Source organism: Coffea arabica, chromosome 7c (genome assembly GCF_036785885.1).
Source record: "Coffea arabica cultivar ET-39 chromosome 7c, Coffea Arabica ET-39 HiFi, whole genome shotgun sequence".
Lineage (NCBI taxonomy): Eukaryota > Viridiplantae > Streptophyta > Magnoliopsida > Gentianales > Rubiaceae > Coffea > Coffea arabica.
In genome coordinates, this window is record NC_092322.1 from 37,553,719 (window position 1) to 37,683,082 (window position 129,364).

Below are 129,364 nucleotides of genomic sequence, written 5' to 3' on the forward strand. Positions count from 1 at the left end.
TTTAATCACAAAAAATTATAAAATAATTGAGTGTCATCCTTTTAGAAATACTACCAATAGCTCTTGATTCCATGTTTAGCACATCATGCATTTCAGTTGGCGGCCTCATATTAGCTATATAGTCTGCAGGTATGGAAACAAAATATCGAGACTCATAGAAAAGATTTATAGATATAGACAATTAATAGTAAAAAGAAAACTAACTATTTTATATACATATATTTATATTGTGTCATATAAGATATAGCACGTTACCTGATTGACTATTAGGTAAGCATTTGCTATTTGATAGAACATTTAAAACAGATGAAGAAGCTGATACAAGAAAGTGTTTAAATAGGAGTAAAATTGTGTTCATGATTAATATTTTATTTATATATATAAGTGAGAAAATGCACAAATGGCATGCAAAGCAACACCTTGGTCAACGTTTTGATAAGTTTCTAAAACAGAAGCAGCAGAACCCAGAATAAATGCGTTTGACTGCACTATAGACTGAGCAATAATCGCATTCAATTCTATGTCCTCAATGGGGTTCGAAGATGACGATAAAGTAGCTAATTTAGATTTAAGGCATGCTTGGTGTTTTTTAGCTGCAATTTCAGCTTTTTTGGTCTCAGGTAATGCTGCATATATTTCTCTTGCGCGATAATTTTTGTGTAACCGACGATCATCATCAGAGATGAATTTTCTTTTGCGACCCATGAATGCTAAAATGGGCAAAAATAGACAAGCAAAGCATGCAAACACAATCAACCGCAAAATATGTTTAATTTTTCAAAAATCTATTCAAATAAAGCGATTACATTCATAGCACATAAAAAGCAAAGACACAAAAAAATTAAGTGCATAATAATCAGAAAGGACAAAATAGTAATGAAAGGAAAATCAGAAGCATAAAAATGAGCAACATATGTATACTACATAAACGGTTAAGTTAAAGGAAAAGCGATACGGTAAAACCATGCAACATTCTAACTGATTGAAAAAAGAATAAAAGAAAGTGCATTACCTGTGCAAACCGGCAAGCTTAATAAGAGCAAAAGCAGCAACACAATAAAGAACCTAAAAAAAAGGATTGCAGTGTTAAAAGCCTGTAAAACATACATAAATATAAGGTCCAGGTAACTGTTTGACACTGAGGGATATCACATGGCACATTTTGTAAGTATTAACAACGACAAAAATCTCAATTAAATTGTGCAATCGAAAAAGACTTAATTACAGTACCTATTTTCCATTGAAGAAGCAATAAAAAACATAGAACATAAAGCATAAACATGGCATAGAGAATGTAAGACATGAAAGAGAACGGGCAGAGGAAAAGGAAAAAATGACAGTGCAAAAGCATGAATAAAAGAAAGGAAAATGCAAAGGAATAACCGTAATACATGTACAACGAAAATGCAACTGACCTGAAGAACAAGCTTCTGGAAAGAAAAGAAAGTTGCAGGAGAAAGAAACACGATAGAACAGAAAGCAATATGAATGCAAAGGTTGAAGGCAGAAAAGAACGTAAAAGGAATCCGGCATTTAGCAAAAAATATAAAAACAAAGGGACAAAAAAAACAATAACATGATTAAGGAGGAGGAAAACGTATGGATGGTCATATCTGTCATAGGTCTAGAAATGACAAAAACAAATGAAAAGTACAGAAGAGCAGGTACTTTAGAAACAAGTGGTGCTTGAAAGGGCATTCAACATTTAATGCTAGTGCTAGAGGAAAAGCAACAGCAGTAGGAAACAAAAAAGGGGCTGATTAAAAATGGAAATTTTCCAATAAACAACAGCGGAGATTGGCAGAAGCACCGGTAAGAAAAACCGGCCCATTCTTCTGGTCTACATAGGATAACAGTAAGTAAAAAAAAATGAGGGTCAAAAACCAATAAAATTACAAAGCAACCAAGCAACTAAAACGTACATGCTGAACTAAGGAAACAATGAATGGCATAACAGAAAAATAAGAGATACCCAAGCATAAAGTAATACTCATAAATATGTACGTGGGCCATGTCGTGGATCAGAGGATGCAAAAACGGCACAAATAAAAGAGGAACAAAGAACAAAAAAATTACAAAGAAACCACACAACTATACCATCGATCTTCCCATGTGCTAAGTAAAAGAGGAATAGGAAATGGCATGACCGAAAAATGAATGACCACTAAGGCTAATCCTAATCACACAAACAACCGGAAAGGCAAGAGACCGACGCAAATGGACCGCAATAACCTCAACATTTCAACCAATACTGACATGACTGACGGAGACACTCTTTTATTGTTCATTCACCCAACTCCCCCTTTTCAATTGTTAGATTTGGATAAAAAGTTAAGGAGAAAAAATGGAGAGTTGAAATTCATGTGACAAGGGTAACCTCTCTTTTATCATTTTATCTTTTGTATTTGATTTCATGTTTAACTATAATATAAGTATTGTGTTTTCTTTGGATTTTACTACATGTTTCTAAAATTTATGTCTAGAATTATGGATGAACTTTCGATGATTGTTTGTGAAATTTGCTTGGCTATTTGATGCTATTATTGTGAATAAGTTATTTAGCACTTTTACTTTTACAATCATAATTAACTGGCCATTAATTGTGATAATCTCAAGGTGTTAAGTTAGTACTAGAAATTGTGATTTAACACTAATTCAAAAAAATACTAAATTTAGGGAGTACATTCATGAGAGTAGAGATGCACCTCTGTGGTCTTGATGGTTTATTCCATGTAATTTTATAAAAGAAATGACTTGTAGTTAATTTCATATTTACGAGAGTAGGTATGATTTAGTCACAAGTGTAGTTGATTTACTACGAGAGTAAGTTTCACATATATTAGAAAATTACGTCATAATTTAGCCAAGAAAGTAACATTCAATTAATTGGTAATTCTACTTATAACAGTAGTTAGGAATTTCATAACTCTAGAAGCTTTTTATTATTATTTTACTACTTTTATTTCATATTTGTAGAGTAGATTTAATTTCTTGTGTTTTTTATAGTATAAATAATAGGGTTTGAAAACCATCGGTAGTTGATCATCTTTCTTTATGGGATCGACAGCTAATATCTTCTATACTTAATAAATGATTTATATATTTACAGAAAATGGAGTATTTAAGTTTTTTAAAATTTGATGCAAAGGAAAAAGCCTCGTCAAAAGGAAAAATAAAGATCAGAAAGTAACGGATATTAAAGAATAGAAAGTAACGGATAAGGAGGAATAAAGATCTCTTATTAACGTAATTGAAAGAAGCAGGAAGTGGAGGTCAAGGGATGAAAACTTGAAGACCTACTCAACTCTTAAGTATATACCCTTAATTCCACGACAACAGAAGACTACTTAAACTCAATTTAGGACAAAAAGTTAATTATACCCAACTTTCATGCATGTATAACTTGTACCCAATTCTAAAATGAATAAAGAATCTGACCCATGTTTTTAAAGCCTAAATCAATCCTAAATTTGACAAAAGAAAGTTAAAGAATGAGTTTGATGCAATCTCCTTTATATTATTAAAACTAACATTTTTTCTGCTTGCCTATGTTGCATGGCAGTGAACGGCATCAATTTTTCAGCATCTTAGACCAAAAATTGTGGCATTCTATAAAATTAACCTTCCTTGAACATAACTCGACATGTGTTTTCAAACTCAAATCGAATTGGTTGGTCCAACCAGTTGAATTGGGAACAAGCCAAGCATCCAGTTTGAGTTATCTCATAAAACTGTCAAATCCAATAAAAAAATTGGGTTCAACCAAAAATTGGTAAAATTGATGAAAATCTTCTTCATTTTCTTTTGCTCCTCCTCGTCCTCTTCCTCTTCTTCTTCTAATCCTCCTCCTCCTCCTCCTCCAACCCATCAAAAAATAACTTTTAAACGTATTTCTCAAATAATATCTAATTATAGTTCTCACATTAAACAAAATGGTAAAAAGACAAAAAGATGGGGAGATGGAGATTAGAGAGGTGTGAAAAATAATTAAGGATAAAAGTTTCAGATTCATGACTTTAAGAAGAACAAACCAACAAAGACAAAATTGAAAAAGGAAAAAATGAAAAGAAGGAAAGAAAAGAAGAAAATCTGACGTCATTGTAGAGAAGTTGGAATAGGAAGAAAGAATTAGCAAAAGATATAAGGTGGCACTAGTATGAGAGGAAACGAGGAAGAAAAACTAGGGAAAGTAGTCTTAGAGTTAAAAGTTTTATCAATTTTATGATTTCACTCCTAGAGTACTAGAAAATTGTTAATACACCTAGAAACATTTTAGAAGCTACAGCCCTAAATTCCAAATAAGCCCTCAAATTTGATTCTAAACTTGTTGAATATGCATTAAATTGTCAATTGCATAAATTGCTACTTAATTATACTACCTTATTTGTATTTTCTTGTAAAGTATTTTAGAAACATCAAACATGCATTGAATCTACATTTCTTAGTATTAACATGTTTTTAGAAATTTTACATAATATATTAATTTTTAAAATTAAATATATTTATGACATCATGATAATGTCACTCCCTTATTAGATGGGTGTCGAATCCATTGGCTCCTAACCTAACCTTGATCGAGTTGATGTCCAATCCAAGTTTCAAAACATTGATATGAAGTTTGTTCATTTGCAGAGGTGGCAAGGGTTTGCTCCAAATTTGCTTCTAATGTCTGAGGCCACGTCAGCATGGGCCCAATAGACATGTTAGCCCAATATGGTGATGGCACTTCATGGCACATTATTAGTGGTCCACTGTAAAAGGGTTATTATCATTTTACCTCCTTAAACTATGGCTATGTTTGGATAGCAAATTTTTTCAAAAGAATTTTTTACTTATATCATAAACACATTTCTCAATACATCTTTTCATATTCCTGATCACTTTTTTATCTCACATACATCATATCACAAAAAAGTGCTATAGTAATTATTCCAAATAATTAATTGGAATAATACTTTATCACTACTATCAATTTCCCCCATAACGTTATCTTTTAGTCGCTTCATCCCCATAAGTAATTCAACTCAATATGTTAAGAAATTTTGGACAAAAATATCCTTTTACTCTATAGTATTACTACATTGTTATTACCACTTTATCCCTTTAAATTATAGTAATACAATCAGTTTAATTCCTAACATTATTTTCTGACCATTTTACCTCATCGTTAATCTAAACAGTATGGTCAAAAAATTTTAAATGTATTTACCCTTTTTATATATAATTAAAAATAAAAACGTTGGAATGGTTATTCTTCCTTTTTTCACTTTAAAAAATCCAAAAAAACATAAAAATAAAAGGATTTTCTCAAATTTCCTTTTCACACTTATTAATACTAGGAAAAGAAAAAGAGATAGGAGAGAAGAAGATAAAAAATTAGATCTTGTAAAAAAAAGAAAATAAATAAGAATCTAACATTATCGTATTACTATAAGATTGTCGGAATTAGGATTAGAATTAGGTGATAAACAAAAAAGTGAAATAATTTTAAAATAATAAAAATATTTAATTCTTTCTTATTTGTATTTTTTTAAAAAAAAGAATTGAACTCTCTCTCTCTCCCCCCTCCTCCTCCCTATTTTTCTATTTTTTTCAATGTTAATAAGATTGCCAAGAAAAAAAGATTAATATTTTGATTTTTTTTCCTTGTACTAAAAAGAAAAAGAGACACTTTAAGTTTTTTATTATACAAAGAGGAGGGTATTTTTTGTATAGTTTTTTTAACTTGCTAAATTGGTTTAATAGTGGGATAAATTACCTAAAAAGTAACTTTAGGGGGTAAATTGATAATGAGATTATAATTTATAGGGGTAAAGTGATGATAATTTTAAGGGCTAAACATATTTTTTTACTTTAGTTAACAGACTCCATTAAAGTTTGATAGTTAGTTTTAGAGATAAAGTGACTAATTAAGGGGGAAATTGATAATGACACCAAATATTAAGGGGATAAAGTGATAATGACCCACCGCAAAATGATATTTGGGTTCGAAGTTGTTGACGTGGTAATGCCATACCACTTCGGTCTACACATCATCAAGAGGCAGAATTGTAACTTCCTAATTGTTTCCTTTTTAAATATTTTTTAATTGTACCCCTTACCCTACACCAAATTATGCAAAAATTGACCTCTGCATATTTGATTATTTCCATCACTTTTCTCTAAATTTCCTCAATATTCTATATATTTGTCCTTTGGTTTCTTCAGCGGAGAAAACTTACACCATGTTTGATAATCTTATTTAATATTTAAATTTAATGGATTCAAATGTTAATATGTTCAGTTACGTTTGATAATTAAAAATTGAACATTTGAATTATTTAAATGATACTGAATTTTTTAAACAAAATTTGTTTCAAAAAATAAGTGATAAGCTATTCACTTATCACTTAATGTCATATAAAATTAAATCTATCAAATTTAGTACTTAACAATTCAATAACTTAATGGATTCAGTTTTCAAATTTCTGTTTTCAAACTTTAGTTTTATCAAACACACTTTTAGTGGGGAAGGAAGTATATAGTTTGTCCTCTATTCTCTTTCTCTCTTTTCCGAAAAATTTCATAAGAAAAGAGCCCAACAAATCTACCTTTCCTCTATAAAACCACTAACATTTGGCCTCGAGGTAAAATCTTAACATATAAATATATTTTTTTTGAATTGATGAAATGGTAAATCTTTGGTCAAAAAAAAAATTCATGATTGTAGTAGATAAAGCATATATTAATATCTGCAAAACATATAGGCTTTTAATAAAACTACAAAACTTGCAACTTCGTCAAGTTGAAGAACAAGTGACAGTAGTAGGGGAAGAATGGCAACGATACCTAGGCCAAAAATACAGGCCTTTTGATGAAGTGACATGGTAGGAGAAAAATGGCACCATGTGTAAGCAATATTTTAATTTTAATTTCTAATAAATTAAATTAATTATTAGGCTAATGTGATTAACTGCTAATGATAAATCACAAAAGCAATCTAACGGTTGGGGGCATGAGGAGAGCGAAATTATCCTTGATCTCACGGTTTAAGTTTTGACAGCAAACAATCACTAAGGTTAACCATTATTAAATAATGAAATAATGGAAAAATGGAAAAATATGTTTGTCTCCAAACTCCAATTGCATATTTGTATATTCGTTAGCTGGCACCTAATTGCATATTGCATATCTGCCCCATAAATGTCATCTCAGTTTAAGCTGTTTACAAGGCATTTATTGGTGAAGGTAGTGTTAGGATTTTATATAATTGTTAGATTTACAATAGTGGAAGTGTTCTAGGTTGCAAGTTTGGTAGACTTTTTTTTTAAAATATTTTGATCATGAATACTCATTCCTTCCTCATTTTTAATATCTTAGAAACCATTTAAATGACAAACTTAAATTACCTTTCAAAAAATTTTTATACCATGACCTTGCAATTAATACGTATCTTCACATAACCATAGGGTTTCTTCTGAGCTTTTGCTCAAGACACTATACAATTACAATCTTTTGTAATTGTAATAAGTTTTTAAAAAAAAAAAAATTTCCTAACTGGGAATGGGTGGGATTTAAAAAACGCAGGAGGGAGCAGAGGGATTAGAATCCAGAATTTGTAATTTTTGAGATTTCAATCAATCTTTTGCAATGAATATAGTGATGTATGTGAGATAAAAATGTGATTAAAATAATGTATTAATGATACAAACAAATAAATTTTGGCAAATAGTACACTATCCAAACAAACCCATAATTATCTTTTCGGGCAAAAAAAAGGAAAAAAAATCATCACTGGGGATTATGAGTTAAGGGTGTTATTTTACAATTAACCCAAAATGTTACCCCTTTTCAACTTGGGGTGGTGGATTGGTAGGGCTATTTCTTTGAATATTGTTGAAAAAAAAATTTCGGAAAAGTATGGCTGGTCAAGGGCTTTTTCTAAATATATGGCCAAAACACTTGGGCTAAAAATTTTTTCTTTTTTAAATCTAAGGCCCCCTTGTTTCAGAAAATGAGGGGGCTCCTTTTTGCACCATGGTCCCTACCACCACATGCAGGGACTGATTGACAAAAGGTAATTGTAGGAATTGTTTCAAAAATATGGTAGGACACATTAATTTTTCGCTTGACACTGATTATCCAGTTTTTGCCTTTATCTTGAAGTGTTGTGGAGTAGCAAAGAAGGAAGTCTAAGAAATTTCATCTTGACATATTTAATTTAATAAATTATGTGCTCATTTTTTTTGCTACCCTTTTTTTAATATAATAATTATCTATAATGCTTACAAAAATTCTTTTTACACTTACATTACTATCTTATTTCTTATTTTTGTAATTTAAATTAGATAACTGTCGTATTTACTTAAATTTAAATACTTAAAATCGCATAATTAGAACAATTTAAATTTAAACACTAAACTCTAAGTAATACAATTAGTTGTATAACTTAAATTATGTATTTATTTATTTGATAACGTTCCACAATTTTAACTTTTTTAAATAATTAGAATAGGTACTCACAAAAGTATAAAAAAAAAGAGGTAATCGATCTACACATGTCGTGGTAGGGACTATTGTGTAAAAAAAGAGTTCCCTCGTTTTCGAAACTAGGTGGGGCTCACTGCGCTTTGCGTGGTGTGAGGTTACAAAGTTGATATGCCCAGAATTGATGTTGCAAGGTTAATATACCCAGAGCCCTCAATGGCCGCATTTTCAAATTAAAAATCAATTTTGTATATAATTTTCTTTGTGTGGTTGATAATTGAAGCATTTTGTTGACATTTCAGTTGTGATTAATTTAGGTGTAAACTAAGACAGATAAGAGTTAACAAAGGAAATAATACTAATAAAGTTGAAGAGTATAATAACATGTATAATTGAGGTAGGCTCTTCCAATGCACTATGCATGTCACTACTTGTGAAAAGGGAATAAGTCAGAATTTAAGATACATTCATCGAAAAGTGCTCTCTTGCAGCTATGTCTAGAGAAATGCCTCTATTCTTTGCCTGGTCAGCGTCTTGAGAAATCAGCCAATTCTGTTGGAGCTATGTATTAGTGTTTAAAGATTAAACAGAATTGTCACAAAATTTGACATCTATACTATAGTAAGCGATTCTTCAAGTAAATAATAACTATTTGCTAAAGATATTACAGAGAAGGGAAAGTATCCAGTATTCATGACAAAACTCCATTAGCTTCCAAGTTTCCACTATCTAAACATCAATCAAATCCTGCCAAGAAAGAATCAAAATAGAATTTAATAACCACTATCAGAATGACAATCTTGTTAAACCACGAATAACGCACCAGTAGTTTTCGCCACGCTTTGTTGCAAAAATTTAAGGAACTACTAAAGTACCAAATATAAAAATAAAGTCATCAAGAACACGTTTCATACTCCTAAGTTTGAGCCATCATTATATTTGAATAAATACCTGTTGCCACTCAAACTTTTTCTCAAACATTAATGTTGGATGAATAAATAAACAATAGAAAGCAAATAAACAACATATGCATTTTGAGCCATCATCATATATTTGAATAATACCTCTTGCCAGCCAAATTTTCCTCAAACGTGAATGGTAGACAAATAAATAAAGAATAGAAAGCCAAAAAAAAAAAGCTTATACATTTTAGCCTATAAATCATGGACATACTGTTACGCCCCGAGCCCACACGTGCTCGTCACATGGCATCCGCCGTATTCTCAAATCCCGCTCAAGAATACAAGGCATCATTTAACTAGTCTAACTTTCAAAAGTACGAAATAATATCACTAAATAAAGTGCGGTACAAGTCTCATAAAAAGATAGTCTACGAATATCCAATATGTTCGTACATTTATTTCCTAATGGAAACAGCGGAATCGAAAATAAATAAGACTAACAATTAGAAGTAGCTAGCCTGCCACTTCCATTCACTTAAAACTAATAAAAGTCATCCTCAGGGTCTTCTACGTAAACCAACTCATACTCTTCAGAATCTGCAAGGATGGTAAAAAGTGTGTTGAGTGACAAATTGCCCAGTAGGTAATAACTACCCCTCTGTCGGACCATGTACTCGTAGCTTTACAGATACATATATATATATATATATATATATATATATATATAGATACAAATCAAATCATTTGCACATCGATCACATCCATAATTTGAAAGTAACGTCATTTATAAAACAATCAGTAGTAACAACTGGCAAGCAATTTAAAAGCACCTTATTGATAAATGAACATGGAAAATCATACCGTTGTAAATCATTTCGTCTCAATTCACAAGTCTCTTCACATCCACTCATAAATCAATTCATAAATCAGTTCATAAGTCTCATTTCATATCAGTTTATAAATCATTCTATATCACCTCATAAATTATTTCATCTTAGCTCATAACAAGTACATGTGATGACCGGCTACTGAGTACTTAGTCTAGAGATTAAACCCCTTCGAGGTGGGCGACCAATAGGTTTCATGACTACCGATTGGCCTCTTTTCATACATGGGTCAATCGACCGGACTTTATACCAGACTACCATGACTGTGCCAATCGGCTGGACTTTATACTAGTCTACCATTGATTTGTCAATCGGCCGGATTTTATAACAGGCTACCATGACGATTAGACAGGACTATAGCCCCTACCGTCTATTCCATGACTATTTTGAGCTTTACTTGTCAAAAATTCATTCCACACGTCACATACATAAATCTTTGATTTCATAAAAGATTCAATTCATTTGATATATAATAACATATCAAAACATTTCAAATAAGTCACATGGTCCATTTTTGTATAGTAAAAATATTACTTTCATAAATATCCGAGTAAAGCATTTAATCAAATATATTTCGAGTCAACACAACAAAAAAAGATTGAAAACAAAAATTTCCTTTTTTTTTTGCACTTTTGAAATCTCAAAAGGGTAAGTACCACCTACCTTTGTTTGGCTGCTCGAGTGGAACTAGCTTAGATCCTTGTATTGTACCTATCAAATGCATAGGTTCCCTAATTAGTTGTTATTTTCTATAGATGCATAAATATACAACCTCTAAATAAGTAAAAGATTCATATCTAGACCATTATACGGACCCTAATAGCATTTCCCTTAAATTGGATGATTTCTATCTTTGGAAAGTTTCTATTTTTAAAACGTTTCTTAACTTGGAACGTGTTCATTTTGTAAAGTTTCCTAATTTAAAGGAAATAATTATTTGTAATCATGTTTATTATCCTAACTACTATCTCACTATGTTTATTTATAATTTATGATTATTCATTATTATTATTATCATCCTCGTTGTCGTTAATTTATTTTATTACCACTTATATATATTAGATAGTTGCTATTATCTTTCCCTTTATTTCCACTTTTATGCGTGTATAGGTGTTATTATTATTTATGTATATATGTACATATGTATGTATATCTATATGTATATTGACTTATTATAATTATTATTGTCTTAGTTTATTCCCCTCGTATTATATTTTTATCTTCGCTTATATCCCCCAATTTATTTTCTCCATGTCCATGTTGTTATTATCCTTACTATTATCATTTATTAATTATTATGTACTATTATTGTTATGATTATTATTATTATTGTTATTAGTGTTATCGTCAGTATTATCATTTACTCTTATTATTACTACTATTATTATTATTATTTAAACGTTTCTTTTAACAATTTAAAATTTATCTCACCTCGTCTACATTAACCTCATAAGACTAAAGCAAAGTATTTTAGATTTTTCTTTAAATATCTTAGGCATAATAGATTAAGTACAAGTTTTACATGACCAATACTTCAATTCTAATAATTACTTTAAATTGGGTCTTGAATTTTAATATTCACGATATACTATAAAAATGGACTAGTTGTATTTAAAAATTTATTCCCCAGACATTTATTAAATTTATATTACATTTTTGGTCCATATCTAAACTATTTTTTCCCCTTTTTTCTGTCTTTTCTTCCTCAGGGGGGGGCCCATGGTTGGCCAAATGGCAACCATGGTTGACCATCTCTCTGGCGACCCAATCCTCCAATTCGTTGGCCAAAAAGGCCAACCAAACATTTGTTTATTGTCGCCAGCAAGTGCTGGCGACATCACCTCCGCGGAAAATTTTTTTTTTTCCTTCTTCTGGTTTCGGCGAACCTTTGAAATTCTTTTCCTTTGCTATCAGTGGTGGCGGCCCCCACTCGTCTCTCTTCTTTTTTTTTTCTTTTCGTTGTGGTGCTTCCGCAATGCTTGACAGAAGAAAGCAGCGGTCCCTTCCCCATTTTTTTTAACAGATCAATCACCCTATAATCCCAAGATTAAATCTAACACCCTATTTCTATTAACCCAGATACGAATCTTATCAAAACATATACATCTACACCTATATAGCAACAACACATGTCTATAAAATTCTTAGAACAATTAATACAACTACTTAAACTTAAAAGAGGAGTTTTCTTGCGTGAATTTGAGACTTACGGGTTTAGGTGCCTAGTCACCGGATCGATTGACGGTGTCGCCTGCTTCTCCTTCTCTCCTCTCTGACGACTCTTGCTCTATGGAGGCAGACGAAAGAAAGGTAAGGTTAGGGTTATTTTTCTTTCTAGGGTTTCAATAAAATCCTAAACCTAGCACTAGCCACTAGTAGGTAGTTTGGATAAGAGTTTTAGTTTATTAGGAACCCTTATCCCATCCTATAGTTATTTTATTTTATTTTTCCTAGTAATTTTATCCTTTTTAATTAATTGGGAAAATAAATAATAAAAACATATGCTAAAAATTGTGGGTTTCACATTCTACCCCCCTTACAAAAAGTTTCGTCCTCAAAACTTATGTATCTTGATCAAAAAGATAGGGATATCTGTTCCGCATGTCTTTTTCTAACTCCCACGTTGCCTTTTGCGGTGTATGGTTCGTCCATTGCACCTTCATGTAAGGTATGGTTCTTCTGCTTAGAATTTGATGCTTTCGATCCACGATTCTCAATGGAACTCCCTCCACTGACAAGTTCTCCGTTACCTCAATGGGTTGTTCCTCTAAAATATGGCTTGGGTCAGGTACACACTTTCTCAATTGAAAAACATGAAAAATATTATGTATCCTTACCAAAGCCGGCGGGAGAACCAATTGATATGCTAGAGATCCAACTCTATCTAGTATTTCGTAAGGCCCTACATACCTCAAACTTTACCTGTCACTTCTTCCAATTCTCATCACTCCCTTGGTAGGGGATACTTTCAAATATACCCTTTTCTCCCGGTTGAAACTCTAATAGTCTCCTTTTTAAGTCCATCCAACTCTTGTTTCGGTTCTGAGCTACTTTTAATCTTCCTCGAATAATCTTAATTTTCTCCAAAGTTCTTTCCACCAAATCGGGGCCAGTGATCAGCTTCTCACATACTTCACCCCAATATAAGAGAGATCTACACTTTCGCCCATACAACGCTTCAAATAGTGTCATATCTATCCCGCTATGATAGTTATTATTGTACAAAAACTCCATTAATTTCACCAACTTATTCCAACTATCCAAGAAGTCTAGATCACAAGCTCTTAGCATGTCCTCCTGTGAGGACCCAAAAATTTTCTTATTTATCGGATATTACCAGTTTACTTAAACATTTATTTACTCATTTTCTCCGAATTATTCATTTCGACCATTTAAAAATCCATTTATATGGAACAACGCCTCTTTTATATTTTAAAAACATTTTGTTGGAAAATTCACTTTTCAAAAATTCGTTTAGTTTGAAATAACAAGTACACGTTTTCGAGGCTATATTTGAATCAGGAGTGTATTAATATTGGAGAATTAAAAATGATCAATAGTAGATTAAGAAAGGTTAATTGAGGAATTAATATTAGACTCCTGTGAGGACTCGCAAAATTTATTATTTTAAATTCCTATTTCGAGCTCATTTGTATATTTAATTGCCATTTATTCCGAATAATATTTTCTAGCCTTATTAGACCTAAGTACATGGTTTTATAGTTTCGTTATATTTTTAAAACATCTCATTTCAAGAATTATTTTCTTATAAGCTTATTTAGCGAAAAAGTGAAAACGTGTCTAAACACTTTAGCCAATTGGGAGTACAATAAGCTCAAAAATTTGAGACCTATACAATGGTCCTAAAATAGACAATTTTAAGTTTAATCACACAAGTGATAGCTAGTGGTACAATCGTTATAAGAATTTCTCAAAAGTTTCAATTTTTATTGCGCCTAAATTAGAAATACGTGTTTGCACATGCGCGCTTAATTGAGGAACTTTCGACAATTATTTTGGGACAATTAAGAATGAATAATATTTATATAAATGTAAGTGCCCTAGAGGTTTAGTGCACTAGTGCAACAAACGTAAGAGAAATCGAACACAAAACGCGCGCGTAGGGCACTAGTTGTAATTGATTTGACGTATTTAAAATATTAGACGTCAAGCGTCTTATGTACGCAAAGGAACCAGCAATCTCATTTCATTTCTGCAAAGTTTCATGGATGGCTAGACTGCAGCAAAAAGGGACAACCGAAACCTTCATCATTTCCTTCTACAAATTCACCAAATCACTACCAAAACTTCCATAGATTCTCACCAAACTTCACATTCATTTAGCTTTTCACTTGGACAACAATTTAGGCTGAAAAAGGGAGGAGCTTCACGGTTTTCTTCAAGCTTCAAAGGGGCCGAAACTTCTGTCCTAACCAGTCATCAAAGTAGGTAGTAATCAATCACCTTAAACTTGTCTTATGGAGTTTGATTTATGCATTTGAACTGGAATCTTCACTTTGGTAGCTTGTATTGTTGGAAAAAAATTGGAAAAGTGGGCTCTATGAATTCCCACTCTTGGGTTGCTACTGATTCTGTGCTTGCTGAAGTTTATGATGTCGGATTAGTGTTTAAGTTAATGATTTGCTGAAGAAAAACTGCTGGAAACTCACGTTGAGTACAATGGCCAAGTTTGACCATTTTGCCCCTGTTTGTTCGGCCACTTTACTGCAGATATTTGAGGATTTAATGGCTTGATTGTGTATTTTACATGTTGTAGAAGTTGTGTACAAAATTTCGTTGAAAAATATTGAGTTTTGGTTGATCAAACGAATTTATTTCCAAAGCTAGTAATCTGGGAAACGGTTGCCGTCGTAACCAGACCAGTGTTCGTGTTTCATCCATAACTCTATACTCCGATGTCGAAATCAAGTGCCGTTAGCGGCATTTGAAACTAGACGTTTCTATGTTTCCAACGGTGTATAATGGACATTCTGGTTTTATGTGTGTGAGCCACACCATTCATCTGAAGTCGGCTGTCCTGTTTCTCCGTTCTGCCAAAATGATTTGATGATGCTGCAACTTTAGGCTTAAATTCGAGTCAGTTACATGCTGAAACTTGAAAAGATTTCTTCTGTGAAATTTTATCCCTATGAATGTATTTTCTAACACTATCAACCATTCCCAATTCCGAGTTAAATTGAGGGAGTTATGATCAAAATACGGCGACTGCCTCATTTTTGAAAACCTTAGATTTGGACAGATTGCCTTAAGAATTTTTCCAAACTTTGGTTGGTTGGTTAACCACCTTCCCGAAGGTATTTTTCCACAAATTTTGATAGAGAAATACCCTTCATATTGGAGTACCATACTGCAAAATTTGGTGTCAATTCAAGTCCGTTTCGACACTTAACAAAAGGTCCAAAGTCGGAACCAAATCTGGAAATTTTGTAACAGTTTTGAATTTTTCCCAACTTTGAGCTACCATATCTTGGTGCTCGAAACTCCGATTCTCGATCCGTTTGTTTTTCCCTAAACCTTACTTTCACCTCTAATTGAGCTATAAATTTCAAGGTCTGGTTTGCAACGAGTGAATTCTACCGAATTTCCAAAGTTAGCGAAAAACCAACCCCGGCTCAATCCTGGGTGATCTGGGGCAGCAACTTTAAACTCATTTTTGAATACCTTCCATTTAGATTCGTGAAACAGTGTCTTCTAGGAACTTTTAGTACTTTCAAAGACGATTCCAACGGTACTAAGTTTATCAATTTTTGACTAGTAGAAAAGAAGTTATGATTTTTCAAAGATTTTACCAAAAATCAAAAATTCTGGAGTTTCAAAAGAAATCCGCGCGGGAAGCATTTTTCTAGAATCCGGCCTTGAATCCGGCCAGTTTCTGGCCGGATAGGCGGCCGGATTGTAGTGGGAATGTGAAAAAAAAATGAGGATGGCTACTGCCTCCAATCCGGCCAAGAATCCGGCCGGATTGTGACATGGCCAGCCCACTTCCGATTTCGATCGTTCGTTTAGCAATTGTTTCGCTCGTACTCGTTTCCAACCAATGATTTTAAGGATAATAATCCGATTTTACTCGAGTCCTGCACCCTTTTGGAAATCCAATTTCAAAGACAAGCCAAACGAAGTTTTCAAAATATTTCCGAACCTTACTCGTGTTCAAACTTTCTCACCACCTGGGGACCTATAGTAATTATCTACTATTCGATGTTCAGGCACGCACGAGGACCTCCAAGAGGACCCTACCGTGGAAGTTTGAACTCTCAATCCAACCTACTTGCTTGCAGAACTTGGTGAGTGTCAAGTGTATGACTACTTGAACTCTATGGACTTGATTCATGCTTGGCTTACCTGATTACATGCTTAGCCTACTTGGTTTTGAAAAATGGAGTCGAGTGTGTACTTAATCGCACTCGTTCTCAATTGAAACAAATGACTCATGCTTAACATGGTTTGCTTGATTTACATGACCTGAAATACATGCTTAGACCTGTCAAATGCTTGAATACATGATATGGTATGCTATGGCTGCATACGTCGTTGGAGTGAATCTCCTCGACACTTACATGACACATGGGGGACGTCCAAACTCATAGGCCGACCTTGGAACTCGAGCCGGCATGGGCTTGGTCGGGAACCTCGGTGAGCCATGAGATTCACATGATAAGCTTGATCTATTGGAGAGATCTTGCTTGGCATACTCGTGGAGTATCGCCTCATAAATGTCGTGCGGGCCCGAAGCGGTGTATGGTGGACGGATGAGAAGTAAGTGGTGAACTACGGATATGAAATATCAACCCGGTTGACGGAGAGTCAACGCGGGAAGATATACGAATGACATCGGCAAAATGTGGAACTTAGCTCCTGAGAGCTACCATATCCTTGAATTGTTTTGGTTACATTTTGTTGGCATTATTAATTACTTGCAATTTATTACTTGAATTGTTACTTGGCTTGTTACCTGAGCTATGTGCCTGCATGTGTGTTCTTGGCCTCACGAGCGTTTTGCTCACCCTGTAGATTTGTTTTCCTTAACAGGATTGAACTTGGCGAGGTATCGAAGAAACCTTCCTGCTACGCTTTTGTTTAGGGTTTCTATTACTTTTGACTTTGTCTTGGCTTTTGGGTTGTATTTTGGAATCCGAATGTAACTTTTGGAGTATGATGTATATTTGGGATATATGATGGTTGTTGAACACCGATGTGCGGGTTGGATATCGGATGACTTTTATTAAACTTGAACGATTCCGCATTTATTGTATCTAAGTTATTGACTCGTTTGGTGTGGTCCAGCAATAAGTTTAAATGGAATTGCTTAAGTCCTGGCGAGAGTTAGGCAGGCGTCCCGCGGATACTCTTTGGTTCGCCTTAGGGAGAAGTGGGGGCGTCACACCTCCAATGTCTGAACGATCCTTTTTGACGATCCATTCATTTGGGGGTGGAAGGCGGTATTTAATCTTAAGTATCAATCCTTATAATTTCTTGGTAAGTCGACCAAAATCTAGACGTGAATTTAGGGTCCTAATTCGACACTATTTTCACAATTCACTTTTAGACTAGATATCACATTCTCTCCCCCTTTTAAAGGTTTCGTCCTCGAGACCTAAAAGACATAAACATCGAGATAAGTTAACAAAATTTCCAATGTTTTTGCAATATATCTTGGGAATTATTCCTATAATGTCTAAATTAGATTTCCCTATTTAATTTTATCAAGATTCTGCTGCGCACTCTTATTTTCCGCAATACCTTCCATCTTCATATCTATATAACCCAGATGAACATAATTTCTCTCACAAATCTGGCATTCTAAATATCGGCTTAGAATACTCCATAGAGATCAACTTATAAGAAGGATGCCATAAACACTAACAGTACCATTTCTTCTTTTGGTCACACATTCTATCCCAACTTACTTATCTACTATCACAAAAAGTAATCATTATCTCAATATATGGGTTCCTGCCCACTGTGTTTGTAATTAGTAACAGAAATATCTTATTTCTATCAAATCTCAAATCTAAAATAGTATCACACCTATTTCCAGATCCTATAACTTGAGTTATTATACCGCTAAGTGCCATGGAAATCTTACTTCCTTTGGTCATTTTTTTTCCGAGCTCAATCCATTTTCCGAAAACATTAATATGTCAAATATCATTTCACAAACTTCTTGATCATACAAATATACAGAAAATTTTGTACAAAAATTATCACCAAATTTTTATATTGGAATATAACAAGTTTATCATAACTTTGGTAAAGTATTTATCTATGCGTAGAATTTCAAACTCACTAAAGTTTAGAAACCTACTAGTGTTCGAAATACACAAGCCAACTAACTATACTTCTTACAGCGTTAGAATTTAGAGTACAAAGAGAATTTATCAAGAATTATTGTTAGATTTTTCTATACGATAAGAAAAAAAAAATTTGTAGAATACTTTTATCTAAAGCTCTTTTTGAGGTTGAATGAGTATATTAAAAAAAAACATTTTGCACAAGATCGTAGGATATAATTGTTCAATGTATTTATTCTCTTTTTTTATATAGATATATACATATATATTTAGAAACTATATTTACCAAGCAACTGTAAGGTAAAGGTACATATTTAAAAATTCTGATTAAAAACTATTTGTGCAAATAAAATTTTGGTTTCACCGTTTATTCATTTATAGGTAAAAAGTGTGTAAAATTATCTATTGTCAGAAATTTATAAAATATTTATTACCTGATCATGATGTAATAATGCTCGAACTAATAATATCAGCTAGTTTAATAATGTCTTGAGCATTAGATCTAATTATTGTAAACCTCAAAATAAGTCAACAAAATTCCAAGATCCAACGTGTATTGCTTGTGTTCGATGACATCATATTGTTGATCATTCATACTTTCGTTGTGCACTCTAATTTTCTCAATATTTTCAGTTATCTCTATACTAGACTTCAACTAGACATAAGATTATTCATAAATCTGACATCCTAAATGATAAACTTGAAATGTACTATAGAGATCAAAACTTATAAAAAAACACCCTAAATACCCTTTTATTATTTTTTTTGTAAGTGTCAATCATATCTGGCAGATGGGCTTGGTTACCTTTTCAACTTAACATATGCATATAGTCACCACTTACTTACTACAAATAATCATCATCTCAATACCTGAAGTCATTCCAGTAAATTCGTAACATAAAATTCTAATACCATTAAAGGTTATGGAGCCACTAATTTTCTTTTAATCCCTTATCCATTTCATTCCAATTCTCAAAATCACAAATATCTTCAGTATCTTTACACCTATTTTCAACTATCACAACTTGAGCTTTGATACTACTAAAAAGTCACAACAATCTCTTATTTCTTTTGATCAATTTTTCCATCTTCTTTCCATCTTCAAAATCATTAATTTCCAAACATAATTTCTCATACTCCCAGACCATGTAACCTAGGCTCTGATACCACTAAAAATGTCACGCCCCGAGCTCGCACGTGCCCGTCATATGGCATCCACCGTATTCTCAAATCCCACTCAAGAATACAAGGCATCATTTAACTAGTCTAACCTTCAAAAGTACGAAATAATATCACTAAATAAAGTGCGGTACAAATCTCATAAAAAGATAGTTTACGAATATCCAATATGTTCGTACATTTATTTCCTAATGGAAATAGTAGAATCGAAAATAAATAAGACTAACAACTAGAAATAGCTGGCCTGCCACTTCCATTCACTTAAAGCTAATAAAAGTCGTCCTCAGGATCTTCTACATAAACCAACTCATACTCTTCAAAATCTGCAAGGATAGTAAAAAGTGGGTTGAGCGACAAATTGCCCAGTAGGTAATAACTACCCCTCTGTCGGACCATGTACTCGTAGCTTTACTGATACACACACACACACACACATATATATATATATATACAAATCAAATCATTTGCACATCGATCACATCCGTAATTTGAAAGTAATGTCATTTATAAAACAATCAGTAGTAACAACTGGCAAGCAATTTAAAAGCATCTTATTGATGGAAAATCATAACGTTGTAAATCATTTCGTCTCAATTCATAAGTCTCTTCACATCCACTCATAAATCAATTCATAAATCAGTTCATAAGTCTCATTTTAGATCAGTTCATAAATCATTCCATATCACCTCATAAATTATTTCATCTTAGCTCATAACAAGTACATGTGATGACCAACTACTGAATACTCAGCCTAGAGATTAAACCCCTTCTAAGTGGGCGACCAATAGGTTTCATGACTACCGATTGGCCTCTTTTCATACATGGGTCAATCGGCCGGATTTTATACCAGACTACCATAACCTTGCTAATCGGCCGGACTTTATACCAGACTACCATGACTTTGTCAATCGGCCGGATTCTATACCGGGCTACCATGACCTTGTCAATCGGTCGGATTTTATACCAGGCTACTATGACAATTAGACAGGACTATGGCCCCTACCGTCTATTCCATAACTGTTTTGAGCTTTACTTGTCAAAAATTCATTCCACACGTCACATATATAAATCTTTAATTTCATAAAAGATTCAATTCGTTTGGTATATAATAACATATCAAAACATTTCAAATAAGTCACATGGTCCACTTTTGTATAGTAAAAATATTACTTTCATAAATATCCAAGTAAAACATTTAATCAAATATATTTCGGGTCAACACAACAAAATAAGATTGAAAACAAAAATTTCCTTTTTTTTTGCACTTTTGAAATTTCAGAAGGGTAAGTACCACCTATCTCTGTTTGGCTGCTCAAATTGAACTACCTTAGGTCCTTGTATCGTACCTATCAAATGCATAGGTTCCCTAATTAGTTGTTACTTCCTATAGCTGCATAAATATACAACCTCTAAGTAAGTAAAAGATTCATATCTAGACCATTATACGGACCCTAATAGCATTTCCCTTAAATTGGACGATTTCTATCTTTGGAAAGTTTCTATTTTTAGAAAATTTCTTAATTTAGAACGTGTTCATTTTGTAAAGTTCCCTAATTTAAAGGAAATAATTATTCGTAATCATGTTTATTATCCTAACTACTATTTCACTATGTTTATTTATAATTTATGATTATTCATTATTATTATTATCATCCTCGTTGTCGCTAATTTATTTTATTACCACTTATATATATATTAGATAGTTACTATTACCTTTCCCTTTATTTTCACTGTTATGCATGTATAGGCGTTATTATTATTTATGTATACATGTACATATGTAATGTATATCTATATGTGTATTGACTTATTATAATTATTATTGTCTTAGTTTATTTCCCTCGTATTATATTTTTATCTTCGTTTATATCCCTCAATTTATTTTCTCCATGTCCATGTTGTTATTATCCTTACTATTATCGTTTATTAATTATTATGTACTATTATTGTTATGATTATTATTATTAATAATATTAGTGTTATCGTCAGTATTATCATTTACTCTTATTATTACTACTATTATTATTATTATTTTAAACGTTTCTTTTAGCAATTTAAAATTTATCTCACCTCGTCTACATTAACCTCACAAGACTAAAGCAAGGTATTTTAGATTTTTCCTTTAAATATCTTAGGCATAATAGATTAAGTACAAGTTTTACATGACCAATACTTCAATTCTAACAATTACTTTAAATTGGATCTTGAATTTTAATATTCACGATATACTATAAAAATGGACTAGTTGTATTTAAAAATTTATTCCCTAGACATTTATTAATTTTTATATTACATTTTTGGTCCACATCTAAACTATTTTTTTCCTCTTTTTTCTGTCTTTTCTTCCTGGGGGGGCCCATGGTTGGCCAAATGCCAACCATGGTTGACCTCTTTGGCGACCCAATCCTCCAATTCGGCCAACCAAACATTTGCTACTTGCTGGCGACATCACCTTCGCGGAAATTTTTTTTTATCTTCTTCTGGTTTCGGCCAACCTTTGAAATTCTTTTCCTTTGCCGTCAGTGGTGGCGGCCCCCACTCGTCTCTCCCCTTTTTTTTTTCTTTTCGTTGTGGTGCTTCCGCAATGCTTGACAGAAGAAAGCAGCGGCATCTCAATCATCCTATAATCCCAAGATTAAAATCTAACACCCTATTTCTATTAACCCAGATACGGATCTTATCAGAACATATACATCTACACCTATATAGCAACAACACATGTCCATAAAATTCCTAGAACAATTAATACAACTACTAAAACTTAAAAGAGAAGTTTTCTTGCATGAATTCGAGACTTACAGGTTTAGGTACCTAGTCATCAGATCAATTGACGGTGTCGCCTGCTTCTCCTTCTCTCTTCTCTGACGGCTCTTGCTCTAGGGAGACAGACGAAAGAAAGGTAAGGTTGGGGTTATTTTTCTTTCTAGGGTTTCAATAAAATTCTAAACCTAGCACTAGCCACTAGTAGGTGATTTGGATAAGAGTTTTAATTTATTAGAAACGTTATCACATCCTATAGTTATTTTATTTTATCTTTCCTAGTAATTTTATCCTTTTAATTAATTGGGAAAATAAGCAATAAAAACAGATACCAAAAATTGTGGGTTTCATACATACCTTCATTCATGCCACCCTTTTACCAACATAACATGTATGAATAATAGACCATCAAGCTAAACCAAAAGGAAAAGTGCAGAAAATTTCAAACTGTAGAAGCTAAAAGCTAAAAATATGTGCATATCATCATTTCATCATTCAAATCAGAGAAACAGAGAAAGGTCAACCGCATAACAAAGATTCTTTCACTTTTAGCTATTTAGCAAAAAATGGGAAACACAAAAAAAAAGTGTATTTTCACTGTGGATTTTGACAGTATTATCTAGCCCAAATGTAAATGGTCAAATCCATAAATTGTTAATTAGGCATATAACAAAACAAACTGTTGATAACTTTTAATTCGAACATGTTATCTCATGCAGTTCACTTTGAACTCATCTCGAGTAAAGTTCATTAACTTCAATGCTTTAAGAGGATTGCCATCACTGACTCTTTAAGTTTCATAGTCGTCCATCTGAATCAAGTTGCAAAAGAATTAAACTAAACAAATTAGTTGAGTAACATAGGATTAAAAGAATGAAACAAAAACCATTTCTTGTACGGATGCAAAGATATAAGAGATTTTGAACTACTAACTAAAAAGAAAAAGGGAAAACTATTACGTGTAGCAATGTGATTCATTTCCTAGTCAGGGGTACACAATTTAAAGCTATTCAGGAACTTTTGGTGGATGATCAGAGAGGGTTTGAAATTGATCTAGTCAATCTAAACCAGTTATGATAAAAAGAACTGAGAAAACTATTCATTCTAATATTTCATTCACATCCACTGTGTGACGACCCCATCTTCCCTTAGGGTATATCCAAGGGTTTAGCGGACCGCCTGTCTAATTCTCGCCAGAACTTACTCACTAACGTTCTTGACATATTCGTTTAAGTTTCGAAATTAACATAAAAGTTTCATTTCCAACCAACCATTTAAACTTAATTTACAATCCAAGAGTAAAACATATGATTACATTTCTAAATATTCCAAATATATCTCATCTACAAAAGTACAAGTACAAGAGATTATATGCACTAGTTCACGACTACTTCCTCCAGCCTCCATCCCTGTAAGGAAAACAAACTAATGGGATAAGCTAAAAGTAGGACTGTCAATGGGGCTGGGCCAGCCTGAGCTCGGCTCGTTCGGCCCGATAAAAAGCCCTATGAGCTCGACATTTTAGTGAGCCGGTCTGAGTTTGAACCTAAAAATTAAGCCCCAATTAAATATGAGTTGAGCTTGGGCCTTATTAGGCTCAAACCCGATATAAGCCCGGCCCTTTAATTATCTGTATATATATATATATATATAATATTTATATTTTGATATTATGTATAATTATATATCGAAATATATTATTATTAAATACTAAATATTTGTATTACAAAATATAAAAATACATCTAAAGACTTTTCCATGAGTTTTCTTGAGAACTAATATTAGTGATGCATAACTGAATCTCTAACTTTTCTTATTGGTTGAATAAATTTTTGTGTTGGCATAATATTGGTTGATTTCTTTTTGATCTACAAACACAAATCATCAAGCATGTTTGGATTCAAGTCACAAGATTATATAAAAAAGTTTCTACTTCTAAAGATATATTGGCTTATGATCGCATGTTTTATTACTATTTTTCATGCATTTTGAATGAATTAAATATAAATATTGTTGAAAAAATTTTGGTTTATATACTTTTTAAGAACTATTATTTGTTCATGTTTAGTTTTAATATTATAGTCTTGTAAATGTTAAATTAGTTTTACAACTTAATAATTATAGCAATTATATGAAGAAAATTAAGGAGTAATAAGTGAGTTTGGGCTAAACCCGATTAAGACTCACAACCCGAATATTATGTGAGTTGAGTATGACCTTCACATTTATGAATCCGAAACCCAAAAATGTTCCAAATTAAATGAGTTGAGCTTAAGCTTATGAAAACTCGGCTCATTAGGCCCGATTGACAGGCCTAGCTAAAAACTTAGTGAAGTTCCCAAACAAGTAGGTAAACACAAGAACATTTACACTTAGCACTTTGCAAACTTGGCATAGTAATAAGCAGTAATTCAAGAATCATTCATTCATTCATTGAAAGGATACATGCTCATTTGGAGCCATTCATTTAAGTCATTCATTCATTTATTCGCTAACCACTTTCCTTATCCCTCCGACATTAGAAAACATTTGCAAGTGAAAATTCCTTCAGTGTTCATGTCATTCATTCATTGATTTCATTGTATTGAATTCATTGGCTAGTTCTCCACCAGACTTCATGGTAATACTTGAGTATACCAAACATTGTCCTAGGGTCATCAGCCCCCCGACCGTGTCCGCTTCTGGCGCAAGTCGACTGACAACGAAGGGCAAGGGCTCAGTTTAGCCAAAAGGCTTATATTCATGCACAAGTAGCATTCAATCATTGAAAATTCACTTTTGCTTGGGTCGAATACGATAAAGTACACACTCACTCATCGAAAATCCATTTAGTAATCATTGGAAAGCATTTAACATTCCGGCAACATTTATAACATTTCACATATTTATTTAAAACAACACATGCAAAGAATACTCACTTTTTAAAGTAGACCAAAACTAAACGTTCGACTCCGAGTCGTACTCGTTCCCACCGTTAAACCCTAAAAGTAACCAAGACAAGATGTCATGGTCCGATCATTCAAAACGTAGGTTAATAAGGTGCTCACTTTAGCCTTAATCGTAAGCCATACGCCTACCTAAAATCGGCCCCTCAAAATACAAAATTCAAAGACAAACTTCAAAGCCAATCGAAGAATGGCCAAGTGCATTCTAGGGCTATGATGTACACTTGTTTAAGGCCACAAAACCATTCAAAATCACACCAATTAAAGTTTAAAATCTAGAAAATTTTTTTCAAAGTTTTTCAAGTTCCACTCAATTCATTTGACAAAATTTTTCAGCTTTGGCGATATTCTTTGAAAAAGTATCACTTGATGTAAGACCCGGTGCAACCCAATGAGTACAAACAATTTCACAATGATGCACAAAGATATATCAAATTTAAGCACAATAAAGAAAACTTAATTAAAGAGAAAAGATAAGAAATGCAAATCAAATATCAATCCAATAGCCTCTTCAATTGATGGTGATGCTAACCAAGATGTACAAGTGAAGGCTCACTCCTTCCTCACCCCAAACACTCTTTGGTTGAGCCAAGGAGTTTTACAACTATTCTAGTTAACCCTCAACAACCTACACTTGAAAGATCACTCACCCAATTAAGAACTATTTTATACAAATGAGGCAACCTTCACCAAGGTTTTACCACTTCAAGTGATAGGTTCACCTTCACCAAGGTTTTACTCCTCCTAGAGAGTAACCTTCACTTGAGCAACCTCACAACCCAACTTCCCCAACCCTTTATATAACCAACAAAGAATCTTTCTACTCAAAAATCTCACTTGTAAGCTTATATTTTGTGTTGGCAAAAGTCCCTTGTCTTCTTGTGCTTTGGGGTGTTTATAGAAGGTGAGAAATGGCTCCAAAAGGCTCTCCAACGGTCAAATATTAAATGCTGTCAAAACTAGCCGTTGGCCTGTCGGACGTCCCACCGCATAATCATCGTCCGAACCCATCGTCCGAAAGTCAGCCAGGTTATCGTTCGGACGTCCGATGGGATATTATCGTCCGACAGCTTTGCGTCCGAACATAGTCAGTGAGTCATCAATACTCTGTGGAGTTTTTAGGACGTCCGATGAGATAGATGTGCGTCCGAAGCATGCGTCCGATCCTTCCGAACGTCCGATGCTTCCATACGAGTGTCCGACAGAGTTTCTTTCTTGATGTTCTTCATCCTTTCGGACGTCCGTCATGAGCGCCCTGTTTTTGCTTCTTCTTTTGTGCCACAAGAATCTATTCTAACAAATTGCTCACATAAAAATATTATCCCAAATCTACATTTTGGTTTGTTAAACATCAAAACCAAGGATTGATCGACCAAGGTCAACAATCTCCCCCTTTTTGATGATGACAAACAAAATGAAGATTTCTTTTATAAGTTCAAATAAAGCTCCCCCTTAGAAAGAGCCAACATACAAAGAAATTTCAATAAATCCTACTCCCCCTTTTGGCATCAATCAAAAAAAACAAACTCCCCTTTTATTTTTCAAATCAAGACCATATTGAATATCAAAATTTTCAAATGTACTTACAACCATTTAGCACTTCTTGGATCAAATCTCCATGATGTACCTAAATATGAGAAATTTCATTTGGTACCCTTTCTTTATAGGGTCCTTGGGAGTTAATACGACATGATCTAGCAATCCACATGGATTTCATGCCTTTTCTCATATTTTTCTTTACATAGCAATCATTTTGCATATGTCCAAATTTGCAACAAAAGTGACACATGATAGAAGTATTTTGCACATAGGTGGATTTAATGCAACTAATTTTCTTATTTCTTATCATAGCAAACTTATTTGTGCCTTGAAAAGATTTGTTTTCTTTTGTTTGAGAAAACTTTTGTTTTTCATTTTGGAGAAACTCGTTCAAGTCATTAATTCTTTTCTTTAACAAATTTTGTTCCTCCAACATTTTTTCATAAAACTTTGTTTTCTCTTCCAACTTCCTTTTCAAATTATTTTTGCAATCAAAAACACTTTTTTGATTTTTTAAATCATCATTTTCCATTCTCAAACATTTGTTTTCTTGAAAAAGTTTGGAGTTTTCTTCCAACAAATCATTTATTTTTGTTTTCAAATCTTTATTTTTAGCATAAGATTTTCTCAAACTTTTATGCATTTTAATCATAAGAATTTTCACATCATCATCTTCATTATCTTCATCACAAGAAGAGTGATAAGAACTTACATCATCTTCTCCAACGGCCATTAGTGCCATTTGGGCCAACTCTTCTTTTTCTCTTTTTGAATTCCATTCATCCCATGTAATTTTACAATCTCCTCTTGAACATCTCTTGTTGAAAATCTTCTTGAAACTTTTGATGTGAGGAGTTATATCATTATTCACTTCCATGATTTCATTACCCATGAAGGATGGGTTATCCCCCACTTGAGATGCTTTAAAAGCTATGCCTCTTTTATACATTCTTGCATTTTCTTCCTCTTGCACTTTGAATTTCAGCTTTAATTCATAAGAGGTTAGGGAATTCACAAGAGATTCAATGGACATAGAATTTAAATCCTTTGCCTCTTCTATAGCATTTATTTTGTTTTCCCATTCTTTTGGCAAGACATTCAAAATCTTTCTATTTTTCTCACCCAAAGAATATTCTTTTCCAAGCAATTTAAGATCTTCAATAATGTCACAAAATCTACTACACATTTTATCAACATTTTCAAGAGAATGTATTTTGAAAAATTCATATTGAGAAACAAGCAAAGATTTCTTTTGTTCTTTAATATCTTGGTTACCTTCATGAAATACACACAATTTATCCCAAATATCTTTAGCTGATTTACAACCTTTAATCCTACTAGATTCATTTACATCTAATGCATTGTACAATATACACATGGCCTTGGCATTCAAAGAAAGGTATCTCTTGTCTTTTTCATTCAATTCTTGTCTAGTCTTTAATCTACTCAAATTGGTGGTAGAGTCAATTATTCTGGCTTCATAAGGACCATTTTCTACCACATACCATAATTCAATATAAACGGATTGTAAGAAAATCATCATTCTTTGTTTTCACATGGTAAAATGAGAACCATTAAACATAGGTGGTCTATCAATAGATTGCCCTTCTAAAAAAGAAACTTTTATGGTTGTCATGATCTTTACTCTAAGCGGTTAAGCTTGATCAAAAGAGACCAAGCTCTGATACCAATTGTAAGGTCCGGTGCAACCCAATGAGTACAAACAATTTCACAATGATGCACAAAGATATATCAAATTTAAGCACAATAAAGAAAACTTAATTAAAGAGAAAAGATAAGAAATGCAAACCAAATATCAATCCAATAGCCTCTTCAATTGATGGCGATGCTAACCAAGATGTACAAGTGAAGGCTCACTCCTTCCTCACCCCAAACACTCTTTGGTTGAGCCTAGGAGTTTTACAACTATTATAGTTAACCCTCAACAACCTACACTTGAAAGATCACTCACCCAATTAAGAACTATTTTATACAAATGAGACAACCTTCACCAAGGTTTTACCACTTCAAGTGATAGGTTCACCTTCACCAAGGTTTTACTCCTCCTAGAGAGTAACCTTCACTTGAGCAACCTCACAACCCAACTTCCCCAACCCTTTATATAACCAACAAAGAATCTTTCTACTCAAAAATCTCACTTGTAAGCTTGTATTTTGTGTTGGCAAAAGTCCCTTGTCTTCTTGTGCTTTGGGGTGTTTATAGAAGGTGAAAAATGGCTCCAAAAGGCTCTCCAACAGTCAAATATTAAATACTGTCAAAACTAGCCGTTGGCCTGTCGGACGTCCGACCGCATAATCATCGTCCGAACCCATCGTCCGAAAGTCAGCCAGGTTGTCGTTCGGACGTCCGATGGGATATTATCGTCCGACAGCTTTGCGTCCGAACATAGTCAGTGAGTCATCAATACTCTGTGGAATTTTTAGGACGTCCGATGAGATAGATGTGCGTCCGAAGCATGCGTCCGATCCTTCCGAACGTCCGATGCTTCCATACGAGTGTCCGACAGAGTTTCTTTCTTGATGTTCTTCATCCTTTTGGACGTCCGTCATGAGTGCCCTGTTTTTGCCCACATAAAAATATTAATTCAAATCTACATTTTGGTTTGTTAAACATCAAAACCAAGGATTGATTGACCAAGGTCAACACTTGAGTTCCGTAGGTCAAAAAATCACAAAACTTACACCATTAGAAAATAGACTTTAGAAAAATCTTCATGAAATTCAACTTATAGGTTAGTCAAATTTTTAGTTCAAAATCACTGCTGTCTCATGTGCAAAACAGAACAGTCATGATTTTTCAAGAAACTTTGTAAATTTTCTAGTATTTATAGGAGGTGAACCAACCCCTGATTTTTACATGGTTAAAAGAGCTATGAGTCTAGTTTCAAATGCAATAAATAGAACTCAATTTGGATTTTTTTACACCAAAATATAACAGATTTCCCAAGACTGCTCAAAGTCTCCTGCGAAAAAAATTTCAGCAGCACTTCCCGCTGGAATTTCACATCTAAAGCTGGAAAATCTTTTTTGAATCTAAAATTTCATACCAAAGCTAGAGTTCTTCATATCTAAACTTTCATATCGAAATCAAAACTAGAACACCCAATTCATGGCTGGAAAATATAAATAAAAGCTGAAAAATTCCAACAACATCACAAATCCATGAAACCAGTCACAAAACTTCCATATTCAAGTGATATGCCCAATAAATTACAAGAATAGAATGAGAAGCAAGTTCCTTAACTTCATACCTTCAAACTGCAAGGTAAGTTGCAAGACAAGTGCTTTCTTCCTCAAGTAACTCCACCAAAAGCTTCCTTCCAAGCTTAACTCAAGGTTTTATGGAGTGGATTAAGATTAATCTTTGGTTTCTTCACAAATCAAGCAAGGAAATCAAGATGAAAGTTGGAAGTTTTCTCTCTTCTCTCTCCCTCTTAGGTTCGGCCACAAGGAGAAAACAAATGAGAGGTTTTTGGTTCAATTTTGGAAGATAAAGACAAGAGTTTCTTGGTCCAAGTCTTAGTCAAAGTTTGGTTAGATCCTCGACAAGTGGCGGCAAATGATTCTATTCCTATCTCTTTGTCTTTCTTGTTTTTTTTTTATAACTAATCTATCTTGTATTCCTCTAATACACTCCTAACACTTCTAATCGTATAATTCCTCTAGTACCACGCCCATTCTCGTCCATCAAATATAATACGCACATCTCACAAATCGGTCGAACTACCATAATACTCTATGAAACTTAACATGTACCAAAATATAAAAGGGGAATGATAAAAATCTTAACGTAACCTTTAAAATCACTATCAAATTAAGGCTAGCAATTAAGCAAGTAAATTTAAAGGAAATATAAATTAATCTATCAAAAATAGGAGAAAATTTAAAATAATTTTTTTTCGGGTCCTCACACATTATTGTAGATATTCCCTCTATTTTATGTGCTTACAGGTCAATTTTACTTCTTCCACACTTGTAGATGTTCAAATCTCTTCAACAGCAGTGCCAGCTGTATGGTACAATCCATTGCTCGAGATTTAAAAGGCTCTATCCTCAAAATAGACCATCAAATGTAGCCATTTGAAAGTAACATAACTCCAGCAATACCTATCCCCATTTCTCCAAGAAATAAAGTTTACAAAAAAAAAAAAGAAGAAAAATGCTTCTTTTCTCTAATTCTTTAGAACCCAGGAGACCAAAAAACGAAGTACCAAATATAGATACGTAAAAAATGAGTTAATCTCTTGTCACGACTAAATAGCTACAAAACATGCAATTTAACATTACCAAAAGCCATCATTATGAACATGTTATCTTCTAATTACCATAAAGAGAGAGAAAATTAGGAGAAAGGATTTCTACCCAAATAACACTAGTGAGCAATGCAGGATGTTTTTCTTTTATGTTTTTGGGATGCGAAGTAGGAAAAAAGAAAGGCCCCGAATAGATTTTCCCAATTAACTAGTCTTTTTATACTAAAGTAAAAAGAATCACTATTTTTTTTAAAAAAAAAAAAACAACCATCAAATATCATATTTACTTCTCTATTAAGACGTATATGCTTACAAGACCTCCCAAATATTTAGATATTTCATTCTAAACATCATGTAGTTTCTACACTTGACCACAACATTTCTCAAAAGTTTAAGGCACATTGACAAAAGCTTATTTTAGGTCACTATAAAAATTGAACCAAAGCATCAAGCAATTTCTCTAGCATGATCAAAATAGTATAAAGCAAAATAAAAAGGCTAAAGCTTTGTCATAAGTAAAACATCATATGATGAGTGAGCTATAACTGTAAACCAAAGCAGCACACCTAAGAATTTCTGGTATAGCTCTCTAGAGATTGTTTCAAAGGTGAAAACGACCAATAAGAACGTCAAAATTTTACATGATCCGAAGATTATTATACAAATGAAAAAAAAGGAATTAGTGATCAAATTTTTGATTAAATCAAGCAGTAATTATAATAATGTAACGTAAGGCTTAGGTCTGTTAGCAAAAGTCAGACAAAGATAAGAGTACCGCCATGGCTACAGACCGAATTACATTTGAAGGGAATAATGAATGTCAAATGCCATTAGGGTTGCCTCACCAAGATACGGCAATCAACTTAAATCCTGAAATACATCTAAAGAAATCAAAATTGTATCATCATAACCCAATTGGGAATAAAAAAATTAGTATATTTATAACTTTCATCTGGTGTAATATTCCAACCAGAAGGCTACACCTTTTTCCAAAAAAAAAATGACCATCCATACTTGTAATAACCTAGCAAGAAACAAAAGGAAACATGAAGAAATATTTAGATCAAAGGAAAAATTAAGAGAAAATTGCTCGTGAATAGACACAATGCAAAAAAAAAAATGAAAGGATAAACCAATATACACCCTTCATGAAGTGTCAAATTGGGAAATTCTTGACAAAAAAAAACTTAAAATTTGAATGGCCCTGCAAATTCTCAAAATCTTAAAACAAAGAAGTGACTATTGAACTCCTTTTGCACCCTTAAATAATTCTTTAGAATTGCTGATGTGAAATTGACTTTCTCAAATCGTAGTTATGTTTTGTCCTATGGAACCCATTTAAACTTTGGAATTCAAGGGTGATGAAATGCATTGGAGAATTAGTATTGGCCATAAAGTATAACAAACCATCCTAGCTCTCTAACAAATATTATTAACTGTTGTACATTCCTACTTATATGAAAACTAATCATGAAAAGTGTAAGATAAAATGGTAGCATAGATATAAGATGATAGGATGGATATTTCATTGATGAAGAGGTATGCTTTACCTATCTTATTTTGGTTTGAATACACTCCAGAGGCTTAAGATCTTCCACAAAATTTTGAGAAGACTGTCTCGAATTGGTACTTTCCATTTGCAAGGAAAAGATACACAAAGGACCAAGCCTTAAAAAAGTTATTGAAAAAATGATCATATGTAAAATGAAAAGGTAAAAGAAAACCATGACCTCTAGTGGTAGTGTCTTTCACAATCCAATAAGTCTATGATTGGGTAAACCTCATTCAGTTCTTTGTACAATACAATAGCACCAAAATTTGAAGTGTTTTTTGCAACATGGTCATAGTATGTATAAAGAAAAAAGGGGGAAAATGTCAAAACTGTTTCAAAAATAAATATCATACATATTTGAGACAATTCAAAAGGTATCTACCATTTGAAAATAGTGTATTAGCAGCATGCAAATAATTAAGGACCTAAGGCTAAAATTAAGAACCACTTTATCCAATAGTGACCATCCTTCAATCAAAAAGCCACAAAAAAAGGAAAATATAACATTTTTAACATAAAAGTTTTACTATTCCACAAACTAGTTTTAGAATGATTGAATCTTGATTTGGTCACGCCTTTAATATAGTAAAGTATGTTAATAACATAACCAACAGTACGGAAAAAAATGCAAATAATTTAAGAAAATAGAATCTAAATGCAAATGAATCCTAACATCTTCTTGTTATTTCAACTGCAAAAAATTAACTATACCTTTTCAACAAATGAAAAAAGTGGAAAGACCAACATATCATACCAAATTTTTTATTGCCTGCAAAGATTGAAACCATTTTAGGGACCAGTAAATCTGCTATAATTTAGGTTGTATTCTCGAAATGTTATCCCCAATAGATGATTACAAGCCAATCTTAGCTTCTTAGAATCGAATCAACGGGATTTTTTTCCAAAAAAATTGGCATTTTTGTAAACTAAAATAAATAAGTTCTTGTAAAAGAAAAAAGAAAGGCAAGATCTCTGCAAATACGCCAGGAAGAGGTATTTAAAACAAGTATCTAGATTAGTGGGGCTCCATGATCACTTACAGTGCTATTGGCCGTTAGTAAAAGAAAACCCAGAAACTAAGAACACACAAAGTATTTTCTTGCCAAGGATTCATAACAGAAAACCTGGAAAATTACAACCAAAACTTAATTTACCAAAATAAAACATGAAATTTACCAACTTTTCCCACCTACAATCACAAAAAAAAGGTCAAGTTCAGATCAAATAAGTAAAAAGGATAAAACAACATGAACAGGAGGGTTAATTCCACTTTGTCCCCCCAAACTTTGGACGATTACCCACTTCAGCCCCTAAACTTCAAAATGGGATACTTAAGTCCCTAAACTTATAAATACCTCCTACTTAAGTCCCTAAACTTATAAAATGAGACACTTAAATCCCTAAACCCTTATAAAATGGGACTCTTCGACCACCAACGGCATTCAGGATTTGTTAACAATTTTCCTTAAGTGGGAGGTATTTATAAGTTTAGGGACTTAAATGTCCTATTTTGAAGTTTAGGGACTGAAGTGGGTAATCATCCAAAGTTTGGGGGGACAAAGTGGTAATAACCCTTTAATGAAAGAAAAATCTCAAAATGTTCAGATTCAAAACCTAAAAGGATTTCAGATTTGTCTCTGGCACTTGCTCATCACATACATGAATAGAAAAACGGTGAAAGGAAGAAGAGGATTTTGACAAAAAAAATTAAAAATAAGAGAGAAGAAGAGGAAAGGAAGACGACCAAGCAGAGGTAGAAACATCTGGAGCCCTTTTATCCTGCAATATAAAAAAAATAAACAGCATTAGTTTGCTCAAAAAGCTACAACTAAACCCCCCATTTCGCTAAAAAAAAAAGAAAAAAAATTAAAGGGCTAGATTATTTTTGGTAGAGGAAGAAAGAACCTCAGAGCAAATTATTTTTTCTTCTTACCATTTGTTCTCACCAAGATAGATAGAAGATAAGAAGATGAAGATGATGATGAAGACGAAGATGAGAGGCTGAGGGGGGTTTCGGCGATCATGAAATGTGAAGAAAAGGATTCAGATTGGGAAAAACTTCAAGCGTGTATTAATGGTGGTTGAATAATTTCCAGCCACAATAACATCATCTACATAAACTAACAAGGCAGTAAAGTGTGCTCCACTGGTGAATGTAAAAAGTGAATTATCTGCAGCAGATTGACTAAAACCAATATTCTGCAAGCAACTAGAAAATGTTTGAAACCAATTTCTAGAGGCTTGTTTAAGGCCATAGAGGGACTTCCGAAGTCGACAAACCCGATTGTCACCTGGTTTTGCAAAGCCTTGTGGTATTTTCATGTATACCTCTTCATGTAGATCTCCATGCAGGAAGGCATTATTAATGTCCAGCTGATGTAATTCCCAATGTCGTACTGCTGCCACAGCTAATACACAATGTAGAGTTGTAAGCTTTGCAACTGGAGCAAAAGTATCATGGTAATCGAGTCCTTCAACCTGTGTAAAACCTTTAGCAACCAAACGTGCCTTAAATCGCTCAATTGTGCCATCAGACTTGTACTTGATTTTGTACACCCACTTGGAATCAATGGCATGCTTACCAGGTGGTAGATGCTCTAAGGTCCAAGTTTGATTCTCCTCCAGTGCCTTAATTTCTTGCTGCATAGCAAGTCTCCAACGATGATCCCTAACTGCTTGGGAAAAAAACTTTGGTTCGTCTAATGAAGTGATGGAGGCCAAAAAAGCTTTATGGGCATCAGTGAAATGAGAATAGGACAAGTTATGAGAGATAGGATAAATTGTACCTGAGTTTGCTGATGGAGGGGACTCCCGAGATGGTTCCAAGGAGGGTAACAACTTATAATCAAAACCAGAAAGCTTTGTGGACACATGCCTTACTCGATGTGGACGCTGCAAGGAAGGAATTATATTTCCACTAGGGCTGCCAGTATGTGGTTGTAGTGTAGAATTATCTTTTTCATGTTGGGTTTGTTGGGAAAATGTATGTTCAATAGGAGATGGTGTGGTGTCCATCAAAGTGGAGTTTATAGGAGGTGGAATTGGGTCAGATTGTGAGTAATCATGCTGATCTATATGGGGTTGCACACTCCACATTGAAGGTTTAGACTCGTTATTTGATTGAAAAGGAAATTCTGTCTCATAAAATATCACATCCCGTGATACAAATATTTTTTCTCTTTCCAAACCATAGACTTTATAGCCCTTTTGTCCATGGGGATAACCAAGAAAAATACACCGATGGGCTCTAGCCGAGAATTTATCTCGGTGTTTGTCATGATTATGAGCATAACAAAGTGATCCAAACACCTTCAAATGATTGTAATTGGGTTTTCTTTTGAAAAGTACCTCATATGGGCTCTTGCCTTTGAGAGTAGGAGTGGGCATCAAATTGATAAGGTGAACTGCTGTCAAAACACATTCTCCCCAAAATTTCAAAGGTAAATGGGCTTGAAAACGCAATGCTCACACAACCTCAAGAATGTGGCGATGTTTGCGCTCCACTCGCCCATTTTGTTGTGGAGTATCAACACAAGAGGTTTGATAGTCAATCCCTTGACTAGCAAAAAAATCTCTCATGGTCCCTGAGACAAATTCACTCCCATTATCACTTCTCACAACCTGTACTGGGTAACCAAATTGAGTTTGTGTAGATTGGCAAAACATGGTTAGAAAATCATAGGCCTGGAATTTATTTTTCAAAAGAAAGACCCAAGTACATCGTGAAAAATCATCAACAATAGTTAAGAAATAATGAGCACCACTAAGTGATGAGACAGAATATGCTCCCCACAGATCAACATGAATCAAAGCAAAAGGTTTAACACTTTTCTTATTGCTGTTTGGAAAAGACAATCTTGTTTGTTTGGCCCTATGGCATACATCACAAATGTGATTAAAATTGCTAGGAAAAGGAATACTGGAAATTAATTTTAATCGGCTAAAGGAAGTATGACCCAAGCGCATGTGCCACAAGGTAGCATCAGATTCAGTAACACTAAGACTTGCGAGACCGTGGCCTCCTTCTAATTCATAAACCCCATCTCGGAGCCTACCCACTCCAATCAGCATCCTCGTACACAGGTCCTGAAAAAAACAAGAATCAGGAAGAAAGGTTGCTGAGCAGTTTAATTCCTTTGTAGCTTTGGCAATAGAGAGGAGATTGAACTTGAAACCAGGCACACAAATAACATTTTTCAAATTGATATTTGGTGTTAGGTAGGCATTACCAACGTGAGTTACAGGGAGACTAGAGCCATTTGCGATTCTCACATTTGGATATGAAGAGATGTATTTAACATTGTCAAGTATACTTTTGTCTCCAACCATATGGTTAGAGGCACCAGTATCCAAAATCCATGAGTTATGGAATGAATTGCATTTACCTGCAAAGTTGGCCAAGGCCTCATTATCATGATTTGGTGGTCCAAGGATTTGCATGAGTTTGTTGTACTGGTCCATTGTCAATCCAAGAGGTGGTTGTGACTGTGACTTCTCACTTGGGTTGATAAATTGGTGGTCAGTTGCTGCTATGTTGCCATAGATTTGCATCTGCCCTGAATTGTTCTTGCCTCCACCACGATTGCCACCTCTGCTTTGTTGATTATTCTTCCAATTTGCTGGATACCCTATTATCTCAAAGCATTCTTCCTTGAGATGTCCCATTTTCTTGCAATGTTCACACCTTTTACTTGATCGACTTCTTGGGGCTTGACTCCTGGTATTTTCGTTGCCCCTACGATCAGTTTTTGCTGCAAAAGCCGCTCCTTCCAGGCTGTGTGATGTTTGTTCATTTACTCGTACAAAGGATTGCTCTTCTTGTAAAGCCAAGGAAAACAGTTTACTGAGTGAAGGTGTAGGTTCCATGGACAGCACATTAGATCTCAACCGATCGAAATTTCCATTCAATCCCAGTAGAAATTGAAGGGCTTTTTCTTTTTCTCGGCGTAATAAGTGATCCTTGGCTGCCTCGCATTTGCAATAAGGCAATGGATCACAGATTTGCAGTTCTTGCCATAAAGTTTTGAACTTGGTATAATATTGAGTTAAAGGCTGCCCATCTCCTTGGAACATGTTGGAAAATTCTTTTTTTATTTTATAAAGTCGAGGTGCATTACTTTGTCCATACCTTTCACAAATCTCAGTCCAAATTTCTCGTGCCGTGCCGGTGTAGACAACACTCTCTTGTATGTCCTTGGCCAAGGAATTCCTCAGCCAAGCTCTAACCATTGCATCATTCTTCTTCCACCGTTGAAAGTCTGGTGACTTTAGATCTGGCACTTCTAGACTGCCGTCAATGAAACCAGCCTTGCCTTTGGCATATAGGGCTGTTTCCATGGTGCTTTTCCATGCTGCAAAATTTTCTCCTGCGAATGGTGTGGAGACAAATTGCAGCCCTGGATGATCAGAAGGGTACAACACATAGGGGGAGTCATCATAGATTGTAACCTCTCCCCCTTTCGTTGAATTCTCTGGAGTTGACATATTTTATTGTCAACAATTGTTAAGGCTCAACCTGCTCTGATGCCATGAAGAAAAGGATTCAGATTGGGAAAAACTTCAAGCGTGTATTACTGATTGCCATAGTCTACTGATATAGTTACAAGAATTTGACAAAAAAGGGAAGATACAATCATTCCTAAAATCATGTAATGGAAAGCTAAAACTACTCCTACAATCACGTCATGACAGAAATATATATGGTAACAATATATACAGCTATATGATTGAATATCTCAACAAAATGTGAGAAACGATGGATGGAGAGGAGGAGAAAAGACGATCCTGAATTTTGAAACATTCAGCAGTCAATTCTCACCAAACCTACATGGATTTCTTTTACAAAGTAAAAAACGAAAAAGAAAAAGATGTGAAAGTCACGTGGGACTAGATTTCAATGGAAGACTTCCAAACAAGCAAAGAAACAAAAGAATCGCTAGACGTCCAGTTCACACAAGTAGACGACCATCAATTAGCCAATGACAGATTGACATGTCCGCAATTAGAATTAATTGAATCTTGCATTCACTCATAGACTAGATATGTTAATGAGGCGGCCTTGTATTTAAAAAAGAAACAAATTTTTAGCAGAAAAAGCTCCTTTACTAGCTACATTTTCTGACTTTCCTTTTTTCCATCAATATTCAGATAAATTTGCCGAACTGGTAGCTCCAAAAACCACAACACCCGACCCACGCATCACGAAGGCCCCGCCCCTTCCCCCACCGGGCGCCAAAAGAACAAAATACCAGAAAAAAAAAATCACTGAAATAAAAAAAAGCAGTAGAAGCAGAAGCATGAAACCGCTCTCCACTTGGGGTTCTTCCAGAAACCCTGTAAAGTTCAGAATGTAAGTTATCTTTTCATCTTATGTTTCTTTGTAATATTTCTTGAGCTCTTAATTTTTCTGAATCCATTTTTGTGAGTTTCAATTTCGATTGATTTTGGTTTTCTTTTGGTTGTGCAGTCCAACTTCTGATAATCTGTTGCCTATTCGATTAGACATTGAAATTGATGGTCAAAGATTTAGAGATGCTTTCACTTGGAACCCTTCGGGTAAAATCTTCTTATTTTTTCGTTCTTTTTTTTTTCTTCAGATTAATTTTAGCTATTACGTCATAAATTTACTTTAATTCTTGCAAGATAATCTCTAAGCTGGATTTTTAGATTATATGTATGCATTGTAACTTAAGAAAACAAATGAATATTCGGGTAGTTTTTAATGCGATTAGTTCTATTCAATTTTGAGAAAAACATGAACTAGCTGCCCTTCAGATTAGCTGTAATGAAGTAAAACCCTGTCAAGAAATGGTTTTTCCTTTTTGGGTTTTTAGTTCTAATAATTGGATGCCTCTGAAAGCTCTTGATGAAGGAAAGTAGGAAGCAGGGCTTTTGAGGGATAATCTGAAATCTAATGTAATTTGGAATCTCTAAAACTAACTCAGCAATTCATGAACTTCTCTGATTGAACTTGAGGGTCTGCAAGATCTCTTGAGCTATGGGAGATTAGACTGATAGTATATTCTGTTCCTTGTATGTAGTCTTTCAAAACTTATGAACTCGATTACGAGCAGATAATGAATGAGGAGACGAAGTTTATATTGCAATAAGTGACTAGGGTGTTGAATATGGATTATGGGTATGCAAAGGTTCACAAGTAACATTCTCAAGGTAATTGTGCTTCAAGAAGCCACTCTTCATTTGGAGGCACACGGGCTATTCGGCTTACATAGTATGGATGAATTTAAGCTGTGGTAAAATATCACCTAAATGCAGAATTTGTAACATCTGCCTCCATCAGTATTACCTTTATACAATATCTCTTTATGATTTTTATGACCACTTATGTTTCTTTACTTCTGCAGATCCTGATTCAGAAGTGGTAGTATTTGCAAAAAGAACTGTAAAAGACTTGAAACTTCCTCCAGCATTTATCACTCAGATTGCTCAATCCATCCAGGTATTAAGCCAGTCAATTGCTTTTGTTTGCTGTAACTTACTATGTCATCTGTTTTCAAGCTTCCATTTATCCACCATAGCTATTGCTAGCCCAGCTTAGGAATTATTTCATTGGTATGAATGTTGGTTGTCTTTTGGGGTGTCTGCACGTATGAAATCTTTTAAAAGGGGATGTTTCTGTTCCTGTACCTCAGTCCTTTATTTATTGGTATCTTGAATTGACATTTTAGAAGAAAGGAGGGATGATTCTACCATGGTAGAAATTTCTTTACATGACTGTTAAAAGTATTTAACATTCACTTAAGTCTAAAAAAGCTTCCCCTCCCCATTTTATGTCACCTTAAAAGTACTTCTCTTGACAAATTCATCATTGAATTTGAAATTTTCTCTATCTACTTTCTGATTGTTATGGTATTGCTATTTCAAATTTTTGCAGTCACAGCTGACAGAGTTTCGGTCATATGAAGGACAAGATATGTATACCGGTGAGCGAGTAGTCCCCATCAAGGTCTGGCATGAGTATCTATATCATCTTTCTGTTTCAGTATACATGTCTTTACTTATTTTTCTCTATTGTCGCATTTTGGCCACTGGATGGTCAGTAAATAGAGCAATATAGATAATACTCTCACGTATTTTATTTTGGGTCAATCAGCTTGATCTCCGCGTAAATCATACGCTTATCAAGGATCAGTTTCTATGGGTGAGTTTTGCTGGGGACTGGACTTTTTATCTTTTTGACTTTGTTTAATAATTAGCATCTGAGATTAATATGTGAAGATTGAATGTCATATTTTTTTCGTAATGTTACGTTATATCTCTAAAGGAACATGTATGTTATGAAATTCAGGACTTGAACAACTTTGAGAGTGATCCAGAAGAATTTGCAAGAACTTTCTGCAAGGATATGGGAATTGAAGACCCAGAAGTTGGTGTAAGCATTTGATTTAAGCCATTGACTCAAAGAAAGTATATGTAGTGTCATTGCTTAGTTTTTTGCGTGGATAGAAATGATGAGACTTAAAACTTCTTTTCTGGTATATAATGGAACTAGTTCCCCACTAGGTTCTATTTTGGACTGTCTTCTGGTTTGGTACTGAGAGATCATATAAAACGCTTGGTTTAAACAAATTTGCATTTTGAATTTTTTATGTGCCAATATTAGTTTGTTTTATGCCATATTTGAAACACATAGGTTCTCATTTTATACTCAGTCTGGTGTTTCCCTCTTCTAATGTGACATGGAGTTGCTTCCTTTTTCATCCTTTTTTTGCTCAACTTCAACACTTTGTGATCCTTTCTTGACAGATTTAGTTCAACAATTGACCAGCATGGTCTTGATTTATGTCTCAACCCAAATTTTGCTGCTGTCATCTTTGCTCCAGCCAAAACAGTTACCTTATACTGTTAATCAAGTTTTGCATTAGTTACAAGGTGTCTGTTTTTACTGTTTTATTGGCTATGTCCCGTTTATAGATGTAAATAGATAAATTAAACAAACTTTTGAAATTCACAATTGAAGTTGTGAGAAATTTAAGGTTCATGATTTTATTAATATCAAAATATATAGTACCATCTAGAACATTGACACGTTTGATTCTTTTAACAACTTGCAAAAATGTGAGAAAAATTTGACTACACTAATCCAATCAAACTGACATAAGAGCCTAAGATTTTACTATACAGAAAAGAGTGAGATGTGTGCTAATTTTTTGTTGCTTGCTCCAATTGCCACTTGTAATTAACAGGTTATGTTTAAATGTCTCAACAGTAACTGGCTTTAGGTTGGCTTGATGGTTGATGAGCATGCATCAGCACCTCTGGTGTTCTCGTGCTAGTTTCTTGTAAATTGAATTTTTTTTTTCCATTTGTTGACTGTTACATGAATTTGTTGTCTGCATTTTGAATGCTTATCTACTTATGGAGATGACTTAATGTTGCTTTGCCATTTGAATTTGCAGCCTGCAATTGCCATTGCCATTAGGGAACAACTTTATGAGGTGAGTCTATCTGATGGTTAGGTGGTGCAAATTGTTGTATTATTGCTCCAAAGTTTCCTGACTCTTTGATGTTTAGATTGCTGTCCAGAGTGTAGCTTCTGCAAAGGAAAGTAGAATGATAAAAAAGGGACGCAAGGGGTTTGAGCATATACCAATTAGGTTTGTGATCTGGTTACTAAATTTTCTTTTGCCTGTTAGTTTCTGTTGCAATATGCTCTGTATGCAGCTTCATTCTATGAACATATTTTCCTTACTGTCTAGCATATATATTGTCCTCTCTATCTGGCTTGTATAGTTTCAATTGTCATTTTCTTCTTACTATAAACATATTGTCGTCACTGTCTCTTTGTCTCACAGTAAGGCAGGTGGAATTGCTGTGGACTTGGTGAAGTCATTTGGTAACAAATCGAGTGTTATACGGTAAGACTACATGCCTTTTAGAATATTTCTGCAGCAACAAGAAAGTTGCCACTAATTTGGGAAAAAAGAAAAGAAATAGAAAAGTGCTACAACATGTTAGTACTTGGAATGCACTTGTACTAGTATATTGGACTTCAATGTTAAAGTGGCCTGATATTAACCATTGAAGGGATCAAGTTTCTATTCACTATAAAAATTATGTCTTTCTTTGTTGTATGGTTCAAAAGTGCAAGATAATGGTTGTTAATAATTTTGGGATGAGCATCTATTGAGTGCACAAATTCAAGTTATGTTATTGCCATTATTAGAGAGCCATTCAACCTGTATATTGCTCTGTTGAAAGATATGAACTATGTTTGAGATTATGAATGCAAAAACAGACTTTGTTTTTTATGAAATAATAAAGAAGTAACTATGCTCATGCAATCTTGACTTAAACACCGACTAACTTTGGAAAGAGAATAAAATGAAGAAAAACAAAACCACGATAAGAATCTTCTCCTAAAAGATCTTGGAAAACATTATAACAGAACATATAATCCCTTCTTCCATTTGGAATTAAGACATTTTCCCCATCAATCCAACCAAACTGGCCATACCCCTCCACAGCCATCCCAATTGAAAAAGAAAAGCCATCCATCATCCTCTCTTCTCAGCCAATTGGCCTATTGACCTACCCTTTCGCATCCCTGTAGAGAAACAGGCCCATTCTCGTGCTCCTTTCTCGGCCCGCGAACAGTTCTCTTAATCATCTTCTTTCTCTTCATAAAACATGAGGAAAAGACGCCTCACGAGAAGAACATCCCTCTCCAATCAATGGCACCACTGACTCCACCATGCTTTTTTTAAACATAGCATACTTGTGTCATAGGTCTCTGTAAGTTGACTCTTCAAGATATTGTCTGCAGTTTGTGTCTCTTAGGCCTATGTTGGTGCAATTCTATGTAGTGTGCATATATGTTTGTCTGATTAAATCTCTTTGTTTTGCATCTGTTTTAAGTATTTGCATAAGAGATCGAAAGGAGGAGCCAGAATGGACAGAGGAAGAGGGGAAGTTGGTGGAAATCAGGGATTGGTTTGTTGAATGGCACCATGTAATATATTCAAATGTTTGGGGACTGGGGATTGAGTGGGGTTGTGGGGACGGGTTGGACTAAGGTTGTTTTGGGAAGTGGGGTTTTCAGACTTTTAAGAGTATATCTAAGGAGCAGTGTGAGGGCAGTATGATAAGGATGTGGATGGGAATTACTACTGACCATGGATCAACTTCAGCCTTTGAGTAAGGTGCAGATCTGGTGTGCAATTGAGCAGATGGAGAAGCACTTGGGGTGGGCCATGGGTTAACAATTGGTGGTTGGGCTGGATGTGGTGCTGTAGTACTGGGCCAAATGGTTGTGGTAAATATATACTTGTTTATCTGCTTGTCTGAAAAATTGTTTGGAAGTCATTTTTTGGTATTCTACAGCTAGATGTTTTCAAAATTTTTAGAAACTCTCAGTAGTACTAGTTTTTCCATAGCATTGGTTACTTAATCCACCTCCTTGCCTCCTTCCCCAATGTCAAATTCCTTCTCCTGGCGAACTGCCAATGTCGATGCCTCTCCATCCCAATTTTGTTCATCTCCACCCTCTTGCCTCCACCACAACTGGAAATTCTTCAATGAGTCTTCATAAACCCTACTACTCTACCAGCTCAACCATTCCGCAGTCTCCCAGCTCCTCCATCACCTGTTTCAAGCTTCCTTCCTTTCCTCAACAGTCCCCACATGGTTACAGATTTTTGTTATCTTGCATTTTCTTATTAAATTTGAATCAGGCGTATAACCTCTTTTAGCATATCCAAGAATTTTCAAGAGGAGAGAATTCCTTTTGGGGTGAGAGCATAGTGGACTGTGAGCTTAAATTGTATCTCTGTATGTTACACCATAACTTGTTAAATTTGAATGATGGTGATGATTGAATTCAATAAATTTAGATCCATCTGAATTGTGAGAAAGTGTCTAAGCATAACTACAAGAATGCTGTAGAACATGTTGCCAGTGCTAATATATAACAAAGGAAAGGTTAAAAGTTTTGAGTACTTGGCTGTGCTTCCACTTTGAAATTTATTTGTTTCTTGTGCTGTTATTTCAGGAAAAGAAAAGAGTGGGATGTATTTGAACCCATTGTTGACCTTTTGTCAAATGAGGAAGTGGATGCCTTAGAGGCAACAGAAGAGAGGAATGCCCGATGATAATTAATGCACATGTACTTAAACCTGTCATCAACCATAACTGATTCAGATGACAACTATTTTGTAAGAGACTATTTTTTCTGATAGATTTGTTGACTTCTTTTGAGAATAGTGCAGGAGTATGTGAATGTGAATTTGACTGTGACTGTGACTGTATTTTAGCATGTATAGATGAAAATGGATTCCCCCACTAGTTCTATTCCTCTGAAATTGTCATTCCACATCAAACGTGTGTTATAAGTTTATCATGCTGCTTATGTATTGTGATTAAGAGATAATTGATTCTTGCTGTCATTTGCTTTCCATCTGATGTCCATCCCAGTGCATGTTAACCCAAATTTTTCAGAAATATCTAGCTGGCTTGGGCAAGTTTACAAATACAGGTTTTGGAAATGTAGAATCTTAGGAAATATAATGGTGCTGTTAGCTGGTGATTGTACCAAAAAGACAAGATTGCTGCTATATTGTTAGGTTGAGATGATTTTGTCTGTGAAGGACATACTTCATAATGTCTGGGATGTGGTGTTCTTTTTATTTCATCTGCTACATTTTCAAGTGGAAATTCCATGACTTGTACACCAAACTAGCACGGATTAGTGCATCATTATTGGGATAGGATCTATGGGAAGTAAGAAATTAGCCGCCCAACTTTATTGTTCCCTAAAATTTGTTCTCCCACGTATTGCAATTTAATTAGGTACCTACTCAAGGAAAAGTTGTTTATTTGGGTCTGGAGTCCTCTATCATTTCCTTAATACCATTGGGAGCTTTCAGAGATCATTTTCGAGTCAAGATTTAAAGGATGTAACTGGCATTTCCTTGTTCATTAGATTTCATACTTTTTGCAAATGTACTAATGATACTAGTAGTAACCTACGTAATCTTGGGATTATGCCCCTTGATTGCTTAACATAGTCTTTTGGCAAGGTAAACATCATAATAATTGTACAAGACTTAATCAAAATTATATTTACTGTAGGAGCAACGTTAAACATTGACCTTGAAAATACACGCACACCAGAGGTGATATTTGCACTTTCATCATTTATTTTATCATATAGTCTAATAAATGAAAATTATATGATTAAAATGATAGTGAAAATGTGAATAACAAAAATGTGAGTGCAAATAACAGTTATATATATTACACATATACAGGGGTTAAGTTTATTTCATGTGCATGGAAGTGTACTATATTTTTTGTCGAATGTGTGAGGTTGTGCGTTTCTTTTGTCTTTTGTTTTTCAGTTTTCTTGGCTATATACATGCATTTTCTTTCTTTGCAACCCAAAAGTAAGAAGTTGCCTCTAATGAATAAGAGACATCCGATCCTTTTTCAAAATGAAATTCAAAAGATTCAAGACAGTAACATAGAGCAAAACTAAAAAAAATAAAAAAAAAAAAAAGAAAGAAAGAAAATCATAGAGTAAATGGACGCCTAAATTTTGAAAATCTAAATTTCAAGTAAATTTTGACCAAATAAATATACATACATAAGCAAATTTATATAGTACATACTTATGTGCTGTATTTCCAAGACAAAATATTCAAATTAGTTAAACTGGATTTAATTAATATTGAATATTGCAACCTGAAACATGAATTCAGCTATTCCTGTGAATGAAATGAAGGTTTAGGGACATGAGCATTTCAGGCAGTGTTTTCCTAAGATGAGGCCTTGGGAACATGATCATATGCCAGCTCATGAAATATAACTCAAAACATTCTCCCAATGCACATAATGAATGAGATAGAGAGATTAATGTGGCCTTAGTACACACTTTCCAATAGAGTGCTACTATAAACCTTTTTTCTTATGAAAAAAAATTCCCAAAAAACAACTAAAAAAATTTACTATTTTATCACATATCTTTTGAGTCATGGCCAAATGATTCCTCATTTATTACCAGTACCACGTACTAATATAGTCTCTTATCTTGATATGAAGTTGCAATTTAGAATTTTTGACAGAAGATTAAGAAGCAAAAAAAAAAAAAATTTAACGAAGAAGTCACTTGAGTTGCACATACATGCATTTTTTTTATTTTCTTTTAGTGTAAGCAGGAGTTCGAGACCTCTTGCTTACACTCCCTCACCTGTACCACCCAACCCATCCTTCCCCCCCAACATACATGCATTGTTAAAACTACAGATAAATGACCAATTTTGTCCTCTTATCTTTCAAGTTTTTGACCAATATGGTCGCTCAGTACTATGGCAAACTAATTTGGTCCTTTAAACTTAAAAAATTTGGTGAAAGTGATACTTAAAACGGAAATTCGGGAGTTGCTTATGAAATTAAGGATTTTTTTTTCGTGCAAACAATATTATATATTGAGCCGATCTAGTTGAAGTTGCAAGCTGAACTTCATACAGATTCCTATTTGGTTGACAATTCTTTTGTAAATGACTCCTTTAAAATAGCATTACACAGAAATTGATTGGAATATATGCTCTGGAGGGCTAATTTGGTTAGAACATAGCAATAGAACTACAGTGTGTAATGGATCTTAGCTGCAGCCTACAGATACGAGGAAACTGACGCAATTCTGTCCCAGAAGTGCAGTGAAGGCTTGATGAGAGGTTTTTCTGGTTCTTCTTTGTAATCTTCAGCACTTTAATTTGAGCCTGATTATTCATTGATGCAAATGCCAACCTCATCAATTCCATTGCCACTTCTTACATGGAAGGCCTGTCCTCTCCTTTTACATTCCAACATCGCTCTGCTAGCCTAGCAACTTGCGTCAACTGCTCAATATTCTCTTCAGACACCATGAAATCTTCAAGAATCTCAGTCAATCGATTTTGCTTTATCGAAGAAAGAAAATGATTGCTTACACTTATCTCGCCGTCCGACCTATCAAAGCATATGGGCAACTTGCCCGTCAATAGCTGAACAAGAACAACTCCAAAGCTATAAACATCACTGTTCCCTGTCAGCTGAAATGTTTGGAAAACTTCAGGGCCAAGATAGCCGCGAGTTCCTTGCACCATTGTAGATAGTTGATTTTGGTCAAGTGGACCTAGCCTTGATGCACCAAAATCAGAAGTTTTGGCTGTGTAATTTCGATCCAAGAGTATGTTCAGAGTCTTTATGTTCCTATGGATGATCGGAGGTGAGGCTGCAGAATGTAAATATGGGAGATCCTCAGCAGTTTCTGCAGCTATTCTCAATCGGATTTCCCAACAAATCTTACGTGCCATGTTTTTTTCATGCAAATGCTTGAAAACGGTACCATTGTCGATAAATTCGTAAACGAGTAACGGCACCTTTGCTTCTAAGCAAGATCTTAACCACTTTTGTATGAATTGCTCAATTTGGTTATAGTCAATTGTTTTGGACCTCTTGATGGCTACTTCTCCGTTGTCTGCTAGAGATCCTTTGTAGACTACACCGAAACCTCCTTGACCAATAATGTTGCCTTCAAGGATGTTAACATTTTTGTGTTGGAAGATTTGTCCTGTCTTTTGAGCTGTTTTTGTAGAATTAGCCCTCCATTTTCTCGAAAGAATTTTCCCTCAACAACATCATATTTTTTCTTGTCACACCCCAAATCTGATAATCATAATTAAAAACATACAACCTATAATTTAAAGCATGGCACCGGCATACCCTCCTAAGAGGGTCATTCCTCTTTAGCTTTCTCAGTCTTTGAAGTCGTCTAATCTGTTTATTCGGAAACCAATCCGTGTATGATTCGATTCCTTTCTCATTGGTCTTATTCAAAGCAATGTTTTTGAAAATCAGATCGGACCGACCGGTTCGACTGGTTGAACCATGAACCGGCCATGGCATCGGTCTAATTCTAAGATAATGTTGATTTTGTCAGAAAATCGGTCAAATTCGATTAAAACCGTGAAAACCGCTGAATCAGATCAAACCGGATTTCAACTTTCCCCTTTTTTTTTTTTAAAGTTTTGTAAAATACTTCTATCAAGATTTGAATTCAAGACTTTTGTAACAAAAGACCAATGTAGTAACCATTGCACCATTGTATCTTATTTGTTTTTTTTTTTTGATAACTTATATATATAAAACAAACATCCATATTTCTTTTTTTCATTTTTCTTATAAAATCTCATTCTTTTATGACTCTTTCTTTTTAATCTTCAACACACACTCTCTCTCTCCCCCCCTTTTTTTGTCACTCCCTTTTTAATCAAACTTCTTTAGTTTTAATTTATTGATGTTTTCTTCCATCTTTTTAATTTTGTTTTTGTCCATTAAATTGAAAAAAGTTAAAAAGAATTATTTTTCTTTAACCCAAATTATTTAATGCTACAACCACTCGCTTTTATCTCATTTTTTGTTTCTTATCAAGTTTGCATTTCTATTTTCGATTCTCTTGACTTCCTTTGAACTCCAAACTTTCTTTTTTAAATTGCAATCTCTAAATCCCAAAGACGTAAATTAAAATTTAAGTTCGCAATGTCAAATTCTCATAGACGTGAATGTTGTATAATTTCAAAATATTGTGATATTTTTGGGTTAGATTTAAGATTATTTTGATAGATATAATTGAAATTGAAATGAAATTTATTTGTTTTAACTTATAAATTAAAAAATTTATTTTTGAAAATCCAAGTTATTCAAAAATAGTAAACTTTTCATCATATAAAATTTTAAATTAGTCTATTGCATGTTTTATTTTGTGCATATATATATTTATATAAATTATTTTTTAAAAAATTTATTGAACCGAGGTTGAACCAGTTCGATCGATTGAATCTCGATTCTTTCATTTCACCGATTCAATTGACGGTCCGGATTTTAAACATCGATTCGTAAGTCATAGAGCGAGCTTTTCTTTAAGGCGTAGCAGGGTTAACTCTCTTGAGAATGTCTAAGTCTTCCGCATCAAGTCCTAATTGTTTTTTTTTGCCCCCCGGGGCTAGATCACGCGGTCTGTGGCTGCTTCCGATACTCGCAGGTCGTGGGGTCAAACCTCACTTAACGCCTGGGTGCGGTTGGAGTGGCGTTGTACTCCAGGCGCAGGGGATTAGTCGGGCCGCCTTCGAGTCTTGACCCGGACACCCCTGTGTTGACAAAAAAAAAAAAGTCCTGATTATTTTTTCCTTTATTCAGTTATTTCAGTTTCTCTCTTTCTCTTGTGCGTGTGAATTAGATTCTTATATCTGAGGTATGCCTTACTTCTCTCTTTTAGTTTACTGTATGCCTTTGACCTTAGCCAAGGAAAGAAAGTAAGAGCTGACATTTCAAATAGCAGCCATTGAAAGAAAACAAAAGGAAGGAACTGTAGGGCTTAGGGCTAGGCAACAAATAGTAGGAGAAGGCTAGGTCTATGAAGAGCAAATCGACCCCACGGAGCCGTTACTAGCTCTGACGTTTGTACTGAGCTTGCATCTAATAGCTTATAGGCTTCTTTCCTTGATTTTCTACATCTGATTGAGATTATCGTTCCTTATCTGAGAAAGAAAATGGCATTTCTACTCATATTTTTTATATCAATAGTCAAGGCGTTTGCTCTTATTCAAGTTTTCGGATGAATAAGACCGAATCACGTGCATCGTAGACTAGACTTTCAATGGGGCCTGAGCGAGAGAGACCTTCCTTGGCTTTTTTGCCTTGCTACAGCTTGGCTCGATACACGCGCAGTCTCATTCCACCCTACTTAACTAAGAAAGAAGTGCTAACCAACGTGCTATGTGTTTTGTTGCTACACACACTTTTTCCTCGTACATTTGTTGCTAGCCGAAAGATTGATTAGGATTCTGCATTCACTTGGTGCTCTAAATAAAAGGGGAGAAGTCCCCCGAGGTTGAGGAAGAAGATATTAATGAGATAGTTCTCCCTTATTCCAACGGCCAGTTAGTCGGCCTGCCTGTGGTTTACGGAGTAATGCCTCTTTCCACTTTCTAAGGAAAGTCAAGCCTGTTTGTTTACGAATCATCTGTTCATGAATCAGATGTGTGAGGGTATATTCTATATAATCTAGAAAGAGCTTCTTCTTACCCGAGTTCAGATTATGATTCCGGGTACGAGTTCAGCGTGCCAATCCGTAGCTGTCCATTCATTCAATCAAGCCAGCTTCAGTCATTTCAGGAAAGCCAGCAAGCAAGGAAGCCAAGGAGTAGCACGTTTGGGATCTGTTCCTGCCTTGCCTTCTAGCTCTCCAAGTGGAGTTGTCAATACCAAGCTGGTTTCAAGCAAAGTCAAAGGAGCCATTCTCAAGGAGGTCGCTTTCAATCCTCCACTCGCTACACATAGGTTTGTGACCGACCTCGCGATGAGTCTTTACTTATCCGTTTGAAAATGCACTATATCAAATTCATTTATATACCCACATGGGATCCTCCCTGAAACATATTGCCTTTTCCTCTCCTTATGGTTGAGAGATCTAGTCGGTCAAGCCAGTTTGGTTAGTTCTTTCTTAGATCCAGTCCGAGTGGTAGCCTGGCGAAGATGGTGGCTCCACACAAGGAACCGAGTTATTAGGCAATAATGGTCAATATAAGAGTTCCGATGATGAGCTGCCTATCTCGCTGTGAAGCTTGCGCCTCTTTTCATTCTACTTCTATTTTATGGACATGTTCTTCATATCCTCGATTCTAAGCATAGGATAGAGTTGAAGTGAACCTAGAGAAAACCCAGAGGAGTTTTCTACAAAGCCGTCTATCAAACTTATAAATACAAACTAACCATTACATATACCTTTGAATAAACTTACAAAAGTTCCAAACATGGAAAATCACTCATACAATCCTTCACACTAAACTCTCGACAAATATAAATTACTAGGATATAAAAGTCATACAGTTACAATTTTGCAAAATTCAACTCTAGAAACCTAGCCTGATCAAACTAGTTTTCAATCCATCCTACGCTTGATCCTCATCTGCAGGGGAGGAAAAATTAATCGGGGTAAGCATCAACTTGCTCAATAAGTAACCTAAACATATCGTTACCGGATCGAGCACATTAATATTACATATAACATTTAATAAAATCATTTCACATTATCCAATCATAATTAGCACATTACATGCGTCTTTACATACACAATGCATAACTATGCATAAATTTATGTTTCACCATTGTTTAATTATAATCCGTGAAATCTTGAATCTTTTCACTTTGCTTTCAATTAAAAAATATCCAACGATCGCTATTATATTTCGTGAGAGGGCCATTAAATACCACTATTATTTTTTGTGGTAAAGCCATGTAACGATTAAAAGCGTAGCTTCGGATAATTACTACGGTTACTATTCTTTCACATGACAGGACCATTTGTCCACTATTATATCCATGGAAGGGCCGTAACGATATTCAAATGTGGCAATTCTAGAGGCTTTTTCTGTCCTTTACTTGTTTAAGCACGTTCATTGATATCCAAAATATTGCATAACAATCACTTTTAAATACATAATGCAATTATTCATATGTACGCAATCATCAAACAATTACATATGCTCAATCTAATTTAGTATAATAAAATACATTCTCCATAACAAGTGACAAATAAGAATTGCTTTAAAAACATTTTAAAAATCATACAGATGTAAAAGAGCCACATCAGTATTGAAAGTCAGTAAGCCGTGTGGGTCACCATGTAAAACTTAAGGTGCAAGCCTGACTATATCAGTATTGCCTTTAGCGTCTTGCAAAACTACTATTTCCCAACCTAACTAAACAATCTCAAGCGAACAAACAAGAATACATAACAACCACAAGCGAACAAACAAGAATGCATACTAGTAATAAAGCTACGTTCCATTGACCATAATAACCAAATAACCTGAAGTGAACAAACAAGAATACATATCAGTAATAAAACTACGTTCCAATGACCATCTTATCAACGATTTTAATTATGACATCATCCGGTTCTACCCCGAGCTAACCGATTAGACCCATTGACCCCTAATCCCTAACATCTACCGAGTCATTACCCAATCTGAGTTCAAAACATAGGTTACAATACCACGCTTTTATATTGATAAGTGACTATTTTATACTATATTTTGATGATATTTTATATTAATTTTAGTCACTTTTTCAATATTATAAGAAAAAATCCATTTTTGCTAGATTTAGTTCTACAACGCTACTTAGAGTTTGAACGAGAAATATGTCCGTTTTACTCGCATATTTTTTATTGTGTTTGTAAGAGTTAGAAATTGGACTTTATTTTGGACAAGAAATAAGCTTGCATTATATTGATTGAAGTCCTAAAGTTCACAAGGATGACGAGTTTCAAAAGTGGTTGGAGTCACAAGAAGAAGAAAACGAAAAAACTTATCAAAAAAGAAAGTTGACTCGAATCCCTTTGAAAAATCAGGCCAGTTTTTGAAGGGATTATCAAAGGGATTTAAAGCAGTGAGTTAGAATGAGAAACAAAATTTGGCAAAAAAAAAAAAACAGGGAAAGAATCTAGCCAAGTTTTGGAGGGATTCTAGTCAAACTTTGCGGCTTCCACTTGTGCAACTTGTTTTCACCTCCATTATTTCACGTCTCTTGAGGGATGTTTGGCAACTTATTTGCAACTGTAAAGATGAGATTCTAGCAATAATTTTTTATGTTGTTTCTTTTATAATGATGAGTTTTAACTTGGAAGTCAAAATTGTTGACTAATTGGAGTTATGTTCACATGGAATAAACAAATTAAAGGCTTGAAGACTTTTCTATAATTAGAGCTTGTGTCTTTCATTTTTGAGAGAGCTTAGGAAGGTAAGAAAACACCACAAAAATACGTTATTAGCTAGTTTTTTAGTACTTTAATTAGTTTAGGGTAGTATTGGATAGTTTATATTAGTTAAATTCATTCTCTCTTATATATAACTAAATTTGGATGAAAATTGAGGAGTAAAGATGTAGAGTTTAAACTCATGTGATAAGGGTGATATGACAGGTGCCGAACCTGTGCAATAATAATAATAAAATCCTAACTACCACTAAAAGCAGTCAATAATTAATCCTAGGTACTGGAGCAGGGACTTTAGGTGTGCAATGGGTTACTTGATTCACCCTGTTCCCGAAGAGTTTACTTAACCCGATATACCAGAATTAATTAGTTGACGAAAATTATTGAATAGTAGACAGTGGCAAGTAGGGTCGTCTCCTCAGGGACTGAGGATATTTGTCTCTTTTTAAATGCCAATTGGTAAGGGGGGATTTCACCAGAATGAAACTAAAATCAATTGAATAATTCAACAGAAATAAATAAATAATTAACTAGCACAAATATAGCAGGAGTTAAATCAAGAATGAATAAATTCTAGCCAAGGATGCAACTACTCAGGCACAGTCCACTTATCCGATCATTGATGCAAGAGAGGTTCACTTAATTTATTAATAGACTAGTTATAGTTGCCGATGAACTCTGACAACCAATTTTTCCTTAAATTATTGATAACCAAGGTACGACCATTGATCACCCCTAACCAGAAAATACTCCTAGGTACGACCATAGGAACTAATTTTCCAATTGCATTAATAACTAGAAAAACCTAGCCCTAATCAATAACACGCTACGATGGTTATTTAAATTAGATCGCACGTTCCCCTAGTGTGTAAACACACCAGTTGCCACTAATATTAATCAATCAAACAATTACGGATTTAATTGACTAAATTGGCACGAGATTAATAAATCACATTGAACATTGGGCCCTTGACATCCAATTAATAAAATAATCCCATGAGAATACAAGCAGACAACGTGCAAATATTAATAAATTAAGGAACGCGTTAAAACTAATTAGATCTCACAGATTTTCGGGACTGCGCCGTCGAGTTGACCCTTGACTAGATGAAAGGTTTAGCCACGCCGCATAATTAAATCACCACACGAATTATTGGATCGCAAAGGCATTGCGGTTTTTTACTAGAAAGCAAGGAATAAATGGTGCTTTTCCCGTTGGGGAATTTTGTCGAACACCTGGCGTGTGTCAGAGGCCAGTCAAAAGAAGGAGAAACTAAAACTAAACTAAAAGACTAAAAACTAGAGGTAAACTAAAGCCGTCCCCCCCTTCCTTCTATACGTTCACTACTTATAAAGCCAAAAGAAAGATGCCTAAAAGCTATTTCCCTGTGGTCCCCACACATGTGGACAAAGCCTCCAAAGTACTTGTTGTTCCAAGTCTCTCTACGTTGCTTTCTTTGAAAAGCCCAAATGACTAAATGCCTTGCACTAGCTTGTGGTCCCCACCAATTCAAGGGCCCAAAGGTTGAAGCCCTTAGAAGTCTGCATTTTTCCATACAAGTCCCTCCTTTTTGGTAATTTTCTGCTTCACTCCTGAAATTGATTCCAAATACCAAATATGAGTAAATATCAGCAATTAACACAATATTTGTCAGGGATAGAAGGGGAAATCAATAATAAAATTACTAACAAATTATACCCTATCAATTCCCCCCACACCTGAATCATGCTTGCCCTCAAGCATGGGAAAAGTATACAGACACCAAAATTTGATAATGGTCATTGCTCTATCTACCAAATTGCCAAGATATTCAAGAGAGAACCATATATCGGGCATTAGTAATTAAAATCCAAGAAGCATCCCCCCAGTTAGCCCCTGAACCACAAATTCCTTCAATTTCTAAATTAACTACTCTAAGAAAAAGGAATGGCACACAACATTTATCAGCTAATGGTCCAAATATTCACACAAGTCCCCATATTAAGTCCATAAACCGGCAAGCTCTCCTATTATTTATTCTCTCTTTTTTTTCTTTTCCTGTTTTTTTATATAATAATAATATTGACACAAAAAGACTTAGTCTCTAGCCGCCGGAGCCTTTTGGACGCGAACTCCAACATTTTTAGATGAAAGAGCCCGGTTACTCAGGTCCTACCGCTATACGACCACGTACTCATATAAAGTACCACCTTTTGACACGAGAATCGACACTTTTAGGTGCAGATTCCCGGTTACTCAGTAGCAACTAATAGCGGAGTACAGTCAAGTTTATTCTCAGCCAAACAATGCAAAAATGCAAAACAACAACACTAATAACCACGCATGGGAGCAGCTTGCCTCATTATTGCCAAACATGGAGAACTGGAGTCAATATTGGACCAGTTCACATTAAAATGCCAATAGTCATTCCCTATGCCTAGAAGAGTTAACAAAGAAATCAAGAGAGTCAAGCAATCTGATATTCACCAAGGAGATATCTTGGACCCAACCACATTAACCTGATACATTTTTATTTTAAAAACTTGGCAAAAGTAGCACACTTTTTGTTCCCCCCCCTTTTTTTTTTGTCATTCACCAAGAAGAAAGAAAGAAAAAGATCAAGGAAAATAGAACTAAAAAAAAAAACTACTAAAAACTAAAAACACTAGCACAAAAAAAAACTAATGAAAACTAAAAACACTACCACCCCCTTAGACCCCCCACACCTATAGGACACATTGTCCTCAATGTGACGAATAGACAGCAAAAGGGTGAGAGAAAGCAACCAACCTTCCCTGAAGCTGGGTCAAAGCGGTGGGCGAGGTGGAAACGGAGGAGCGAAGCCCGTATGAAGTAGAAACTGCGCCAAATTCTGTGCCATCCCGTAGTTGCTGCCATTCAGTTGTCCCATGTGGTGGAGGTGGCACAGAAGAAGATGGCCCAGTCGTGTCCTCGGCTGACCCAGGAAATGATGAGGGCCCTGCTTGGGTCGAAGGGTGCGCCCCCGGAGCTCGAGGTGGCCCTGGAGGTGTAAACTGGGAGAAACCATTGGGTAGGCGCTCAACGACTCCCATCCTTTCTAAGCAATCCATGTCCAAGCGCTCCATCTCGAATGCCAAATGTAGGTCGTGGTCGTCCAAGTCAAGAACGCCTAACTGGGTCGCCAAGTGGGTGATGTAGGACCCAAAGATCAAAGGTTTATTGGTGCGGGCAGGAGTGGAAGGCGGCGGACGGGCTGGAAATAGACGGCGGCGATGTGGGCTGGTGGAGAGAGCGAGAGGCGGCGGCTCACCACGATGAAGAAACTTACCTCAATCACGTAGAAGGAAGTTTGGTGATGGTAAAAATGTCAAAAGCACTATGAAACAACCTCCAATTGACCTCCAATTGAAGAAATTAGAGTTTAAGAACCCTAACCTTCAATCCCTCAAAAACCTGATTTTAGGTGTTTTTCTTGGATTTTAATCAGTTAAAAAGGGTGTATGAAGCTCAAAAGGTGTTGGGGTGAATTGATTTCTAGCAAGATTATGGAGTAAAAATGAAGATTTGTGAGTTGCGTAGAAGAAAAGAAGAAAAACGCGCCTGGAAAATTAAGAAGAGAGGAAGAAATGAAGCTGAAATCGCGTTTCTGAAGCCTTTATTGGGACACAGAAAACGCGATTGAAAATGCGCCTTCAACTCGCGTTTTCTAAGTCGCGTTTCCTTCACAAATCTTGCAGGAATGAAAACGCGCCTTAAACTCGCGTTTTCTAAGTCGTGTTTCATTCCCAAATCTTGCAGGAATGAAAACAAGTCGCGTTTCATTCCCAAATCTTGCAGGAATGAAAACGCAACTGAAAACGCGCCTTCAACTCGCATTTTCTAAGTCACGTTTCCTTCACAAATCTTGCAGGAATGAAAACACGACTGTGTAGGTAAACGTGACTTTGAGTCGCGTTTATGATGTCGTTTTTTTTTTTTTTTTGGAATTCATGTTTTGGGTCGTCAAACGCCGCGTGGGCATGCCAAGATTACAAAACATCCACTGACCTCAGGAGACAAAAACATCGCGTGGGCACGCCAAGATTGGGGTTGCACTTCCTAGTCACAATGAAGAAAAGTATTAATATTTCTACTGCCCAAAAAGGAAACGACAACATAAAAGAATTGAACAACTAGAAATAATAAAACTAATATTCGGGTTGCCTCCCAAACGAGCGCCTTTCTTTAGTGTCTTTGGCTAGACATAGCCCATAATTTGCTTAAAACAAGCAAATCGGGTCCTCCAAATGCATTGTCTCCACCCGTTCAACTGGAACCCCATCATATATGGTTTGAGACGATGACCATTAACCATAAATTTCTTCTCCGTCCTTAGACTCTGGATTTCCACTGCACCATAATCAAAGACATTAGTCACAACAAACGGGCCAATCCAACGAGAACGTAATTTACCTGGAAATAACTTCAATTTGGAGTGATACAACAGAACTTTTTGCCCACAAACGAATGTCTTCCTAGAGATCTGTTGGTCATGAAAAATCTTATTTTTCTCCTTATAAATTACCGCATTCTCATAGGATTCATTGCGAATCTCCTCCAACTCCTGTAACTGTAACTTCCTTTGAATTCCGCCCTCTTCAATATCCATATTGCATTGCTTAACTGCCCAAAATGCTTTATGCTCGAACTCGACAGGGAGGTGGCATGGCTTCCCAAATACCAAACGGTGAGGGGACGTGCCGATTGGCGTCTTGTACGCCGTTCTATATGCCCACAAGGTATCTTCAAGTCTCACGCTCCAATCCTTCCTATCAGGTCGAACTATTTTCTCCAAAATTGACTTGATCTCCCGGTTCGATGCTTCCGCCTGACCGTTTGTCTGAGGATGGTAGGAAGTGGAGACCTTATGCAAGACACCATACCTCCTGAAAAGCGCAGCAATCGTCTTGTTGCAGAAATGGGTACCCCGATCACTTACAATTGCTCGCGGCATCCCAAAGCGAACAAAGATATTAGACTTGATGAATTCTGCAACTACTTTGGAATCATTAGTACGGGTGGCTTTTGCTTCCACCCATTTTGAGACATAATCCACGGCAAGCAATATATACAAAAAACCAAAATATGAAGGAAAAGGGCCCATAAAGTCAATACCCCAAACGTCAAAAATCTCGACAAAAATCATTGGGGTTTGGGTCATTTGATCTATACGAGAAATATTACTTACTCGTTGACACTTATCACATGACTTACAAAATAAGTAGGCATCCTTAAAGAGGGTCGGCCAATAAAATTCACTCTCTAGAATCTTACGAGCAGTCCTCTTTGGTCTAAAGTGACCTCCACATGCAAAAGAGTGACAATAAGCTAAAATGGATTGGAATTCATTTTCACTTACACATCTACGAATGATTTGGTCAGCACCACGTTTCCAGAGGTAAGGGTCATCCCAAATGTAAGACTTTGCGTCACTCCTCAATTTGTCCCTTTTTGCCTTAGGGTATCCTGCAGGAAACTTGTCAGTAACTAGAAAATTAACCATATCCGCATACCAAGACAAAGACAAATTAATAGAAAATAAATGCTCATCAGGAAAAGTTTCTCTCAATGGGATATTATCTTCTACGACTTGCACTCGACTTAAGTGATTTGCTACCAGATTTTCAGCCCATTTCTTATCCCTGATCTCCAAGTCGAACTCTTGGAGCAGTAGTATCCACCTTATCAGTCGCGGTTTTGCCTCTTTTTTGGTCAACAGATACCGCAGGGCTGCATGATCAGAGAAAATAATAACTTTAGCACCAAGTAAATAGGACCGAAATTTCTCTAAAGCAAAAATTACAGCTAAAAGATCATTTTCGGTGGTCGAATAGTTCAACTGAGCTGCGTTCAAGACTCGAGAGGCGTAGTATATAGCATGAGTTGCCTTCCCCACTCTTTGACCCAGCACCGCGCCCACGGCATAGTCGCTGGCATCGCACATGATCTCGAACGGTAGGTTCCAATCGGGGGGTTGGATAATAGGTGAGGAGGTCAGTAGCTCCTTCAACCTATCAAACGCCCCCTTACATGACTCATCGAACTCGAAGGGTACCTCTTTCTGCAAAAGTTGGAACAGGGGCGCTCCAATCTTGGAGAAATCCTTTATGAATCTCCTGTAGAAACCTGCGTGACCCAAAAACAAACGCACTTTCCGCAGACTCGCGGGGTAATGTAAAGTCGATATCACATCTATTTTTGCCTTATCAACTTCAATACCCCTAGACGACACCACATGACCCAAAACTATCCCGTGCTCGACCATAAAATGGCATTTTTTCCAATTGAGCACGAGATTAGCTTCTATGCACCTTATTAAAATTAATTTTAGGTTATCTAGACAGTTATCAAAACTTTCCCCATACACACTGAAATCATCCATAAAAACCTCAATAATCTTCTCAACATATTCTGAAAAAATACTGACCATACAGCGCTGGAAGGTAGCAGGTGCATTGCATAGCCCAAATAGCATCCTCCGGTATGCGAATGTTCCAAACGGGCACGTGAAGGTAGTTTTTTCCTGGTCCTCAGGTGCAATAGTAATCTGGAAATAACCTGAAAATCCATTCCAAAAACAATAATAAGCTCGACTTGCTAATCACTCTACCATTTGATCAATAAAAGGAAGGGGAAAGTGATCCTTTTTCGTGACGGCGTTCAATTTTCTATAATCTATGCACTGCCGCCACCCAATAGGCTTCTGGACTGGTACGGGCTCAGCCTCCTGATTAGACTCTACCGTCACTCCCGCCTTCTTTGGGACCACCTGTACTGGACTTACCCAGGGGCTATCTGATATAGCAAAAATTATCCCCACATCCAGTAGTTTTAGGATCTCTTTCTTTACTACCTCCATCATGAGAGGATTCAATCTCCTTTGAGCCTGCCGAATAGGTCTAGCGCCCTCCTCTAGTCGAATCCGATGCGTACATACCGCGGGGCTAATTCCCTTGATATCGGCGATAGTCCATCCTATCGCCTGTTTATGGTCCGTCAAAACTCGAATCAATTTGTCTTCTTGGACTGTTGATAAACTGGCGGAGATAATCACTGGGAGTGTCTCCCCCTCACCTAAGTACGCATACTTTAGGTGTTTTGGCAGCGATTTCAACTCTAAGACAGGCGCCAGCACCACAGATGGAAGTAGCCTCTGGTGAGGTTCAGGTATAAAAACGGGTGCGATGTCATACCTTATCTTTGTGGTTGGCAATGTCTGTAACGCTCCAATCACACATTTGAACTCTTCACTCAACTCTATCTTAGCGGTCATCTCTGACTCGAAGTGCCTGGTCAAGGCAACTTCCAGCTCATCCCTACCTTCAATTTAAAAAACTTCACGTACAGCAAAATCAATAGCATTTATAGAGAAAACAGAGCTAGCATGTGATTCTGACGGATACTTCATAGATTTGAAAATGTTAAAATGAACAATCTCACCATCAAATTTCATAGATAGGGTGCCCTTATTAACATCTATTTTAGTTCGAGCTGTGCTCAAGAAGGGTCTACCTAACAGTAAAGGTGATGGGTCGTGAGAGTGTTCATCATCCATATTAAGCACGTAAAAATCAGCAGGGAAAACCAATTCATTAATTTTCACTAAAACATTCTCAATCAACCCGTCAGGGTATGCATTGGTCCGGTCAGCCAGTTGGATTATTATTCCAGTGTCTTTCAGAGGTCCTAACTTCAACGAGGCATATATAGACTTGGGCATCACATTAATTGAGGCTCCTAAATCTAACATAGCCTTTCCAATCAAGGTATTGCCTATTTTACAAGGAATAGTGAATATACTTGGGTCACCGCATTTCGGTGGAAGCTTTCGTTGCAGAATCGCTGACACATTTTCTCCCACTACCACTCTCTCATCTCCCTTCAATCGCCTTCGGTTGACACACAGGTCCCTTAAAAATTTTGCGTATCTGGGTACCTGCTTAATCGCATCTAGAAGAGGAATATTGATCTCCACTTTGCGAAAGATCTCTAGGACCTCTTTCTCCTTGTCCTGCTTCCTTGGTTTCTCCAATCTGCTTGGGAAGGGAGGTGGGTTGGATTTAACTGGCATGAGTGGGTCCGGGATTACCTTTGAATTTTTATTGTCACCGCCCTCCTCTTCCAGCTCTTTTTCGATTCGATGTTCGTCCTTGTCCTTAAGAATTACCGGGTCAGGTCCTTGGACCTCCTTGCCACTTCTCAAGGTCATGACGCTCACATTCTTCGGGTTTAATTCGGGTTGAGACGGCAATTTACCTTGGTTCTGGGAATCCAAACGGTTGATTGTTGTGGCCATTTGACTTATCTGATTCCTTATGTCCTGCATTTTCGGAGTCCGTCCTTTGCTAATTTTGCGTGATGGTTGCCTTCGTCCTTTGCTGATTTTGCGTAATGGTTGCCATCATTTGTTTCATCATCTCCTCCAAAGATGGACCAGAGCTTGGGGGCGGAGGTGGTCGGGGTTGGTATTGTTGCTGGTACCCCGGTTGCTTATTTGGCACGAAATTAGACTGCATGTTCGGTGCAAAGTTGGGCTGCCTATTCCCTCCATAACTGAGATTGGGATGATCTCTCCATCCGGGATTGTAGGTGCTAGAGTAAGGGTCGTACTGCTTCCTTGGCGCAGGCGCGTGGCCAGCCATGTTCACCTGTTCTGCAGTTTCTTCCTGAATCATTGGGCACATGTCTGCAGTGTGACCCATACTAGTGCAAATCCCGCATACCCTGGCCTGAGATGCATTCCCTACCACCAGTTGCCTAACAACTGAGGTCAACTCACTTAGCTGCTGCTGGATAGAGGGTGTCTCTATCTCATTCACCTTGCGTATTGGGACATCCTCTCTCGTACCGAATTGTTGTGAATTTTCCGCCATCCCCTCTATCAACTACCGAGCTTTTCGAGAGGTTTTGTTCACTAGTGCCCCTCCACTTGCAGCATCAATTATGCTCCTATCTCTGAAGAGGAGCCCCTCATAAAAATACTGTATGAGTAACTGCTCACTTATCTGGTGTTGGGGGCACTTATTACACAAGCTCTTGAATCGCTCCCAGTACTCATACAGCGACTCCCCTGGGTGCTGCTTGATCCCGCAAATTTTTTTCCTTAGACTTGCAGCCTTGGACGCAGGAAAATATTTTTCTAAAAATTTTTTCTGCAATTGATCCCACGTGGTAATGCTGCCTGGTGGCAGGTAGTACAGCCAGTCCTTCGCAGAGTCTTTCAATGAGAAAGGGAATGCCCGCATTTTTATTTGCTCTTCTGTGATCCCCGGGGGTTTCATACTATTGCACACAACATCAAACTCCTGCAGATGTTTATACGGCTCCTCACCTGGTAAACCATGAAAAGAAGGTAAGAGTTGAATAAGGCCATATTTTAATTTAAATGGAGTGCTGTTATCTAAATTTGGGAATGTGATGCACAAAGGCTGCTGATTTAAGTTAGGAGCAACCAACTCCCTCAATGTTCGTGCGTTAGCCATGGCAATCTCCTCTTGCTCAGAGTCACTCGAAGTGTCATCAAATGAATCCGTCGGTTCACCTCCTGGCTCAGGTCTCTGAGATGCAGCACTGGACTGCTCCTCTCTGAGCTGTCTGGTTTTCTTCCTCGTTCTACGCGCGGTCTTCTCTACTTCAGGGTCAAAAATCAAATCACCTGTACGAGAGACCCGAGGCATACACTAGAAGAATACCAGAAAATTAGAACAAAAAAATGAATTTAAAAGGAAACAAATAGTAACTCCAGTCCCCGGCAGCGGCGCCAAAATTGACAGGTGCCGAACCTGTGCAATAATAATAATAAAATCCTAACTACCACTAAAAGCAGTCAATAATTAATCCTAGGTACTGGAGCAGGGACTCTAGGTGTGCAATGGGTTACTTGATTCATCCTATTCTCGAAGAGTTTGCTTAACCCGATATACCAGAATTAATTAGTTGACGAAAATTACTGAATAGTAGACAGTGGCAAGTAGGGTCGTCTCCTCAGGGACTGAGGATATTTGTCTCTTTTTAAATGCCAATTGGTAAGGGGGGATTTCACCAGAATGAAACTAAAATCAATTGAATAATTCAACAGAAATAAATAAATAATTAACTAGCGCAAATATAGCAGGAGTTAAATTAAGAATGAATAAATTCTAGCCAAAGATGCAACTACTCAGGCACAGTCCACTTATTCGATCATTGATGCAAGAGAGGTTCACTTAATTTATTAATAGACTAGTTATAGTTGCCGATGAACTCTGACAACCAATTTTTCCTTAAATTATTGATAACCAAGGTACGACCATTGATCACCCCTAACCAGAAAATACTCCTAGGTACGACCATAGGAACTAATTTTCCAATTGCATTAATAACTAGAAAAACCTAACCCTAATCAATAACACGCTACGAGGGTTATTTAAATTAGATCGCACGTTCCCCTAGTGTGTAAACACACCAGTTGCCACTAATATTAATCAATCAAACAATTACGGATTTAATTGACTAAATTGGCACGAGATTAATAAATCACATTGAACATCGGGCCCTGGACATCCAATTAATAAAATAATCCCATGAGAATACAAGCAGACAACGTGCAAATATTAATAAATTAAGGAACGCGTGAAAACTAATTAGATCTCACAGATTTTCGAGACTGCGCCGTCGAGTTGACCCTTGACTAGATGAAAGGTTTAGCCACGCCGCATAATTAAATCACTACACGAATTATTGGATCGCAAAGGCATTGCGGGTTTTTACTAGAAAGCAAGGAATAAATGGTGCTTTTCCCGTTGGGGAATTTTGTCGAACACCTGGCGTGTGTCAGAGGCCAGTCAAAAGAAGGAGAAACTAAAACTAGACTAAAAGACTAAAAACTAGAGGTAAACTAAAGCCGTCCCCCCCTTCCTTCTGTACGTTCACTACTTATAAAGCCAAAAGAAAGATGCCTAAAAGCTATTTCCCTGTGGTCCCCACACATGTGGACAAAGCCTCCAAAGTACTTGTTGTTCCAAGTCTCTATACGTTGATTTCTTTGAAAAGCCCAAATGACTAAATGCCTTGCACTAGCTTGTGGTCCCCACCAATTCAAGGGCCCAAAGGTTGAAGCCCTTAGAAGTCTGCATTTTTCCATACAAGTCCCTCCTTTTTGGTAATTTTCTGCTTCACTCCTGAAATTGATTCCAAATACCAAATATGAGTAAATATCAGCAATTAACACAATATTTGTCAGGGATAGAAGGGGAAATCAATAATAAAATTACTAACAAATTATACCCTATCATGATATCACTCCTATAACTTTCTATCTTGTATTAGATTTTATAATATAAGTTTGGATCTTATTATATGTTTCTAAAGTTTATGCCTAGAGTTATGATTGAACTATCTATTTCTTGTTAATGATGTTTGTATGGTTATTTGATGTTATTGTTTTTCTCAAGTTATTTAGTATTTTTGCTTTTATAATCATGATTAACTGGCCATTAATTGTAATAACTTAAAAGTGTTAAGTTTGTAATGAAAATTAAAATTCAAAACTAATTCAAAGAAGTGCTAAACCTAGGAAGTACATTCATGAAAGTAGAGATGTACTTTTGAGGTTTTAGTAATTTATTTCATGTAATTTCATAAAGTTAATGAACTTGTAACTAATTTCATAACCACGAAAGTAGGCATGGATTAGTTATAGGTATGGTTGATTCATTACGATTTCACATGTATAAGGAAATTACGCCATATTTAGTCAAGATAATAGCAATCAATTAATCAGTAGATTCATTTATAAGAGTAGTAAGGAATTTCATGATTCCAGGAAATTTCTATTGCTATTTTTACTACATTTGTTACTTATTACAGTGGTAGTCTAAATAATAGAGGAGTTTTAGTAGTGCCGATAGTTGTTTATTCTTTCTAGTGAGTTCAATCGTTAATATCCAATACTCAATTTCGACCTGTATACTTGCGAAAAATTGCATGTGAAGTATTTAAGAATTTATAAATGTAAAATTTGATTGTGGATTGAATTTATTTTTGTATGGATATCCCGCGCTCGTTATTTATTACGTAACATTGAAAATCAATTTGTGCACGCATAAACAAATAGTTTGTGCACTCCCATTTTAGTTTGTGTGCACATAAATACTTGGTCATATTACAAAATAAAGTTACGTACAAGGCCACATAGGCTTTAGCTTTTAGCTATCTCAATATGATATATTTTGAAAAGTACAACTTAAATATATGAATTTTGAAATATAGATGAAAGAATTACATATTTCTTATAGGCTTATATGTTTAAAAATGTGCTAAGTATTTTTTTTGAATTTTTTTTTTGGCCAAATGAGTTAAGAAGTTGCATTAATTTGAGCCTTCGTCCCTTGATACTTAAAAGATACATAACTCATTGTAGACACCAAATTCTTAATGTTTATTTTTGTTTCTTAATATTTTATTGCAATATTTATTTGCCTATTGATAATTTATTTTCACATATGCTAATATGAATTTTCTTATTTTTCTTATTTTTTGAAAATAAAAAAAAAAGAAAAATTCTAACAAAATTTTTTCAAATCCGCACACCCCAATTATTTTTTCTTTCACCAAATGTACTATTAACCCAAAAAACACTCCACCTCCGATATTCCTCTTTTTCTTTTGGTACAAGAATTCATCATCACACACATTACACAACTCAAAAAACCACACAACTCTCCTCATTCTCAGACACACACACACGCACACAGACACACACAAACTCTCTCTCAATTTTCACCAAACACTAACACACACAAGCTCACATTCCCTGAGCTTTTCTCCCTTTCCCCTTGGTTCTTTCTTTCGGGTTAAAAAATTTCAACAAGTATTGCTCACAATAAGGGAAGGGCAGAGGAAAGACTTCAACTCCGGACCTTTTACATTCAAAGTGGAAGGCCACAACTAACATTGAGTAAGCTTTGGAGAGCTGGAACTTGTGTCTTAGGTTACTTGTGGAAATGCATAATCAAGTGACTTTTGATCCATACGCATGCCTATTAGTTTCATAAGGATGTAAATAGATTCATCATGCTAAGTTGCTCTCTGCATGTTTAATTAAATTTGTAGTTGTTCTTTTTTTTTTGGAACTTTAAACTGCCGCTAATATGGCCCAGCCTTGGTCTTCATTTATTTGGCTGCCTATTGTCCTCTGGAAGATATTTAGGACGAGTCTTGTCAGTTTCGAGGTTTAGAAACGATCAAATGGGTTTCCTAATTTGAAAAATGGGTTTCTTGAGAAAAATCTTGATTTCGCCACTGATCATTTGGTTCGGTGATCATCACCATGTTGGTGATGCTGGAGGTCAGAGTTCAACCCCTACCTCTCACAAATTTGCCACAAGTTGTGGCTGGTCTTAGTTGACCATCTCCCTATACCCCCTTCCCCTAGATTAGGCTAGTTTAGGTGCTATCGTTGTAGAAAAAAAAAAAAAAAAGAAAAAAATCTTGATTTCTTTTAATTTGTGTGGGCTACTGTTTATTTCTTATTGGGCTTGTTGTAGGGTCTTAGGAAGAAAATTAGCGCTTTGTTTTTTTCTAGCCTACTTAAACAACAAATTAGGCCCATTTGTTTAAATGAGAGAGTTTGCCTTTTTTCCGGGCCAAATTGTGGATGGCCTAAACACTACGAATCTTCCCGGAAACAGAAAAACAATTTTTGCAATGTGAGTCCTAAACTTTGAGTGTCATTCTAGTATGTAACAAAAACTTTAGTTTTCTTTCATTTACACCCTTAATTTAATTGCATTTGACCCCTAAAATTTATCTTTATCTAATTTTCCCATAATAATTTTAAGAATTATGTTTGGACATCAAAAATTTTTTATTTTTGTAATTTAGTCCCTAATTTTTTTTGATATCTTAATTATAATTGGTTCTTTTTTTTAATTGTTAATTATGCTTTTCTTGCATGCATTTCAATTGTAATTTTGAGTATTTTAAGTTCATTTGCATTTTTTGTGTAATAATGTGAATTTAGTACACTTTTGTGTTCTCTTTTAAAGTATTTTCAATTAAATTGATGCCTTGATCCTTTTGTTGATTTTTGAACATGAATAGGTAACATTCTCTCATTTAATCACTATTTCAAAAACGAGGTACCCTTATTATCCTTTAAATTATGATTATATGATTTTATGTGCTCTTACGTATTTATATGTTTTTATGTATTTTCTTTTATTTATTTAATTTAAATTCATATTCATTTTATATTTATTTAGTTTAAGTTTTGTAACTATTTGGAGGGTATTGGAATACCTAAGATGTAATAAACAGGTTATATTTTCCTTTTCACAAAAAATTATAATTAGATAGACAACTGTAATAAATAAATTAGATATGTTTATCATCTGTATTTTCCATTTTAAATTGTAGTTAGGTTCCCCAATTGTAATAGATAGGTTAGATATGTTTTTTTAATCCCCCCATTTTAGATTGTAATTAGGTTCATTGATATAATAGATAGATTTTGTATATTTATATGGTTAATATGCTTTTGTGTTTTACTTGCATTTCTTAGAACTTGATATCTAGATATTATACTTATGTGCTATGTGCACGACGTGCTAATATGTGTATATTTGTTTTAATTATACTTTATTATTATAAATAATGAGTGCATGATGTCACTACACTAGTCCAATACTAGTTGTGACCATTTCGTGCTTTCTTACTAGTTCAATGCTAGTGAGGATTTATATAAATGGGTCCAATGTTAGACCTATAGGATCTTTCCACGCGTTAGATTCATCCATTGTATGTCATTTATTGTATTTTCATGCATTTTTCTTATTTTAGATAATTTTTTCTCATTTGTATGATATTTCCTCTTATAGTATCCCGTTATCCCTATATGTGCGAGGCATATCATTTAGATTTGTATTTCACTTAGAAAATTAGAAAAAAAAAAAGTTAGATCATTTGCTTTCTTAGGTTATAAAAGTCACCTTTCGAATTTGGGAAATGAGCGAGTATAGCTTTTGTAACCTTAACACGCTATTACTCCTCTATTAAAAAAAAAATTGTATTACGAATTTTCGTTTCTTATATCTATTATGTTGCATTTCTTTTTCTTTGACAACTTATACCTATATATGTAAAGTTTAATTTCTTTTCTTCGATTCTCATATTTGCATACTCGTGATTCTTTTAAGGGATTATTTTTGGCTTCGCAATTAATGCAATTGATACCTATTAGACCTTGAATGGACATTTTGCCCCTTTCGCTATCTTCTTTAAATTTAGATTTGCATCTATATAGGAAACATCCAAATGTGATAATGTTTAAAGTTTAAGTTAGAAAAATTTTGACGAAATCTTATAACTAGTTTTGACTAAATTGAAAGGGTGTTTTAGGTTCGAATTGATCAAATATTTGCCTTTCTTTCCTTCAATTGTGACTTCCGAAACTTTTTCTCTTGTTTTTTCAAAGACCTAGAGTCATCCAAAATGAGTTTTATTATTATTTATTTATTTATTTTTCAAAGCATTTTTTAGGTGATTTGGTACGTCTAAACTCAATATCAAGTGACGACTCTTTTTTTCTTAAAAATCCATTTTTAGACTACCTTTTTTGGCCCAAACTGTCGCATTTTAAAAGTTCCATTTTAGGCCCATTTCTTTTTTTTCCCCCCTAAAATCAAAAACACATTCTTTCATTAAATTTCTTTTATTTTTAATTCAAAAATTGGGGCATGACACTCATTGAAGGCAATGAATGGCCAGTTAGGAACTAAAATGCAAACCCCATCTAAATAAGTAGTCTGAATTTTCTCTCTCAATAAAAAAAAAGGAAAAATAACTAACCAAAACAAAAAAGAAAGAAGAAGAGATTGAGTTAGTTTTTCTATGAACAACTTCTAGCTTATGTAATGTCTAAGCAAAATTGTAATGTTGTAGATGTTTTTACGTTAAAAGAATTCCTATGTCAGAGTCACACACACACACACACATATAAATGTGTATGTATACAGATATAGAATTCCTATGCCAAGTGAATTCCTAGGTGGGGAAAAGGTCCCAACATTGAATTGTCTATGAAAGGCTCGATAGAGCTTTTTGTGGTCATTATTGGAGGTCTCAATATGACAATGCCAATGTTATTCACTTGGCAAGACCCAAATCTGACCAGTGTCCCATTCTTATTGACCTTAAACCCCAAAATTATTCCTCCCAAGAAAGGATGTTCAGATGAAAAATTCTGATTATAGCATCCTTCTTTTCCTCCACTTGTAAAGCATGCCTGGTCTGATTCTTGCAAACCCCTTACTGTCATTATTTTAGAGTTTGCTAAGTCAGTTAGTTCTTGGAGTGCAACTACTTTTGAAAATATATTCAAGGAAAAGAGCAAGCTCCTGAATAGACTCAAAGGGCATCTAATCAGCCCTAAAAATTCATTCTGATTTCCTCTCCCAACGTGAAATCTCTCTTCAGGCAGAACTCAAATCTAATCTTCTTTAGAAGAGAGACCTGTGGGCCGCGAAATATAGAATAGATTACTTATGTTGGGACAACCTCAACACCAAATTCTTGCAAATCACCTCAATTTGTCGAAGAAATAGTAACAAAATCCTAGGCCTCAAAGAGCCATCTGGAATCTGGATTACTGACCCAGACTCAGTCAAAGCGTCCATTCAATCCTATTTCATAGGGTTGGACACTACTGATTTTGCCTGCAACCACTATGAACCATAACCTTTTCGACTTCTCTTTCACTCACTAGATCATGTTGATTCTCAAGAGCTTTCAGCCAAACCAACCCTTAATGAAACCAGAAATGCACTCTTCCAATTAAAGCCATTCAAAGCTCCAGGTCCTGATGGCCTTCATCCTTTTTTCTTCCAAAAATTCTAGGAGAGTAGTTCTCCATCCTTAGCCTAACTCATCTCTGATTGCTTCAATCTCAAACCTTTTCCCCCAAGGGCCAAATGACACCCTCTTTTGCCTCATCCCAGAAGTGGACCACCTTGAGACCATAAAATAGTTCAGGCCTATAGGACTGTGCAACACAACTTATAAAGTCCTCGCCAAATTAATTGTCAATCATCTCCAACCTCTCCTATTTTTTGTCATCTCTCCTCTACAAGCCAGTTTCTTACCTGGAAGAAGATGTATAGACAATATCCTCTGAGTCCAAGAGGCCCTCTACTGGTTAAATAATAAATCTAGCTTGAAGGGCCTTTGTGCTATTAAACTTGATCTGGAGAAAGCTTTTGATAAATTGGAATGGAATTTTATCAGAGAGGCTCTTTACCATCTCCGTTTACCCACCACTCTGATTCAACTCATTCTTCATTGTGTCTCCTCAGCAACACTCTCAGTTATTCACAATGCTCAATCCATTGGCCACTTTCAGCCATCTATAAGTACTAGATACGGAGATCCTATCTCTCCTTATCTATTTATACTCTGCATGGAATTCTTATCCCAGAAAATTGAATTACTTTGCCAACAAAAGCTTTGGAAGCCACTTCAATTTGGCAAAAATGGTCCCACTGACAGGTGTCGTGCCTGTGCAATAATAAATACCTGCTTAAGAAAAATAAATTTTCTGTGTATAGTAGTAAACAGGGTCGAATCCACAGGGACTGGAAAAAAATTCGATTCTTTTTAAATTCGAGACACGGGGGATTTTTATCAGATAAAACTAAAAATAAATAATTAAATAATTTAACTAAAAATAAATAAATAATTAACACGAATGTAAATGGCAATTAAATAAATAATAAATAAATTCTAGCCAAGGATACAACTACGCAGACACAGTCCATTCATCCGATCATTGATGCAAAGAAAGTTCACTTAATTTAATTAATAGGCTAGTTATAGTCGCCGATAAGCTCTAACGACCAGTTTTTCCTTAATTTATTGATAACCAAGGTACGACCATTGATTACCCCTAACCAGGAAATACTCCTAGGTACGACCGTAGGAATTAATTTCCTAATTGCATTAAAAACTAGAAAAGCCTAACCCAAATTAATAACACGCTACGAGAGTTATTTAAATCAGATTGCATGTTCCCCTAGTATGTGAAAATACTAATTGTCGCTAATATTAACCAACTAAACAATTACGGATTTAATTGATTAATTTGACAAGAGATTAATAAGTTAAATTGCACATCGGGCCCTTGATATCCAATTAACAAAATAATCCCATGGAAATTAAAATAGAAAACATGCAAATATTAATAAATTAAGGAACACGTAAAATTAATTAGATCTCACAGATATTTGGGATTGCGTCTTCGCATTGATCCTTGACTAGAGGAGAAAATTAGCCATGCCTCATAAGAAAATTCCCACGCAATTCAATTGAATTCATAGACATAAATAACTAACTAAGAATTTAGGAAGAAACTTGAGTCTCGGTAGACTCTTTTAAGAAAAGTTGCACACCACACAACAAGAGAAGGAAGAACTCCTCCTCTGAAAACCAAAAACTACCTCTATCCTCCTACGGAGCTTCTCTGGAGAGAAAACTAAAACTAGTATAATGGCTTATGCCATTGTCCGATATATATAAGGCAAGCCTTTAGTCTTCATAGCTTTTTCATAGTCTTTTCTCCTTGAGCCCACTAATCTAGTGCCTTCTTATTTTATTGGAGCACTAGTCTCTTAAGGGACTAGCTACGTAGGAAGCAATTGGAAAGCTACAATCATCAAAGCCAACATCTTGGCTAATGACTAATGAGTATATCTCCCACAATAAGGACAAACTTTCTACGCTGTCCCCGTTAGATAATGAAAGAAAACATCATCCCAATTAATTCCAGCACAATCATCAATTCCTCTGCAATTATCAAAACGGAGGAGTCCACTATAATCATCAATTCCAGCACAAATACACCCGTGGAACCTAGCTTGTATTTTCTTTAGAAACTTCCCACGTGTGGAGTATTTGTTGTAATAAAATCTCTCTTTTCTGCTTCACTTCCTGAAATTGAGTTCAAATGCCAAATATAAGTACATGTTAACAATTAAAATAATATTTGGCATGGAAACAGGGAAAAATTAACAATAAAATTACTAACAATTAACACCCTATCAATTTCCCCCACACTTAAATCATGCTTGTCCTCAAGCATAAGAATACTAAACTCAACAATGGCTAACTCTCATTTCATTTACTGCCAAGCTGCGCTTATCCCAAAATCAAGTTTTAGTGGCTAAGTGTCAAGACATATTTCTCCCGGTTAGCTCCTGAAATCATAGACTCGTCCAATTCATAGCTAACTCGTCTAAGAAATCAAAATATTAAACTAGCAAAAGTTAGCAATTTGGTCAACTGACAACCAAAATCTCAACATTGAACAACAAGGATCGGCAGGCCAACATGATCATAAGCTTACTTATTATTTTCTTCTCTCTCTCTCTTTTTTTTTTGTATAATAATATATATATATATATATTTTTTCAATAAATGCTCAGTCCCAAGCTATTCAAGTCTTTTGACGTGAACTCTGACATTTTTAGATGAAAGAGCCCAGTTACTCAACTTTTCACAATTTCAGGACTAACTACTCATAGATATCGCCACTTTTTGACGCGAAAGTCGACACTTGTGGTGAAGACTCCCGGTTACTGGGTGACGGCACTAGTGGAGTAAAGTCATTTATTAATCACAATTAAAGTACCAGAATGCCAGATAATTAAAGATCATGGCCCACGTCATCTCCTAATATGGAGAACTAAGATCAGCAATTGCCCAATCCACACAACAATTGCTAATAAAATATTTATATTGCCTAAACAAGTTAACCACAATTTGCACCAAGTCATTAAACTCATGATATTCACCAAGATAACATGCGTTTACTTGCCATCTAAACAAAATTCATAGGATAAATCACAACCAGCAATAGAAGAGTGAGTTGCCACATTTATTCATCAAGACAACAATAAGAAAAGCAACAATTTAAAGAAACTCCAATTAAATCCAAATCTCCCCCACACTTAAAGTATACATTGCCCTCAATGTAACAAATATATAGAAAAAGTAAGAAGAAGGGCAACGAAACTCCCCTGAATCGTCAAGACATCGGTGGATTAGCCCCTGGGGTTGATCTGAGTCTCACCATTTTCTCCAAATATCACTCCAATCAACAATAGACAACCATTTCCAACAAATTTTAGAACCAACAAATTCAAAGCATTAACAATTGTAATAATCACTGTGGCCTCTTTATTAGTCAATTTGAGACCCAATTAATGCCCGAAAACAATCCCAAACAATGCAACAATTAAATTTAACGGGCAAAGGACATCCAATTACTTTCACTCGAACAAACTACGAGCAGTGTTAATGTCTAAATAAATCATCAAATTTCAGCAATTAGACACAATACCACTCAAAATCTCAATAACTGTCTCCAATTGGACAGTTAATTACACACTCAACCAACCCCAATAACCATTCAAATCAACAAACAAATGCAGGAAGCAGCTACCCACAAATAAGAAACAACTCAAATAACCCACCCAAAGCGCTGCTAAATCCAAACACACCAATCAGGATCACAAAATAGCAGAAATTAAAACGGGGCCAAGTGACAAGTAACTCTCAAATCACCCCCAACAATTCTCAAACAAATGAACTGGCACAAGAGACGTCAAATTTAATCCCCACAGATGAAATAAAAGCCTCAAGTAGTTAAAACCCAAACGCTATTCAGCAATGTAATGAACACCAGAAAATATCCGCAAATGGAGCAGCAAATAAAATTAATTCCACCCAAAATTAATCCCAGAAAATGCCCAAGTTAAATGAACTGACAGATGTGCCCCAAGACCCAAGAACAAAAAACGCAACAGAGACTCCTAAGCAATTCAACGGGAAAGGGAAAATCAAGCAAATCACTTCCTATTTTCATCCATGAAGGAACCCAAGAAAATGGCTCAAAACCAAACAAAATCACCTCCCAAGCGATCTGGTTGAGTTTGGACAGTGAGATCGAAGTGTGAGGGAGAGATTGGGGAGGCGTGCGTCGCTTGTTCGTTGCGTGGTGGGTGAGCTGAGTGGACAGTGGAGCTAGTGGCGTTGCAGGTGAAGTGCAGCGCACTTCGTGGGGAGAGCCAAGGCAGCGAAGGCTGTCCGTGGGGGATCGAGATAGAGAAAGAAAACTGAGCTGGACTGCCGTGAGCTTCAGGCGGCAGTCGATGGCGGTGGACAGGGAGAAGGAGCTGCGCACGGCTCTGGGTTGGCGGTGATGGAAAGAGAGCTGGTGGTGGCGTGGGCTTCGTAGGCTGCGCTGGAGTGGATATCGTGGCAGGGAGAGAAGAGAGATAGAAGCAGAGATAGTGACGGCTGCATGCAGAGGTGGACACGGATTGGTGGAGCTAGCTCAAGGAAGGGGAAGAGCTCTGGTTGGCGGAGAGACAGTGAGAAAGCAGCAGGCAGCGGCGGTGCTGCTCTGGGTTGCAGGGGGTCGACGCGAGCTGGTGGCGTTGGTGGAGAGCCGCGCGAGGAAGAGCTGATGTAGTGGAGCTTGGGTGCGCACTAGGGTGGTGGCGGAGGAGTGACGCACGAAGTGGAGGAGCTGAGAGGGGGAGGTAGAGTTGCTGTGGTGAATCGGCTGGCAGAGCTCGCGAGGAAGAAGAAGAAGCGAGCAGCGGGGAAGAAGAAGAAAGAAAAGAAGAAGAAAGAAAGAAAGGAAAGAAAGAAAAGAAAAAGAAGGAAAGAAAAAGAAAAGAAAGAAAAGAGAAAAAGAAAGGGCAAAAATAGTTTTTTTTTTTTTCAAATTCAGAATTGAATTGCTGAAAAACTAAAATGAATGTTAAGAAGGAAAATATATATATATATATTTTTGAATCTTTTTTTTTTTTTTGGTTCGTTAAACATGGCGTGGGCACGCCAAGATTAGAAAACATTCTCTGACTTTGAGAATCAGTTTTTGAACGTTAATGTGTGCCCTCTCTGCGCGGGCACGCCAAGATTCCACTTGTCCTGATCATAGTAGAGAAAATATCAAATTTGAGCAATACCCAGGTAAGAAACGACATATTTAACGAATTGAACAGCAAAAACAAACAAAATAAAAAATTGGGTTGCCTCCCCAAAAGCGCTTCTCTTTAACGTCTTTGGCTAGACGTAGTCTAGTATTTGCTTAAACTAAGCAAATCGGGTCTTCCAATTGCATCATCTCCACCCGTTCAACTGAAAATTCTTCATAATACGGCTTGAGACGGTGACCATTTACCTCAAATTTCTTCTCCGTTTTCAAACTCTGGATCTCTACTGCACCATAATGAAAAACATTAGTCACAACAAAAGGACCAATCCAACGAGAACGTAATTTACCTGGAAATAGTTTCAATTTGGAGTGGTATAGTAAAACTTTTTGCCCGCAGACGAATGTCTTCCTTGATATCTGTTGGTCATGAAAGATCCGATTCTTCTCTTTATAGATCACTGCATTCTCGTATGCTTCATTTCGGATTTCTTCCAATTCTTGTAATTGCAATTTTCTTTGAATTCCGCCTTCCTCGATATCCATGTTGCATTGTTTGACTGCCCAAAATGCTCTATGCTCAAACTCGACCGGGAGATGACATGGCTTTCCAAATACCAATCGGTAAGGGGACATGCCAATGGGTGTCTTGTATGCCGTCCTATATGCCTATAGTGCATCATCTAGTCTCACACTCCAATCTTTCCTATCGGGTCGGACCATCTTTTCTAAAATTGATTTGATCTCTCGGTTCGATGCTTCCGCCTGACCATTTGTCTGAGGATGGTAGGATGTAGAGATTTTGTGCAAGACACCATATCTCCTAAAAATTGCAGCGATCGTTTTGTTGCAGAAATGAGTACCCCGATCACTTACAATTGCTCGCGGCATCCCAAAGCGGACAAAAATATTAGACTTAATGAATTCTGCAACCACTTTGGAATCATTAGTGCGGGTGGCCTTTGCTTCTACCCACTTCGAAACATAATCTACAGCAAGCAATATATACAAAAAATCAAAGGACGAAGGAAAAGGACCCATAAAATCAATGCCCCAAACGTCAAAAATTTCAATAAAAATCATTGGGGTTTGAGTCATTTGATCCCTACGAGAGATATTACCCACTCTTTGACACTTATCACAGGACTTACAAAATGAGTAGGCGTCCTTGAATAGGGTTGGCCAATAGAATCCACTCTCTAGCACCTTACGAGCCGTTCTCTTCGGTCCAAAGTGACCTCCACATGCAAAAGAGTGACAATAGGCTAGAATAGATTGAAATTCAGCTTCACTTACACATCTACGGATGATTTGATCGGCACCCCGCTTCCAGAGATAAGGATCATCCCAAATGTAGAACTTTGCATCGCTCCTCAACTTGTCTCTCTTCGCCTTAGGCCATCCGGTAGGAAATTTGTCAGTGGCTAGAAAATTAACAATATCTGCATACCAAGGCAAAGATGAATTAATAGAAAATAAATGCTCCTCGGGGAATGCTTCTCTCAATGGGATGTCATCTTTGACGACTTGTACTCGACTCAAGTGATCTGCTACCAGATTTTCCGCCCCTTTCAATCGCGGTTTTGCCTCTTTTTTTGTCAACAGATACCGCAAAGCTGCATGATCAGAAAAAATAATAACTTTAGCACCAAGTAAATAAGACTGAAATTTCTCTAAGGCAAAAACAACTGCTAAAAGCTCCTTTTCGGTGGTTGAATAGTTCAATTGAGCTCCATTCAAGGCTCGAGATGCGTAGTAGATAGCATGAGCTGCCTTTCCTACTCTTTGACCCAATACCGCACCCACTGCATAGTCGCTGGCGTCACACATGATCTCGAATGGGAGGTTCCAGTCAGGGGGTTGGATAATAGGTGAGGTGGTCAATAACTCCTTTAACTTATTGAATGCCCCCTTACATGTTTCATCAAATTCGAAGGATACATCATTTTGCAAAAGTTGGAACAAGGGTGCTCCAATTTTCGAGAAGTCCTTGATGAACCTTCTATAGAAACCTGCGTGATCCAAGAAGGAACGAACTTCCCGCACACTTGCGGGGTAAGGTAAAGTAGATATAACATCTATTTTTACCTTATCAACCTCAATACCTGTAGATGATACAACATGACCCAAAACTATCCCGTGTTCAACCATAAAATGACATTTTTCCCAATTAAGCACGAGATTAGTTTCTATACACCTTACTAAGATCAATTTCAGGTTATCTAGACAGTTTTCAAAACTTTCACCATATACACTGAAATCGTCCATGAAAACCTCAATAATTTTCTCAACATATTCTGAAAAGATACTTACCATGCATCTTTGGAAGGTAGCAGGTGCATTACACAATCCAAATGGCATCCTTCGGTATGCAAATGTTCCAAATGGGCAGGTGAAAGTAGTCTTCTCTTGGTCCTCGGGTGCGATGGCAATTTGAAAATAACCTGAAAATCCATCCAAGAAACAATAGTAAGCTCGACATGCTAATCGCTCCACCATTTGGTCAATGAAAGGGAGGGGGAAATGGTCTTTTTTCGTGACGGCATTTAGCTTTCGGTAATCGATACACTGTCGCCATCCGGTGGGCTTTCGAATTGATACGAGCTCACCCTCTTGGTTTGATTCCACTGTCACCCCTGCCTTCTTCGGGACCACCTGTACTGGACTTACCCACGGGCTATCTGATATTGCAAATATAATTCCAACGTCCAGCAGTTTTAAAATCTTTTTCTTTACGACCTCCATCATGAGAGGATTTAATCTCCGTTGAGCTTGCCGTACGGGTTTAGCATTCTCCTCGAATCGAATTCGGTGCATACACACCGCAGGACTAATTCCCTTGATATCGGCGATGGTCCATCCTATCGCCTGTTTATGTTCCCTGAGAACTCGAAGTAGTCTATCTTCTTGAATCTTTGATAAACCCGCGGAGATGATCACTGGAAGTGTCTCCCCTTCACCCAAGTATGCATACTTCAGGTGTTTCGGCAGCGGTTTCAGTTCCAAGACAGGTGCCTGCACCACAGATGGAAGTAACCTTTTGTGAGGTTCAGGTATAAAAATGAGTGCGAGGTCATACCTTGTCTTCGTGGTTGGTAACGTTTGCAACGATCCAATCACGCATTTAAACTCTTCACTCAACTCTACTCCAGAGGTCGTTTCGGACTCGAAGTGCCTGGTCAGAACGACCTCTAGCTCATCCCTGCCTTCAATTTCAAAAACCTCCTGTATAGCAGGGTCAATAACATTTACCGAGAAAACAGAGCCAACATTTGAATCGGATGGATATTTCATGGTCTCAAAGATGTTAAAGTGAACAATCTCACCATCAAATTCCATAGACAAAGTACCCTTATTAACATCAATTTTGGTTCGGGCTGTGCTCAAAAAGGGTCTACCTAACAACAAAGGTGACGGATCACGGGAGTGTTCATCCTCCATGTCGAGCACATAAAAATCAGCTGGAAAAACCAATTCATTAATTTTTACAAAAACATCTTCAATCAACCCGTCAGGGTATGCATTGGTCCTGTCAGCTAGTTGGATTATTATTCCAGTTTCTTTCAAAGGGCCTAAATTCAAAGAAGCATAAATAGATTTCGCCATGACATTAATCGATGCTCCTAGATCTAACATGGCCTTTCCAATCAAAGTATTACCTATCCTACAAGGAATAGTAAACATACCTGGATCTCCGCATTTTGGTGGAAGTTTCCTTTGTAGAATTGCTGAAACATTCTCCCCAACTATAACTCGTTCATCCCCCTTCAACCGCTTGCGATTGGCACACAGGTCCCTCAAAAATTTTGCGTACCTGGATATTTGTTTAATCGCATCCAGTAGGGGTATGTTGATCTCCACCTTGCGAAAGATCTCGAGGACCTCTTTTTCCTTGTCTTGCTTCTTTGATTTCTCTAACCTGCTAGGAAAGGGAGGTGGATTAGTTTTAGTTGTAGGAATTGGGTTCGAGGGTACCTTTGCATTTTTGTTGTCTGTGCCCTCCTCTTCCAATTCTTTCTCAATCCGTTCCTCGTCCTTGTCTTTAGGAATCACCGGTTCGGGTCCTTGAACTTCCTTGCCACTCCTTAAGGTCATTGCACTTACATTCTTTGGATTTGCCTCAGGTTGAGATGGCAATTTTCCTTGAACTTGGGACTCCAAACGGTTGATTGTTATAGCCATTTGATTCATTTGATTTTGCAATGATTGCACCTGTCCCAGTTGATTTCTCATGCTTTGCAGGTCTGAATCCGTCTTTTGTTGATTAGCAAGTAAATGCTTCATCATCTCTTCCATGGACGGACTTGAGTTTGAAGGGGGTGGTGGTGGTGGTGGCCGATTATGGTACTGCTGTTGGTGTCCTTGCTGTTTATTTGGCACAAATTTAAACTGCCTATTTCCTCCATAGCTAAGGTTGGGGTGATCCCTCTAACCAGGATTGTAGGTGTTTGAGTACGGGTCGTACTGTTTTCTTGGCGCGGGCACGTGGCCAGCCATGTTCACCTGTTCTGCCGTTTCTTCTTGAACCAGTGGACACATTTCCGTAGGATGACCCACGGCAGTGCACACCCCACACACTTTGACTTGTGAAGCACTCCCCACAGCTAATTGTCTTACGAAAGATGTTAATTCGGAGATCTGCTGTTGGATAGAGGACGTTTCCACCTCATTCACCCTACGCGTCGGGATGTCCTCTCTTGAACCAAACTGCTGTGAGTTCTCAGCCATCCCTTCAATCAACTCCCATGCTCCTCGAGGGGTTTTGTTCACCAACGCCCCTCCACTTGCAGCATCGATTATGCTTCTGTCCCTGAAAAGCAACCCCTCATAGAAATATTGAATAAGCAGTTGCTCACTTATCTGATGCTGAGGGCATTTGGTGCACAGTTTCTTAAATCTCTCCCAGTACTCATAGAGAGACTCGCTAGGGTGTTGTTTGATACCACATATCTCTTTCCTTAGGCTCGCAACTCGAGACGCCGGAAAGTACTTGTCCAGAAATTTTTTCTTCAATTGGTCCCACGTGGTGATACTACCAGGCGGTGGGTAGTAGAGCCAGTCTTTTGCGGAGTCTTTCAAAGAGAAGGGGAAGGCCCTCATCTTTATTTGCTCTTCTGTAATTCCCGGGGGTTTCATACTGTTGCAAACGACGTCGAACTCTTGCAAGTGCTTGTAGGGCTCCTCACCTGGTAGACCATGGAAAGATGGCAAGAGATGAATTAGACCATATTTTAGTTCAAAGGGAGTGTCATCATTTAAATTTGGAAAAGTAATGCACAAGGGCTGCTGATTTAAATCAGGAGCAGCCAACTCCCTTAGTGTTCGTGCATTTGCCATAGTGACTTCCTCTTGGTCTGAATCACTCGAATTGTCACCAGACAAATTTGTCGGCTCAACCTCTGGATCAAGTCCCTGAGGTGCAATACCGTATTGCTCTTCTCTAAGCCGCCTGGTTTCTTTCCTCGTTCTACGCGCGGTCTTCTCTACTTTAGGGTCGAAAATTAATTCGCCTGTACGAGAAGAACGAGGCATAAACTAGAAAAATACCAGAAAATTAGAACAAAAATGAACTTAAAAAGAAACAAATAATTAACGCTAGTCCCCGGCAACGGCGCCAAAAATTGACAGGTGTCGTGCCTGTGCAATAATAAATACCTGCTTAAGAAAAATAAATTTTCTGTGTATAGTAGTAAGCAGGGTCGAATCCACAGGGAGTGGAAAAAAATTTGATTCTTTTTAAATTCGAGACACGGGGGATTTTTATCAGATAAAACTAAAAATAAATAATTAAATAATTTAACTAAAAATAAATAAATAATTAACACGAATGTAAATGGCAATTAAATAAATAATAAATAAATTCTAGCCAAGAATACAACTACGCAGACACAGTCCATTCATCCGATCATTGATGCAAAGAAAGTTCACTTAATTTAATTAATAGGTTAGTTATAGTCGCCGATAATCTCTAACGACCAGCTTTTCCTTAATTTATTGATAACCAAGGTACGACCATTGATTACCCCTAACCAGGAAATACTCCTAGGTACGACCGTAGGAATTAATTTCCTAATTGTATTAAAAACTAGAAAAGCCTAACCCAAATTAATAACACGCTACGAGGGTTATTTAAATCAGATTGCATGTTCCCCTAGTATGTGAAAATACTAATTGTCGCTAATATTAACCAACTAAACAATTACGGATTTAATTGATTAATTTGACAAGAGATTAATAAGTTAAATTGCACATCGGGCCCTTGATATCCAATTAACAAAATAATCCCATGGAAATTAAAATAGAAAACATGCAAATATTAATAAATTAAGGAACACGTAAAATTAATTAGATCTCACAGATATTTGGGACTGCGTCTTCGCATTGATCCTTGACTAGAGGAGAAAATTAGCCACGCCTCATAAGAAAATTCCCACGCAATTCAATTGAATTCATAGACATAAATAACTAACTAAGAATTTAGGAAGAAACTTGAGTCTCGGTAGACTCTTTTAAGAAAAGTTGCACACCACACAACAAGAGAAGGAAGAACTCCTCCTCTGAAAATCAAAAACTACCTCTATCCTCCTACGGAGCTTCTCTGGAGAGAAAACTAAAACTAGTATAATGGCTTATGCCATCGTCCGATATATATAAGGCAAGCCTTTAGTCTTCATAGCTTTTTCATAGTCTTTTCTCCTTGAGCCCACTAATCTAGTGCCTTCTTATTTTATTGGAGCACTAGTCTCTTAAGGGACTAGCTACGTAGGAAGCAATTGGAAAGCTACAATCATCAAAGCCAACATCTTGGCTAATGACTAATGAGTATATCTCCCACAATAAGGACAAACTTTCTACGCGGTCCCCGTTAGATAATGAAAGAAAACATCATCCCAATTAATTCCAGCACAATCATCAATTCCTCTGCAATTATCAAAACGGAGGAGTCCACTATAATCATCAATTCCAGCACAAATACACCCGTGGAACCTAGCTTGTATTTTCTTTAGAAACTTTCCACGTGTGGAGTATTTGTTGTAATAAAATCTCTCTTTTCTGCTTCACTTCCTGAAATTGAGTTCAAATGCCAAATATAAGTACATGTTAACAATTAAAATAATATTTGGCATGGAAACAGGGAAAAATTAACAATAAAATTACTAACAATTAACACCCTATCACCCACCTTATCTCACTATTTTTATGCAGATGATATCATTCTTTTCTGTCAAATAGACTCCACTTCTATCCAATCAGTTAAGTCTGTGCTTGATGAATTTTGTCTTAGGTCTAGACTCACCATCAACTTGGATAAATAAAAAATCATGTTTTCTACTAATACATCCCCTGAAGCCAAAAATCTCATCTCCAGCCTCTTAAATACCAACCCTATTGATGACCTGGGTTCCTACCCTTGGTGTCCCCCTTAACCTTTCACAAAAACAAAAACGGAACTACGAATTCATCTTAGACAAAGTCTTTTCAAAACTGCAGGGCTGGAAAGCAGAGCTCCTATCATTTGCTAGCAGGAGAACAATTATCCAACAATCTTTTATTGCTATACCATCTTACTACACCAAATGTTTGTCTATCCCTTAGTTCATCTAGCAAGAAATAGACAAAGCACAAAGGAGCTTCCTTGGGGCTCCGCTTTTAAGAAGAAAAAACTCCATCTTGTCAATTGGTGCTCTGTCGCCCAGTCAAAGCACCTGGGAGGGCTTGGATTGAAACAGATAGCTTTGTTCAACAAGGCTGCCAAAGAGAGCAATATGTCTTAGGTTAAAGTTCTTAGGCATAGCTATGTGGATGTACACCTGATTACAGCCAATAGAAACCTACAGTTAAAACACTCAAGAGGTGCAGTCAACAATGAAAGCCTCCTCATGGGAATTGAAACATTTAATAAAGGAATTATTTGGACCATCAACAGTGCCCAAACTGTGAGAATTTGGGAGGATAGATGGCTAAAATCTAGCACTCTCAGAAGCTAGATTCATGGTCCTCTCAATAAGAGGAAGCCTTAAAAGTCTCCTCTCTTCTCTAACTCCTTCTCCTAGGATCCTAGTGCCATCTCATTCCCTCTACCAGCTCAAATCTTAGAAGAAATTAGAGCTACCCCAAGGCAAGGACTCTCCTCTAACCAAGACATCATCCGATGGGGTTACTCAAACAATGGTGAATTCTTGTCCAAAACTTCTTATCTTGCATGCTGCATAGAAAAAACTAGGCAACTAGCCTCCTCTAACAATCTCTCCTACCAATAGGTCTAGAAAACTGTTGCTCTCTCAAAAGTCAAACATCTCTTTTGGCTTGCCAATCTTGAAAGACTCCCCTCAAAAGATCTTCTTATCTACTGTAAAATCTTGACAGATCCTTTATGCCCTTCTTGTACCTTTAATCATGAAAGCACTGAACATGTCCTAAGGACTTGTATTGTGGCTAGCATCTTTTGGTCCAGAATCTCCTTACCACTATGGTTGAATCGCCAAAACACTAGCTTCCAGGATTGGCTGAAAACAGGTTGCTTCTCCAATATCACCTCCCTCTAGAACTCTAACCCTTGGGGTACCATCTTTAGTTTTGGATGCTGGAGCTTGTGGAAGACCCGCAATGCAAAAAATCTTCCAACCAACTTCCCAACCCTTGGATGCTACCAAGAAGTGCTTAATTCATTCTCATGAATTCTACCTACTTGGCCCAACATCACATAGGAGCGTTCCATGTCATGAAAAATACATCAGATGGATCCCTCCAGCAACATCTTGGGCCAAACTTAACATTGATGGATTGGTTACTACATCCAATATTGAAGCAAGAGGCGTCATAGGAAACTCAAATGGCTGCTGGATAGCTGGCTTTACCAGAAACCTGGGGCCATGCTCAGTCCCTCTTGCTAAATGTTGGGCTCTAAGAGATGGCCTTCAATTGGCCAATGACCTCAACATTCCCTATCTCAAAATTGAGCTCGACTTTATGCTAATTGCTTCCCTCCTTAAATCTAATTCTCCTGATACTCATGAACTGTCCCCTATTCTTCATGATTGCAAATGCTGTTGACTACACTCCACAAGGCATGTTTCTACCATAATTTCCATGAAACAAACAAGTGTCCAAACATGCTGGCCAAATGGAGAGGGGGCAGTGAGATTTAATTGCTAGTTTTGATCATTGTCCTATTTTTGTTCTCCCATTTCTTTTGGATGATCTAAGGGGTGTTACGACACCAAGGATGACTGTACTAAACTAAACTTATGTTGTAGACTATTTTATTTTCTTTGAGTGCACCTTCAATTACCCTAAAAAGGGGGGCTTTATATACCAAACTATTTTATTAAGAGGATCGGTGTTACAAAATAAACTTTTGGTTAACTTGGAACCAATGCAGCTGCCAGAAAACCTAGTCGAACAGAGAGAATTTTGTAATTAGTATCCAAATTCTTCTTCTGTATTATTGAACGAACAGTGTTAGGATCCCCATTTACAAGTTAATTAAAATCATACTGTCTTTTTCAACTTTCATGATTCCTTTTTGCTAAAATCCAAATTTTGCCCTGTAAAAAAAAGTTGTGATGATAAAATCCAATATGTAAATGTAGTTTGGCATATATACATACATACATACATACATACATGTATATTGGCATATCAATGAGTTGGATCTGGAGGCATATCAATGAGTTGGATCTTTTCCAGATCCAACCCAGAACTAATATATTTGGATAAGATTTAGATTTAATTTCTCAAATCTAAACCCTATTCAGACCCAAACCCTGTACGGGAGTCATGGGTCTGGCCAAGATCTAGTTTTCTATAATCCATATCTAAATTCAAATCCATACTAGAATCTACACAAACCGATGTATATATAATCAAACAATATATATATATATATATATATTGGTAAATTTATAAAATAATCTAATATTCTATAGCCATTAGATCGAATAGAGTAAGGTTTCATGATTGTTTTTTTTTTTTTCAAACTAATCCTAGTTTTCAAACTAAGCTGGAGTCTCGTTAAATTATTTGCTTCAATCTGGTTAATTCAACATCAACATCATCAGCCATCCCATAGCAGCATTACGTGCCCTCCAAATATGATAAATCGTTACCAAAAAAACAAGCTTTTTGAATTGCTGCACAAAAGTCTCACCAGTCCAATGTTTGGATACCCACTGAAACTCCCCCTCCAGCTTGCCAATCCCTCTAAATGCCACATGCATTTTCTGAGCCTTCTCCCAAATCTTGTGTAAAGTTTTGCACATAAAAAATAGGTGATCAATGCTCTCTTCAGCTGCAGAGCATAGTGCATAATCAGTTGACTCCACTGCCATACACCAATTCTTTAATCTATCTCGAGTATTCAACTTTCTTTTGCATATCAGCCACAACATAAATGCAAGTCTAGGAATAAATTTTTTTGGCATACCAATCGATGCCAGTACACTCTCAGCCCTTGCTCCCTCAATTTCCCCATTGCTGTTTTCACCGACAAAACTCTTGAGGCGCTAGCTGTCCACTAAACATGATCTAGCTGCCCACGTAGAGGAACAAATTCTTGAGGAGTTGCATCCAAAAGTTGTTTTACCTCTTTAGTGAATCATGAATCTTGTATTTTGCAACCGAAGCTATTGGTTGGACCTCAGTTAAGCACAAAAAGAATTAGAGAAGCATATATGTTGGGATGAATGTGAAGTCAACCATTTGCACCTTGTTAACTCAAGCTCAATTGCCCATTGATCATACGAGTGGCAAGATCATGGATGCATTATCAGATGTGTCCCTACCAATGCTGTCCATATTGGCCAGTTGTGATCATATCCAGCTATCATGGATTATATTTTGAATCTTGTTGTATAACAACCTTATTTAAACTCTTTTAGTGCAATATTTCAATACCTTTCTAATACGCTCTATGCCTCCTAATTGCACAACCATGAATACATATACATTGTTTACCATGGAATATCCATCACCATTTCAGCAATATATACATTGTATACCATTGAACATCCACAACCATTTCAACAAATTATGAACCGGGCAATAACTAGGCGACTTTGGATGTTCTGACCGAGCATCACATGGTGTTCACCTCCTAGTTCCGAATAACTGGACAATGCCTTGTTTTTGTAGTATTATGATATGATTCTTTAGTGGAAGTTTGTTTCTCAAAAGGGCTTAGTGCTTTTTATTAGAGATGTTTAAATGGGTGATTCGGACGAGTTTAGACAAGTTGTTGGGTGTCAAACCAGCAAAAAAATTCTAATTTAAAAATATAATTCGAATATAGCGTTGAGTAGAGTCATATTCATGGGGATTGGGTAATTTATTTTTTTAGAGAACAATAAATAAAAAAGGAGAATTGGTAGGAAATTAATCTAATTAATCAAATTAAACAAAGACAAAAATACAAAATTAAATAAAGCTAAACTAATAAAAGACAAATCTCTAGTCAAAATATTAATCTTGACTTTTGGTTCATTTTACTGATCATTGATACAAAGATAAAATCAATTATTTATAAATAAACTGGTTATAGTTGTCAACAAACTCTAATAACTTATCTCTTCTTACTAGCTCAATAACCACAATAACCCCTGTGATTATTTTCTTTGCCAATTAAGCAACCTTCAGTAAGTTCTTAGGGTTTAACCTATTGAAAGTATTAATTATTAGAGAAGGTACCAGTTCTAACCAACAAACTCACAAGTTTGTTTTTAAATTAGATTATATATTCTTGTGACATATATTTGAAAGTTTCTACTACAATCAAACTATATTACTCACCATAAACACTAAATCTACCAAACAATTATGGATTTGATATTTTAGATGGCAATAGATTATTCCAACAATTAAATAGGGGCCAATTGTTTAATTATGCAAAACAATCATCTTAAGAACGAACAGAAAATATATAAATACTTATAAATAAATAAAACAAATAAAACAAATTAGATTTTATAGTTTTCGTTGAACCAAAACTTCAATTATCATCTGACTAGGAAAAGAGTTCAGCCACTAAAAGCCAAAGAATATTCGTTCCCTATTCTCTATCTAAAGAAAAGCATTTGACCCTCCCTAGTATACTCACGTCTTTTTCTATAACTAGAAGGATTAGAATCCTTTTTCAACTATAATACTAATACTCCTAAAACTAATAAAAAGGAATCTGAATATATTATTCCTAAATTAACGAATAATTTTCAACTCCAAAAAGTAAATCACATTGCTTTCTAATCAATAACTGAATAATCAAGTAGGGTTAGGGAGATCTCAGGTTCGAAACCTCTTACTTATACTTAAAAACATTGTAGAGTCCATTTCAAATCATGTGACATTCGGACTTCTCAATAGATTAAGACGTGATCGTGTCTTACAGAGTAAAGTCTTCTAGAATTTTCAATTTTAATTCACTTTTATTCTCTTTTTGCCACAAATTTCTAGAAACAATACCAAAAATCAAATATGAGTAGAATCTAATAATTAACACCATATTTTAGCAAAGTTAAGATGAATATTAACAAATAAAATGGATATAGGTAGAACCAATTATCCATTTATGACCCCACTTAAAATTATACTTATATTTTTCTAAATTTTTTTCACATGTTGTTTGACAAGAAATGATCACATTCTGTTGTGATTAGATTAATATGAAATTCAAATGTATCCCCTTAATACCCACCAAAAATTGAATTTAAATGTATAATTGTTTTTTGGGATAAAAACATCATCATTTTATTAAATGTGTAATCATTTTCAATGGGTATAAATACGCAACGGATCTTCTGTCTCACACTCTGTGCCACTCTCTGTGCCACTTTTTATTATATTGCTATTTCTCCTGCATAAATATCATGTTTTAGTTCTTTTTTGTTTTCTTAAGATCCAATAACTATTAATTGAGTAAAAAATAAATACAGCAGTTTCAAAAAAGCAATATATAATAGAAAATTAAAAATATAGCAGAAAATTCATCCCTAACAATTTCTACCAGCGGGTGTAGTTACACTGTCTGATTTGGAAACGGTTTAGTCCACTCTAAATTTTTCAATAGTCCCGTTGAGTCTGTCTCATTTTGCAATAGTATAAGAATAACTATAAATTGTTGCCGTCTAATGAAAATTTTATAAAAAAATACAGCACCCATTCGCTCCTTTGTCGCCGACTGTGGACAGTTCCCTCTTTTATAATTCTTTTTTACATCAATATAAAAGACATTTTGAAATGATTACCACTCATCTTCGAAGTCAATGGACTGGGCATCTGTCTTGGATAAGCGCCAAGTAGGAAAAGGAAAATCGTATATTTGGGCAGAGGATAAAGATCCCTAGCTTTGGTATGTATGCCTCTCATTTCGAATAGCTAGAAATTCCCTTGGATTTTCTGGTATTATGATGTGATTCTTTAGTGGAATTCTGTCCACAAAAGCTGTCTTGCTTTCTATCTAGGCTATCAAGGAATCTAAGATGTGGACAATTACAAATGAGCACATTCTATGCATTACTTCATCCAAGTAATTGGGCAAAAGGATTACACCTACACTGACATGCATTTTGTACCATTTAACTGCATACACAGCTCATCTACAATTTAAACTTGAATATAAAGCTTTTAGTTCATCAAAAGTTTAGCACAAATTAATTGTTAGCTGGCCAATGGTTAATTAATTTAGTCGATTAATTCCACTTTACCTTTCCAATTATACTCAAACTTTTACTTTGATCTTTAAACTTTAAAACAGGACACATTAATGGCTAATCCACAAATATTAATCAATTGGAAGAAACAAAAAAAATGGTCATTGAACTATATTCATTGAAGCCCCCCTCGGTTAGCTCGGGTGGCCTGTGTAGCCTCTTTAGGTGAGACAGGTCTGGGGTTCGACCCTGAGCTTGAGCAACCGGGATATCTTCCTGGGGCTCGGTGGGGCCCGCTCTCCTCGGGGTTGGGGAACTAGTCGAGTGTAGGTCCGGACACCCCCAACTGAAAAAAAAAAAAAACTATATTCATACATTTCGGGACTCTAAATACTTTTATGTACCATAAATGAACAGCAAGTTTATTCTTTCACTTCTTGAACTCAGCTCAGTCTTTTTTTTTTTTATTTTGTTGAAACGATAGGAATTGAAACTCAGCTCAGTCACATATGTCAAATTTCCCCAAGTAGTACTCTAATTCAAATTTTGTAACTTTGATTCTTAATTTTTCACAAAGGGCATAAATGGGAATTAGGCCCAATACGTCGCATATAAATTGTAGGAGCCGGTTTTGTTTTGTTCCTCTAATAACTAACCACAATAACCTATTCCCAACACTTTCTGAACCAACTACTACAAGATGACTGAAGGTGCAACTAACTACAGTATTTTTTACTCTTTTGAGTTTTACATGCATGCGTTTATAGTTTTATGTATAAAAGAATATGCAGATAGTTTTCTTTTTGATTTTTCATGTTTATGCATAAAAGAATACGCAGCTTTTTATTTTCTTGGGACTAAAACGTTCTTGTTTCTTGATGGAAATCAGTGAAAGAATGTCAGTGCGCTGGAGTCGATGCTACACTGAAGCTAGGTGGAGAGATTAACACGTTGCCGAACAAATGTGAGCGCGAGGATAATTGGATTGCGATGAATCCTTCCGAGATTGAAGAGATCAAAAAGTTTGTAGAGGAAGACTACAAAAAAAGGACAGGCAACAATCTGATGATTGAGTTTGTAAAAACCACCTCGAAATCCCCTTCAGGTGTCATTTACTACGGGCTTACTTTTACAGCTAATGATGGCAAGGAATATAGAGCACAGGTAAAAGAAGAACTTAACGAAGAGTTGGCTAAGCAGCTCATATGCTTTCAGCCCATCGAGGTCGATTGCTACTGAGAAGGACTAAACATATATGCATTCTGTCAACTATTTTAGTGTGTGGTTTATAATTATGGATGTTTCTGATGTATTGTCAACTTGTGGAAGGTGCAATTGAACCACCAAAATTGCACCCATATGTTAAATAAACTAGAAGGATATCACCATGCGATGTGATTATATAATGTATACATGCCCAGCTAGTAATCATGGCCCGAGTTAAAAGCATTGATATACTAAATTAAGGAAAGTGAATAAAGCTGAACATTTTGGTCACAAATATTTAATAGTCATCTGAGCCAGGTAGAAGTCTGTGTTTTTAAATTCGGGCCGGATCGGCCGATCCAACCGATTCGATCGAAAATCGGCCAGGTAATTGGTCCGAGTTACCCAAAAATTGAGATGGTAGAAACTTGGTCAAACTCAGGTCAAAACGTGGGTTTGATCGGAAACTAGTAAAACTAGCGAGAACCCGACTTTTTTATTTTCCTTGTTTGCTGACTTTCTTTTTTTTTACCTTTGCATCTGATCTAAGTCCCTACTAATCCCTCGCACCTCTGCAAAGTACAGACCCATTTTCACCTCTTTGGCTCCTTCAATTCAGCTATCACAATCAATCCTTGATATTTTTTCTAAACAAGATTTAATCTTAGATCTAAGGAAAAGACCAAAAAAAAAAAGAAAAGAGAGAAAAAGAGATGAAGAAAAGAGAAGTTTCGAGAAAAAAGATAAAAGTTAGATTATTTGTTAGTTTTGAAAACAAATAACTAACGATATAAGAATGGAAATCCTAAAAAGAAAGAAGAAATAAGAATGGAAATAAAATTTGAAACAAAAAATTCAAAGTAGAAAGAGTGGATAAAATCTAAGGCTTATTTCCCAAAACATTTGGAGTGGCTGCCTAAGAGCTTTCGCCGTCGACGAACTTGAGACTTGAGAGCTTATGCTGCTTTCCATCCCTTCTTTGGATTATTTCAAAAGCAAAAAAGGATGAGTGGACATGAACGGCAAGAGAAGAAGAATGAGAAGAGGTAGCATAAGAATAGAGGAAAAGGAGGAGCGAACTGGGGGACTACTAACATGGGGTTAAAAAAGCTTGTTCAATATTATGTTCTAACCCCTTGGGTATTGAAAAACTATTAACATACCTAGAAATGTTTCATAATCTATAAATATTGTCCATAAATTTAACTTTAAACTTGTAAGTATGCATTGAATTATATTAATTGCTACTTAAATGTCTTAATTTCTTTGCACTTTCTTATTAAATAGTTTTGAAACATCAAACACATATGTATACACCTTTATCGATATTAACAAGATTTTAGTTATTTTACATAATATTTTAATTTTAAATAATTTTTATTAATAATACCATATTGAAATTATGGCATCTGTGAGGATGACTTCAATATGTCAATCACTATTTTGGTCTTATAATTTTTGTGTTACAGTCAAGTCTTGTTGGACTAAAAGTGTCTGTTTGATAATATAAAAAAGGGGTTAATTACATTTACCTCCCCTGAGGTTTGACCATATTACCAATTAATCCCTGTAATTTGTCCAAATAATGGTCACACCCTTTGAATGATCAAACATTTAACAAAAACCCCCTTAATGCCGAAAATGCCCTTTTTGAGGTCATATTGCATTAAAAAAAGAACATATTTTTATTTATTAACCTTCAAGTAATCCAAAATAATAGAAAAAAGTTTTTGCTTATTATTTTATAAAAATCATATCTTTGCTTCCATAAATAGTTTTGAATCAATAATTATTTTAAATCTTAAAAATGAATATTAAAAATTAGATAAATTGAAAGAAAAATAAAAAAAGAAGCAATTATTTTAAATCCTCAAGTATGGTTCGAATTTGTGGTTCAAGGCATGTTGCGGAGAGCACAATGCATGTTTTCCTCAATTTGAACCATACTCCAGGAATTAAAATAATTTCTTCTTTTTTAATTTTTCTTTCAATTTATCTAATTTTTAATATTCATTTTTAAGATTTAAAATAATTATTGATTCAAAACTATTTATGGAAGCAAAAATATGGTTTTTATAAAATAATAAGCAAAATTTTTTTCTATTTTTTTGGATTGCTTCAGGGTTAATAAAATAAAAATATGTTCTTTTTTTAATGCAACATGGCCTCAATAAGGGCATTTTCGGGATTAAGGGAGTTTTTGTTAAATGTTTGATCATTCAAAGGGTGAGACCGTTATTTGGACAAATTACAGGGATTGATTGGTAATATGGTCAAACCTCAGGGGAGGTAAATGTAATTAACCCATAAAAAAGTGCTGAAACTGAATTCATTTAGACATTGAGATGTTTTGTGTGTTTGATAAATAAAAATTTTTCTGCTGAACTTATTAAGTGGTGCTGAATTTGTATGTATTTTTTGCAGCACAAGAATCATAACTGAATGCTTAATTTGATAAGAATCAAGAGATTTACTTCAACTACTTTATCTTATCTATCAAATATGTCCTTGTTTGTTAATTACATTCAAAATCCTTATCTAATTAAACAATCTAATATTCTTTATCCAAAATCCTTATCTAATTAAACAACCTGCCATTCTCTGTCTAATGGCTTTCTACTTCTATTTTGTCCCTATTTAATGACTTTTTTACAATTTCTCCATGCTCCTCATATCTGTCTACTCCTTATCTTTTTCCATCTTTCTACTCTTTCATAATTTTGTCATTTTTTTCCTCCCAATTTTTTTATTGCTACCGTACTCACTAATCTTAAATTCATTATTTCCAAGGTAAGTGACATTGATTATTATTTGTTGTTTTGCTTCAACATTTTTTCCATTGAAGTAATTAAATTTCTATATAATTTGGTGTGAATTTAAAACTTGTTTATTGCAGCTTCCTTTTGCTTATATTTGGACTTTTCTTTTCAAACTCTGATTTAAAAATATATTTGCACCGATATTTGGACTTTTCCATAATATTTTCTTCTTTTATATTACTTTGATTTAAAAATAAATATTGTCATTTTCATACCTAACAATTTTAAGCTAATTAAATCATAGGTTCTATTTCCTTTTTGGATTAAAAGATAGAAGGGCAAAATTATACAATTTAGCTTATTAAATATTAAGTTATAAATGTTTATCAAACAGTATAAATATGTTCAGTATTAAAATTCAGATATTCATATATCTCTTTTCAGTGCTTAATATTCAGCAAATTAATTGTTTCAGTATTCAGAATTCAGAATTCAGAATTCAGATTCAGTTTTATCAAACGAACCCTAAATCTAAACTTATGAAGTTGTAAACCACCAATTTAAAGGTAAAATTTGTATATTATTTTGATTATATATTATTAATAAATATTTATGACATCATTTGGTTTGACTCCAGTTGAATTCGGTCGAACCCATTAACCCTTGACTCCTGAGGTCAACCGAGTCAATACCCGGTTCGAGTTTGAAAATATAGATTGAAGTTTAACAGTTATTCTAAATATGAAAACTGAACGAGTTCATTTTTAATCGTGAACGTTTATGTTGTAAAGTTGATGCCATTGCTGCCAACAAGATCATCTACAAAGTAAGAAGTTATAATGTTGAATGTGGTAACTTCGGATAACCTAAATCTTAGAGGAGAAGGTTTAATGCAACAAATAAGCGTCCTTATAATTCCTTCGTCCTGTGATCCCTATTCGGAAGGAAAAAAATTATAAACTTTTTAGTTATATATGTATCACACTATGGATAAAGCTAACAGATGTTTTCATCATAATAAAAAAAAATAATGATCACATTTATGTGTTCCTTTTATAATGAATTATTTCATTGTATAATAGATAAACAGTATGTATGATGCTAGAAAGTAGGAGACCTCTGAATCCAAAAAATTAAACTTCTATTTTTTTTTTTTTTTGTAGGTTTTGTTGCTAATCTAGTTATTTGCTGCTTTTCTTGGATAGTGATTTTGCAGGTCCAACCTTCAGAACCAGGCAAGACGTCTTTTATTAGGATAAGATGTTCCATTTTGCAATTAAAAATAAAAGTACAAACATAACGATTAATTGTTAAAAAAATTATATTGTTTACATTGTAAAGCAATCGCTATTCAATGACATGGATAATTAAACATGACCTACAAGATTTATCATTTTCATTGCTATCAAAAATACACTATTGCATCAAGAGTTCTTCAAGTTTCTTCAAAGAAACGGAAACCAGAGTTAAAATTAAAAGTATTATAAGTTAAACTAAGATAGAGAGCTAAAGTTGTTTTTCATGTCTAAGAACTAAACTCTTTCCTCAATAACCTGTTTCTTCTTGTCAAAGAGTCAAGAAAAGAGACTCCTAGAACCCCAAAAGGCTGGTACAAATCATTGCTATATATCAGATCAAGAGTGAAGAAAGAAACCAAAGTTCAAATAAGTTGGTAACTTACGCCTGACAACAAATCCCCGGGAGTTTGTGTACAAACCATGGGGGTTTGTTTGTGAGAAACCTTCGGGAGATTCTCCCAGGGTTTGTCTTCCCCTATTTCGCTATTTGAATTTAAATTCTCTGCCCACAATCCCTTGCAGCAACCACCAGAATCGATGATAAACACTCGGGGGTTTCTTTTTCTCTTTTTCTATGACTTTCCATTCTTCATCTTGTCAAATACTTGATTTTCACAACCTCTTTTAATCTTTGTTGTGACTTCTTAAGTTTCTAATCATCACTTCATTAGTCTTTCATTTTACTTCCAATTGAGTTTGATCATTTTACCCTACAAAAATAAAGAAATTTGTGAGTAAAATGATAAAATCACAACTAATTCATCTATCAACTCAAGGTCAAATTAGAGACCAAAATGAGCAACTTATATCATTTAACTTCACAAATTGACTCAAAAACAATATGAAACACCTTAAAAAATATTTAGAAAATTAGCCCTTATCAAGAATTTTCTATACAACTTGGAACCAAAAGCCAAGCAACTTTAACAATTAAATCTAGCTCAAATTTGACATCAATATGTAATATACCAAAAACACTAATCAATGCAGATTTCTAATTAGCTTGGTTTAAATTATTCCAACACTCTATATCAAAATCTCTTGAAAGACATTCCATAAGGATTCCTTGTATGCCAAAAAGTTTAAGGTTGATCAGCATATACTATCAATGTGAAAATATCAATGTTAGCCATTTCTCAATCTTATTTTTGTATAGACTGATTTTATGGAAACTCAAAATCCGAATTCAAAAAGCATGTCGTTTGTAATACACTATATTAGTAAGGGTCCAAGTTTTTGTGGACTGCTCCAAGTTTTTGCATACTTCGTATGAAATGTTTGTATGGTGGCCAGTGTGTACTACTAAATTTATTATTCTTACATATTTGCTGATTACTATCTTTATTCCACCCATGTGATGCATTGAAGTTTTAATTTCATCCAACAATACAGCCTCTTCTCTATATGTTGGACTAATATCTTGGATACTTGATGGACGGAACACCTTTCCACTATAACCTGACAGCCTATTGCGTAACATCATAGAGAGAGAAAAAAAGAAACAAGTCATTGCATGAAAGAAACCATAGATAGAGTTTACAATTCAGATCCCATGCAAAGGCACAAAAATCACCCAATAGACCATAGCTTTTAGACAAAAATAAGGGTAAAGTGCACCACATGTCATCCAACTTTTCAAAATCTTATTTAACCCACTATACTATTTGTTATTTCAATTCACCCACAAACTATTAAAGGTGTTCAACTAGGCCACTTTATCCTTTTTTCTTTGGGACATTTTCATCACATTTAAGACAAAAATTAGTATAGTGAGTTCGATGAAATTTTAGAAAAGTTTAGTGATCGTGGGCATGCTTTTTTGAAAACATTTTCTGAAATTAAAGAAGAATAAATGGAAAAATAAATTTCTCAAAAAAGACAATTATAGCAAAAGTTATCATTGCATTCCTAAACCATTTGGCAAAAAAATAGAAATATTTAGCAACAAAAAGTCAAGTTACTTTATACAAATCAAAAGAAATTTTTTTTTTAAAAAGTACGAGAAAATATTTGGGAAACTATTGTCGTTGTGAATTGGTAGAGAAAATAAGAAAATATATCTCATTATAAAAGGAAATTTTTCCTTCAAGCTTTGTAGTTTTTTTGTTGTTTTGCTCTTGTTATTTCCTTGCTAAAATACTTCTACTATATTGCCAAAAAAATAGGAACGCAATGGTCCCTTTTGCCATGATAACTTGTTGCTAAGAAATTGCTTCATCCTTTTATCCTTTTTTAGTTTCAAAACAATTTTCCAAAAAAGAATGACAATCCTCACTAAACCTTAGTAAAATTTTATTTAACCCACGATACTATTTTTTGTCTTCAAAGTGACAAAAATGCCCCAATATTTGACCCAGAAAATTGACGCAATGACCCAATTGAACACTTTAAAAGTTTAATGGGTCATTGGACACAAAATAGTAAAATAATCTAAATAAGATTTTGAAAAAGTTTATTGACTACAGACGCACTAATGAACATGCTGGTAGACGAAGCAAAATGGATCCATCCACCAATCCTTCCACATAAACTAACCTTAAATGGATTTGGATGACCCATACGGGTGTTCATGGACCGCCGAGTAACCAGTCGACTTGTAATTTTGCTGATCCTAGCGACAACTAGTGGTTCAGCAAAATTGTATTCCATACGCTAATCATGTTCAATCGATTAATGGCTAATTAGTTAACCTATAGGATAGGCTCGAATATATAGGGTAATATAACCCTCTTGTATTTGTAGGAAAAAGAAAAATAGAATTAGATTAACAGAGAAAATGATACAATAGCTGTCCAAATTAACAAAAGTGTTTAATCCTACAACTCTAGAAAAACCACCAACAAAATAGAAAATAAAAAACACAATAGATAATTAAAACATGAAATATTCCAAATATTTATTTCCATTTTTTATACTTCTTGAAATCTATTAATTCATTTTTTATTCAGGATTGCAAGTTGCTTTACAACAAAAAATGTAATCTCTAAAAATTAAAAACACAATAAATAGAGTGGTGAAGTGGATAGAATTTATGAGAAAGGAAAAGAAATTTTGAAGAAAGAGAGAAAACTGAATAGTAGAGTAAATGAAATTAGTGTCAACGAAAATAGGAAATGGACAAAGTAAATGAAAGATAGGGTTAAATATACAAGTTTATATACGTTGCGAAAAATAAAATGTATAATGGCATAGGGCTCATAAATTAAATTATTAGTAAATGATTAAACAATTATGGATTGATGTTTGAATACTGGCTATCTTAACCAATTATGGATTGAGGTTTGGATACTGGTTATCTTAACTGTGATTTTTGAAAATTAAAAATCATAGCCTAACCTAATTTTTCAAATAGGTTCAGGTAACCTAACCATTTTAAAAATTACGAGTTGGTTACTTTATTTTTCAATTTGGACCAATTCAATTTTCTCGACTGCTCACTTTTTCGATTGAACACCCCTAATGACCCATAAAAATTCAACATTTTTAAATGGATAACTATTTGAATCCAATTGTATTGGTGAATTTAAATGAATTATCCATGTCATCCATATGCATCCACTTAATTTCAAAAAGAGAAAACACTTCCTGTGATTGCAAATATTAGAAGCCAAATTTTGTGGGACCATTCTATTCTCTCTTTCATGGCCTCCTCATATGCCAATAGCATTAGTTGAATTTTTTTCGTTTCTAATTTCTAGACTTCCTTTACCTTTTTGAAAATTATATTTTAGTCTCTATTCTTTTTTTTTTTAAATAAACTCTCACACAGAAATGGCTGCAAACACATTCTTTAGTAAGCAAGAAGCTAGAATGCATCAAACAATATCAAATTAAATTTTATTTTTTTATTCTTTTATTTATATAAATTAAGAATTTTTCTAATATGTGTCTCCATGGCATTGGTTAAGACGTATGAATGATACCTAACCTATCATGTAAATTCATACACTCATATTTATTACCTCCTCTATTTAAATACTTTCCCAAATTTATTTTCACTCTTATAGAAAAAAAAATTGAAGCTATCTTACTCATTAGCCAAACTCTTTTATAAAAGTGGCTTTATTTTGTTTATCTAGGCGTCAAGCAAGGGAATTATAGTTTATAGATGGCCCAACAATATAGCCTTTCTATAGTTTTTCTTAGCAATTAAATTAGGAAATTTCTCATTGAAAATGAAAAGCATACATTTTATCATAGGTCCTTATTATCATTTTTTTTTTTTAAAGGGATTATCATTTCATCTTTTATTCAGGCAACATTTTTTTTGCAACTAAATTTTATGTACAAAAATCAAAAACTTGAAACCTCATTGTTTCCTCATTTTGTTAAAATTTACTAGAATTAGGATTACAGTAGAGATTTCAAAATTTTCAAAATATGTTTTTTTGTGCAATACTTTGATCTTTAATTTAGGACTTGGGAGGATATATGGATAAATGGATGGATAGTGCTTTTACATTGGCCGTCTAAATAGCATCCATGTAGATCCATTTATTTAATAATTTTAATTGGGTTGGATCAATTTGATCCACTATCCATTTGACCAAAACTATTTGTCAACCATATATCCATTTTGTCACTTATGGTTGGAAGGGTAATGGTGGCTTGAAAGTGTGATCAATGAATTAAGACAGGAAACAAGGAAATTTGATGTAGAAAAGTTCCACCAGTTTCATCTTATAACTCTTTTTCATCTTATAAAGGTCCCACATTTTCATCTTGTGACTCGTTTGTTGGGAAAAAAAAAAAAAAAAGACTCTTTGTGTTGATTTTGGTTTAAGAGAGTGAGAAAGCCATAGATATTGGTGTTGTTAAGAACATCAAATCATTTGTTCATTTGGCCCTTCATGTTTAACTATTAGCCATTAACCCCGGATTAAGATCATGCACTACTGATGATGACCAAACTAATGCCATTTTTGAAGCACTACAGATGATCACCAAACTAATGCCATTTTTGAAATCTGCATATGTGCTCTCTGTTCTTTGCAAAGAATAGCACCTTCAGACTTGGCGACATTTGGAAGCGCCCAAAGGATTGGTTCTATGGAGAAACCTGAGTGCATATGGTCCAATTTACTGTTAGCCTAGTCATTTATAAAACATTTTTACAGCTAACCCAATTCCCAATTTAAGGTGAGAACATTGGCTGTCCTTCTGCTGTATATTCTAATAGAACCAGCATGTGCAACTGATAGATATCCTCAAATTCCTGTCAAAGTTATAGAAAAATTAGCACCACATTGTTACAGAGCTACCCATAAAGTTAAGAGACAAATATGATAACTTTCTTCTCCACAGAGTGATTCCTCGATGAGATACCCCATCTGTCTCCAGTTGCCACAACAGAAGTTGCTGGGAAACTGTGGTCACAGAAATTAAAATCACATTAGTTGCTTTGATTTTAGAAGCACGTTATGCTTTCATTTTGCTTTGGATAATCTGGACAGGTTTAAAAGGTTCTATAGTTTGTGGGTGGATAAAATCAAGTTCGTGAAGATGGAGGTAAGAGTATTGGGAGTTATTTTCGCGTGTGTCAGAATTTGTAGGAGGAGGAGGGGAAACCATGAAGCACTTTTGGAGCATGCATATCAGGAAGTCAAGGACAAAGGCAATACTACGAAAGTTTGAGACGCTGGCAATAATCAACAAAGTTACAGTATTAATTAGCAAAATGTACATTACTGGTAAGGGGGAAAATAAGAGACTAAGTGTTAGCAAAATAAACGCCGCCAGGAAAAAAATAATCACCGTAGAAGATGGAGGACGCTTTCTGGCCACAACAGTTGGCTCACATGGTCTTCTCTGCTGTAAATGTAATAGAGAAGAAGGCGGCGCCGCCGTGGGACATGGAGGTGGGTGCGGGCAATAAAATAAGATTGTCGAAGCAATTGAAGAAAGAGCCAAAAGATAAAATAGTAAAAGAGAAGGAGGAAAGCTCCAGCACTCTATACACAATTAAAGAACGCCAGCCAAGTTGAACTAAACATTAATGTGAAAGCACGACTTAATTATCCTTCAGTTGTTACTTCAACAAACTCTATACTTCTCTATCTGTATTACGTGTCCTTCATCAGAATCTGAAAAAATTAAGTAGTCAAATATCTTATCATAAACCGACCGTAACTAACACAGTTTACGGGTTCAATTTCAGATGCAAATCCAATTTCCATCATCTAACCATTGTTGACATTGAAAACTGCAACTGCAAGACTCGTATATACCTTGACTCTATTGGCATCCCATACATAACCTAGAAAGAAGAAATAGTAGTAGATCTCAGCCATGGCAACTAGTACTCCAGTTAACATCCCCTCTAAAATGAAGGCCTGGGTCTATGGCCAACATGGGAAACCCGAGGATGTCCTTAAGTTGGAATCTGAGGTTGATGTTCCTGACGTAAATGACGACCAGGTTTTGATCAAAGTACTTGCTGCGTCCCTGAATCCAATAGACTTCAAACGCATGGGTGGATCATTCAAGGCCACTGATTCTCCTCTACCGGCGAACCTCTATTTTTCTTTTTTTTGGGGGAAAAATTGTTGTTTGTTTTAGTCACTGGATAGATAGTCCTTGTGTAGATTTACTGTGTTTTTTGATCTGGTAGACTGTTGCGGGATATGATGTTGCGGCCGTGGTAGTTAGAGTTGGAAGCAAAGTGAAGGAATTCAAGGTTGGGGATGAAGTATACGGGGACATTCACGAGCAAGCCCACCACCCAAAGGATTGTGGGTCACTGGCGGAGTACACTGCAGTGGATGAGAAGGTACTAGCTCTGAAGCCCAAGAATTTGAGTTTTGCCGAGGCAGCTAGTCTTCCTCTTGCAGTTCAAACAGCATATGGGGGCCTTGAAAGCGCTGGGCTTTCAGCTGGTAAATCACTTCTTGTTCTTGGTGGTGCTGGTGGAGTTGGATCTTTCATCATTCAGGTATTTCATGTGTTTGTTTTTTTCCCCTGGTTTTCCAGTAGTTTAAAACACCTAGTAAAAATCAGCTCTAGTTGGTCAGTTCCAAAAAAATTAGTGATAAATGATAATTGTTGAGAATCAATTCACAAAAAGCTGTAGCAGTACTATACTAAGTCATACTTGGCAGAGCAAAAAATTACTTTTTGATCAATTAAAAGTAGTTCTGAAGATTGACCTTTGATCAGGAGACGAAGATAAATCATAGTACTACCTAAATTCATGCATTGACTGAAATGATTTCTTGATCTGATGCAGCTGGCAAAGCATGTGTTTGGTGCATCCAGAGTGGCAGCAACTTCCAGCGCTGGGAAACTGGAGTTACTTAAAACCGTAGGAGCTGATTTGGCAATCGACTACAAGAACAACAAGTATGAAGATTTGGAAGAGAAATTTGATGTGGTATTTGATACCGTTGGTAAGAATGAATCCTAAGCAATCAAATCAATCTCTTGCTCCCTGTTTTCTGCAGCACGTAAAAGTTCTGATGCTAGTATTTAATTCTGCAATGTGTGAAAATGAGCAGGTGAGAGTAGTAGGGGTATCAAGGCAGTAAAAGAATGCGGAAGGGTGGAGACAATCTGGCCGGCCGGGCCAGTGGTTCCCCCTACTTTCGTGTTTGTGGTCACTTCGACTGGCTCTGTCTTGAGCAAACTCAATCCTTACTTAGAGGAGGGGAAGCTGAAGCCGGTGATTGACCCTAAAGGGCCATTCCCATTCTCTAACGCCATTGAAGCATTTTCCCATCTTCAAAGTGGCAGAGCTACCGGCAAGGTGGCCATATATCCAATTCCCTGATTATGAATCGAATCATTGCCCTTTCCAATCCCTGGACGCATCACAGCCTTTTATTGAGAATAAATGCGATTGCTTATAATAATAAATGCAACTGCTAGTTCTGTTTAGTACGTGAAGAGTTTGCTAGTCCTATTTCTTTTTATAATTCAGTAACAAAAACGCCAAAACTTCTTTTTATAATTCTTTGTCTGTAACTTTTGACTGCCTGAAATGGCATTTATCCATTTAAAGTATGCCACGTATCCATACGTGGCTCCCAAACTTTTTTTTTTATTCTTCTTTTTGTTATCCATCCAAACAAAGGAGTAAAATACACTTTATCTCGTGGTTTAGCAATTTTTTACGTAACTCTTGATAGGTTGTAATTTTATCATTTATTTTATAACTAATTTCCCCTATTACTTAACCCAATGTGAATTAATTATTAGATTCTACTCACTTTTCGTAATTTGCATTTATTTCAGGGAATAGAATAAAAATGTCACAATCATGGCCAATTTGACGGTCATCGGGAAAGAGTTCAAATAGCAGGCAATCAAGGGCATTCTTGGAACAAGGAGATGCATGACCTTTTTGGTAATTTTGACCGAAGACAGCAACTAGAAAAAGGGAAAAGAAAGGAAACCTCAGAGTCTTCTTTTTCTCTCGTGCGGCGGACGCCGCACAGGAGGAGTAGCAATTAGAATAGGAATTAAGATTGCAGGAGGAGAGCACTATCCTCTGGTCTTCTTTAGTTTTTTCGTCTTGTAGTATAGCTTGGAGCTTTGACTTTTCTTTTGGTTGGTAGTAGTTCCTTTCCCCTGCGTATGTCAGGAAGAATTAGTAACAAGCAATCACCTTTTGTAGCCTCGTTTTTCCTTTCCTGAAGCGAATTGGACTTTCCCAAGACGCAGACCATGGCCGCGACTCTTGTTTTTATTTCCTGTGGATTTTGTTCATTAACTATGAACTAAATTTCTTTTTCTAGTCAAGGAGCAACGGATGCTTTGGGTCGTCTAAAATTGTGAGATCGATTTAATTTAATCTTTTTCTTTTATTTATTGGTATTCGCATATTCCTTAATTGCTATGCTTATGGTTATTTAATTCATTGATTGTCTAGGATCCAGATAATTAGTTGATTGGGTAATCTATTGTCAATTAGGGCATTAAATCCGTAATTGTTTAATTACTCTAAAATAGTGACAACTGGCATGATTAGGTTTGTGTCAGGGGAATACGCGGGCTAATCTAAAATAACCCTGGTAGTGCGTTATTTGATTAGAATAGGGCTCCTCTAATACGTAAGGCAATTGGAAAATTAAATTCTATGGGCGTACCTAGGATTATTTCTCAATTAGAGCAGTGATTAACGGGCGTACCTTAATCATCGACACAGTAAGGAGGGGTTGACTGTCTTCGCTTGTTTGGCAGTTATAACCTATTTATTGATAAATAATTGGAATTGCCTTTGCTTATCGATGATCAATTAGGTGAACCATTGCTGAAGTTATTCCTTGGCTAGATTCTTTGATTTTAGTAAATTGTTATTTAATTTCTAGTTGGCTATTTTATTTTTATTATTTTACTTTTAGTTGGATTGCTTAAATTGTCACCCCTGAGATAAAAACACCCCCTTTGTCACTGTGAATTTGAAAAGGAACAATTGCTCCCAGTTCCTGTGGATTCGACCCTGCTTACCACTATCTACAGAAATTACTTTTAGTTTGAGCAGGTTTTATTATTGCACAGGCTTCGACAACCTGTCAATTTTTTGGCGCCGTTGCCGGGGACTGGTGTCAGATTAATTTGTTTCTTTTTGAGTTCACCTTGTTTTCATTTTTAATTTATTTTTCTTTTATTTTTTTATGGCTTCTAACAGTTCGTATTTTGGTGAGATACTGGATTTTGTTTCCGGGAAAGTCGATGTGACTAGTTTCTTCGCCAAGTCTGCATATGCAGAGGCAGTAGACTCTATTAGAAAAAGAATGGCTACTGCAACCTGTAAAATTTGTTATGCCAGGGATCATTCAACCAGTATGTGCCCCGAATATCAAGATAATCTGAGTGTCCCATTCAATAATTACGGAGATTTTTCACCCTGATCTCAAACGTGGTATGACCCTAATCCAAACGGGTATGATCAAGGATGGTGGGATAACTCCGGTTATAATTATACAACGGGGCCAATGAATTTTCAGCAGTATGAGTCTCAAGAATCGGCATCTATGTCAGCAGACTAACTATGTCTATTGACATCCAGAATGAATCGATTGGCTTCTCAAATGGAAGAATTGCCCTCGAAAACCATTGTTGATCTAGAAGAAAATGAGAGTGCAATTTGCTTGACTGGTGATGAGGAGCTGCAAGAGTGTCAAAATGAGAAATCTACAGATGCAGTTGAAAAAGAAGCCGAAAAGGAAGAAATTGAACCCCAACCGCAACCCATTCAAGTGAAAGAATCCAGTGAACAATCTCCAAATGCGGTGACATCTCCTCCACTCCTTCATCAATATTCTCCTGACTCTTACTCTTCAATTCCTGTTGATGAAATTGACTTTATTATACCAGACAATTTTGAATTTCATGACAGGAATAAATTAAGAGTGGCGATGACGAGATATCTTGAACCAATAAATGCAAGTGAGGGAGAAGTGAATGGAGAATGCAATTTATCATCGACTCGTTTGGCGCCATTCACTAGTCCATGGAAGCCCGTAGCTCGTATGCTCAAGAATTATTCTATTTACGAGGGTTATCAGGACTATATAGAGGATGAAGCATTAAGACGAGCCACACGATTTTATCCTCCATGAACGAAATATGATAACGTCTAGCCAAAGACATTAAAGAGAGGCACTCATTGGGAGGCAACCCAATTTCTTTTAGTTGGTTGTTTGATTTTATTTGTTAGTTTAATTATGTTTTTCCTTAAATTCGACTGATTTTGGGTTTCAGTTTTCGTTTTTGCTGATTTATAGGTGCCCTTCAATCATGACGCGCCCTCGTGGTGACGTGCAGGAAGCTCACGATCAGAAACTTCTGGGAGCTCTCTTGCCCTCGTGACGCGCCCGCGTGGTGACGTGCAGGAAGCTCACGATCAGAAACTTCTGGGAGCTCTCTTGCCTTCATGGCGCGCCCACGTCACGTTCGCGGGAGAGATGAGTATTTAAAAAAATTCAAGAACGGTTGTTGATTGTTGGTTATCTCTGCTTTTGAATCTCGAAAATAAAATTTGCTAATTTTTTTTATTTAAAAAAATTTTTTTTTTAAAATTTTTGTTCCACCGTAGCTTAGATTTTCAAAGTATAAAAAAAAAAAAACAATTTCTCTTTCTTTTCTTTTCTTTCTTTCCTTTCTTTTTCTTTCTTTTTCTTTCTTTCTTCTTCTTTCTTTTTCTTTTCTTTCTTTCTTCTCCTCTATTTTGCTCTGTCCGCCGCCCGTGCCCACCGCCATCTCCAACTCCACCGCGCGCCACCCTCTTCCTCGACCAGACCGCGCGCCGCCGTTCCTCCTTGGCGACCAGCCCCACCACCAGCCCGCGCCACACCTGCTGGCCAACCCATCAACTCCTAAGCTCGTGAACCTCCTTAGCTCAGCTCGCCGCCAGATCTCCTCTTCCTCCCGCGCGGCAGCATCACGCACTACCACCAGCTCGTCGCTTCCCTTGCTCGCTCCACCGCTCCTGCTGTCCACCACCTCGCGCACGCGCAACTCCAATCGACTGCACGCCGCCATCGCGGGCAGCCTCACCTCGCGGCCACCATCAGCTCGTGCCACTCTACCCTCAACTCAACCCAAGCTCTTCACCGCCGCTGCTCCGCTGCTCGCTCCATTCCCACCTGTCCAAATTGACAGGTGGAGGTATTGTAATTTCCTTTTCGATTAGTGTTTTCTGGTTCATCACTTACTAAATTTTGCACATTTTTCGTGGGTTTGGTGATGGCTGAAGGCAGGACATGATTTGGGCATTTTCTGGGGTTCATTTTGGGCTGAATTGAGTTTAATTGCTGCTTGATTGTTGGCCATTTGATTAAATTTTCCCTGTGACTCACCAGTGGTACTGGTTGATTAATTTTCCAGTTTAAGTTCTTGCGGTTGAGTTGCTGCCATTGAATTTAATTCTTTCCTGTCTGTGCACCAGTGGTACTGGTTGCAGTGTTGCTTTCCATTTCTTAATCCTCTGTACTGGCCTGCCTGAATGATTCTTGGGTTTTGGTGCCTGAACTGTTCTCGAATTCTAACCATTGGTTGTTGCCATTGCCTGTTGCTTGGCCCAATTGCTAAGTTTTGATCGTTTGAGTTGTGCAATTTCTTGTCCAATTGGAGCCATTTGGACAGATTTTGGGTGGAAAAGTTTTGCCGCTCTCTGTTGATCTTTGGGAGGCATTTCTGACCGTATTCTACGTATTCAAATTGGTTGAATTCACTGCTTTGTTAAGGTTATTTTTGGTATCACTTGGGTTCTACTTGGCTGATTTCTGTCTTGCGTCCCTTGAAGTGCCTTTGGTTGGGTATTTTCTGCATTTGTTTGTTGAATTGGAAGGCTACTGTGCCACTTCCATTGCTTATTGCTGTTGGTGGAGTCTAATTGACTTGCTGGGAGTATTTTACCTATTGATTTCAATTGCTAAATCTTTAGAGCATTTGTTGCGATTTTGGACTGCCTGCATTTGACCCAATTGGGGCCACCCGTGAGTATTGATTGAAATTGCTGTATTGTTGGGATATTTGTCTAGTCTCCGGGTGCTTGGGTTGTGCATTTTGTTGATTGGGTTGTCTACTAGGGAGGCACCGGTGGCTATTAAATTGTTATTGCTTTGAATTTGCTGTTTACATTACCTATGGGCAATTTTTGTCTCTTGTTGATTGAAATGGCATTTGGAGAAAATGGTAAGACCCGAGCCCTCTTCTTCTGCGCCTCCCCCATCGATGGCCTCACCACTTGCGGGCTCAGATTCACAACGTAGATGAGCGAATGACGAACATCACCCGCCAAGTGGCAAGGATGTCTCAGAACTCGGCTTCCCTCCACTGTTCCCTCCTATCCCTTAGCTGTTCAACAGGGAAGTTTCATTGTTTTCTTCGCTTTCATTACTTTATTACCTCCATTGAGGACAATGTAGGATTTAGGTGTGGGGGGAGCAGTTATGGTGCTAGTGTCTTTCATTCATTTTTTTTTTTTTAGTGATTGGCTCGTAAGTGCATGCCAAGGTTTGATGTTGGATTATTGCTTCTATTTCTACTATTGCCAATTTTAATAATAAAAGGGTGTCAAGTTAATGTGGTTGAATCCAAGAACATCTCTTTGGTGAATATCGATGATTGTTTTACTCTTATAATTTTTTGGTTAACTCTCCTAGGCATAGGGAATTACTGTTGGCATTTTCATGTGAATTGGTCCGGTTATTAACTTTAGTTCTCCATGTTTAAAAATGAGGCTAGCAGCTGCAAAGTTCCTTTTGATTTTTGTGTTATTTTGAATTTTTGGTTTTATTTGGCTGTGAATAAGAGTTGACTGTACTCCGCTAGTATTTACTACCGAGTAACCGGGGATCTTCACCGAAAGTGTTGATTCTCGCGTCAAAAGGTAGTAATTGCTATGAGTACGTGGTCACGTGGCGATAGAAGCTGAGTAACCGGGCTCTTTCATCTGGCCAATGTTGGAGTTCGCGTCAAAAGGCTCAAATGGCTAGCGACTAAGTCTTTTGTTACTATTGAAAAAAAAAAGAATCAAAAAAAAAAAGAGAGAAAAGTAGAAAAAAAATGTGAAAAAAAAGTCAAGGTTGTGTTAGTGTGTAATAAAAGTCAGCTTGCCGAATTATGGATTTAATGTTGAGATTTTGGTTAATAGCTGGACCATTTGCTGATAAATGTTATGCGACATTCCTTTTTCTTAGATTAGTTAACCTGAAATTGGAAGAGTTTATGATTTAGAAGCTAACCGGAGTGATGTTTCTGGGACTTGACCATGGATGCTTGAATGTTATTTTTCTTGGTATCTTGGCAATTTGTTGGATAGAGCAATAGCCACTATCAAATATTGGTGTTTGTTTCTTGTTCTCATGCTTGAGGACAAGCATGGTTTAGGTGTGGGGGGGATTGATAGGTTGTAATTTTATCATTTATTTTATAACTAATTTCCCCTATTACTTAACCCAATGTGAATTAATTATTAGATTCTACTCACTTTTCGTAATTTGCATTTATTTCAGGGAGTAGAATAAAAATGTCACAATCATGGCCAATTTGACGGTCATCGGGAAAGAGTTCAAATAGCAGGCAATCAAGGGCATTCTTGGAACAAGGAGATGCATGACCTTTTTGGTAATTTTGACCGAAGACAGCAACTAGAAAAAGGGAAAAGAAAGGAAACCTCAGAGTCTTCTTTTTCTCTCGTGCGGCGGACGCCGCACAGGAGGAGTAGCAATTAGAATAGGAATTAAGATTGCAGGAGGAGAGCACTATCCTCTGGTCTTCTTTAGTTTTTTCGTCTTGTAGTATAGCTTGGAGCTTTGACTTTTCTTTTGGTTGGTAGTAGTTCCTTTCCCCTGCGTATGTCAGGAAGAATTAGTAACAAGCAATCACCTTTTGTAGCCTCGTTTTTCCTTTCCTGAAGCGAATTGGACTTTCCCAAGACGCAGACCATGGCCGCGACTCTTGTTTTTATTTCCTGTGGATTTTGTTCATTAACTATGAACTAAATTCCTTTTTCTAGTCAAGGAGCAACGGATGCTTTGGGTCGTCTAAAATTGTGAGATCGATTTAATTTAATTTTTTTCTTTTATTTATTGGTATTCGCATATTCCTTGATTGCTATGCTTATGGTTATTTAATTCATTGATTGTCTAGGATCCAGATAATTAGTTGATTGGGTAATCTATTGTCAATTAGGGCATTAAATCCGTAATTGTTTAATTACTCTAAAATAGTGACAACTGACATGATTAGGTTTGTGTCAGGGGAATACGCGGGCTAATCTAAAATAACCCTGGTAGTGCGTTATTTGATTAGAATAGGGCTCCTCTAATACGTAAGGCAATTGGGAAATTAAATTCTATGGGCATACCTAGGATTATTTCTCAATTAGAGCAGTGATTAACGGGCGTACCTTAATCATCGACACAGTAAGGAGGGGTTGACTGTCTTCGCTTGTTTGGCAGTTATAACCTATTTATCGATAAATAATTGGAATTGCCTTTGCTTATCGATGATCAATTAGGTGAACCATTGCTGAAGTTATTCCTTGGCTAGATTCTTTGATTTTAGTAAATTGTTATTTAATTTCTAGTTGGCTATTTTATTTTTATTATTTTACTTTTAGTTGGATTGCTTAAATTGTCACCCCTGAGATAAAAACACCCCCTTTGTCACTGTGAATTTGAAAAGGAACAATTGCTCCCAGTCCCTGTGGATTCGACCCTGCTTACCACTATCTACAGAAATTACTTTTAGTTTGAGCAGGTTTTATTATTGCACAGGCTTCGACAACCTGTCAACTCTCTTATAATCAATGTTTTCAAACTCAAATCGGTGATTGATCCAGTAAAGTGGCTGGGTCAAGGTTCAATCAGTTTTACCTCGGTTCATTGATTTTTTATTTTTAAAAATGAAAAATAACAGATAAGCAGAAATATGTAAGATCAACACAAAAATCCTAAATTTTGTAATATCTTCTAGGACAAGATTTACTGATCTAGTCCTTCTAATACATCCACCAAATAAAAGGAAAGGTATTTCATAAAAAAAATAAAAATCAATAAAATTATGAAGAAATCTGTCCAATATCTTAAATTAAACAAAGATGAATTTAACTTTTCAAACTAAAAATCAAATTTGATAGGATTTGTAAAATTAACTCCCAAAAATAGTAGAAAAATCATGAATATGAAAACAAAAGATACAAGAGGAAAGGAAAAACGAGTATGCTTCTTTATTTATTGAGTTCAACTTTATTATCATTTTCACCATTGATAACGTATAAAAAGAAAAAGATAAAATGGAAGGCGGAAAAAAGAAAAAAGAGAAAAAAGGTGATGAACGGAGCTTGTAGAGCGACTCCTAGATGTGAAGAATCTTAGAGGAAGACGGTTGAGGATTTCTTTAGTTTTTTGTTGGATTAGTCATTTTGCTTTTACATTCGGGTAACTAAGGGCTTTTCTAAATTTGAGAAAAAAAAAGGGCCCATCAACCAACTTAGTTATAGTAGCACACAATTAGTTGTAGTTGTTGCGTTTTGATAGAATTCAAAAACTCAAAAAAGTGAGCAACCCATAAAAAAAAAAAAAAAAAAAGGGTCCAAGCTCCAAGTCAAATTTCAAAAACTGGAACTTGACCGGTTTGACAGATTCATTTGGCTTCATTCCGGTACAATGGTTTTGACTGATTTTTTAATTTTTATGGTTTCTCGTAGAATTGGATTGATATCATGATCAATTCACGGTTTGATCGATTGAATCGCCAATCCGATTCGGTCCTTAAAACATTACATGTGATTTCAAAAGTTATGCATAATCTTTGGCAATTTGGACTTAATGTCAAAATGGCATAAATAACCCACTATAATGGAAAACACGAAAATATCGATATTACCTTTGTTCAAAAACCAAAATGACTAAAGTGATTAAAATATATAAACAAAATATGTATAATACTTTAACCCGTTATAATTTTATATTTTATCATATGATCTCTTATGGTTTAATACTTTATCACATAATACTCTTGTGGTTTTCAAAATAGATACATAATCTTCTTGTAGTTAACAAATAATTTTCAAATTTACATAATGATACTTTTGACATTTTAGTTGACTCTGCTATCAAATGTAAATTATGACATTTTGACACTTTAGTTCAAATCATCAGAGGATTATGCATAATTATTAAAATCATTGAAAAATTATATGAAAAAGCGCTAAATTATAAAGGACTAAAGTATAATTTAACAAGGAAAAGAAAAATCCATCTTCTAACGGAATAATTCAACGTCAGCCTTCACATTACCAACTCCTCCGATGTTATCTTTAAACTACCTTTACATTAGAAAAACATTTTGAGATGTCATTGTTGGGGAGTACTGTCGGGTTGACTTTTTCCGGTTAGTAGAATCCATGAGAGGAACTTAGACAACAGTTAAAATTTCTTTCGAAATTGGCCAACCGTGCTGCAGAGAAACGCAGTCTGTCAGTGGGACATGCAGCAATTACCTCATGCTGTTAACAAAACAGAACAAAAAAATGTAGGAGCAAGTAAATTATCAATTTATTATGGGTAAATTACATATAACCTTCCTGTGATTTTGTCTATTACCACATAATCTTTTTAATATTTCAAAATTTTCATTTTACCCCACTATGATTTTATGTAAAGTGAAAATTTGATGAAAAGTGGCCTATATAACGTCGTTAATTGAAATACCAATAGTGTCTTCATATTAATATTAAATCAATCAATGACTTAATTGCCTTATATAAAGTATATCGGGATTTCATGGAGAAATACAAAATAATAGGGGTAAAATGAATATTTATACAAATTATAAGGGGGTTACATTGAGATTAAAATTTTATCACACACATTTTTAGAGTGCATTTGATATAATGCCGTAATTGATTGTGTATTCCGTTTAATTTTCAATTTATATAAAACCATTGGGGGATTATGTGACTATTTTAAAACCTAAGAGGGGTCATCTGGCATGGGAAAATACCGGTTTTCATCTCCAAACTTTTGGCACAAGACACATTTCGTTCCTCATCTTCTGGACATGACACATTTGGTGTCTGAATTAACAATTTTTCACCAAATGTCATCCTTAGACGGCAATTTAACCAACCTTTAACGGACCGTTAAGTAAATGTGGCTAACCGAAGCAAAATGAGGTGGAAAATGACGTTGTGTTCACTTACTCTGCAAATTTCCAAGACTAAGCTCCCACTGCAAATTTCTCCGAGAGTAAACCCCCTCTTCCAATTATAAATATATAATTATAATTATATAATACATATAAATATTACTTATACTAATAATTTATATAATTATAATGTATATTAGATATTAAATTTAATCATTATATAACCTTATATTCATAATAATAAATATAATTATAATTATATAATTTATTGATATTATATACACATATATATTATAAGGGATAATTTCATAAACCTCCTGTAAATTAGCTTATGGAAAAATGGGAAAATGGATAATTTATGGAGAAAAGCCATAAAGAGCTGGTGTTTTATTGGAGAACTGATTTATTTTTATTTTATCCAATAAATAAATTTGTTTATGAAAAAATGGGTACTCTGTTCTTATAATAGAGAAAAGCCATAAAGAGCTGAAGTTTTATTAGAAAACGAGTTTATTTTTATTTTATTCGATAAATAAATTTATTTATGAAAAAATGGGTACTCTGTTCTTATAATGGAGGAAAACTCTAAAGAGCTAGTCTTTTATGGGAAAGCGATACTTTACAGAAAGTGACCGCGATTTGGTTTATGAAATTATCCAAAAAAATAATTTAGAATGAATTTGTTTATTTAATTAAATAATTATTATATATATTTATATAATGCATTATATAATTATACTAATATATTTTATGAGTATAAAGTATATTATATATTAATTATAATTTTTAGTATATATTAGTATATTTATCATAATAAATATAAATATAAATATATAATATATTATTACTATATACACATATATATTAAAATATATGCACATATAATATACATTTATAAATATATATAAATATATTATTAGGGTATATACCCTAATAACTATAATATATTTAGGGTAATAACTATAATAACTATACCCTAATAACTCTAATATATTTAGGGTAATAACTATAATATATTTATGTATATATTTATAAATGTATATTATATGTGCATATATTTATAATATATATGTGTATATAGTAATAATATATTATATAATTATAATTATATTTATTATTATAAATATGCTAATATATACTAAAAATTATAATTAATATATAATATACTTTATAATCATATAATATATTAGTATAATTAATATTTATATATATAATATAGTTATAATTATATATTTTATAATAATATTAGTATAATTATATAATGCATTATATAAATATGTATATAATAATTATTTAATTAAATAAACAAATTCATTCTAATTTTTTTTTGGATAATTTCATAAACCAAATTGCGGTCACTTTCTATAAAGTATCACTTTTCCATAAAAGACTAGCTCTTTAGGGTTTCCTCCATTATAAGAACAGAGTACCCATTTTTCCATAAATAAATTTATTTATCAAATAAAATAAAAATAAACTCATTTTCCAATAAAACTTCAGCTCTTTATGGCTTTCCTCTATTATAAGAACAGAGCATCCATTTTTTCATAAACAAATTTATTTATCGGATAAAATAAAAATAAACCAGTTCTCCAATAAAACACCAACTCTTTATGGCTTTTCTCCATAAATTATCTATTTTCCCATTTTTCCATAAGCTAATTTAGGGGAGGTTTCTGAAATTATCCCTTATAATATATATGTGTATATAATATTAATAAATTAGATAATTATAATTATATTTATTATTATGAATTTAAGTTTATATAATGATTAGATTTAATATCTAATATACATTATAATTATATAAAATATTAGTATAAGTAATATTTTTATGTATTATATAATTATAATTATATATTTATAATTGGAAGAGGGGGTTTACTCTCAGAGAAATTTGCAGTAGGAGCTTAGTCTTGGAAATTTGCAGAGGAAGTTGTTGAAGTGAAAGAAAAAGGGAAAGTGAAGACAACATCATTTTTCACCTGCTTTTGCTTCAGATAACCACATTTACTTAACGGTCCGTTAAAGGTTGGCTAAATTGCCGTCTGAGGATGACATTTGGTCAAAAATTGTTAATTCAGACACCAAATGTGTCATGCCCGAAAGATGAGGGACGAAATGTGTCTTGTGCCCAAAGTTTGGGGATGAAAACCGGTATTTTCCCCATCTGGCATTAAGTAAAATCATAGGCGGTTATAAGTAATGTATTCAGTTATTATTCATAAATTCGGATTAGAAAGCACTTTACATGATGCTGCGCATCATATAATGCTATAACAAAGCATATAATGACGGATTAAATGCTAAGTTGTAATTTTGGTGTGTATATTAATTTTGCGGCATGAAGCAAATAAAAATCTTCACTTCTTCTATACATAATAAAATTTCAATAATTGTTTTGGCTGCTGGAATCCAAGCACCAGCAATAATAGTCAGACCTCGAGCTCTCTAGCAATCCTCTCAAGCTCGTTCTGCCGCCATGATGCAAAATTGTTGCGCTTCTACAGGTCAAATGCAAGAGGGTAGTCCTCCATATCGTGATACTGTGATCTCGTTGTCATCTAAAGCCACATTGTCGTAACACAGCCTTCACACGGATCTTGCTGGCCCGTTTGAACATCATGGCTGCCACCAAAAAAAAAAAAAAAAATTCATTAGGAGAGTCCCAAAAAATGATGTCCTTCTTGATGTAATGTACTACTAATATAGTAATATCCAAAGAATTAAGTTACTTACCCAAGGTATGCTTTTGTCAGATACTTGAGCGACTTGCTAAGCTTGCTTGTTTCCATAAGTGGTGGATATTTGGCCGTGTCCCTGCCAAAAAATTAAAAAAAAAAAATTTCATAAGTGTCAAATTCTTTCTCTGCATTTGTCTCAACCACATTGCATCCCTCAGAAATTCTGGTCGTATTCCGGTTGCTTCATACCTGCAGAAGAATTTTTCACACTTCAAAGTCAGTCTCTAGAGTGCAATTCACTTTCTATGTGCCTATATATGTAGGATGTGAATTTGGACAATCTTTTTGTTGCGTCATTACCTATCGTTTGTGACGGGAAGTAGTGGTTTGACATATGTATGAAGGATTTTCCTTTCATACTCATCGATGGGGCAAAACCCTTGCACACAGTTCTAAAGAACCATCACTGCCACCTCCAACCATTTTGCAAGCCAGGGCGACCACCCTTGCTCTACTGTTGTCAAGCCTGAATTCATCTTGTACGCCCAAATTAGCCATACTATTAAGAAATTGGCTTAATTTTTTTTAGACAGGTTTATTAATTTGTGTGGAAGTAACTAGTTTCCTACTTAGTTTTAGTTACTTAAAGTAGTAGTCAAGGAATTTTCTATTTTATTTAGAATTTAGAGATTATTTCCTATTCTGTATAAGTTTAGAAATTAGCACTGTTTCCTGTTGGTATTTGGGTTTTGACCAGATAATGTTTACTATAAATAGGTGGGTTGGCATACTATAAAAAAGCACACAAGAGCACACAATAGCGACATGTAATCTTGTACATGGAGGGTGAGAGAGGGTTCTTGGAAGATAAGAAATGGTATACAAGGGTTGGATTTAGTTTCAAGTTGTATTCTTGTATAAGATTTTTCCTCTCATAATAAAGAATGAATTTCTCTCCATGGACGTAGACACAATGATAGAGTCGAATCACGTTAAATATTGTGTGTCATTTATCTTTTATACTTATGACTTGTTTCTCATTAAATTGTTGTATATTTGATATTTCAATAGGCATGTGTTCCGCGCTCGATCCTAACACAGACGATATAGAACCCCCTAAACAAACGGTCCAATAAGTTTTACTACTGTTGTGCAATGGAAATGTGAATATATAACTATTGAGTATAATTGTTGATCTATACATTGTTTGAACGTGAGAATTGGCATGTTTCCCTGTGATTCCAGAGTGCACTGCTACTGCTCAGGACTGCTACGCAAAGGTCACACTCCCGGCCCTTGAAAATCCTCTCACACTCTACTTTCGGGTGCGGCCCTGATTTTGCAATTCAAGTCGAACTAAACATTATTGTAAAGCACGACTTAGTTATCCTTTCAGTTATTAAACTACAACAAACTCTAAGCTTAATCTATATGGATTACGTGTAGTAGCTTGTCCTACATAAGAATTTGCCAATATAATTGATGAGACAAAAATTAATTATATTATCATATGGCCATGAAATCGACCATGATTATATTGTAACACAGTTTGCAGGCTCATTTTTAGATGCAAATCCAATTTCCATCATCTAACCTTTGTTGACATATTCAACTCTCAAGTAAGCTGCACATGATTTTTCTTTCAACATCCTATTGAAGATGATCTTGAAGCCATCCTCTCTGTGCTAGTCTGTAGCAAACCTAACAAAGAAAATGAAAAGGCTATGTCAAGAAAAGGAAAAGGCTGAATTTGATAGAATAGGTTATCAAAAGTTTCTCAAGATGCATTCTGTAAATGTCACAACAATTGCAAGATATAGAGAATAAACCCGTATCTTTTAATGGAACTCAAAATTAAGAGTTATTGCAACTTGTAACAATGAAAAGAGAAGGGAAAAAAGCTCATTAACTGACAAATTAGTTTTAATATAAACAGGTAGATAGGACAAAAACTTGTAGTTGTCGGGGAAGTTCGGTAATTTCCCACTCAAAATTGCAATTACCAGATGCGTAATAAAAGATATAAGAAAAAATAACACACTCAAAATTGATAATGGAATTCGGCCAAATGTGCCTAATCTCCGAACACCGCCTAAGCAACCTGCTCTTATTAATTTGGGAGAAAAAGAATACAAAATTTTGGTGTGTTTCAATTGGGAGGGGAAAGTGTTAATTTATAACTCTCAAACACTCCCCCCAAGACCTATCCCATCGATGTGGGACAGAAACTTATGCCAAAAAAGTCAACAAATCTCCACCTTGGCATAATTTCTAGTCCCACTACAAATACAAACATTGTTACTCAAACAAAATAACAAACGGTCTTTGCGGTACTTTCAAATTTGCGCCCTCGAGCGCCAATTCAAATGTGCAGGATGTTGACCAAGTCTAAACAATGTTCAAACTTGGATCTTGTAACCACCTTGGTCAGCATATCTGTAAGATTTTCCATAGTCCGAATCTTTTGGAGAAAAATCTGCTCTTCTTCGAGAATTTCACGTACGAAATGATAGCGAACATCAAGTGTGCTTCGTTCTTGCGTGCAAGACCTGGTTCTTCGCTAAGTGAATAGCACTTTGACTGTCACAAAACACATCAATATGTTTTTGACCAACTCCCAAGTTTTCAAGCAATCCTTGAAGCCAAATTGCCTCCTTCACAGTTTCGGTAATCGCCATACACTCTGCCTCTGTTGTAGATAAAGTCACTGTTGACTATAAAGTAGATTTCCAACTAACTGATGCCTTGGCAAATGTGAACAAGTAGCCACTTGTAAAACGTCGCTTATCCAAGTCACCTGCATAGTCAGAATCACAATATCCAACTACACATTGACCAAGTGATTCATGCTGCTCAAATACTAATCCAACATCTACAGTATCTTGGATATACCGTAGAATCCATTTTACAGCTTGTCAATAACCCTTGCCCGGATCATGTATGAACCTGCTTACCACACAAACTATTTGTGAAATGTCGGGTCTCGTACATACCATTGCATACATCAAGCTACCAACTGCATTAGCATATGGGACTTTCGCCATGTATGCTCGCTCTTCATCCGTCTTTAGAGATAATAGGCTGCTAAGTTTCAAATGAGGAGCAAGCGGAGTGCTTACAGGTTTTGAATCTCCATTCATACCAAACCGCTATAGTATTTTCTCCAAATACTGCTTCTGTGTGAGACAAAGCTTGCCTCTCATTCTATCCCTACTTATTTCCATGCCAAGAATCTTCTTGACTTCTCCCAAATCCTTCATCTCAAATTCTTTACTCAACTGAGCCTTCAATTTGTCAATTTCAACTTGGTTCTTTGACGCTATCAACATACATCAACATAGAAGAGTAAGTAGATGTAGGACTCATCTTGTAGCTTGCACAAATACATACATTGGTCGTATTTGTTTCTTGTGTACTTCTAACCCATCATGAACTGGTCAAATCGTTTGTACCATTGCCTAGGTGATTGCTTCAATCCGTACAACGATTTTCTCAACTTACAAATCCAATTCTCTTTACCAGCAACTTTGAATCCATCTGGTTGAGACATATAGATTTCCTCCTTCAAGTCACCGTGAAGGAACGTGGTCTTCACATTAAGTTGAGCTAGCTCCAAATTTAACTGTGCTACCAAGGCCAACAGGATTCTAATAGAGGAATGCTTAACCACTGAAGAAAATACCTCATTATAATCAATTTCCTCCTTTCGAGCGTAGTGTTTAGCCACCAATCTTGCCTTGTATCGAACATCGTTATTATCAGAAAATCCTTCTTTCTTTGCAAATTCTCATTTGCATCCAATTGCCTTCTTACTCTTTAGAAGTTGTGTCAACTTCCACGTCTCATTCTTCTGAAGAGATTGCATCTTTTCTTCCATAGCATCTTTCCATCTACCATTTTCTGTACTTTGAATTGCTTCAGAAAAGGTGGATGGAACATCATCAACAACTGAAAGTGCATAGGCTACCATGTCAGTAAAATGAACAGGTTTTTGAATTTCTCGTTTTGGCCTATTGACGGCAATTGACTCTTGCTGCTATTGAGGTTCTTGGATTGAAACCTCTTCCTCATCTGACTCCTCTTCTGTCATGAGAGAGTCACTAATGGTGCTATTTGCTGGGCTCACTATTATTTGTTCAAACTCCACCCGCTTCGGCGTACACTCCACTTGTTGCGGAGTACCACTGGTCCCATTTTTTGCTACCTTATTCAACATGACAGATTCATCAAAGGTAACATCCCTCCTGATAATAGTCTTCTTTGCTTCTAGACATCACAAACGGTATCCCTTAACTCTAGTATTAAAGCCCATAAAGAGATACTGCTTTGCACGTGGATCCAATTTTAATTCATTTACATGATAATATGCAGTAGCCAAAGATATGGAAAGAATCATAGTCTGTTGCAGGTTTTTCAGACCATACTTCTAACGGAGTCTTGTCACCTATTGCAGATGATGACACGCGATTGACGAGATGTTAAGCGTATGTTACAGCTTTAGCCCAAAACTTTCTGCCTAACCCAGCATTAGACAGCATGCAACGAACATTCTTCACTAGTATCTTGTTCATACGCTCTGACACCCCATTCTGTTGCGGTGTTCTTCTAACTGTGAAGTGCCGAACTATGCCACACTCTTGACATATCTCTTGGAAGGGATCACTCTTGTATTCTCCACCGTTGTCTGTTCGGAGAATCTTGATCTTTCTTCTCGTCTGGTTTTCAACCTGAGCTTTCCATTTAAGGAAAACCCATAGCACATCATCCTCGTTCTTCATAGTAAACACCCAAATTCTTGTAGAAAAATCATCAACAAAAGTGACAAAATAGTACCTGCCTCCAAGGGATGGAGTCTTGGCAGGTCCCCACACATCTGAATGCTCATAATCCAAAATACCCTTGATATTATGGATGTCAGTGCCAAATTTCACTCTTCTCTATTTTCCCAGAACACAATGCTCACAAAATTCTAATTTGCAAGCTTTTGTACCTTTCAACAATCCTTGCTTGGCAAGATTTTGTAAGAATTTTTCACCAGCATGTCCCAACCGCATGTGCCATAACTTTGTTGCCTTCGCATTCTTCTTGCTACTGGAAGATGTTGTTGCTGTTACTGTCCCAACAACTGTACTACCTTGGTAGTAATACAGATTATTCTTCCTTACACCTTTCAACATCACAAGTGCTCTCGAAATTACTTTAAGAATTCCATCTCGCATCATCACAATCAGGCCTTTTGACTCCAAAGCCCCCAAAGAAATAAGATTCTTCTTCAATTCGGCACGTACCGAACATCCTTCAAGATTCTGATGGATCCATTATGATTATGCAGCTTGATTGAATCTATCCCAACTGTTTTACATAGATTGTCATTTTTCATGTAAATAACTCCACTATCAAATTCTTCAAATTGAAAGAACCACTCCCGCATGGGAGACATATGGTAGGTACAACATGAATCCAAAATCCACTCATCTGGATGGGATATTGAAGGTGATACAACCAAAGAGAAATATGATTCCGCATCACTTTTGCACTCTGCAACATTTACGTCTTGCGGAACTTTCTCTTTTTTCTTCAACTTTGGACAGTCTTTCTTCCAGTGCCTTTTCTCGTGACAGAAAGCACTCTTATCTTTGGCAACTCTGTTTTTCGATTTGGACCTTCCTCTTCTCCCCTTTGATTGGTTTTGCTGACGACCTCTTGCCACTAACGGTTCATCTGCTATAGCTACTTTGTTTTTCATTTTATCTTACTTTCTCAATTCATGACTATACAAAGCAGAACATACAGCATCTAAAGACACATTCTCCTTCCCATGAAGTAACGTAGTCTCCAAATGTTCAAATTCATCAGGAAGGGATGACAACAACATCAAAGCCAAATCTTCATCTTCAAATTTCACATTTAACAGGTCTACTACTAACTGATTAAACATAGTGATGTGTTCATTCATAGCAGTACCTGGTCGGTAATCGAATCGGAACAATCTTTTCTTCATAAGGAGTTTATTCTGACCACTCTTCTTCAGAAACTTCTCCTCCAATGCCTTCCACAATTTCCATGCAAAAGTCATATTCTTGAAAGCATACTTTTGCTTTTTGGACAAACATGATCGAATTGTTTCGCATGCCAACCGATTTATGGTACTCCACTCCTTCTCTTCTATGTCATCTGATTTTTTTTTCTTCAATGGCAATGTCAAGACCCTGTTGGAAAAGGGAATCTATGACCTCGCCTTGCCACATGCTGAAATGGCCAGTACCGTCAAATATCTCCACTGTTAGCTTCAAACTTAACATTAGAATCCTTGACCATGTAGACGAGAAAGCCGATGCCCTGGACTCATTTATCGGTGAATCGTCTAACGCCATTACAAACTCAAATGATAGTATTCAATATAACAAATTACAAACAAACCAAAGGACGAACCTTCGGCTCTGATACCACTTGTCGAGGAAATTGGGTAATTTCCCACTCAAAATTGCAACTACTAGATGCATAATAAAAGAGATAAGAAAAAAGAACACACTCAAAATTGATAACGGAGTTCAGCCAAATGTGCCTAATCTCCGAGCACCGCCTAAGCAACCTGCCCTTATTAATTTGGGAAAAAAAGAATACCAAATTTTGATGTGTTTCAATTGGGAGGGGAGAGTGTTAATTTATAACTCTCAAACACTCCCTCCAAGACCTATCCCACCGATGTGGGACAGAAACTTATGCCAAAAAAGTCAACAGTAGTGATCATAATTATTTCTCCAATGTTTAAGCAATTCATTTGGGGATCAAACCTGAATTTTATAGACAGAAGCCAAAATTCAGATTTGTAGGGAATCCGGGCTATGGTAAAGGGTGTTAATGTAGATGGGAGAAAAAAAAAAGCCTAATTTCAGATTTATAGGGAATCTAGGCAATAGTATGGAATGTTAATGCAGATGAAAGATAAAAAAAAAAAAAAAACACAGCATAAGGGAAGGTAAAAGGCCCATTATAAAATATACCACTACGCCTAGGCCAAGTTGAAGTGAGCATTAGGGTAACTTTCACATAACCCATATGCTTTTGCACAATACTAGGTGACTCTATTAAAGATTAACAATGGACAAAACAAGACACTGCAATTGACCAATATTCGCCCTAAAATTGTATATGATGAAATTATAATATATTCACAAAATCTCTGATTTTGCACAAATATCGACTTAACCTTCATATAATTTTGTATTTACCAACATAATCCCCCCTCTAATTTTATTCAATGTCGTTAGACCCTTAATAATTAAGTTAGGTCAATATTTGCATTTCAACTAATGGCATTATAGATATTATTTTTTCATTAAATTTTTGCTTGACATAAAATCACATTATATGGATATTTTGAAGCTCTAGGAAATTAATGTGGTGTCATGGAAATACACATGGGTTTATGAGTAATTTAGCTTAAGAATTATTGTAAAATCATGATTTAATCATATCACATAAAATCACATTGTATGGATATTTTGAAACCTTGGGAAATTAATGTAGTGTCATGCAAAAGCACATGGGTTTATGAGTAATTTACCTTAAGAATTATTTTTAAAAGCACGATTTAATCATATCATATCAGTTGATAACTTTAAGAAATTTTGTACGTATCTATCTTTATTAAGGCTCTACCGTGCACTAAGTTAAAAGTTCAACCCTTGCTGGTGTATTAGAAGTGAAGCACTGTTCTTCCCTTCGACAAAAAGTTCAAAGGGTGCAGTAGTGCACTTAATTGGTCTAGAGATAGTTTCTCTCCCTCTAACCCGCATATATTGCCTGGTTGGAATTCGCCCTTCCCAAGTAGCGTAGGATTAAGATGAAATTCTAAGGACTGGAAAAAAAAATCTGTCTGTACTAGGTGTAGTAAGTTGTATTACATAATATTTTGTCAATATAATTGATGAGTGAAACATTACGTTATTCAGAATATGTTATCGTATTCCACCATAATAATATCCTAATACAATTTGCGTGCTCATTTTCAATTTTTTTTCGAAACAATAGGATAATTTCATTATAGTAAGGGAAATTTATAAGTGCGAGCAACAGCTCGAGAGAACTTTACAAAAAAGTGTTCAAAGACACTGAGGAACATTCCTTTCCTCATCCACAATAATGCCTAAGGCATCAACACTTAATTTTCTACTATCTATCATATTTTCTTCCCTGCTCAAACAAAAGGAGCACATGCAAAACAGTCTTTTCACATTCACAATATTCTCTAGCAATGTAGCCATCCTGCTGTCTAGTGGTTGTGTTTTTGTTAGTTGTTTCAACGGCTCTTTGTTGGTGAAGTTGAGCTTGATTCTGCTTCACTGATATTGCGCAGCTTTGCACAAAACTAGCTTTAATGCTAGTGCATCATCTAGTTCTTGGTCCCCCAGGCTTCTTTTTTTCAGCTTTCATTCTGCAATTTTCGTGCCTGAAGTTGTTCTAACTGTGACTCCAATGCCTAGGTTGTTTTGTCCTTTCCTTGTAGCTGTTGTCAAGTCCATGATCATAGCTCCCCGAGCTTCATTGCCTTGGCTTTGTTGATCATGCATGTGGGTTGTTTCTTCTGTACTCGTTTTATCCTCTGATTTCTCTGCTTCCACTTGCTCCAGCCACTCTCTATGTGCTTTTTCTACTGTTCTCAGTGGTGATGATCTAGTTAAGCTCTCAAACTCCTTCTTATTTCCATCTTTCCACACTTGCTACAAAATATTTCCTATCAAACCAATGTGTTCCTTCCCTTTTGGTCTTGTCCTTGCTTCTGAGATTCTAAGCCACCATCTTCTGAAGTCACCCTGTTGGTCCTGAGCCCCGTCCCAGTGTATAGGTGATGCCTTCCAGATGTCCACAGCGTGGGGGCATGTTAGCAATAGATGTTCAATTGTTTCCTATGCCTCTCCACAGATTCTACACATTGGATCACTCACTTTTGTTCTTCTACTCACTACTTCTCTCACTGGTAAAGCTCCTTGTATACATTTCCAAATGAAGAGCTTGATTTTGTGCTTGATGTTGAGCTGCCAGAGTGTGTTCCACATCTGTGACACATGTTGGCTCCCCTCTATATAACTTGAACCAGCTACCTCTGAGTTACTCTTCCTTGCATTCCTGTTGTTCTTCATTTGGATTTTGTAACCTGAATTGACCGTATACACCCCTCCTGCCTGTGGTTGCCAATAATAGCTATCTTCTCTCCCTGACAGACTTAAGGGGATACTTAGGATCCTCTCAGCATCATCTCTGTTGAAGACTCTACATATGGTGTTCTTGTTCCATCTGTTGTGGCAAATGAGCTCGTCTACTCTTTCCAGCTCGCAATTACTTGGTTTACTTGTACTTGGCATTCCTGTGATTGTCTCTGGTATCCATTTATACTCCTAGATTCGTGTATTCCTTCCATTGCCAATTCTCCTGATCAGTCCCATGTCCAGCAAACTTCTTGCTCCCATTATGCCTTGCCAAATCCAGGAGGCATTTTTGGGGGGATTGCAATGTAGTATGGATTCCTTAGGGAAGTATTTAGCTTTTAGCACCTTGCTCACAAGAAGGTTTGGCTTGGTGAGGATCCTCCATATCTGCTTCCCTAACAGTGCTTTATGGAAAGCTTCAAGGTCCTTGAAGCCACGTCTTCCCTCATTTCTCTTTCGTGCCATTCTTTCCCAAGAAGTCCAGTGCATTTTGTTTCTACCATTTGTATCTCCCCACCAGAAGTTGGCCATCAGAGCACTAATATCTTTGCAAAGTTTTCTTGGCAGCTTGAAACATGACATGACATATGTTGGCATGGCCATAGCTACTGACTTTAGCATTACCTCTTTCCCTGCTGAGCTAAGGAACGTGCTTTTCTAGTTTTGAAGTCTTCTTTTGATGTTTTCTCGAATAAAGCCAAATATCTGGTCTTTGGTTCTTGAGATCACCATCGGGAGGCCTAAGTATTTTCCTTGCTTTGCCTTATTCATCCCTCCCAATGCTTGGCACACTTCATCCCTTTGTTCACTGATCATGTTTCTGCTGAAAAAGACAGCAGATTTGTCTAGATTGATCAGTTGTCCTGATGCAGCTTCATAGATTTTAAGAACATTCATAATCTCAGTAGCTTGTTGCTTGTCAGCTTTGCAAACGATGAGGGAGTCATCAGCAAAGAAGAGATGAGTAAGTACGGGTCCTTGCCTACTGATTTTCAGTCCCTAAATTCTATTGCTATCTTTAGCTTTCCTCAGCAAACTGGAGAGTCCTTCAGAGTAGATTAAGAATAAATAAAGAGACAAAGGGTCTTCCTGTCGTATGCCTCTTCCTGGAGTCACAAAACCTTTGGCTTCTCCATTGCAATTGAAGGAGTAAGTTACAGTCTTTAAACAGCTATTGATCTAGTTGATCCATACCAGGCAAAAACGCATCTTTTCCATCATAGCCTGCAAAAAGTGCCACTCTACCCTATCATATGCCTTTGCCATGTCTAATTTGATTGCCATGTATCCATAGTTCCCTTGTCTTTTGTTTTTGAGGTAATGCATATATTCATGCGCAATCATCACATTGTCAAGGATCTGTCTATCTGGGATGAAGGCAGATTGAGTTTTGCTTATGCATTTGTCCAGGACAGATTTCAGACAATTTGCAAGGATTTTAGCAATGATTTTGTAGAGTACACTACAAAGACTGATAGGCGTATAGTTCTTCAAACTGGTTGGGTGCAAGATTTTGGGGATCAGGGATATGACAGTATGATTTACTAATTTAAGCATGTATCCTGAGGTAAATAAGGCTTTGATTGCTGGGATAACATCACACTTGATTGTGCTCCAGAACCTTTGGAAGAACAATGGGGTCATCCCATCTTGTCCTAGGGCTTTTTCAGAGTTCATAGAAAAGAGTGCTTCATGAATATCCTTCTCCTCCACAGCTTGAGTCAGCCTTTCGTTCATTTCCTGGGTTAGGGATTGAGGAATACCATCTAGAATTTCTGACATATCACCCCTCCTCCCACTATTAAATAAATCCTTAAAGAAATCTAAAATCTCAGTCACAACCTCCTCCTCATTTGTTGTTCATGAGCCATTTCCTCTCTGCAAGGTCCTGATTCTGTTGCTTACTCTCCTGCCTTTAATATAGGAGTGAAAGTACTTAGTATTCTTATCACCCTCCCTAAGCCAACTGATCCTAGCTTTTTGACACCAGAAAATTTCTTCCTCCTTATAAGCTGCTTTCAAATGGTCTTTAATGTGAGCTAGGATATCTTTCCTATTGTCAAATCTCGATTCCTTAACTCTCTCAAAATCCTTTTTCAGCTCAGTAATTCTTTGCCTAGAGTTTGCTTGGAAGGTATTCCTCCACTTCAAAAGCTCAATTCTGCAATTTTTAACCTTCTTAGTGACTTTGAACATTCTAGATCCTTGTTCTTCCTTACTCTAAGCTTTTTCTATCACCTGTTAGATCCCCTCCCTTTGGAGCCATCTTTTATCAAAGTAGAACCTCTTCTTTCTCCTCTCTTTCCCCGGGTCAGTATCTAGTAAAAGCATAGAATGGTCTGAAGCAAAAGTGTCTATATGCTAACATCTAGCCTTTTCAAAAACTTGGAGCCATTCCATATTATACAAACATCTGTCCAACCTTTGTCTAACCTCTCCTTCATTATCCCAATGGTTGCTTCACATCCAAGGTTGACCCTCAAAACCAATATCTATTAAGCTATTTTGATCTATGAAATCTCTAAAGTCCTTGAAACTTCTCTCCTCCCCACTTTTCATCATTGGACAGAATGTTATTAAAGTCCCCAGCTATTATGTATCTAGTTCCCCACAGAGTTTTCCTATTACTTAGAACCCTCCATTGTTCTTTTCTGATCATAGGGTCACAACTAGCATACATCCCAATAAACCACTAGCTAACCTGAGTGTCAGGGTCTTCTACCTTAGCTTCTATCGTGAAGGTAGTTTTATACACCTCCAAGATGTTAGCATCCTGTCTCCAAAGAAAAGGCATACCACCTGCTTTGTTCATAGCTTCAACAGTCACATTACTATCAAATCTTAAACCTCTAGTCAGTCTGTCTATCACATGCTTCCTATTCTTCGTCTCACTCAAGAAAACCAGGTTTAGAGAGGAGAGGTTATATACCTCCCTCAGATGGGGAACTGTCAAGGGGCTCCCCACACCTTGACAGTTCCACACCAGGACTCTCATGTCCCTTGAGGGGTCCCTTTCAGGCAGGTCCCCCTAACCTCTCCTTTCAGCTCAGCAAAATAAACATCTATCATGGGTTTAGTCTTTTTCCACTGGATTGTCTCAGTATTAGCTTCCTCCATCTCTTCATCCCTGAGCAAGACCTTCCTCTTCCCAAAACTCGACTGGCTTGCTCCATTATCATTCAACTCTTTCAAAGGTCTCCTATTTTTGGTTGGGGACTTCAGCCTTCTGAACATCCTCTTAGCTTGTTTGTCCATAGCCTCCTGGATCTTTCCAGGCACCAGTGATTCCTGGTGGATTACTAGCACTCCTACAGGTTCCTCATTGTCCACTAGTCCTTGATTTTGATTCTGCATCTCTACCTCTCTAACCTCCTCCCTCAATTCCACTACCATAGGGGATTGATTTTCTTCCTCAAACTGGACCACTAGTGGGAGATCAGGATTTCTCATTTCTAGGTTCTTGATTTCTTCACTACAGTCTTGGGTTCCTCCCTTATTTTCCTTTACCATTGGTGAGGCTTCCCTACCCTGTACTTCCTTTGCCCTCTCCCTTTCCTCCCTCCCTTTCTGAGAGTTGCAGTCTTCCTTACCAGTTGACAGCAGAGATTCTAGAAGACTTTGATTCAAAAGACTCCTATTTCTATTTTGTTCAATCAATTCTCCTTCCAGAAATCTCCAATATGTTTTGTCACTTGAGCCTTCATTCCTGATGGGTTGTTTCTAAGGTGAATTCCTAGTATTTCCAGCTCTCAACCAGGGCCCGTACTGGTGTTCTCCCATGCTTCCCCTTGGTACTCTCTTATCCTTACAAGACCCCTCACTATGTCCTACTATCCCACAACTATAGCAAAAATCAGGACACCTTTCATACTTAAAAGCTATCCACTTCAAGGCTCCTGCAATCTTAACAACAGTACCTCTGAGCAGGGGTTTAGACAGGTCAACTACAGCTAAGATTTTCAAGTGTCTGCCCTCTTTCCCTCCATTCTGAGGAATTAGCACCTCTCTTACTTCTTTGAACACTACCCCTATCTTGTTTCCTACCTCTTTAGAAAGCCAGTGAACTGGCAAATTCCAGAGTTGCACCCAGAGGGGTGCAGTCATAAAGGCCCTGTAGTCGTCTTCTATCCCTTCCTTCCACCTATTTAGGACTAACAGTTGATTATCCATCACCTAGGGACCACCCTCAACAATTCTTTCCTTATCATCTGGACTAGGGATGTTGAACTGAAAAACATTTGGGCCAAGTTCCATCACTGTCATATTCCTAGGGTATCCCCAAGCAGCAGTTGCGAAATTTTTTGCCCCTGTAAAGAACTTTCTCTCCTATAACTCTTCCTATCAGGCTTTCCTCGCAGGCTCTAACTCCCTAATGGAGATCTCCAAGTTCCAACGTGGCTCCAAGGAGCTCATTCCCCTCCAGAGAGAATTTTTTTAAAAGCTCAGCCAGGTCTCCTTCCATCGATAAAGTCCGATACTTCAGGATAGTATTCCACTTCACACCCCGGAGGAAATGCAGGTTGTAGGAGAATCGGAACAAAAATTTTAAGCAAGAAAAAAACAAAAAAAGCTTTCTGGTGTTTAGGTACATCTACTGGCAGAAAAAAGATGAAAAAGATGGAGATCGCACATAAATAGGGTTCTCTGGTCGCAATACCTCTAAACACAAGACAGAGGAAAAAAGATACACAGAACCTCATTATACCTGGCGGACACTTTCCATAGGGTAAATCTTTCTGCCGCTTGGACTTCTGCCTTCCATGCATCATTCACCGAGTGTGTTTGCTGCATTCATTAGCCTTTGATTCCAAACAAGATTGGAAATGGAGATATCTCAGAAAAGTGCGGGAGTGTTGGAGTTTGAAAATGTTTGATTTTGCTACCTTTCCCACCCAAGGGGAAAGTAGCTCTTATCCCAAGAGAGAGCACCTCAATCTAGAGTGAGAAACACCTCTACTTAGAGAGAGGAACGACCTGTGCTCATTTTCAATCACCTAAACATTTTTGTCTTTTTCTACAAATCCCTTCAAGGGATTGGTTGTGTGGTCGACATTAAGGGGGTGCTTAGTTCTTACTTTGGAATTGGAAAAGAAAATGGAATAATGGATAGAGGACCCGCTAATGAGAGTTTGGGTCAATTCCTTCCAATTTGGTCAGGAATCAAGAATGGCCGAATTTTAAGGCTTGATTCCAATATTTCAATTCCATTGTACTGGACCAAGTACGTAGTATTGGAATTATTGTAATTCCAAGTACCAAAACCCCAAAACCAAGTAGTCCCTAACTTTTCTGGCAATGTTGTATTGGAGATACGGTTTCCATTAAGTGAAGCAATCCACTTTGTATTTGTTAAACAAGAACTTACGAGAATGTCAAATTATTCAGCCTTCTTAGATATTATA

General features: G+C 35.8%; 5 protein-coding genes, 2 long non-coding RNA genes, 2 other non-coding genes and 1 pseudogene across 9 annotated transcripts; 6 read left to right on the forward strand and 4 right to left on the reverse strand.

The window, feature by feature from the left end:
* The first annotated feature begins 14,461 nt into the window (after window positions 1-14,461).
* On the forward strand, window positions 14,462-17,528 carry LOC113698258 (uncharacterized). Its single transcript, XR_003450162.2, has 3 exons — window positions 14,462-14,704; window positions 16,483-16,560; window positions 17,306-17,528. It is a non-coding gene; the product is annotated as an uncharacterized lncRNA (long non-coding RNA).
* A 21,416-nt stretch (window positions 17,529-38,944) lies between these two features.
* On the forward strand, window positions 38,945-45,118 carry LOC113700003 (chromatin structure-remodeling complex protein BSH). Its single transcript, XM_027220393.2, has 10 exons — window positions 38,945-39,164; window positions 39,282-39,370; window positions 40,180-40,274; window positions 40,710-40,781; window positions 40,929-40,976; window positions 41,124-41,207; window positions 42,235-42,273; window positions 42,350-42,432; window positions 42,631-42,693; window positions 44,826-45,118. The coding sequence occupies exons 1-10, from the start codon at window positions 39,112-39,114 to the stop codon at window positions 44,923-44,925; spliced, it is 726 nt and encodes a 241-aa protein (XP_027076194.1). The 5' UTR covers window positions 38,945-39,111; the 3' UTR covers window positions 44,926-45,118.
* A 2,486-nt stretch (window positions 45,119-47,604) lies between these two features.
* On the reverse strand, window positions 47,605-48,129 carry LOC140010682 (putative wall-associated receptor kinase-like 16). The gene has a single exon (XM_072057996.1). It carries the CDS (start codon window positions 48,127-48,129, stop codon window positions 47,605-47,607), a length of 525 nt encoding a protein of 174 aa, XP_071914097.1.
* Window positions 48,130-59,228: 11,099 nt separating this feature from the next.
* LOC140010683 (uncharacterized) lies at window positions 59,229-61,918 on the reverse strand. Its single transcript, XM_072057997.1, has 4 exons — window positions 61,033-61,918; window positions 60,203-60,912; window positions 59,370-60,139; window positions 59,229-59,322 (listed from the first exon to the last, which is right to left on the reverse strand). The coding sequence occupies exons 1-4, from the start codon at window positions 61,916-61,918 to the stop codon at window positions 59,229-59,231; spliced, it is 2,460 nt and encodes an 819-aa protein (XP_071914098.1).
* Window positions 61,919-62,595: 677 nt separating this feature from the next.
* Window positions 62,596-62,702, forward strand: LOC140010830 (small nucleolar RNA R71). The gene has a single exon (XR_011817993.1). It is a non-coding gene; the product is annotated as a small nucleolar RNA R71 (small nucleolar RNA).
* A 13,019-nt stretch (window positions 62,703-75,721) lies between these two features.
* LOC140010684 (uncharacterized) lies at window positions 75,722-79,861 on the reverse strand. The gene is made up of 8 exons (XM_072057998.1): window positions 79,252-79,861; window positions 79,055-79,137; window positions 78,175-78,790; window positions 77,812-78,009; window positions 77,215-77,670; window positions 76,717-77,007; window positions 76,429-76,554; window positions 75,722-75,852 (listed from the first exon to the last, which is right to left on the reverse strand). The coding sequence occupies exons 1-8, from the start codon at window positions 79,859-79,861 to the stop codon at window positions 75,722-75,724; spliced, it is 2,511 nt and encodes an 836-aa protein (XP_071914099.1).
* Window positions 79,862-80,423: 562 nt separating this feature from the next.
* Window positions 80,424-80,530, forward strand: LOC113700253 (small nucleolar RNA R71). The gene has a single exon (XR_003450597.1). It is a non-coding gene; the product is annotated as a small nucleolar RNA R71 (small nucleolar RNA).
* Window positions 80,531-89,724: 9,194 nt separating this feature from the next.
* On the forward strand, window positions 89,725-90,709 carry LOC113699984 (uncharacterized). Its single transcript, XR_011817523.1, has 2 exons — window positions 89,725-89,918; window positions 90,098-90,709. It is a non-coding gene; the product is annotated as an uncharacterized lncRNA (long non-coding RNA).
* Window positions 90,710-100,614: 9,905 nt separating this feature from the next.
* On the forward strand, window positions 100,615-102,469 carry LOC113698321 (2-methylene-furan-3-one reductase-like). The gene is made up of 4 exons (XM_027218106.2): window positions 100,615-100,978; window positions 101,082-101,402; window positions 101,697-101,856; window positions 101,965-102,469. The coding sequence occupies exons 1-4, from the start codon at window positions 100,760-100,762 to the stop codon at window positions 102,234-102,236; spliced, it is 972 nt and encodes a 323-aa protein (XP_027073907.1). The 5' UTR covers window positions 100,615-100,759; the 3' UTR covers window positions 102,237-102,469.
* An 11,989-nt stretch (window positions 102,470-114,458) lies between these two features.
* LOC113699868 (uncharacterized) lies at window positions 114,459-115,311 on the reverse strand (annotated as a pseudogene).
* Window positions 115,312-129,364: the final 14,053 nt, after the last annotated feature.

Excerpts from the sequence above, each read along its gene's own strand:
- LOC113700003 (XM_027220393.2), top strand. The coding sequence starts at position 39,112 with ATGAAACCGCTCTCCACTTGGGGTTCTTCCAGAAACCCTGTAAAGTTC. Across the intron at positions 42,274-42,349 it reads TTAGGGAACAACTTTATGAG|ATTGCTGTCCAGAGTGTAGC; the intron begins GTGAGTCTATCT and ends TTTGATGTTTAG. Across the intron at positions 42,694-44,825 it reads AACAAATCGAGTGTTATACG|GAAAAGAAAAGAGTGGGATG; the intron begins GTAAGACTACAT and ends CTGTTATTTCAG.
- LOC140010682 (XM_072057996.1), bottom strand. The coding sequence starts at position 48,129 with ATGGCACGTAAGATTTGTTGGGAAATCCGATTGAGAATAGCTGCAGAA.
- LOC140010683 (XM_072057997.1), bottom strand. The coding sequence starts at position 61,918 with ATGCAGGACATAAGGAATCAGATAAGTCAAATGGCCACAACAATCAAC. Across the intron at positions 60,913-61,032 it reads CCTATCTATGAAATTTGATG|GTAGGGATGAGCTGGAAGTT; the intron begins GTGAGATTGTTC and ends TTTAAATTGAAG. Across the intron at positions 59,323-59,369 it reads TTTGCTTTAGAGAAATTTCG|CCCTGCGGTATCTGTTGACC; the intron begins GTCCTATTTACT and ends CTGATCATGCAG.
- LOC140010684 (XM_072057998.1), bottom strand. The coding sequence starts at position 79,861 with ATGGAAGAGATGATGAAGCATTTACTTGCTAATCAACAAAAGACGGAT. Across the intron at positions 78,010-78,174 it reads AGTGGAATCAAACCAAGAGG|GTTATTTTCAAATTGCCATC; the intron begins GTGAGCTCGTAT and ends ATGGATTTTCAG. Across the intron at positions 77,008-77,214 it reads ATTTCAGTCTTATTTACTTG|ATATTGTTAATTTTCTAGCC; the intron begins GTGCTAAAGTTA and ends CTTGGTATGCAG.
- LOC113698321 (XM_027218106.2), top strand. The coding sequence starts at position 100,760 with ATGGCAACTAGTACTCCAGTTAACATCCCCTCTAAAATGAAGGCCTGG. Across the intron at positions 100,979-101,081 it reads CCACTGATTCTCCTCTACCG|ACTGTTGCGGGATATGATGT; the intron begins GCGAACCTCTAT and ends TTGATCTGGTAG. Across the intron at positions 101,403-101,696 it reads TTGGATCTTTCATCATTCAG|CTGGCAAAGCATGTGTTTGG; the intron begins GTATTTCATGTG and ends GATCTGATGCAG.